The sequence below is a fragment of the Haliotis rufescens genome, unplaced genomic scaffold (assembly GCF_023055435.1).
Source record: "Haliotis rufescens isolate VD_foot unplaced genomic scaffold, xgHalRufe1.0.p SCAF_19, whole genome shotgun sequence".
In the NCBI taxonomy this organism is placed as follows: domain Eukaryota; kingdom Metazoa; phylum Mollusca; class Gastropoda; order Lepetellida; family Haliotidae; genus Haliotis; species Haliotis rufescens.
In genome coordinates this window covers 3,089,570-3,233,748 of record NW_025963879.1, presented here as the reverse complement: position 1 = coordinate 3,233,748, position 144,179 = coordinate 3,089,570, and the positions used below count along the sequence as shown (strand labels likewise).

Here is a 144,179-nt window from a genome sequence, read left to right as displayed (position 1 = left end):
CAAATATCCAAAGAATTTATAGACCTAAACATGCTAAAAGACCAGTTCTTGACACATACTACCGGCTGCTTGAACATGTTGAAAATAACACCTGACAAGTTCATACATATCTGTAAACTTGTGGAACTCATGCTTGTGGTTATTCCAGGAATATCTATTTGTGAGAGAATGTTTTGGAGTGTGAACTATTTAAAACTCACCACAGAAAGCTCTGAACCAAAATACACTTTGTCATACACTGACAATTATGACACATGGTCCAAGGAAACTTTCAGATTTTAATCCAAGACCCAGATTCACCATACTCCAGGATCAAGACATCTTGTCTTTAGTGAAAGAGGCTGAACCTGAGGCTGTATCATGCAGCAGCAAATGTGTTTAATTATTAGACTCACTGTGTCTGTATTGAACATGAGATGTAGAGTCAATAAATAAGACAAATTGGTCACACTTTTATTACAGAAATCCATGGAGGTGTATCTCTGATTTTCAGTTCTGAAGCAGAAACGTTTTACTGAATTTATTGGCTTGATTTTGGGCAAGTACATTTTGAAATAGGGCAAGTAAGAATGTTGGTCATACTGTCACTTAGGCAAGTAACCTTTTACATAAATTTTCACCCCCTTAGGGTTTATGAAACAAAAAGGTAATTAGTTCACATTTTATGACATATCACATTTTGCTAATCAAAGGGGAACTGGAGTAGTGTCACAGCAGGCAACTAACGGGATCGGGAGCTGAGACTCGCTGGTTGATGCATGTCATCTTATCCCAATTGAGTAGACTGCTGCTCTTTGTCAATCACTGGATTGTCTGGTCCAGACTCAATTATTTACTGACTGTGACAGACGTCATAAAGCTGGATTGTTGCTGAATGTGGCGTTAGACAACAGACAGACAAACAGGCAAAAGCATGTTAGAAACTGAAGGCAATGTGTTATATGTTTCTATCAATTTGTGAAATAATCAGCACACTAAGGATTTTATGATGTTTTCTCTGAGATAAACATGTTATCCGCATGTCATGTATGTTGAATGCTATAAATTATACCCCACCACGAAGTGGGGTGGGGAATATAGGAACAGTCCATCTGTCTGGACGCTTCTCAAAGGGGACAAATTTTCTATTTAAGTTAGAGAAATGAAATTTTGCACACTGATTTTACTGGTCCTGATCTTAAATGCAGAGCTCCAGATAAGCTACGTATCTGCGTGAAATACGCATCAGAAATGCAGAAATACGCAGTAAAATATAATCCAAGCGTATCAAATACGCAACGAACATTACAGATACGTTTAAAAATAAAATTTGTGCGTATCATCAAAATATTGTGAAGTAACCCTGCGTATTCGATTAGCAAATCAGCAACTTATTTTGAAATTATAAACGGGCATTCCGTCAACCAAACTCCACGATGACAGTCACATCATGATCATTTGCCATCACACTTTCGTGTGGAAGTATCGTGGTATTTTTGAGTCCTATAAAGCTCTCAAACCCACACGACACCAGTTTGCAGGGACTAGATGAATAGTGTTTTTAAATATTTAACTTAAATACCCACATGTGTAAAAACTAGTGGGTAACAGAAATTTGAATACGCAGATAGAATTACTGATACCCAATGATTTTAAAATGCATGGGTAAAATATCCACAACACCAAAAGCTTATCTGGAGCTCTGTAAATGAGTTCGAAAATTGGTCCCGTAATTATGGCCCTTGCTCCATGCATTTCAGATGGGTGCATACTGCATGAAATGGGGACAAGTTTTCTCAGAAACTACTGTGTTACATGAATGAAACTTTGTAAGCTTTTTTCTAAGAGATACTTGTCAAGATTGAGTTTGAAAATTGGTGCTGTAAATTATTTTTAAATTACCGATGGAGCCATGTTACCAAGAGTGTGCTAAGGTCCATGTTATTTTACACAGTGCATTGTGTCTGCAATGGGGACATATTTTCTCAGAAACTGCTGAAGTTAGCTTTTCTAAGAGATACTTATTAAGACTTAAGTTGGAGAATTGGAGCCATATATTAATTTTTGCAGATAAGGGCTTTTTGTGTAATAATTTCACATTTAATCATTTCTTCTGATGACAAAGCGACCATAGTGCCTATATCTTTCTTATGCTTTATACTATAGGACTCAATACTACAGAATAGTACAGACTTCTAATATATAGGTATTATTACTATCTTATGTTGACAGTCGCTGAAATACAATTACAAACATTCATATTGAAGCACATTCTGTTTGCGCAACTTCCGCTATTTTATCCAATCAGCAGTGATATTGAAAAAGTTTTATGACCTTGTTATCCAGCCACATTTCATCAGCACTGATCTGGAGTCACGACTGACTTATTACTTGCAATTATGTTGGCTGATAATTTTTATTAATCCGACCAAGCAGAATTTCTGTCAATATCAGCGCATGCTGTCAAAGCTGTAAAATACTTACTTACTAAAGGTGAAATTTTCTACAACAGAATTTGAATCTGCAGCTGGAAAATATAAATCCAGTGTATGAAAAAGTCTGTCGTAGTGAAATTCACAAAAATTGCTGCGAATCAAGTATCATGATGCATATCTTTTCATGAACAAAGTATCACATATGTATCATTTCAGGAGATTGTTGTATTGTGACATCCCTTCCTTTTAGGAACATCACTATATGAGGATGTCAGTTAGCATAATATAGTGTCTGATGGTTGGTAACGTAAGGGTTAGGTGTAAAGTATTGAACAGGGGTAAGTTGACATTTGAAACTGAAAGTTTTAAAAACAGGATACAATTTTAAGATCCACTCTCACAACATGAACACTAAGTACAAAACGTTAAACAATAACTAGAATTCATCTATTACTATGCAGGTGGACCAGATCTTGAATCAGAGGAAGAGGAAAGGTGTTTTGGAGTACTTGGTGAGATGGCGAGGGTTTGGGAAGGAAGAGGACAGCTGGGAACCTGGCAAGAACCTCTCAAACTGTGCCGCTGCCATGGCTGCATACATCAAGCTAACGGTAGGGGGACATATGTCTCATATAAGTAACTTCTGTGGAGCCAGTGTTAGAAATAGATCAAAATCAAGACCTTTGTTTCATTTGTATACTCATAGACTTCTCAGTTTTGTGTGATGAACATTTGGTCATAAAATTCCCCTAAATTCATGCCGATTTTTGCAATTAATTATCAAGGTCAAGACTGTTTGTTAAACTTGTGTTAAAGAAATGAAAAAAAACAAGATTCAAAGACTGAAAATGAAACATGCTAAAATAATTATCAATACTATTGTAGCAATACTATAATACTATAGAGTACATACAGTAATTCCCGCTTTAGTTTTGTCAATCTTAAATCCTCTCATAGGCACCAGCTAAAACTCAGAAGAAGTCTTCGAAGTCAAGATCACGGTCAAGGTCAAGGTCTCGATCCACCAGCCGAAGCAGAACAACAAAGTCAAAAAGCAGTCGACCACAAACCCCGACAGCCCTCAGTAGAACTCCTAGATCCAGGTCACGGTCATCATCGCGGGGGAGACAAGCGAAACAGCCAGAAACTCCACCACGACAGTCAAAAAGGACAGAAGTTGTCACAAAAACTTCTACAAACAGAACTCCAGGCAGAATTGAAAGGACGACAGAAGTTGTCAAAGTGAGTTCCTAATAGGATGCAGTTGTTTGTTGGAAGGTCAATCAGGGTTTGCACAAACATGAAAAGTACTTGAACTTGAACTTGGATTTGTATTAAGAGGTTTCAGAAGGTGCTTTAATTTAAATAGCAAAATCCCCTTGAAATATTTACAGAAACAGTTATCAATCTAATTTCACGGCTTTGTTTACTTCCCTGTCAACATTACAACTGGGTTCCTGTCTGGCATAAATCCCATGGCAGTGCTATTATCAGAATTAGTCAAGTATCAGTAGCAGCTGTGTAGCCTCATTCTGACCAATATTGAAAGGAGGTCATGTGGTCCCATTAACCGATACGATTGTTTTGAAGGCACTTAGACAGGATCATTTAAGTTTTGTGTTGAACCGTGCATATTACCACATGGTGTAAGCATTAAAAATTGTTGCACATGACGAAGTAGAGAAATACGGTGCTATATTTGTGTTGTAGAAAGGAGAGAGACATAAATCTGATGGGGAATGGTATCAGGTTATTAGTTTTGGAATACCTGATGCTCTAAAACTGTCAAAGTGTTAATGTTAAAAGTACTTCATGTTAATTTTTAGATTGGTCGAATATCAATGCATATAAAATTTCCTTGAAAATGTTTTTGACCTTGAAAAAACCAGCTTGAAGTTTGAACCCTGCCAATAAACACTGCAACTGACACTTTGTGCTGTTCAGGCTATTTCAGTATCTGTAACACAGTGTAAACAAACAAGGTATTTTAGCATCATACTCACAGAATGTGTCCATGAACATCTTACTGTGCATGTAAATAGTTATCAGATCATAAAACTGTTCTCTTTTTGGCTATTAAGATACAGTGTTTGGTGTTTTGATGAAAATTTGCAAATGATTTAAAACCCATGAAACTTGCTGGCATACAAGCAGTTAAAGCTTTGCATATATTCAAACTAGCTGCTTATGTAAAGGCATAAATGGCATTGCAAATGATAGAATCATTCAGGGTACATGAAGGAAAGTGAGTGATTATGGTTTTATGTCACTTTTAGCAATATTCCAGCAACATCACATGGGGAGACACCAGAAATGGGCTTCACACATTGTACCAATGTGTGGAATCAAACCTGGGCCATTACCCTGAACAGTGAGCTTGTGAACACCCTTAGTCAACAGTGTTTCTTATATGACTGATAGAAATTCCTTCCTCCTGTTGAAGCAAATACGAGACGACTCGAGGCCGACTGAGGTGAAGACAACACGTGTTGTACAGTCTCGGACAGAGGTGAAGACGGTGGAGGACAAAGTTGACGGGAAGCCTGTGGCTGCCTCACCACAGCAAGGTATAGGCAATAGCCTGTACACTCTGTGGCAGACGGCTGACACTGCAGTCCTCATTCTGTTTGTCTGTGTCTCCATCATTGTTCTCAGCTATGTTGTGGAGAACTACTGCAGGTACGTTCACACATACATTATGCTTTCATTAACCAGGTAACACTGTTTTAACATATCTGAAAGTTGACTGGTCATATGGAGTAATATGATGTATCGTAGTCGAGATCAATGCAATATGATGTCACCAAAACAATATATTCACTTAAACAGATTGGTGAAAAGTTGGTCATGAGTCTCTTTTTGGAGCAGGGCACTTAATACGGCGAATGCAGTATCTAGAAACATGAATATCAAACATGTAATACTTTGATCTGAAATATTGTACTAGTCTGGACAGGTTTTGTTTCTATAGCACAACAGTATGTTAATGCATCGTGTATAACCATGTACAAGTCAGTGCAAGTCACACCAGTTGTTGATACCATGAGTCAGGGTACATGTAAAGCAATGGACGTTGTCACCAAGCCTTGCCACCATATCCATTTTAGTTGCCTGCTGCAAGTAGTAGAATGCTGTTTGACTTGTCACAGATATGATTCCTCGATAGAATTCTTTCAAATGGGCCGTGGGAGTGGTGGGGGTAGCCAGGTGGTTTACTCATTTGCTCATCACACGTAAGACCTGGGTTTGATTCCCCACATGGGTACATTGTGTGAAGCCCATTTCTAGTAACCCACAAGTTGTGGAGCCGCTCCAAATGGGCGTGTGCAGTTCTTTATGACACGTGTCATGAAATGGATACGGGTCGAGGTCACAAGAAAGATGTTTGTGGTTACACTTTACTTCCCAAAGTATGAATGGCATTATCATTAACTTGGTATGTACTTTCTACGGGATGGAACCCTGCTAAGAAACGAATTTGGAAAAATATAGGTCCAGTGTCAATGTCACCTTTCAGGTGTTAGAAGAACTTTGTATTTACTGTAGTAAATGGTTCAGGTTTGTTTCACATTGAAGCTCAAATTTACATTGCAGCCCATCTGAAATGTGGAAGTTTCTGGTTGGTCTATACACATCTGTAATTGGAGCTGTTGTTGCTGTGTGGCAGTGTGTGACGAGGTCATCGGTAAGGGTTTTGGAGACAGCAGCAAACTTCACCCGCAACAGTTGGAAGAAGGTGACCACCAACTAGACCAAGAGGGAGCTCTCTCAGGCCACAGCGGCCTCTAGTGCAGACATTCGTAGATGTGTGTACCTAATAGCAGGGACAGTGACTCGACTTCAGCAGGCAGAGGTTGTAGCATCTCCACATTCAACAACGCAACACATGAAATCAGGATTGCAATTGTCAAATTGTGCATTTTCACTTTTTATTGAAGTCATGAAATTTGTATTGACAGTGGTTGCTCTGACGTTTCAGTCTGTAATCATATCTCCTGATTCTTTTTAGTTTTAAACAGTGTTTTTGGAAAGAATAGCTCTTCAACGGGTCGCTTTAATTTCTACTTGTTGAATAAATATGATATTGAAATATTTTACCAGTTAAACTGTAAGCTCAAACTATATGTGAGATTCCATATTAAGCTATTCTATATTTCCATTCTTAACATTCCCATCATTTTAATTCTGCATGGACCAAAGAAAGAGTTACCTCCCCTTACATGTCAAACCAAGCTTCAGACTGAAAGCTTCTGTCTAGGATCGTTTATCAAAACCAGATATTTTTTACCTTTTATAGCGCCAGTTTGGATGCAGCATTGGATAATGAATTTGTACAGTGAGGACACTTTGTATAGGAGGAATTAATGGATGTTCATCGTTGTTGGCATGTGTACTTAGAATGGGCTTCCTCAAGCTATTTTTATATTCTCACTTGATCTAGTCTTAGCACATAAATATCAGCCTTGCAGAATGTTATAATATTTATGTAGTTTCTAGATCATTGTGTTTAGATTTTGTGTAATTTTTGCTTTACAAGTATAATGTGTACAAAATCAGAAGTGCTATCAATTTATTTCTCTGAAATAGGCAGCATTTGACAATTATATGCTAAATCATGTAGATGTAATCAAGACAAATCGTGAAACACTTGACACGAAAAGAACACCAGTTTTGCAGCTAATCATACCATGATAAATTGAAAACTTTTGACTAGAAACAGTATCTCCTTTGTAATGAGGGTAGTTGTTCTACAGTTTTATGGTTTGCAGATGAAATGTTACTGAATATGTATGCAGACAATATGGATCCAAGATATTTTCACATTATTCCTCTTCATACTAGAAGTTCACCAACTGTCACGTATATAGATCCATGGTAGAGGAAACACACAGAACAGTCCTTCTCATCTGTGGAGGAGACATCACTACAGAAATGAAGGTGTACTACCTGATGATGGTGTTCTTGCTCAGAGGTTCATGTTTAATCAATGTCATCTTTCATTTCATTCAACCACTGTAAGTGGAGTTTGCCTACCAAATATGTGTTCTTTTACATACTATGCTCTCATGAAATGAATTTAGCAATTTTTAAGACTTTTAACTTTACATAGCCATGTTTTACATAATTGTATAAATTATCCTGCATGCTCTTACTACTCAATAATTACTTTTGGTCATAATGTTGTCACTAGTTTTAATGTTTCATTTCATTTCTCATCTAAATCATCTTGATTTTCAATGAAAATTGTGCCAAACATTTCAAATTTCAACCTCATTGGTTTTATTAGATTTTTAATTCATGTGTTGTATAAACTGTATTTAGAAGTATTCGGACAATGCATATGAAGGATATGCAAATACTATGATGTAGTGCTTCAGGTTAAAGCTTGTATGTACTATGTACTACCTCCTGCAGACGGTGTAGATTGCAGAAAGAAAGTTAGTGGCTTTTGAGCTGAACATTTATTCTTGAATGTACTGGAGCATCATGAAGTGAACACAGTGTGCAACAAGTCAGCAGCAAGACATGGCCTTCATAATGGGCAGCTAAGAAGTGTTCATGAACATGCATCTGTAACCTTGTAGCACTGTTTCACCAAATCTCAGTATGCAGTGATGTAACGTAGATGTGCCTACATATACTAATAAAACAAAACAAATTTGTAAGTTCTTGACTCTTATTTCTATTCAAAGAAAATGTCTTACATTGAGTTATAAAAAAGGAGTTCAATTACCCAGAACCTTGTGTTTAATTCAATATAATTGTACTTAGCTCAACATTTTCATGTTTGATCTCAGATGTGATGTGTTGTAGTTGAGAATGAGAAATGAGTCAATGTTTTAATTTATCCTGCATTACTCCTTAATGCATCTTCTGCTAACCTTATAACAGAAATGAAGCTGTCTGACATTCTAGGCTGAATAAAAAAGTCTGAAGCCTGACCACATGACCAAACAGAAGTGACGCACTAACATGTATGACCCTGATTCAACCTTTACAGCATAATAGTTGTGTAACCAAAGTGAAAATTTGGGCATTGTGCCATAAAACTCACAGTAGGTGCAAGACTGGAAAACCTTATGTTAGACCCCGCCGAACACCATGTTTCATCAAATTATCAAGACTTTTACTCAGGATCTCATGCAAAAAGGTGGGACACCCAGGTAGGAAGCAATAAACTTCACAAATTAAAACCAACAATCGGTCATACCTTCTTGGGTTGTCAGTCAAGACATGACAAGTTCGTTTTATGACAATGTAGTATTGGCCACAGTCTGTTTACCCACGAATATCTGCTTAAGACAGATAATGACCAACCTCCTAAGTGTATCCCTTGTTGTTAAAGGTTCACCCTCAAGCATATATTGCTTAACTGTGTGAACTTTGCAATCACAAGGGATTCACATAATCAAAGCGTAAATCTGAAAGATCTCTTTTCCCATGTCACCGGGCATCTCATTATCAGCTATTTGAAAGAAATTGGTCTGTATAATAAATTTTAGATATGTATGTGAATAGTTAAATGCTTGTTTTTTAATTTGGTGTGATGCTATTATCAACTGACATTATTGAAGGCTCTGTCCAGGAGGTAAACGTAGTGTAACATTATTGTTGTCCCCCTGTGTGACACGTAATCCTATCATAATTGATGTAACTATCATCAACCAGTGTTTTTAAGCCAACTCATTGCGGAGTATTTTTTAATATGGGCTAGTATTATGCACAACCACCAGTAGCTAAAGTGATGACGTAATTCCTGCTGGGGTATCATGCAGGAAGCCGAGGTACTGTAAGTCCCCATGATTCCCAGCAAGATGGCTTAGCTTTGCTTACTGGTGGCCTATAGCCCTTGTTTTAAAAATGTATACATGATATTGTTATGCTCAAAATGTTTCATAAATTGTTTTTAAATATACCTTTGCATAAATGACTCAGTTGAAAACATTTTAACTCGTCACTATATGGCTGAAATAATGCCGATGTGACATTAAATTTTAACTCACTCACTAACTAATCAAATTATCTGCATACATTAGGGAGAAATGGTAAAAGGTTTTTGGATAGGAATGCCATGAAAACCAAAAAAACTTCAGAAATTGTTTCAGCAAAAATGGGAGAGGTTGGTAGGATGGTCCAGGCAAAGTTTCCCCAGGCCTTTTCCTTTTGACAGGTCAAATAGCAAAATATGTTCAAGCAGGCCATACTTTCCATGGACGGCAGTAGTGTTTTGGCCAACATGACTGGTATGTCCGTTACCCCTTGGCTTGACAAAGCCAACATGCTGCTGCCATGGAGGAAAGGGCTAGGGACCTACCAGTACCAGTACAGCACTTCAAACAGGGGTCTTAGAAGGCACAGGACCCTGTTAACAATGTTGCCAGAATATTTTGCACAATGTTTCTTTACCTCACAAAAGATGCTTGTACTTCATTCATAAAATAAAGTGTGAGCTTCAGAACCTTGTGGTTGTACGTTTTCCTCTAAAAATCAAGTTGATGTTAGTTGGGTGACTGCAGTCCCACAAACACCTAGAGTCATCTCCCTTTAGTCATCACATTTCTTGAGTTAACATCTGCTACTCCACACAGCTTCAAGTTGGGAGACTTGACACTTGATTGTTGGTTGTCCACTGCCATAATCAGCAATATTTCAGCTATACATGTGTCATGACAACCTGTAAACAATCAAGCCTGAGCATGACAAACCAGAGCAACAACGTCCCACACCATTAGGGTATGATGACACTCAGTGAACCATGTCATCAAGCCTCTCAACGCGAGCCTTTTCATTCATCTCTGTAAACGACAATCATGTGTTTCCAATTATATACTGACAGGAAAAAAATAAACTGTGCTTCATAGAAAGTTCAATAAAAATTGATGTACTGTCATCTTTAATACATTCATGGAGACATCTCAACCTCAAGGTGGTGATTCACAATGTGCATGGTGCACAATTTGGATGTTTGCGGGTTTGTTGGCAGCATGATACTCACACATGGTTTCCAAATGTGAACAGCAGACAATGATAGTTTAGCTATTAGGTGCTCATGAAAATCTTGTTTAACCGTAAATAACGCTTACGCAATGCCTACATGCTGCAAACAGGAACAACCAGCTGTATCGCTGAATAAAATAGTTCCTCAAAGAGAGGTGACATGAGCGTATGTATGCACAACTTGCTCTTCAGAAACATTTTACAAAACACATGTATTCAAATGATATCACCATTAGATGAGAAGGGTCTGTTAAGAACTACCTCAGTAAGTCAGTCACGATAACAGTGCCTCGTAATACATTTACATCAAGTACAAGACGTCAAAATGGCCGACATGATCAACGTGTCAGGAGAGATTTCGGAAGTTGTCAATAAACCTGTGGCGGTTACATGTTATAGTCATCATTGATCAACTGGCCGATCTTTGAAAGGTTACCATAAAGACGTGTCAAATAGATACTTAGGTAAATTCATATATTGCTGTAGACTCACTGCAGCCTAGATACAGATCGAGTCGATACTTCGGATGTGCATTTCTTCATTTTATTCACGAGGATGGGTCGTAGCGAGGATATTCGTGAATGATCATGCAGTCTGACGTTTCTCAATTGTATACTAAAATGCTGTGTTCAAGATAAAAGGGTCTATATGATGAGAAAGAATGCTTCTGTACGTATTCGTGCTAGGGAATTCCCAGGAATGTGGAAGTAGTCCATCAGTTTTTATGTAAGAACATGGTCTCGTGAAAAATGTATGAACGTCTAATTGTGCTGTCCAATGGAAAAGCTGTATATCGTGTAAACTTCAAATTAAAAAATCATCTCACAATCTCAACTCTTTGGAGATGTTATCTGCAGCAGGGCAACACTCATGACTTGCCACAGGCCGGTCGTCCACTTGTGATGTCACATCAACAAAACAACCACTTTCAGTTGGTGCATCTGGGCAATCGATACTAAAATGCCACATTAACAGCTTGGACATGTCCCGGGTCGAGACCAATTAGTGGCAGAACCATACGCAACTGGTTGGGGGAGCACAACATCCGGCCCTGACTCCCTATTTTGATTCAACGTCACTGTCAGGCATGTCCAGCTATGTGTAGACAGCATCTGAGGTTCTAATGACAAGACTGGGACATTATAATGTTCACATACAAGCCCATCTTTCAAGGGTCTACACAGGCGTCCAGGAGAAACATTTTAGCAATACTTGTATTATTCAACATGGTCAGTTTGGTGTGGGAATGGCATCACAACTCATGGGTGAACAACTCATTATTGGTAATGCCCATTTGAATGGCGTACACTATCGGGATGACATCATTCGAGATCAAATTCTTCTCTTTGTGCAAATGAGTGTGTGAGTTTGGCTTAACGCCGCTTTTAACAGTATTCCAGTTATATCACGGCGTGTCAGCTAAATCTGGGTGGAAATCCTGAAGTGATGCAGGTCACAGACGTTTACCACTTTGGTGAAACCCACAAGCACGGGTATGGTGCTGACAAATCTAGAACCATAATTGGGGCGAACTAGGATTCAAACCCACAATCATAGGTGCTTGGCGTGCACAAGTGACGCAACTCTGCACAGCGAATCGCGGGCCTACCATGCCCCCTTGTGCAAATGCATGTACGGGGACGTAATGTCACGTGCCCACACGTTGTACGTGTTGTAACAGACTTTTGAGGAAGCATTAACATTACTGTACTGCCACGGGCGGCTGTTCCTCCAGACCTCTCCCTCATGGAACATGTCTGGGATGAGATGGAATGACGCCTGTGACTGGGCCAGAACCAGCTGGTAATGCTAGCTAAGTCGGGCCAATCTTCGGTTGGCATTTGGAACAATATCCCCAGGCTCTTTTCAATCACCTGGTCTTTAACACGCCGCCACTGTCTCCCTGTATCAATGCAAATGGTGGTCACACTCGATATTGACATTGATAATTGAGTTGTTGCACAACCCCTTTTAGTGTGTGTCGTACCTGTTACCAGGCTAAGGTTTTGTCAATGAATTTGTTTTGATAAACCATAATAACACGAATGACCAAACATTGTGTTGCTTTTTTAATAACATGACATTTACACCTTTTTATATGAAGCACAGCACAGCACAGCACAGCACAGCACAGCACAGCACAGCACAGCACAGCTACTTTTTTCCATTAGTATATCATGGAAGATATTATATATGCCCATCAACCGAAAGCAAATCAGATACTTCCTTGGATGCATACATGCATCCTGTGTGATCAGGCATCCAAATGACTCCTAAAAATCATCACTGTTAATAAATTGTTTTATTTGTAACTTTTCCGGTACTTATGTGGTGCATGTGGCAATTTGTAGCTGCACTGGATCAAATTAAGGGCTGTATTGAGTTTTTGTTGTTGATTTGATCTTCACATCAATACCTCAAAGCATCTCTGAAACAATTGAAATATGGAACAAATAGACAGTCATGTTCATGCATGCTTGAATACTTCACCAGTAAAACCAGTTACACAAGCTTGTGTCCCTTCTGGGATTGTGGGACAGAATAGTTCACCCGTTTCACAAGCTTGTCTTCCTTCTGGGGTTGTGGGACAGAATAGTTCACCAGTAACACAACCTTGTCTTCCTTCTGGGATTGTGGGACAGAATAGTTCACCAGTAACACAAGCTTGTCTCCCTTCTGGGATTGTGGGACAGAATAGTTCACCAGTAACACAAGCTTGTCTCCCTTATGGGATTGTGGGACAGAATAGTTCACCAGTAACACAAGCTTGTCTTCCTTCTGGGATTGTGGGACAGAATAGTTCACCCGTTACACAAGCTTGTCGTCCTTCTGGGATTGTGGGACAGAATAGTTCACCAGCAACACAAGCTTGTCTTCCTTCTGGGATTGTGGGACAGAATAGTTCACCAGTAACACAAGCTTGTCTTCCTTCTGGGGTTGTGGGACAGAATAGTTCACCAGTAACACAAGCTTGTCTTCCTTCTGGGATTGTGGGACAGAATAGTTCACCAGTAACACAAGCTTGTCTTCCTTCTGGGATTGTGGGACAGAATAGTTCACCAGGTACACAAGCTTGTCTTCCTTCTGGGATTGTGGGACAGAATAGTTCACCAGTAACACAAGCTTGTCTCCCTTATGGGATTGTGGGACAGAATAGTTCACCGGTAACACAAGCTTGTCTTCCTTCTGGGATTGTGGGACAGAATAGTTCACCAGTAACACAAGCTTGTCTCCCTTCTGGGATTGTGGGACAGAATAGTTCACCAGTAACACAAGCTTGTGTCCCTTATGGGATTGTGGGACAGAATAGTTCACCAGTAACACAAGCTTGACTCCCTTCAGGGATTGTGGGACAGAATAGTTCACCAGTAACACAAGCTTGTGTCCCTTCTGGGATTGTTGGACAGAATAGTTCACCAGTAACACAAGCTTGTCTTCCTTCTGGGATTGTGGGACAGAATAGTTCACCAGTAACACAAGCTTGTCTTCCTTCTGGGATTGTGGGACAGAATAGTTCACCCGTTACACAAGCTTGTCTTCCTTCTGGGATTGTGGGACAGAATAGTTCACCAGTAACACAAGCTTGTCTTCCTTCTGGGATTGTGGGACAGAATAGTTCACCAGGTACACAAGCTTGTCTTCCTTCTGGGATTGTGGGACAGAATAGTTCACCAGTAACACAAGCTTGTCTCCCTTATGGGATTGTGGGACAGAATAGTTCACCAGGTACACAAGCTTGTCTTCCTTCTGGGATTGTGGGACAGAATAGTTCACCAGTAACACAAGCTTGTCTCCCTTATGGGATTGTGGGACAGAATAGTTCACCAGTAACACAAGCTTGTGTCCCTTATGGGATTGTGGGACAGAATAGTTCACCAGTAACACAAGCTTGACTCCCTTCAGGGATTGTGGGACAGAATAGTTCACCAGTAACACAAGCTTGTGTCCCTTCTGGGATTGTGGGACAGAATAGTTCACCAGTGACACAAGCTTGTCTTCCTTCTGGGGTTGTGGGACAGAATAGTTCACCAGTAACACAAGCTTGTCTCCCTTCTGGGATTGTTGGACAGAATAGTTCACCAGTAACACAAGGTTGTCTCCCTTATGGGATTGTGGGACAGAATAGTTCACCAGTAACACAAGCTTGTCTTCCTTCTGGGGTTGTGGGACATAATAGTTCACCAGTAACACAAGCTTGTGTCCCTTCTGGGATTGTGGGACAGAATAGTTCACCAGGTACACAAGCTTGTGTCCCTTATGGGATTGTGGGACAGAATAGTTCACCAGTAACACAAGCTTGTCTCCCTTCTGGGATTGTGGGACGGAATAGTTCACCAGTAACACAAGCTTGTGTCCCTTACGGGATTGTGGGACAGAATAGTTCACCAGTAACACAAGCTTGTCTTCCTTCTGGGATTGTGGGACAGAATAGTTCACCAGTAACACAAGCTTGTCTTCCTTCTGGGATTGTGGGACAGAATAGTTCACCCGTTACACAAGCTTGTCTTCCTTCTGGGATTGTGGGACAGAATAGTTCACCAGTAACACAAGCTTGTCTTCCTTCTGGGATTGTGGGACAGAATAGTTCACCAGTAACACAAGCTTGTTTTCCCTTCTGGGATTGTGGGACAGAATAGTTCACCAGCAACACAAGCTTGTCTCCCTCCTGGGATTGTGGGACAGAATAGTTCACCGGTAACACAAGCTTGTCTCCCTTATGGGATTGTGGGACAGAATAGTTCACCAGTAACACAAGCTTGTGTCCCTTCTGGGATTGTTGGACAGAATAGTTCACCAGTTACACAAGCTTGTGTCCCTTATGGGATTGTGGGACAGAATAGTTCACCCGTTACACAAGCTTGTCTTCCTTCTGGGGTTGTGGGACAGAATAGTTCACCAGTAACACAAGCTTGTCTCCCTTCTGGGATTGTGGGACAGAATAGTTCACCAGTAACACAAGCTTGTCTCCCTTATGGGATTGTGGGACAGAATAGTTCACCAGTAACACAAGCTTGTCTTCCTTCTGGGGTTGTGGGACATAATAGTTCACCAGTAACACAAGCTTGTGTCCCTTCTGGGATTGTGGGACAGAATAGTTCACCAGGTACACAAGCTTGTGTCCCTTATGGGATTGTGGGACAGAATAGTTCACCAGTAACACAAGCTTGTCTCCCTTCTGGGATTGTGGGACAGAATAGTTCACCGGTAACACAAGCTTGTCTTCCTTCTGGGGTTGTGGGACAGAATAGTTCACCCGTTACACAAGCTTGTCTCCCTTCTGGGATTGTGGGACAGAATAGTTCACCAGTAACACAACCTTGTGTCCCTTCTGGGATTGTGGGACAGAATAGTTCACCGGTAACACAAGCTTGTCTCCCTTCTGGGATTGTGGGACAGAATAGTTCACCAGTAACACAAGCTTGTCTCCCTTCTTGGATTGTGGGACAGAATAGTTCACCAGTAACACAAGCTTGTGTCCCTTATGGGATTGTGGGACAGAATAGTTCACCAGTAACACAAGCTTGACTCCCTTCAGGGATTGTGGGACAGAATAGTTCACCAGTAACACAAGCTTGTGTCCCTTCTGGGATTGTGGGACAGAATAGTTCACCAGTAACACAAGAATGTCTTCCTTCTGGGGTTGTGGGACAGAATAGTTCACCAGTAACACAAGCTTGTCTTCCTTCTGGGATTGTGGGACAGAATAGTTCACCAGTAACACAAGCTTGTGTCCCTTATGGGATTGTGGGACAGAATAGTTAATCCGGAAACACAAGCTTGACTCCCTTCAGGGATTGTGGGACAGAATAGTTCACCAGTAACACAAGCTTGTGTCCCTTCTGGGATTGTTGGACAGAATAGTTCACCAGTAACACAAGCTTGTCTTCCTTCTGGGATTGTGGGACAGAATAGTTCACCAGTAACACAAGCTTGTCTTCCTTCTTGGATTGTGGGACAGAATAGTTCACCAGTAACACAAGCTTGTGTCCCTTCTGGGATTGTGGGACAGAATAGTTCACCAGTTACACAAGCGTGTGTCCCTATTGGGATTGTGGGACAGAATAGTTCACCAGTAACACAAGCTTGTCTCCCTTCTGGGAATGTGGGACAGAATAGTTCACCCGTTACACAAGCTTGTCTCCCTTCTGGGATTGTGGGACAGAATAGTTCACCAGTAACACAAGCTTGTCTTCCTTCTGGGATTGTGGGACAGAATAGTTCACCCGTTACACAAGCTTGTCTCCCTTCTGGGATTGTGGGACAGAATGGGGATGGGTATTGGATGTTAAAAGTGCATCACAATGTTCTGCGATGCACAAGGCCATATTGAGATATGTATCGCGGTATATTGTACAATTCTAAATTTGAATTCAGGAAGCAATCTGAAACGAAGGTATGAATTGAAGTTTAGAAATAGAACAAAAATGATGCTGGGAAAACAATCATTTCTCATTCAATAAATATGTAGCTATCTTGGGGCCCCGGGCGCACGCTCCAGGAAGTGAAGGTATTTGGCAAGTGTATTACCAAAAACACATGGTAAATATCACTATTTGAAATCACCTGATATACCAACATAAAACAAATCATACTCTAATCAATATGTAAGAATAAACCTCAATTTACTGATATATCGGTAGTACTGCCCACACTTAGTTACCAATGATAATATCTCCTATTTAGGCTGGTTTGGGGATGCGAACCCTTAATCAGTGGATCCTGGCATGGCTAAGGAATGTAACTATGCACGACAACTCTGTGGTACGTTAGACCAGTGGGCTACCTGCAACCTCCACTGGACTGTAAAAGTAGTTACACCATCTATTAACAAAATCATACCTGGAAAGACTGCTTTATGTTAACTCTTCCTTAATGTCAAATATGTAAACAAAATGTAAGTATGAGTTTTGAAACATGTTCATGTTTCATTTGTTTCATACTACATACCATATCCTTTGTCTGTTAACACAGAATTAATCAAATCTTTGCAAGGATATATTTAATGAGGTTAAGTTGAGAATAATGTGTCACATGCAGTGACAATCTAGAGCGTGAGAGTTTAATACAAATGACTTATCACTTATATGTAAGTTAGATTATGCCTATAAATTAGTACATTAGTTGTATTACATCAATGAGTTTGAATTTAAGAGGCTATATTATCCAAAGTTATTTCAAGCCTTCAGAATCTTCAGGTTTACAACTTCACATGGACTAAATCATGATGTTGAAATGGTTAAAAAAAAAATACACAGGTGTTAGTCCCATATATGTTTATTACATATGCATGTACCATACAATTTCAAATACATGCACAGTGACAAGCTTCAATACATGGTTTGTTTCTAGTTGAAAGAAAGTCTCCTTGAACAAAAAGGGGAGAATGTGTAACATTCTTTCAACATATAGCCTGTATTCTTTTCTTCTTGTACGATGCACTGTTTATGAATCTCTTCCACACATAAATAATCTAAAGACATTGGTCTAGATCATGTCTGGTTATAAAAGAGGCTTGATGAATTTGATTTTGAAAGTCAACATTCAGTTAGATCTTCATACAGAACGTCTCAAATTACTGCAGGCAAAGTTGCATGTTCAGGTTCGAGGTCAAGTGGTGAAAATGGCCATCCATATTGAACAATGTTCCAATAAGGTTACATTGTATTCTCAGTTCGTAAGTGCAACAAGTGCTTCCACAATATTCCCTTTATGTTCTCTCAGAACTCTCTCCGCCTGAATTCGGCCAATTTCTATTTCATTCACAATTAGATCTACGTCATCTTTGTTTATTTTCACTTTTGAAAGTTCTCTTTCTCGTTCTTGTCTTTCAGAAGCTTCCTTGGCTTTGCTGACATTTACAACCCGCATGGCATCGCTGATGCTCTGAGCGGAGATTTCTGTTTCTTCAACATAATCAGTGACTTTCTCTAAATCGGCTGCACCGGAGTCATGTTTGGCAACTTTCTTTGATTTGCCTTCTTTTTTATCTTCATTCTCTTCGATTTCAACGTTTTCTTCCTCCGTCGCCATGTTGGAACATGTGTTGGTTCCTCGCTTACCTCCCTTGGTTCCTCCCTGACAAGTTTCACTCAAACAATGCGTATGCGCTTCAATCTCATATGCAATATAAGGCTTAGAAGAAGAAACATAGTCCATAAATCAACTTAAATCATGCATCCTGTCTATGAATACATATCAGCAATGATTTATGCATGGCCCTTACTGTCCATAATGCCCTATCGAAGAAAATGTGTTTTTTACATAAACATTGTAAAGAAAGGAGAAAGAGCGTGTCGGACAGTTTATATAATATAAGCCTCACCCATCTCTCAGCGGCCTCGGTAGCGCAGTAGGTAGCGCGTCAGTCTCATAATCACATTGGCAAGAGCCATCTGAAGGTCGTGAGTTCGATCCTCACCCGGGGCAGCATGTTTTTTTTTTCATTTTCGATTTGCTGTTCATGAGACAAAAAGATACGCAAAGTATATTTATACTTATGAATCATTCAACGTATGAAATATACAACAAACAGTATACTACTCGAAAGAAGTTATAGCATGACAGATAACTACAGTAAAATGAAAGATTCGGGTGTTCTGTGCTCAGTGTTCTTTTGATTAGTATATTTGTAAAGTAACGAAACATTTCAGTCCGATAAATAAGCATAGATTACTTTTTCACCAAAGGGTTAAATGCCGCAGACAAAGAAGGAGCAAGTAATCGTTCTTTTGGAACTGAAATATTCACATTTAGTTAACTTATAATTGCAAGATCTGGCCATCAGTGAATTATCTAACAACATTAAAACAGCAAATACCGAAAGCAAGGTATGGCGGTGAATGATTCATATGACAAGGTTACTTTGACGTGTGTGTTCATTACATCCGCGACTGTTGAGTAATACCGTTGCAGGCATATGTAGGCATCCGGAATGATAAAGCACGACGTCACCGAAGCTGCATTTTTGTTTTCACAAGAGCTCATCCCTGCCCAAGATTACCAATCCCCGAATCACGTTCTTCATAGAAAACTCTCCAGTCTTGGGATCAGAATTAGACAATATTAAAGAACAAAATAGTACCTCACTTTACGTTACTCAGCAACCCCGTTTATCCAATCGATTTTTTACTCGGTATACAACCCATCTCGTTTAACAAGGTTCATTGGAGTTGCGGGTTTTCGGAGTTGGTGTAATGGCGGCGATCGCGGCACTATACAGACTATACAAATTACACTATACAATGATATAGATACATCACTAACAAGATCCACTGAGATCACCCTTTTCATAGATCATGATGATCTTTGGTTACGCATGACGAGTATTCTAGGTGGGACGAGAAAGTGTGACGCACGTAGGTGTTGACGTCAAGTTGCACAATAGCAATGCACGATCCGGTACTAAATGATCAGCGAGAGATTGTTTGTAAAAAAATGATTTATCATTTAAATAGGAAGATCTAAAGTTACGCCATCTAAGTTTAAAGAGATGAATGTTGGAAATTTCAGCTAACAATGAAAACCTAGACTTCAGTTCGAAAACAATGTCATTTATAAGCAGACTAGCTTCCAATATTGGCAGTCGGAGTCACGTAACTTTATATCTGTTCTGGATCCTGTCTGAAGGTGTCGCCTGCAGCAGATAATGCAGGATCCACCTAGAACGGTTTATCGATGTATGCAACAGCTGTGTACAGGGTTTGCCAGCCTGCTGGTATAGCGTCAGTGTAAAGGTTTATAATATAAACCGTTATTATTGATATATTCCACGACTTATTCTCCTTAATGTTTTCCAACAACATCGTCGCATGCGTGTTCCATACACACGAACGCATTAATCTATACGAGAGCCCGAACGACAGAGCGTCTTGGAACCGATATCGGCCGATGATGTGCACAGCTGGCACTTGTCAACACACGGCCGTCTGCCAGAACACAACATTGCAAGCAGTCAGATCGAAGCGTTTGCGCCTTCTTTCTGTTTTTATTGAACCACTTAGTCGATGAAGCTGGCATCTGATTCACTTATGTCTATTTTAGCTCCATATCATAAAATTCATGGATATTCCTTGCAATAGCCTTAGTCACACTCGTAATAAATTCCACCATCTGTGTATACAATGTCAATATAATGGCTACCTGTTGAAGAGGAAATTAGGTGCCACTCTGTGTTAGCGTGGCTTCACATCAGAAATATATACCAAGAATAATAACATCTTTATCATTCTTATACGATTATATTCAAGTACTTTATATTCTCCCTAATTGAACACGAGCGCAAATGGTAGTGGTTCACAAAAAAACTCAGTTTCTCTGCTAAAGTAAGAAGCAGGTATTTTGAATGGGTTTACAATGGTACATCAGAACACTAGGCTATTTCCCAAAGACCCGTTCTTCACCTTTAGTGAGTAATTTTTAAAGTGTAGGAGCGTAGGTTTAAATATACATGTATAAACGTAGGTTTAAGTGGGAAAGAACAGGTTCATGTGTAAGGGCATGTAGGTTTAAGGACAGGAACAGGTACATGTGTAGGGGCATGTAGGTTTGAGGATAGGAACAGGTTCATGTGGTGGGGCATGTTCGTTTGAGAAGTGGAGCATAGGTTCATGTGTAGGGGCATGTAGGTTTGAGAAGTGGAGCATAGGTTCATGTGTAGGGGCATGTAGGTTTGAGAAGTGGAGCATAGGTTCATGTGTTGGGGCATGTAGGTTTGAGAAGTGGAGCATAGGTTCATGTGTAGGGGCATGTAGGTTTGAGAAGTGGAGCATAGGTTCATGTGTAGGGGCATGTAGGTTTGAGAAGTGGAGCATAGGTATATGTGGATGGGCATATAGGTTTTGAGAAGTGGAGCATAGGTATATGTGTAGGGGCATGTAGGTTTGAGGACAGGAACAGGTTCATGTGTAGGGGCATGTAGGTTTGAGCAGAGGAGCATAGGTTTAAGTGTAGGGGCATATAGGTTTGAGGACAGGAACATATTTATATGTAGGGGCATGTAGGTTTGAGAAGTGGAGCATAGGTTCATGTGTAGGGGCATATAGGTTTGAGGAGAGGAGAGGAGCATAGGTAAATATATGGAAATATGTTTAAGGTACTGGATGTAGGCGTAAGAAGGTTTATGTGTGGGGCATGTGTTGTGTTGCAGTAGCATTGATTTAAATGAAGGAACATAGGTTTAAGTGTGGCAATATAGACGCATTAATTTGTTTTACTATCACTAAAACCCAAATACAGTTTACTCTAGCTTAAGCCCGATATACCAGTGTATGTATGTCCCCTGCGCTGGGGCGAAGGGTTCGATAAAAGCCTGCATTTTCATATATATATAAGGGTTCGATAAAAGCCTGCATCTTAATATATATACAAATATTTGCCACCCCCTCCCCTTAAATGTCTTGTTTCTGATTTTCACCTACCATATTCCCCACACATGCAGATTGATGTTGCGAAGTCAGCTGCGAGTGTAGAGGGCTTACCATCTGTTCAAGTGATGTAGATGTTATCGTCATGTTGTCATACTGCTGACTTATTGATTCACGTGTGATCAAAAACGTCTATGTATCTGTTCAGGGAGCAAGATGACCAAAACATAGCCCAGAATACAATATGTAGTCAATGATATGCTTCATGAAATGGGTAGATGACCATTCGCAAAGGAGGACGATTTCATTGACATTTTACCGTTTTCTTATCTATCAAAAGTGATTTCCAAACGAAATGATTAGACTAGAACAATAAACAATAATATGTTATCTATTTCATGCATGTAACCTCGGAGAAACACATATTTTGATACCAGGTATGTCTCTTCCTTTTTCTTTCATAGATATACGTCATGTGTTCCAATCAGGGAGTCAGTATACGACTTACATGTACCTGGTCAAATGCAATTTAAAGGCATGAACTATTTCTTATTTACGTTGATTAGTGATGTATGGCAAGACTATCATAAAGTGTTATTGATAAAGATAATTTTGTTAACAGACCAGTTTTGAATACCCTAGTAAACCATACCGGAATCTATTCAAACACACAGAGCTTCTCAAAAAAAGATAAAAAAATGTGTCAGCTCTTTTTTTGTTGCTGTTGACACGTTGATTTGAACGATGCAGTTCTTCAGACGTTGTTACGTTTGAAGGATGTAGTTCTTTAGATGTTGTTACATTTGAACCATGCAGTTCTTTAGACGTTGTTACATTTGAACGATGCAGTTCTTTAGACGTTGTTACATTTGAACCATGCAGTTCTTTAGACGTTGTTACATTTGAACTATGTAGTTCTTTAGACGTTGTTACATTTGAAAGATGTAGTTTTTTAGACGTTGTTACATTTGAAAGATGCAGTTCTTTAGACGTTGTTACATTTGGACGATGCAGTTCTTTAGGCGTTGTTACATTTGAAAGATGCAGTTCTTTAGACGTTGTTACATTTGGACGATGCAGTTCTTTAGACGTTGTTACATTTGAAAGATGCTGTTCTTCAGACGTTGTTACATTTGAACGATGCAGTTCTTTAGACGTTGTTACATATATCACTACGGCAACACCGAAACCGATGATCTTCAGCGAAATGAGTGAGTGAGCATGGTTTCACACCGCTTTTAGCAATATTCCAGTTATATCACGACAGGGGACAGAAATGGGCTTTACACATAGTACACATGTGGGGAATCGAACCCGGGTCTTCGGCGTCACGAGCGAACGCTTTAACCACTGGCTATCCCGCCGCCCCTTTCAGCGAAATGAAAAGTGCATACTATGATTTTGAATCTATGCTATTGTAATCATGCATACACAATATACATATTTTCTCTCTCATCATTTTCAGTTTATCAAGCATATCAGCGGCCTTTATACAGTTGTGATGGTTTTGTCCTAAATATATAACCTTGAAATATTGAATTTCGGTTCTAATGCACTGGAGTGTTTTCATGATATAAAATCGATCTCAAAAGATAGATTTATTTACAACAGCCGTTAGTTGTCTGTAGATACAACCATGTTACCATTGCAGAAGAATGGTCAAGTATTTCACCATGACAGGCCTTATTTGTATCTATTGACTTTGGAGACGGTTTTAAATGGCCAGATATCAAAGTCCCATTCCGTGCAGCTGTGACACGCTCACTCGCGGCGCAGACACGGGAAACACGGTTCCTTAATTTGGTCTCTAGTGGCACAGCATGCGTGCGCACATTCGGACAATTGTGGAGTGCAAGATGGTTCCACGGCAAATTAATGTTCTATTGAAACACCCACGCCCAGCACAGCATGCGGTCTGTTAGGTGACAGTTTGAAGTCGCATGAAGAAACGAGCAGAGTTTATTGTTTTCCCGGTGATTGTTGATTACCGGAGTGGTCATAGGGGCTCTCTATGATGAAGAGTTGACATTTACTTGGGATTGTCTCCTGCATGCATGATGGCGATAATGAACCGAAATGATGATGTGATTAGTGTTGTGATGTAGAATTAGTTTTGAGATCCACACCCACACCCCACCCAACCCCAACCACCCCCAAGGTTTAGCTATGGCTGATAATGACTGTATGTTGTAGGAGTTTGGTCTAGACTAAGATTTAGTCCCCGAAATAAAGTTTTATATCAAATATATTTATTTTCACACACAAAATAAAAAATATCCAATTTCGAAGCCTACAACTGTTCTTAATTTATTCTCTAGGGTCTATGTAGTCTGTCATACAGACCCTGATACAAATATATCAAATACAGCCCATGCAAGTCTATAATGTTTGGCAAGTCTAGATTTCTGCAGCATCAGGAAAATGAAGAGAGTATCTGGGCTCCTTTTTATTATATTTTATTAAGATAATTTAACAACTGTTTTTTTTCTTCTGTAAGATATGTTCATTTCAGAGACTAGATGTTAGTCTAGGGTCTAGGAACAGACTAGGTTGGATGGGATACCTCACATCAGACCAAGTCAGTGTCACGCTCCACTGCTCGAGGTTTGTTTTGTGAAGAAAATCTCCATACATGGCGCCAAGTGAATTTATTCTGTTTCAACTTAGATAATTTACTTGACAGGGTTTTTTATTTTTACTTACAAATGCATTTTAAGTCGAACCATATATACCCATGCACATTATTATTGGCACCCCTTTACTATGACGCATATATCTTGGGGGTGACAATAATTATAAACATTTGTCTGCGCAAATAATGACTGCTTTAACTTGTGTTACGAGTTCCATCTATGCAGATGTTCCATGGTCAGTAATGGGAGAAACAACAGATTCCACTTTGCAAGAACCATAACTTATTAACGCCATTCACATCATCTGAGAATCACCATCATGTTATAACTTGCCCCAATATGTTCCGATAATGTTGAATTGTTGCATGTTAATCTGTCTGATCATCTGCGTTCACCAATCGAATTGAACTGCTTTCACCATTTCCCAGAATGTTCAGCATATCTGAATGTGAGACAGCATCTATTTTTTTTCAACATTAAACGCAATCGAAATGAGAAACGAACGGTTGTACTTCACATATTTTTCAACACGAACATGACGAATACATAACTTTATGTCTGATCTTGCACATAAATCTTGCTATATGTGCACAATCATAAAGTTGTTCTGATATGTTAAGCTGCATACAACTATAAGTACCTGTTGCATTCGGCCGAGTTCTTGTTTTTATGCATGTATCGACATGTTCGTGGATATCCTGTGGTAGAAGTACGTGTCACATTTACCCAAACTCTTTGTTCATTTCAATACAACACGCTTAAAGAAAAACGAAATTAGTTTCATTAACGTCAATTTTATCTGACGTCTCACCACGAAATGTTCAAACGATGCACGGTTTAAGGGAAATTTAGTGGTATTGTCGTCAGCAACGTTGGTGGGTTGACGCCACACAGATACCGAAGACAACCAAACCTTGCTGATGCTTTTGTTGCTTAGTAAATAGTTAATTGTTGTAGGCTGAAATTGTGTCGTTAGCTAAACAGTTGTTGTTTACTTAAGTCATTATTAAGTCATGCTATTAGGTACACAGTTATGTTTGGTGAGCATATCGACACTGTTAAGTGTTGGTAGTTGAAACATATGAGTTGTTAGTTTGACAGTTGTTGTTGGTTGTGTAATGTATTCCACACAATTTATTGGCCATATGGTTGTCCCAAATTCGCTTTGTGTATCAGAACATATGTATGCTGCATGTACGTTCAAACAACATTATACGTTCTGAAGAAAGTTTCGGTAACTTTCAGAATATAAGTAACCCAAACAAACTCGACCTCTTTCAAAGTTGTCCTCTACATATGCAATTCACTTTGTCTTCTTATGTACCGCAGTAATTGCAGCACGGCTTCAAAGGGTTAGGGAATGGGCCAATTTCCTCATGCAAAGATCCTAGTTAATTCTTAGCGGTGTCGTGAGCTCATCTATATACGTGGTTGGAACTGAGACGCGCCTAATTATACACGGGGGGTGCACGATCACACACCAGTATCGTCATGGTCACGAGATCTCATTTCATTGTCTTCTTTACGCGAGAGTTCCAACCACCCCGAACCATTACCATAGTAACGGGTTTTAAGAGCCCTTGTGGCAACAGGAAATCGGCCGTTGCCTGTTTGTACATAGTCTATGAGTGTATGTCGCGGCCGCCCGAGGCGATATCTGATTTATCACATTCCACGTGAACGGTGCCTGTCACCCAAATCTCCCTCCGCGAACATCACGCCCAGTGCTTACCTGCCGCAGTCAAATTACCTTCGCCAATACCTTTCCGTCGTCTGCTACTTTGATAAGCCCCGCGGCCATGTCGGCAAAGTGCTGGCTCTTCAGATATGCAAAGGAATTCACGATAATTCAGATCGTAAACGAGTAAAAACGGTAGCTACTCCGTGATAGACGAAATAAGACAGATATGATGGGTTAACATATTTGTCAATTTTCATGTTATATGCCAACAATGTCATCATTACTACATATTGCTACTTATATGTCATATACTGAGACCAGGTTATGCATATGACTATTTGACTATTTTACTAATATGCTAATGTCAAATCACTTATTGTTAAAATAATTTGAAGAATAACTCAATCTCGGAATCACATCATAATTACAGAATGCCAAACCTGATAATTCAAAAGCACAGTATTTAAGCTGATTAAAAAGGATGTAAGCTGCTTAAATGAAATATCACACGTAACTACAATGAAATTTAACTTTACATGTTACAGGTGTGTACTGCAAGGTCCATTCTCCAACATTCGTTATTATAGTGACCGAGTTAGCATGCAGGAGTCAGTAATCAAAGCCGACCAAGAAAGATGACAATTCCAAGGTAGTTGCAGTAGTTGAGAAAGTGTCGTCTACCTGACCCCAGGTTCACCTCTGACTGGCGCGGGGCGGAGGGTGAGGAGTTAGAGGCACATTGACCTAGCCGTGTTACCTGCAGCGTCTGACTGTCACACGGGATATTAGCCACACCGCCATGGGAGACCGGGCCAGTTCCATCGTGGTCACGGGTCAACGGGCAGATACATTCCGTGTGGCTTCAAACATGTCAACTGTACGATGTGCAATTGACGGACTGATGCAGGTGTTCTCATGTAACGACGTAGGAAGAGAAATGGTTATATTTGCTTTGGTCTACTTCAAGGGGTACAGGTACAATCCAAACAGTCACCCGAAACACACTGTTTAGAGGAATAAAGATTACATTCAAAGTACATATAGAGCTGGCGATTACTGTTAACATGTTTAATAAAGTTATACACGCACTGTCGAGCACAATATAACATGGATGCAAATCACAATAATATTTGTCGTTTTAAGTTAATATTGTTGCCAAAATATTCTGTATCATCCCACACAAATATTTCAGTATCTATATCCGGTTTGTGTACAGTCGTACCCACACGCCTGTTCCCCTACCCAATTGTATGTTCAGCCACACCCGCACGTCTGTACCTCCCTACCCCAGTGTATGTACAGCCCAACCCACGCGTCTGTACCCCCTCCCCTAGTGTATGTACAGCCCCACCCACACGTCTGTACCCCCTACCCTAGTGTATGTACAGCCCCACCCACACGTCTGTACCCCCTACCCTAGTGTATGTACAGCCCAACCCACGCGTCTGTACCCCCTCCCCTAGTGTATGTACAGCCCCACCCACACGTCTGTACCCCCTACCCTAGTGTATGTACAGCCCCACCCGCCCGTCTGTACCCCTACCCCAGTGTATGTACAGCCACACCCAAACGTCTGTACCCCTACCCCAGTGTATGTACAGCCACACCCATACGTCTGTACCCCCTACCCCAGTGTATGTACAACCCAACCCACACGTCTGTACCCCTACCCCAGTGTATGTACAACCCAACCCACACGTCTGTACCCCTACCCCAGTGTATGTACAGCCACACCCATACGTCTGTACCCCTACCCCAGTGTATGTACAGTCCAACCCACACGTCTGTACCCCTACCCCAGTGTATGTACAACCCAACCCACACGTCTGTACCCCTACCCCAGTGTATGTACAGCCACACCCACACGTCTGTACCCCTACCCCAGTGTATGTACAGCCCAACCCACACGTCTGTACCCCCTACCCCAGTGTATGTACAGTCCAACCCACACGTCTGTACCCCCTACCCCTGTGTATGTACAGCCCAACCCACACGTCTGTACCCCCTGTCCCAGCGTATGTACAGCCACATCCACACGTCTGTAAGCCCCTACCCCAGTGTATGTACAGCCCCACCCACACGTCTGTACCCCCTACCCCAGTGTATGTACAGCCCCACCCACACGTCTGTGAGCCCCACCCCAGTTATGTAAAGTCACACCTACACCTGTCCCTATACTCGCGGTGTGTGCGTGTACAATATCATGTCTCCACTCCAATCTACGTACATTCAGAACCCGCCTGGATTCTCAGTCACTACCCCCCCCCCCCCCCCCCCCCCCCTATGTCCTTACCCCACACAATCCCATATATAACCAATACGTCTCATATATTTACACAGGACTAATATTCGGCATGTTCTACGTGTAATACAGGAACGTGGACATCAGCCTGTCCACAGCGTGGATCTGCTCCTACACCTGGAACACCAGCGTTCTAGGATACCCTGCAAACCTGCACTGGATCGGCCCTCCTGGAGTACGCTTCAAGTGCCGCTAATTGTCCGACAAGCCCATAATACCGATTACGCCATTTCAAGTATATGTATTCTAGTTGTTAGTTCCAGCAATGGCAAGGAAACGCCCGCGTAAGATCACGTCATGAGCGTTATCGTGAACTGGACTGTGGTGTTCTATAGCTGAGGAACATGTTGCATAATTCCAAGAACACGGCAATCTGTTTCCGACACTTGCAAGTTTATGTATAGCTATATATCTTAGGAATGTTCGGGGAGTTCAAGAGAGACATAAACTCAGAGCTAGCGAACCGTGTTGAGCTGAGTTTGTTATCGAATCCTACTCCATATAACTGTCTCAACGTTGGAGTTAATCATCAAAAATGATAATAAAAAAACTATAGAGAAGAACACCATTCACCAGCGACATTTCTAGACTACATGTTGTAAACTAGAAAACGATGATGGTTGTTTTACAATAGGCTGGCCTGGATTGACCAAACTGAATGAGGAACAAGGTCGAGCGAGGCAGGCCCAGAATGGGGTCGCCGCACGCTACACTTAGTGCTTTAAGCCCAGACGGCCATTCTGCGTATAATCTTTACAAATAATCACACATGCTACTGGTGTCGACGTTAGGGGTTTGGTCCTGTTAACGGAAATTGGCTCTCTTGGGCTAACCCAGAAACCAGAGAAGTTTTGCCAGACGAAAAGGAATTAACCGTATTTGTGTAGGCTAATTTCCAGTCCATTCCACACCTCTACCTATGAAACGCTGTCAACTTTTACTAAGTTGCAGCAATTTGTTTAGATGAAGGTGATAAGTGCCCGTATCGATCTGTGACAGTACAGTTGTCAACACTGCTTGTTACACACCACTGTTGCCACGTCTTCCTTACTATTACATAAATATCCCCCGGGTACAAGTGTAGTATATTGCACCTCATCCTGGCATGGGCGCCTTAACAATAAAGTGTCCATTGCTGCATGGAATGGACCATAATTGATTTTCTCCACATGGGGTAACACGTTGACCTGACAACGTGGTCCTTGCATCCCCGAAAATAGCTCCAGAGAGCGCCATAAATATTGACCATTGTGTTCACGCCTGGCGGGTTTCTACCCTGAACATAAGTCTAGAAAGGGGGCCTGGGGCTCGGCACCGCCACGCCTCAGTGGGCAAAGACAAAGACAGGTGACCGAGACGTATACCGTTAGTCCGGGGTATAAGTGAGGTCATCAACCATATCATCGTGTACCGAGTCCATATTTACACAATATTTGTGAAGCTATTCAGTATGAACACAATAGAAGAGTGAAGACATGAGACATGTGAAACCTTTCAAATCTTCGGGGAGGAAGGAATATTTGTAAATTCATTAATTTTCCTAGAGAATTTATCAAATTGAGCGCATTACATCCAGACTCAAAATGACAATCCAGGTGTGTGTAAAAGACAGCTTGGCTGGGGGTCACATTAGGGACATATTACGGTAATAATGATACATACTTCAGGGATAGAGTATCCACGTTCACGGAGCGATGCTGGTATAGTCTAGTGGTTTACGCGTTTGCTCGTCACCTAGGTTCTATTCCCAATAAGGTAACGCAGTTGTGTGAAACCATCTGGTGCCCCCTGCCATAAATATTTCTTGAAGATTACTATGTTCCAGGTTGATTATCAGTATTTGTTGAACTTGAGTGAAGGAACAATGTGCAGATATATAGGTCTTCGAAAAGGAATTTCCAGCAGATGGGTTGGGTTAAACGTCTCTCTGTTAAGTATTTCTGTTATAGGGACGTTTAATTTAGTTACACCAGAGACCATATAATCTATTATATGGTCTCTGGTTACACCACTAATATGTAGCTAGTGGCCCGTGAAGAATAGGTCTTCAGCAACCCATGATTGCCGTAAAAGACGACTATAGGGATCAAGTGGTCAAGCTCGCTGAATTGGTTGATGCATGTCATCGTATCCTAATTGCGCGGATCGATGCTCATTGAATCAATCACTGGGTTGTTTGATCGAGACTTGATTATTTACAGGCCGCCGCCATATAGCTGGAATATTGCTGGGTTTGGCGTTAAGCAACAAACAAACAAACAAATATAACAATTTGATGTGGGTGGAAGCCCTAAATGACCACTTTGGTTCAACCTCCGACCACGGGTATTGTTATATCTGTTTTGAAATATTATCGAACCATTATGCTAATCAGCCTTAATGCACATATGTAATCTACCGTACCCCATTAAACGACCCACTTGGCTCCTTCAAGTCTCACAGAAAATTCTAATTCTGCACGTGCTAATGTATTCCAAGATTAAAATATTCAAAGGTGACGTCACCAACATGTCAAACTTGATTATGCTGGTACCAGCATCCCCTTACATAACATCTTGCTCTCCAAGACAAGAGAATCCCTCGCACCAGTTCCATAAGTGTCGTTTATTATCGTTCATGTCGGCTCCAATTACATGTTAATTAAGGCCAATACTGATAACTCTCCTTAATGCCCCCCTGGGTGGCAATATCAAACATATCACGTGTCACGCTTCGTTATTTGAGAGGCAATAAAACTTGTGGGATGACTTTGGACACTGGGGTTAATTTTATTTGTTAATTAGATGGCTTTTGATTTTTATACAGGGTTTTTTTTAGTATTGAATCAGATGATCAATGTTAAGGCGTACAGTTCATGGATTCAGTATGGTTCATGGATTCTTTATTCTTGTTTTTATTTGTCGTGTGCAATATTCTAAAATATAGTTTTGTTTTGTTTGATCAGTAGTTTTTGTATGAAGTTAAAAGAAATGAATGCATATCCTCTTTAGTCTTTACTTCTAGTGTTTCTCGTATTAAATATATCTTTAAAATGGTAAAAGTGTTTCCATGTTCACAAGTATAGCCTTGTCATGAACATACATATCTGCTTATCATTGGGTGTTGTTTACACAGGACAGGGTACTTTAGAAGATGCCATAACTTACGACCAGACATGATTCTTTGTAACTATGTTTCAGTTGGAAGTTTCGGTATATCCAGTACAAGATATAACGTAGCTAAACGTTTGTTTTAAAATGTAAATACGGAATATTACTGCAAATTCATGCAGACTGGAAGAACTTCATCGCAAAATACGTTGCCATTCAGAGCCTATATAATGTGTGACCCGGTTGGTTGTGTGTCTTATTGTTAGAGCCAAGTAATGTGGATGTGAAGGTTGCAATGTGTGACCTGGCTGATTGTGTGTCTTATTGTTAGAGCCAAGTAATGTGGATGTGAAGGTTGCAATGTGTGACCCGGTTGGTTGTGTGTCTTATTGTTAGAGCCAAGTAATGTGGATGTGAAGGTGGCAATGTGTGACCCGGTTGGTTGTGTGTCTTATTGTTAGAGCCAAGTAATGTGGATGTGAAGGTTGCAATGTGTGACCCGGTTGGTTGTGTGTCTTATTGTTAGAGCCAAGCAATGTGGATGTGAAGGTGGCAATGTGTGACCCGGTTGGTTGTGTGTCTTATTGTTAGAGCCAAGTAATGTGGATGTGAAGGTTGCAATGTGTGACCTGGCTGATTGTGTGTCTTATTGTTAGCGCCAAGTAATGTGGATGTGAAGGTTGCAATGTGTGACCCGGTTGGTTGTGTGTCTTATTGTTAGAGCCAAGTAATGTGGATGTAAAGGTGGCAGTGTGTGACCCGGTTGGTTGTGTGTCTTATTGTTAGCGCCAAGTAATGTGGATGTGAAGGTGGCAATGTGTGACCCGGTTGGTTGTGTGTCTTATTGTTAGAGCCAAGTAATGTGGATGTGAAGGTTGCAATGTGTGACCTGGCTGATTGTGTGTCTTATTGTTAGCGCCAAGTAATGTGGATGTGAAGGTTGCAATGTGTGACCCGGTTGGTTGTGTGTCTTATTGTTAGAGCCAAGTAATGTGGATGTAAAGGTGGCAGTGTGTGACCCGGTTGGTTGTGTGTCTTATTGTTAGCGCCAAGTACTGAGGATCGGCTGTCATCGTAACCCGATGGCTTGGCTCGTTAATCATTTTACCACAATTTGTTTTACTCGCTAAGATCAGAGTATTTACAGGGAGGTACGAGCTGGACAATTGCTAACTGCGGCTATAAACAACATTCAAAGAATCCCATGCAAGGAAACACTTGTTCCGCTCTTATAGAAACAGAAATTATATAGCATGTGTATAAAGGTAACGCAAGACACAACGTGGCTACCCAATGGTGGGGTAACATGTTGATTTCAATTGTAACCTTATGAATTTAATCTTGAGGTTATAAAGAGAGTAATGGAGAAAGACTTGGAGACTAACGGAAACTTACTGTAGTATGTCGAATTCTGTTTGTCAAAGGTTATTTCATAAACGAGCAAGACATACAGTTGAAGCTCCATGCAACAAGCCACCAACACATATTTCAAACGCAATGGTCTTACCATCGGTTGGTTCCAATACCAAAAACTGCAGATCATACAGTACAGAAAGCTCCTTACATATAAGGGAAAGGCAACATTAAAGGACCAGTTCAAAAATTTGATGTAGGATGAAAACTAAAATTTGACATTGAGACGTAAAGTTAATTATGATATTGCTGGAATATTGCAAAACGCGGAGTAAAACAATACTCACCACTCACTCATAAGCAGACACTATTAAGATGTCATATGACAAAACTGTACGAAATCAGTTACCACAGGCACACGCACAACTGTTGGTAAGTTCTCTATACAGATACATGAGAGAAATATAATCATTTGAATGGTACATAGATTATATCGTACTTCAAAGCACAATATACAAAATCTTAGAAAGCAGTGCAGGGGTCATTCTTGGATGGTCGCGGTACAACAAAGTCAACAAGAGTTTGCCACTAACGTGGCTATATCCCCCGCCCCTGTTGCAGAATTTATGACATAATTAAATCTAAACAAACCCTAACCTTTTTTAACCGAGGTGGAACTTGTCATGGAAATTGTAAAAAAAGAAGAGTTTGGAACCTAAGTCCATCTTGTTGCCATGGAAACGTAAAGAATTAAAATTTCTAAAATTTATAAATAGCAAAAGGCACCAGTTCAGCATGTACCTGACAGACCTGCAAAGTTTGATGAAAAAATATTGAACGGTTTATGAGTTATGCTCCGGAAACGAACCCTACCCTCACAGAACCTAAGTCCATCTTGTTGCCATGGAAACGTAAAAAATAAAAACTTCTAAAATTTCTAAATAGCAAAAGGCACCAGTTCGGCATGTACCTGACAGACCTGCAAAGTTTGATGAAAAAATATTGAACGGTTTATGAGTTATGCTCCGGAAACGAAACGTGACGGACGGACGTACGGGCGGACGGAGCCCGTTTCTATATCCCCCGCCAACTTTGTTGGGCGGGGGGTAATAACAGACAGAAACTTTTTATATTTTAACATGTGTGTCTGCATATAACGAAAACATAGTTTGTTTAATTCTTTATAAGACAATAAGAGCTTATGGTGGCCCATGTATTTTTGGCGATTGTCCATGCATGTTGTTTGCAAATGACCAATACAGTATATTAAATGAATGGATGTTATAAGAAGACAGTAAGTGAGTGATCCATGTAAGGCTCATCTATGTAAGGCTCATCATTACCCGGGCCTAGAATATATCCCTGCAATACAGGCCAAGCGATGCCCGCCTGTAATACATACGGCAAACATGGGTACGGTAAACAACTGCACTGTGCACATGGTCTGCAGATAACAAATGCTTGCATAGAGTACCATGATGCATTCAAATGCAATGAATACCACCACCACACGCGGCACACAAGAGTATCCATATACAGATAAAAATCGTGTCATGGTAACCTTGTGAAAGAACGAAGACTAACATTTATGAATATTCAGACTATAAATGTTGTAAAATATAATAGCATAGGTAAAATAATGCAACCTTTACCACCATGCATGTGCACGTCTCACATTGACATTGGTATACATGCAGGTACACATGCAGTCGTTTCGTAATCTAGCATGAAGAGCGACGTGAAGAGCGTGTACTGCTGCCGGAGAGGACGTCTTGATATAATAAAACAACATTACATATTGCCCATAGTGTATTATGTGTCACATGCAGTAAGCTGTAAAGAAAGCTCGTGAAGTGTTCCCTGTTTGATTCTGCATCCAGACAGAGGAGCGACAGTATGATATATACACGGGTTAAGAGCATTACTCAAGATTACGTCATAATGTAATCATTCTTGGGATGGCAAGCAGGCTCGTGTACGTACGTGGTGTGTGTTCAGTTGCGCATCACTGGGCATCCTCTGTTATCTCATTTCTGGAGCGATGGAATTTATATACTATTGCCTTTTCAAATATAACCGACTGTGGTATATACAGGCGTCACACTTAACTTGTGTATAGTACTCAAGATATAAATTTACAAGCAATTATCAGGATGGCCATATATATTCATTATATTTAATCTAGTGTGATTGTATTACTGTTTTGCAAACTGTCAGACATTTCTGGTGGTGGAAGAACGAATATAAATATTGCACATACATATATGTCTGCTTAAACACTAAGCTGAAAAAAAAGTTTTTTTAAAAAGCCCCAAAACTTAATTTGCTATTCTTGTGTTTGTTAACAAACGTGTGTGCATGTACCGTAGATGCGCTATGATACATCTTTATTCAGTGAAGACGTGACTTTTTGCATTATGTGCGCCTGAAGGGAGCGGCATACTGTCATGAGTGATTACGACACAGGTTATCTGTCCCCGTGGTATGGCCGCCATTATCATTCACATTCTTTGGTTGATAAACACTAACCCGGATGATGCCACTCAAAGTACCACAGTATTATCCAGACAGTTATAAATAGCACATCAATAAAACCACACTGCGACATCATTCAAATGACCCGTTGAAACTACGCCCTTCGTGCTAGTTCGGGGGAAAAAGTTTCCAGTTGTTAATACATTGGCGACGCCATTCGTTTACAAAGATGGTTCTACTTCAAACCGTGTGTCAAAGACTGGGGTAAATATTCAGTAGTGGCAATCAACTCAGTAATGTGGTCTTTCTACATGTTGGGGACCGTTTCTTGAAGCATCGGGGTCAGAGTCTAATTCCCAGGCCATTGACGGTACGTTTGCGCCAATGGGGACTCGCCGTTTGTCTCCTAGGATGTGATAGAGATGAATAGTCCCTGTTCAAACAGGCTGGCTACCTGAATGCCTGCTTTGGCCCCGATAACTTACAGCGTCACCGCTGTGGGAGGAATCTCGTTTACTTAGCATGCCCCCCGTGGGCGAGCCATCTTAATTTGGCCTGCTTATCTCGCTGGAACTGTATGGGGTTGACAAACACTACCTGTCTGGGTACAGCGCAAGAGGCGCAGGTAATTTGATAACGCTGCTTACCTGCCTGCCTGCCTGCCTGCCTGCCAGCTCTCTCACCTAGGCTGGCCCGCCGCAGACGACATGAGCAGACGACAGATCTTCTTTTCCTCGATATTTATAACCTAATAAAGGAAATAGGGAAACTAGCACATACTATTTCTAATTAGACTACTCTATTATAAGTTTAAGTTAATGGTTGCTCACTTGAAACAATTTTTCCATTTAAAGAAATATAAGTGCCAATGCCAGAAGCGAAAGAAAAGTTTGTGTCAGCTCCCATTATAAAACTCGAGTACACAATGGCTCATAAAGATAATATTCCATGTGACGACGGCAGCTTTTTATAGATAACATGTGTACACATAGTATAATAACTCGTAAATGAAAGTTTTATTGTGTGAAGCCCTGCTTTGGTATAATAATTCATGTACTTGAAATGGTACCCATACCATTTATAACCGCAGGAAACAGTATGTTTATTCCCAGCATCACTGTAGACCGAAAAGTGGATAATATTTCCACCTTTCACCATTGTGTACCTTATGTGAAGGTGCTCTTGGTCTATTTTTAGTAACACAGACCGATATTACCTGGGTGCTGGGTGCTAGCAGACGACCGTGGTATATGGGCGTGTCGTGGCCATAGTTGTCAAGCCGAGATTTTGATTGGTCCGCTTTACTTTTGCCCCCAGGAATTTGTATTACCGTGCACGGTGCTACATATTACTACTCACGTGACACTTGTTTTAAGATATGAAACATAGTACTGTTTTAAATGAAAAGACGACACAATGTCGGTTTTCATTAATATATATTAAGCTGGATCAAACCATCATTAACCACGCCATCCCGTTTCGTGTAATTGGTGAAACTATATGGGCAAAATCGCGGAAAATATGGTTATTAACCCTTTAAATAACTCTTGAAATCAAATAACATACTACAATTGATGAACAATATATTATCTTAGCAAAACTAAACCGAAATCCCCTACTTCTGTTTAGTTGTATTATAAACACACTTAACAACCGTTTTTATGTACATGAATATCTGCATGCTTTTAAGACTTTTTTACGCTATTTCGCAAGACCTTTGATATTTTTAAAAAATGTTCCACTTTGGCAATGTTGATTCGAAGTTCTGTAGGAACTTCTATCCGAGCATGACAGCCATTGTTACGAATTGGAAATGTGGGTCATTACACTAAAACTAATTAGAATTCTCCAAGCACTATTCCCCCAAGCGCAAGCGGTGCCCCGCGCACCTGTCTAGGCGCCATTTCCATCAACAGGTCACTCAGGTACCAAATTCCATCAGTCGAAGCTCAGCGCCCTCTAGTGTCACAGCGCGACGTCCTGTATCTACGTGCACACTCAACAGTGCAGGAAAAGGGCCAGAGAAAGGACAGAAATCCCAGGAAGTGAAGTCTGCGGGCTCCATCCCGAAAGATGAATCATTTTGGCAGCGAATTTGCACAAAATTCACGTCTAAACTAGAGGTAAGTGTATTTTTCTGTGTCTTTGATCAACAGGTGTGCAGATCATGGTAATGTGGAACTAGCAGACCTCACGTGTCATGCGCTGCAGACTCGTATTCCACTCGCGACAAAACATGGCGGACCAACTCGTCGCACAACTTTGGTCACTTGCTTCACGTCTTTAACTCATTGATCGCAAGTAAAGTTTCTATGTATTATTTTGCAGATGATGTATTTATTTATCAACTCTGTCACTTGTTTCGCCGACATGGTCAAGATAGCGAAGCACGCGGACAGTTATCGAGTTAGGGGTGTGTAATCGACTCGCGGTCATGAGCGAGTGGGTTTGTCCCAATTTTGCGGGAACACGGCATGGTCGAGAGCCGTTTGTTTAAACAGGATGCATTTAGAAGGCCACAGCTGCATACCGAATATTGCCAGCTCCTTTTATCAAAACAATCAATAAACTTTTGAGAAAAGTTAGAGTGAAAGGCTCACTGTTCTGCTAATCGATAAAGTGTAGAATCACCATTATTTCCCGGGGGCTTACTGTGTGACATGAAGACAGGCCTGAGGACGGTCCTCCCCCCCCACTTCTCGGGGTGGGTGAGATAAGACCGACCCGTGTACACAGTCTGCATTTGTAAACAGCTTGTTTCTAAAGGGTATGGGTTGTATTTGTGGGTCTGCCAAACTTGGGTTGGCAAACCCAGGTATGAAGTTTGGTTGTCATTTGGTGAATTTCAGGAATTCAGTGTTTCAGCAACGGGGGAATTTTGGGATTTGATTCCCGAGAAACCTTCCTCCCTGAAAACTGGGAACAACAATAATCATTTGGCAAGAACATATATTATTTCATATGTTGTGCAAAATATATATATGTTTTAAAACCCAACACAAGTTGGCAACACTGAACAGATCACAGAAGTTTTATAATTTGTTAGAAATTGGTGTTTCAATCTCAATAAAACAATCTGTTCTATCTTTGGAAATATTTTAGTTCCAAAAGAAGTCTGATGCCATTAACAGGCATTAGAATCAACAGGTGGTATGTGAAGGAAATTTCAGCTTCTGTTCACAGCAGTTATGTTTCATTTGTTTTCAAGAGGGATACACATTGCTGATGCGAACTTATATGCTTGGTGTGTAAACTATTTAATTTGTCTTCTTGTGTTTTAATTTTTGTGAAAAACAATTAAGTTAAAACCATTGTTGTGATCATTCAAAAAATAGGTTTTCAGCTTATTAAAGTAAATATTATGTATATCAATATGATCAATTAATTTTAAAGTAGTATATAAAGGTCATCTACAAAGAATTCTGAGTGTCTTTTTGAACTGAAAGAAAAGTCTTTTCATATGCAAATGTCAAGATGTTATATGTCACTTTCATGTTTCAAATATGTGGCTTAGTTCACAAAGTTGTCTGGCTGCCATTCTTCTGCATCTCACATCTTCCCGAGACAAGGGAGTTAACTGACTATAAAAGACCAGTTTCCACCCTTGTCGAACTAGGCCGGAATTTCTGGGTTCGATCGTAGTTCCACCAGTGGCTTTTACGAGTTATGTCCCTTCAATGTCCCTCCTGTTGACCATTCAGATTCCACCTCTCATATCACTTATCTTTGTTTAAAGTTAAATGGTGGCGTCCGTTGATCGATAATCAAGCTTTATATTGTAATAAAACAGGCCTTACTTAGGTAAGTGCATCATATCATGTGAGCACCTTTATTAAATACATGAAAAATATTTGGAAAATATCTGTTGACGGTACACATGCTTTGCAAATCCTGCAATCAACCGAAATCTGCACTTCAGTTTTCAAACTGGATGTTCACTTCTTTGACGCGATTCTGATGGGGCTATGCACAGACTCGTTAGTCCAGCCAAAGTAACTCCATAATTGCTGCCTAGTTCGGCAAGGGTGGAAACTGGACTTTTATAATCAGGTAACTCCCTTGACTTGGGAAGATGGTATCTGAAGCCAGACAGTCCCCTTTTTCTACTACCTATATCTTTGAAGTTAGACTAACGCAGAGTCTCTGAAATGAACATATATACAGAAGAAACAGTTGTTAAATTATAGTTATGAAATACGAAACTTTCTTCATTTTCCTGATACTGCGGTACTCTAGACTTGCCAAATATTGTGGACTTGCATGGGCTAGATTGGATGAGTTGTTTCGGGGTCTGTATGACAGACTACTTTGATTTGGAAATCTATCAAAGAGATGACCATTTATGGTAGTATATATACATGTTTTGAAATTTATCCAAATAATTTTTCCCCCTAGGTGGAGTTTCAAGCTAATCATTTGATGGTACCAGAAGGCCTTTGATGTTTAAATTTCACAACTTTTGAGACCCGTGAAGATCCAGGGTAGAATAGGTCTTCTGCAACCCATGCTTGTCAAAAAACGCGACTATGCTTGTAGTAAGAGGCAACTAACAGGATCGGGTGGTCGGACTGGATGACTTGGTTCATATATGTCATCGTATCCCAATTGCGTGGATTGATGCTCATGGTGTCAATCACTGGATTGTCTGGTCCAGACGCGAATATTTACAGACCACCGTCATATAGCTGGAATATTGCTAAGTGCGGCGTTAAACAATTATAATGGAATTGGTTCTCACAATATGCCCATTACCTTCCAATGTGCTGAAATATCAGCCTAGAAAGAGCACTTTGAGCATACATGTTGGCTGAAAATAGATTTTAATTTGTCTAATCATGAATATACCATAAAGCTGTGCATAAATATTGCAGGAAAACATTCTCTTAAACTTTAAGTTGAAGAAGGGCTGTGATGCAGCACATTTGCTACGCTGGGGTAGAGAACATAGTGTCACTGTGCTAACCTTGGGTGATTGGATGCACACATTATGAGTTTTCATGTGTTCAGATATGAAGTAAAAAAAAACAGAATATGCCACCACACCCAGCCCGACCCATCCTTCCGAAAATGGGAGTAGAGTTTGTACCTTTCAACAGGAAAATTTAAAAAAAATGTACTTAATTTGCAGAATTAATGAACTAAACTTTTATTTTACCATTTTGAAGTTGAAGTTGAAAGGATGATCTTGAATCGAATACTTAATTGATAAACTTAATATATCTTCTTAAAAAATGTACGACAAACTCTTGAAATATTGCCATCATAACATCCTCACTAGAAAAACCCATGTAATTTGACACACAATAGCATTGTTCCAATCTGACCAAAATCTACATTTGAGATTGGCTGTGACAGCCAGAGTTGCCAGCTTGGACTAAAAGCATTAAATACTGTCATATTTGACCTTTACTGTGGTAAAGGGAACAGAATCATCAGCTGGGGATGTTGACAAGCTTTAGAGGTTCGGCACCAGGAAATGGCAGCACGCTGGTGATGGAAGATAAGGCATAACTAGGAATTGTCTCGTACACAACAGGAAGCAAAGCCACTGTACCACTTTCAAATTGAGACATGGTATCATCAAGCATTTTCCGGTTTTAATGAAATTTGTTTAATCGTGGTGCTTTAAAGTGGTTTTTGTCCTGCATGATGTGGAGGGATGCACAGTTGGAGTTGGTACTAGTGCAATGGTAGCAACGAGGCTGGTTTGATATGTACTGTGCTCAGCCTGTATAATGGTGAGTGGAGTTTGTTCATGCAGACCTTAATTGTTGAATATTTCAAATAATGAAATTCAAAGTTCATATCTTGATGTCATGCCCTTGCAGTATTATCAATTGTTTACAACAAACTAGCTCTTCTCCATCACTGGTCCTCAGAAATATGTATAAAAGAAAGTATTTCAAGTTACAGCCGTCTTTGTTTGTCCTGCTTTCTTCTGATTGAAACATGTATTGAACTAGTGCAGTCAGTTACGAAATGATATTTTCCTGGACTCTAAATCTTTCACAAAGTTTGCAAGACTTAATGAGGCCTAGAATAAGGCAGTTCGGTCTTAAATTTGAACCTGGCTTGAAAAGTCTTTTAAAAGCCTTGAATTTGGCAACCACTGTTAACACTGCTGTTAAAAGTATATATTAAAATTATTTTTCCTCTGATAATGTGTTCATGACATCATGAAGCAAAAGAGTAGTCCAAAACATTGATATTAAATAACATTGAAACAGTTGACTTGGATATGAATATTTTATAATGTGTATTTGGATGTACAAGTGCAACCATTATGACAATGAAATGGAGTAAGTGTCCTTATTAATCTGTTTGAAAGCACATTAGTCATACTTTCAAATTTGAAAATGGTGAACAGTGCCTTGAAGAAGGTTTTAAATTGGTTGTTCATGTTTTGTATGAAGGTAGTGTACAATTATCGTCATTGGTTAAACAAAAAGCAATATTTTAGAGCATTTCCAATTAATGTAATAAACAGATAAACATAATTTTCAAGAATTAAAAATAAATGAGTAAAGCATGTGTATCTGTTAGAAATGAGTTAAACCCCTCCAAATCTATGGTTGATTAATTTATCTGCTATCCATCAGTATCCATTAATTAGGAACCTTAAAAAGCTAATATTGTTAATTGATATCTTGTAGAAGTGGTTTCATGAAAAGATGATGATTGGGTCATGTTAATAATGAATAGAGAGAGGCAGAGAAGTAATATGACACTGTAACTATATGTCAAGATATGAACATAGGAATGGTGTTGCTTTGATGTTATCTTTGCTGTGCATTTTGAATGACATCTATTCATAATTAATGGACTGTTGATTGACTAAACTCTGATTGATTTTAGAGGCTGTAAATTCTTTGGTTCCTGGTATTCCAGCATGTGCCATGTTATGAATGTTTAACACACCTTTGCTTGGTCGTTAACTGAGTAGACGTGTGTTATGGTGGCACCATGGCAATTGTTGTACTGGAGTTCTTCAAGAAGACGTCTTGTTTAAATCACTATGGTGAAATGGTCATTTTACCTGCCTGATAATTAATGCCATGCTAATTCTGAAACTACTTAAGTTCTCAGATTCCCTTTAGAAATTAATGAGATGTTTTTGTGTTGCCACATCTGTTCTGTTGGTTGGTGATGGGCTGTGCTAAGATATGTGTAAAACTTTTATAATGGCATGTGCAGTGAAACAGTAACAGCTGAAACACGTAATCACAGAAAAAAATATTTTGAGGACGATCTATTGAGCTGTGATTTGCATCACAATAAATGATACTGCTCACAGTGTACTTTTCAACAGAAAAAAACTATGAATACAGCATGTGCTTTTGTTGTAGGATAATAAAAGCATGAAAATTTAAGTCATGTATATTTGTGTATGGGGGAACTATGTCACAATATTGTATGATATTTATATTTATTTTATTGGTTCCTATAATTTTGTATTGGGGAACTGAGAGTTTGGTCAAATACTTCCCTGTTGGCATCCTGACATGATGAGCCGTAGACAACAGGTAGGTGTTCATGTGTTGTAAATCACGTATGTTGATACAGTATTTAAAGTTAAGCATGACAGTCAAGGGATACTTGTTGTTACTCCTACATTAAAACGCTAGAACAGCACATCCTCAGGACACAAGGACTACCTTTACAGTTAAAACACTTGATATGTTCTTGTTTGTTTGTTGTTTAACGCTTCACTCAGCAATATTACAGCTATATGATGGCTGCTATGTTCTGCTGTTGCACATTTGCCTGTTGACCAGAACCAAGAAGACTTTACCTTGTTCGATAGGTACTTTATTTGTTATCTACCATATCAGGACAGTCATCTGGTTGAGAGAAACAGCAATGTGATTAATAGTTTACTCTGGTTAAATATCTTGTGGTGGACTATAGTGGCAGCATTTTTGCATCCAGGATTTGTGACAGTAAAGATAATATCCAGATAAATTTATGTATATCATGATAAGTTTATTTATCCAGATATGTTTATGTGTGAAGATAAAGTTTTGTGTCCACATAAGTTTATATAGATGTTTGGACCCTTTAGAATATAGGTTCACGAACTACCAATGAAGAGAAGACAGAACAGTACACGTTTTTTGTACATAAATTTGTACATTATTTTTGTGGCTTTGTTATAAAATAGGTTCTAATCTGAAACCTGTGATGATTTCTTCAAAAGATGGAAAGTGATTTTCAGGTTGAAAAACTTTGAAAATCCTATTCACATGTTGTAGCTTAAAATCACCATGTGCCATGTTGTCTCTTGAACTCTGCTTGTCAAACAGGTTTGTTAAAAGTGCACAACATTCTTAAATGATGCCGAAATAATATGTAATATTTTTGTCAACCATTCTGTCAATGATTATCTCCCTTTGTATGTTGATAGTCGACAGTGTAAACAGGATCTCTCTTGTTACCTTGAGAATTTAGCTGTTGAAATGTCTTGAAAGAAAATATCACATTTACTGGTGTTTTTTGTTAGGCTAAGATGAATGAGGAAGCGACTCTTGAGCATATTCACATTTCTCAGATGGTTGTATATATATCAGATTATTTTTTAATATCTTGTATCTATTATAAAGCTTGAGCATTGTGTGAGGTATATTTTAAAACTTAATATACAGGGAATTTTCGAATACATTTAATATAGGTAGTAGATATCTAATAAAGAATAAAGCTCAATTAATTCTTTTGGTATTTTTCCATATTTTCAACTTATGCTAATTGCTAAAACTAATCATTACTATTAAAAAGAATTTTGACAGGGTAGTTGTGGGAGCTTGGAGACATTTTATGGCCTTAATATGTATCAGTTTACTTTGTGACAGAGGAGACAGAAGATTTCTTGAAATCATGTTACAATAAAGATTGATGGTTATGTCCTCATTATTGAACAATGTATATTTGAAAGGCACCTGGTGATCAACAAGCCCAGACTTGAGTGACTACTTGCTCTTTTGCTTGCTACTTTTGCATTAGAGTTCCTGATATTTCATGCTTATCAGCCATAACCACATGTAATAAACAATGGTTCATAGCCATCAATGCTAAATAACCAAACATTTAAGCGTAACACAAGCTTCTCGCCTGAAACAAAGTTGGAAATGTACAGACTCGTGACAATTATCTTTTAGCTCATCTAGCCTTTATTTGCTGTTGATGTGCCATGTTTAACATTCGAGGCCTATAAACTTCCAGAGGGCATTGTGGAAGGGGAGTGACTAGTTCCTAGTCAACCTTGTAGCAGAGGGAATGGTGTCAGGTGCTGACACAGGGAGAGGATGGTTGCTCACTGGACCAAATCCAGTCCCATTTCTCTCGGTAATGGTTGACAAACACTGTTTCCCCAGGGCTGAATGAGTAAGCCCTCAGATGGAATTTGGGAACATTAATGTAGTACTGGAGGGTAGTCACCCTTTGAAAAGAAACAGTTCTATCTTTCTTCTCGTGTCATACTGAAAAGTTTTCATGTAGATATATTTTAATGGTTTTGTTTGTTTGATAGTGCTGTTTGAGTAAACATGCATTTGTCCTTTCCTTTTTATTGTGAATTATAAATTTTGCAAAAATCAAATTTGGCAAATAAAATATTTCATTTCATAAGAGACATGTATGAATTTGCAATGTTAGCATACCTGTGTCAATTTGTTTGAAGAGAAAACAAGACTTTTTTTTTGGTACTGACCTTGAAATATGGATGATGAGCAATTTCTAGTCCTTAAAATATATATGAAATATTACATAGCCAATATTGTGGAAATTAATCATGAACGACACACAATGCACAACCCCCAAGTTAATTTATGATACTGCTTAGCAAATATTTGTCTATAATTGGTATAAGTGATGGGATTTGAGATTTATTGTAATCCTGAGATTACTCTATATTTGTGAGAGTGTTAGTATAGCTGACACAGCTTTCAACAATATTCTTGCAGCATAATGACTGGATATCAAAATGTTGGCTTTTACATGTGTGACCATTTGCCATTATTATTTATGTTCATGCTGCATGCAGTTTGGTGTATAAATTTAATCATTTTTGTAAGTCTTTTTACAAATTTTGAATTTCCCATCTTACATGAAACAAGTCACCCAAGAAATAACCATGATGAAAGGAATCTGGCAATCTGAGGCTGAAGTCAATCCGTTACACATCACTGAATAAGACATGGTGAAATGATGCTTTTCAGTTGACGGAGCAGGCAAAGAAATGGTGTATCACATTCATAGTACACAGCTGTTTGATACGCATCAGTATTCCATGTGTGAAGCAGGGGTACTGTCTGACTGTAGTATCAAGCATGTTATTCAATAGCCTTTGTGTTCGAATGTAAGGCTCAGCCATAGGATGCCTCATATGAAAAGCTTTTGGATAAAAATATCAACTAGAAGTGTCTAGAAAGAACATATACATGAAGATATGCAATTTACTCTAATTCATGGGACACTTTTGTGAGACATGAAGTTTGACTTATATTTATCGAATTATTTTATCAGATTACTGCCTTAAAGGCATATTAGACCGTGTGAGAGTAAACTGATTATTCATGAAAAATGAAATCCCATTATATGCAGTGCTGTTTGTAGACATGGTTGACATAAGAATGTTTCAAGTTGTAAAAGTCTAATAGTTTGGAATGTTTGGAACAAATATTGTAATCTGTGAATGATTGAACCCCTGGCCATTACAGAAATTAATGGGATGTTATGGTGTAGGTCCATGTTGAAGCTTGCATGGAATTGACATCAACAGGAGAAAACTGCTTTACGCTCCTGAACAAGATTTACTTTCCTGGGACCTCATGAATAACTCCAGTTTCAAAGGCTGCAAAGAATTAGCCATTAGTTCGGATAGTATGCAATTAATCTTTTCATAAACATTAAATTCAAGAAAGAAAAAACAATCTACCTGAACAGACCAGAATCTAGTTCTAGTCTGGTTGCTTCTAATTGATGGTGCTGAGAAACTTAAATAGTATGAGACCTCAGTGACGATGACAATAGCTTTGATAGGAAGAAGGGAAGTGCATGAACATTGTTCCTGATGAATCGTGTTTCATGCTCCAGAGCTCCTGGTTAAATGGAGAGGAACAGTTTACCAGCTTCTGAATTCTGAATGTAGGTTTCATAATGTAAACTTGGATGGAAATGGATTCTGCCTTTTGCAATTACCAGTGGCAGTCAGCATCCAGTCAAGCATTGCTGAGTTCTTTGATTCAGAGTTTGAAATCATCTGAGTTTGAGCATTGTCTTGAAACATGAACTTGACAAATGATCATGATCAAGATTATTAAAGCATGTGTAATTATAGAGAGAATTATTTTTGATCAAAAGAAATAATTATTTTGTGCAATGGAATTTCCCTTAATGATACAACAGTAACGAAATGCGAGCCAAGAAGTTGGGAATTTGAATTTAAAGAGTAGACACAATCTCTATTCTGCAAACAACTCAGGTCATTTTGACCGCAGTACACGACTGTAGCTTAATATATTTGTGTACAGTTATCCCTGTGCAGGTAACTGGGAGAAATGAAATCATTGAAGCGTTACAGGCCGCACATCGTTCTTAATGCGCTGTTAGATTTCCGTCTGAGAATGCCAAAGCTTTTAGTTCACCAGGATACAATTGTCAGTGAATGATGCTATTGGCGTATTGCATTAGTTCACAACACACCTGTTCTTAGAAGTGTTTTTTTCATAACTCGTTTTTAACCAGCCTTTGAAAGGACTGGCCCTTATGTTATGTAATCCTCCTTCCAAGTAAGAGGTGTTTAATTCAGGCCTGCTTTAGGGCACTTCCCCACTTCAGTGAATAGACATTTGCAGAAAACAGCATGAATGTGTGATCTGAAATAAATGGTATCCACAGAGTAAATACTTTCAGTTTGTCTTTATTGGGAATGGGAGGTACAAATGGATGTACAAACAAGCAAGTCTATGTATGTGAAAAACTTATAAATAATTACTTAGTGGATTCTGAAGAGAGACAGCCTATTAGGAGACATTAGGACACTTTGACCATTAAACAGATGCCCTAAAATGTTAGATATGAATGTGATTGATTACTTTCAAACTAGAAAGTGTTACCTTAGATTGTGAGGCAGAATAGCTGGTTGAATTTGCTAGCATAAGAGTTCAGTTTGAAGAATCAAAATCTAGCAAATAAATAAATGTTGGAATATCTACAGTTCAGTTTGGAGAATCAAAATCTAGCAAATAAATAAATGTTGGAATATCTACAGTTCAGTTTGGAGAATCAAAATCTAGCAAATAAATAAATGTTGCTATATCTACAGTTCAGTTTGGAGAATCAAAATCTAGCACATAAATAAATGTTGGAATATCTACAGTTCAGTTTGGAGAATCAAAATCTAGCAAATAAATAAATGTTGGAATATCTACAGTTCAGTTTGGAGAATCAAAATCTAGCAAATAAATAAATGTTGGAATATCTACAGTTCAGTTTGGAGAATCAAAATCTAGCACATAAATAAATGTTGGAATATCTACAGTTGAGTTTGGAGAATCAAAATCTAGCAAATAAATAAATGTTGAAATATCTACACAAGGAAAGAAAGCTGCAAAATCCATGCTGATTTGTGCCATTTTGTACAGTCAACAGGTTTGCTTGCCAGTTCTCAGCTGTGTAATTAAGGTGGATGAGGCAAAGTTCTGCTTGACTGATGAAGCTTGCAATCATTGATGCATGACTGCTTCGATTCATAGACAGATTGCTATGATAGGCAAGTCTTCTGACACTAATTTGTCTGCCAAGGAATGAGAACCAATCGGTTAATGTCTGAAGGATTTGTATGCCCATACAAGCCATTTTTCATTTTGCCGATAAAACATGTTCTAATGTGATCTGTGGTTTAGCCACAAATCATAAAGGATGGATATGCACATAGTACAATATTCCCCTAAGAAATGTAAATTGAATATATATATGACACTAGTTGTGCTTTACCTCGGAAAGAGTTTTGTATTTGAGGTTGAACATATGTTACACCTTGGTTCCCAGGTACCCACTGTTTTAAACCTCCTGCTTGACAATCCTTTATTTCTGCTTCAGCCTAAAACTTAAAAGTAAATTTCTGACATTTAATATTATAAGGTGTATGGTTTCTGCAGAAATTGCACAGATAATGTGTTGTCACTGGTGCTGCAACAGTGTTGCAAGTTTTCCTTATGTGGGTTATGTTACAGGATGTGAAAACTATATGGCTCTGTAGGCCAGTTCAATGTTGAATTAGGAAAGTCCGATGTTCCAGAGAATTTCATATTCACCAATTGTCCTTTCTGAAAGTGCAGTGAATAACTGTTTTAAAATATATTTTTCTGGTTTCTTGATTACATTGTACTAAGAGGTGAAATGAATCAGGTTCCTCTGTACAGATACAGATAAGAGGTACTGTGTCCCTTCCATAATGGGCTGCCATTGATTGGATTCATTCCACTTACAAAAGGTGATATGCTTTGGATAACTTGATGCTCCAATGTACATTCCTGTTCTATAACAATAAGTCAATAGATGAGAACTGTCTATCATGTCACCATTTCAACCCAGAGTTGTAGTATAGGGAGGCAGTAAACATGGTTGTACCAGCGGTGGTATAAAGGGGACCCAGAATTGGTTTTCATGGGGTCCATAAATTGCTGCTACTATGTCAGCTGATTCAGGTGGGATAGGGGCTACCGGGGACAGGTGGGGGAGGGGTACTCAGAGACAGAGTGCCCTGTTCCTCGTTGACTCACCTGTGCTAATGGCAGGTAGCAGACAGGTAGGCCAGGTAAACGAGCCGCAAACTGGCGGGCAGAATATGTAGGATTGTGCTGCCTACCAACCAACACACCTGAGTGCTTCTCTTTATTCTTGGGTGTGGGAATCGGGCAACGCGAGATGCATTTGCTTCTGTTTCGGTTAGCTTTACATTTATGTGGATTCAGTTTTTTTGTGATCTGTTCAAATAGCAAGTTGAGAAAATTACTTTGCGCTTTGAAGATGTATGTTGTCTGTGCCATGCTGCCTAAGTTCATCCCGGGTAGGTGATGCTTAATGTTTCGATAAAAGGGAATGAAATTGCAAAGGGATTTCCATTACATGATGCATCCTGGGTGACTGGCCAAGTGTTGAAAGCAAATCAACATGCATCTACATGATCTCAGCATGGACCAAGTCACCTCCTCTACTGGCAGTGGAGTGGGATACTTTGTGTGTCATTAAATACAATCATCTCATAGTGTGTCATCGCAAATACGCAGAAATATCACAATTAGAAACATATTAGTTTTGTGTTTGATGTTGGTTCTTAGTTGGTTCTTAGTTGGTTGGAGAATACAGGACAAAAGATTAACATCTTCAGTGATCTGCCTAAAATTGAAAGGCCTTTTAATTAATATGTTGAGCTTGAATTCCTGCAATGTTCCTGGAAATGATGCAGTGAAGCCATGTTACAATATGCATCGTGATGCTCTATTCACAATGTGAGTCAAGTCACAATACACTGAGCCATGTTACAAAATGCATCGTGATGCTCTATTCACAATGTGAGTCAAGTCACAATACACTGAAGCCTTGTTACAAAATGCATCGTGATGCTCTATTCACAATGTGAGTCAAGTCACAATACACTGAAGCCATGTTACAAAATGCATCGTGATGCTCTATTCACAATGTGAGTCAAGTCACAATACACTGAAGCCTTGTTACAAAATGCATCGTGATGCTCTATTCACAATGTGAGTCAAGTCACGATACACTGAAGCCTTGTTACAAAATGCATCGTGATGCTCTATTCACAATGTGAGTCAAGTCACAATACACTGAAGCCATGTTACAAAATGCATTGTGATATTCTATTCACAATGTGAGTCAAGTCACAATACACTGAAGCCATGTTACAATATGCATTGTGATGCTCTATTCACAATGTGAGTCAAGTCACAATACACTGAAGCCATGTTACAAAATGCATCGTGATATTCTATTCACAATGTGAGTCAAGTTACAATACACTGAAGCCATGTTACAATATGCATTGTGATATTCTATTCACTATGTGAGTCAAGTTACAATACACTGAAGCCATGTTACAAAATGCATCGTGATATTCTATTCACAATGTGAGTCAAGTCACGATACACTGAAGCCTTCTTTCAATATGCATCGTGATATTCTATTCATAATGTGAGTCAAGTCACAATATACTGAGCCACATTACAGTACAACACCAAAACATGACTGTTCAGATTCTGGTTGATGAAGTCAAATTGTTGCACATATCAGTACAGAATCAAGTGTATCTATCATGTATCATATCATTTCAGCTTTGAATGTTGCTGTACTAGATTTAGTCTGTCTCACAGACCCTAGAGAATACACTGAAAAAGGAGTCCAACTCAAGTCTAGAATGATATGGCAAGTCTAGATTGCCTCAGCTCTAGAAATTAAGAATTGTTCTGAGCTCCATTTGGATTTCTTTTTTGTGTGTAGATATGTTTTTTAAATAAGATTACCCGGTACTTTATTTCTGGGACTAAATGTCAGGACTGTGACGTCATGGGAGAGTTGGTTACATTGGGATCATTCTTACAGTTTGTAGGACATTCCTATAAATATGTAAAGTGTGGAGTGTAGTCTCAATGGCTGGTTGAAACAAGTGCATGACTAAAAGGATGATTCTGAATCAAATAATAACTTAAACTATCACATACAGTATGCATAAAGCTTAGGAAATATTAGTTTGATCTCATCATTGAAACTTCTGTGAATGCCGGCACAGTCTAACGATGCACAACTTGCGAAAGCTACTAAAAGGGCCGTAGGGAAGTCCTCACTTGGCATATGGGCCTGAGTTATGATTGAGAGTTAAGTGGGAATATTTGGCACTCTCTGATACAGTTGACTGGTGGCCGACCCTGAACTAATCATCTGGTGTTATTCTATCAATCATGGTGGACGATGAGGACACAGCTTCTAGGATAAAATGTCACTGGTGGTTTGGTTTACCAGGAAGATAGTTCAGTCTACATCGGTAGTGGAAGCTAAACTTGGCTCCAGACCTTGTAGGAAATTAGCCACTTCGTAGTTGGTGATTGGGTCCTTACTTTTCCAGGTGAATATTCAGATATGGCTCATGTATTTTGAGAAACCAGCAAATAAATAAATCAGATGAATCAATGTTTCAAATACCCTCAATATCCTGATGTGTAGCTAGATGAATCTTGTTTCTGATGGAATGTAAGCATACTGAATATATGGGATATATGTGCTGTATATCAACAGACAGCAACAAACCAAAACTGTGTGGTACTGGTACACATCAAGTAAAGCACCTCACACATGCAACACTACTATTCCAGTGTATTAATGCCAATATCCTACTACATGATAGGAGTTGAGAAAAGACAGGTGGACAGGGATGTAGCTTCGTGGTATGGACGACCCAGGTGTGTTTCCCCACCAGACTTCAGCAACGCGTCCCAAGCCTGTGTCTTGAATGTACAGAAAATTATATAAAAACTCAAATTCTGGTTGGTTTTTGTCCAAGACTGGGATGCAGATGATGAAGTGCAGTGATGGTGTCACCAGCCGTGATAATCCCAACTTTTATAAACTCTCAACTCTGGGTAAAATACAAGATAATTAACCAGTTCAAAATGGCCATTTTCAGATCCTGAAAGGATGTCTGTTACACTTCATTTCAAGAGGAACATGTGGCATGGAAATATTCCATACAATAATTGTGTTTCTACTTTTGCTGGACCTTGTTTCCTGGTCATATTGTCTTGTTATGGACTTTGTAGACAATAACAGGATCACAAGTACCACAAGAAGTAGCAGTTTTTTGCTTCTGAAGTTTTCTTTGGATCAGATGTTGAATAAAACACTTTTCATGATAATTGAAAGTTTGTTAAAGGTAATGATGAAATGCATTTTAGTACTATTTGATACTTGGTTAGACTATCACACCTTCACCTTCACTTGTCACTCTTCTGGGATTTTTTGTGTGGAGAAATTTATAATTTGCAAAGTAACCAACAAAGAAGTGATGAACTTGGAACACTGCCAGAGTGAACTTGATGTCTTGATGATTTATTTAAAGTTTACCTCTGATTGTAAGTGATGCTGTGAATCATGTTAAGTGTTGATCAGCTACATGTGAAAAGGCTGTTCTTAAACACGTTGGATGCCTCTAGAACCTGGCCACTTGTCAACATTTGGCTCCTGAATATGTTTCCAGATTCCAATGAAATGTTATATATCATAGCGGTTTGCCCCAGGATATATTGACAGGGCTTGTGAGGAGTCATGATGGAAATAGTTTACAACTGGCGTCTGTAGATCTTCCCGGAGCACCTTATTCCTAAATCACTTGGTTTCAATGGCATGATTGATAGATACCTTCAAGTACTGGTTCACGAACATTACTGGTTTTTTCTATTTGAAAGATATGATAGAGGTAAAATATCAAATTTGAAATGAAATTGCTATATTTCTGGTACTGAAAACTCCTGTCTGAAGGTACCAAGATATCAGAAAAGAAGGTAGGTCTTTGGTGACATAGGTCATTGTTATGAGGAGCAAACACTTTGCTAACTAAGACTACCCCATCACTCCACACCTAGGTTTAGAAGGTGCCATCAGTAAATATAACAAACCAGTGTGCAAGCAGGAATAGATTTGACTATCCCCATATGTCTTTCCAAAACAACTTCATGGTGGTGTATTATGAAACTCAAACAGACTGTCTTAAGCAAAGAAATATTTCTTAACTTATTTTCCCAGAACTCCAATATATAAACATGTAATGGAGTAATTTTTCATTTATTGAAACGTGTGAAACACATGTAGGGGATGCTTTGTTCTTCATAAATTTCTGATCAATAAAACAAGTTCATCAGAAACAATCACATATGTTGCCAAAATGGAAAATTCTGATTTTGAAGTTACAGAAAAAATAGAACTCCATTGATTCATATGACAGGTGTTGAATTTATGACCAGTAAGTGAAGGCTGAGGGATTCCTAGTATTGATTCTGTTGCTTGACTTAATCTCACATCGCATCTGTTGACTTTCAAGCAGTTGGATAGCTCTTTTATACCATTGTGATTGACAGTCTATGTTTGCAATAGTTTTGTTTTATGGGTCATAGACAGTGCTGTTATACAGTGTTAATTAGCATAAGTTTGATGATTGGCTGTAGCTGTTCACAACACGGCAATTAGAACCACTGTGGCTGTAATTGAGTTGGATTGAATTGGCACAGATTGGCAAGAATTAAGAATCAAGGAAAAAAACAACACAATTTGATTTGAGTGAGAAATTATCTATTCTAGGGATCCACCATTATTCTTGGAAGGGGTGGAGGGGGCCGGGATGTCTGTTAGAGATAGGACTTGTTTCGGTTACTGCTTCAAACTGTTCTCCTGTGAAAAGAGGAGCCATACAGTTTTGATTGAGGACACATTGTTTCGGGATAACCATGCCTGGTCATGAAAACAAGTTATTTTCTTCCATATATCTTGCATATGTTGTATGTCATGAGAATGACCAATAGTTGGGCCCTGGTGTGTTGGTTGTTGATCCCATATTAATTATGTTTTGTAAAAAGTAATAATTCTGTCGTAATTGAAAACGTGTATGTTCAGGGGGTGTCCTGACATGTATTTATGATAGTATAGCATAGTAAGGAGTATTTTATCATGGGCTATTAGTACTAACTTTCATGCAGTCTCTACACATGTATGTCAGTATGCAGCTTCATTGTTGATTTACTGGCAGATAAGATCACTTAGTTTAAAGAACATTTTAGTGGGTTTTTTTAAGCATGCAAGGAAAATAGTACAATGTTGGGAGGGGGCAGAAAGACGCTATTTCATATATTGATCGTCTTCAGCGGGTAGGAGTGTCACTAAGTGGGATTAGATCCATGTAAAACAAGTTGGCTAGATTGAGACAAGACAGTATACAGCTCATGTTTCCTGTAGCATGGAGCAAAGTACAGACTATGGAATGTTTGTTACTGCATACAAGGTATATGATGGCAGGCGTCCTTTCTACTCACCGTAGTTCATGTACCAAGATTACCCTGCCAGATTAAACTGATACAGTTAAACTGCTGTAGATGAATTTTGTCATCTGTGTGGCTTGGCTGTGGAATTACCAGACAGAAAGGTTGTGAATAACATTATTTTGGTTGTGTAATGTAAAATGTTGAATAATGGGTAGCAGTGTATGTGTCTTTGTGTTTAGATGTTGATATTATTATCAATCACATCTTACTTAATTCAGGCATATGAATTTCTACGTTGTTAGAACAAATCTTTTTTTTAATCAAATTTACATTGAAATTAGTTACAGACTTTTTTTCACTGCCTAGAAATGACTACTCTTATCAAGGATAATGTTCAACAAAGACAGATATTATGAAAGATGTTAGCCCAACTGAAGATGAAAAAGTGATGTTTCTGATTACCTGATGAAATCACAGCTACCTGTTGAATTCTACCTGTAATAAAACCAAGCTTAATTGCAGGTAGCTAAGGGAGCCATGGCTTTATGGGACTGCCATTGCCCTTAAAATATGCTTGAAGGAAACACCCCCACCGGCAAGTGAGATCCTTCCTTGGTGAAAGTTGCAGGTTCAGATAACAGATAATCACTGTTTCCTTGAAATTGGTTGCAGAATGTCCAGGGAAGGAAAAAAATAAGTGTATACATAAAGTTTGTGAAAGTTAAATTTGATCAGGAAAATTTATTGGCATTTATGGATGTAGCTAAAGTAGGTTTGAAAATTCTCAAATCAAGTAATTTTCAAAACATGAAAGGAATTTTTTCCAAAAAGTAAAAGTTCATGATACAATATGAATTAAGAAGTAAGCATTTATAAGGTTTCTTTTTGAAAAGGAAAACACTGTGTTGAAAGCATTGGTGCTCACAACTGCTACTGAAACATTCAGGCTTCTCAGCACCAGTAAATGAGTATGTAAGTAGTATTTTATCCAGCCAATTATGTGTGGGGTTATGCAAGAAGCAGGTAACTGCAGACTGTTGAGTTAATCTGGTGCCAGGTTTTATTGTGCTGAACCCCAGGGACCTCTACTCCTTGTCACAGATGGAGTTGCTGGTCCCAGCTCAAAGTTCAAAGAGATTGAATTCAGGTATGGCCCAGATCCTATCAGCATGAGACCCAAGCTCATGGATTTGGTTGGTCCCAGGCCTCCACGCCTGATAGTCGTCCATTAAGCGAACCGCTAGCTCTGCCTCTCAGCAGAATACCATGTGACAAGCCGTTTGAAGCACCTCGATTCATTTCGGGACTCGTCAGCTACCTGTCTCTTAAGTCCGACAGTCTCTCTCCCTGCCGGCCTGGCTGCGACAACAATGGTTTATCGTTTATCATCCTCAGTCCACACACACGGGGATAGGATTCGCTCAGACCTCTCTGATTAAAACTTTCTATTGTGCAGGCTTGGCAGCAAGTGGCCTGTTGAAAGACTGCTTATTCTTTTGTGGGGACTTTTTTAAGTCTTTGGATCCAGACTTTCTGTTGACATGCTCTTGTGATTCTAAATATAGAGCCATTGAACTAGTATTGACTAAGTGGAGAGGCTCCGTGGCACATGTTGGTACGCCTAAAAGAGATATACAGTTTTTACACCAACATATTTATGAAGCATTCTGTTCAGCAGTCGAGGCTAAGTTGACGTAATCAGGTAGCACAGGAAAGCGGAATCGAGTCACGGTCATAATCACAGGTAGCAGGCACAGAGGCAGCAGACGGACTTGCTAGCAGACGACACTCTCTCTCTCTCTCTTCATCATGGTAAGTTTAAATGTCTTAAATCTTTCTTCCCCACTTGGTATTTACTGTTTGAGATAGTAGCTACAACCACTTTTTGAAGTTGTACAAGTTAAAAGGAATTTGTGATGTGACACAGTCACTTTCTTAGAATGATGGACTCAACTCATGGGACACTCCCACCTGTACAGCTCTCCTGTGTTGCCTCACTATAATGCCCTCAAGTCAAGCAGCCACTGTCTTTGATCTTGTGGCTCTTTGTTCTACTGAACTGAGCTGGTTGCCTACTGTTTATTCTCTGTTTTATTTCTACCTTTATTCCCTACTTGGTTTATATAGCTCTGTCACTGTTAGTCTTATAATGAGGCAATTGGGTGCATGTATGATGCTATGTTTGCTCGATGTTGAAGTATCAATGTCATTGGATGAAAGGGCAAGCTACAGGTGTATTTATTATAAGGGGCACCTGTTGTACCTGCCAAATCTTATGGGGGCACCCAGGTGCTCCTACATTTATACACGTTATCAACAACATTACCAGGAAATATGGTCACCACACATATTTTATGAGTTAGATTCTTGATTTCTATGGTTGCCTGCATCTCAAATCATTATCCGTTGTGAGGCCTAAAGGGAGAAAAGTATTTGATAGGAGTTTGAAATGCTGTGACTCAGAAGTAATGGAGACCTGACCTGGTTTCTGATAATACCATTGCGAGTACCTCCTGGACTACCCTGTGGCAGATCCAGGCCACAATACTCCGTTGACTCTGCTACCATCTCCCTCCTGGTGTTCAGTCACTAGTAGGCCCCCTCGTTCCCAGGCTTGTCGGCTGGCTGGTTGGCAGAAAGGCCACTTGTTGATACCAGCATATTTGCTCTGCTATGATAGGCACAAGTTATTGATTGGCTTTCCTTCACTGCCGTCTAATTCTCATCTGTTAGAATCAATTCTCACTCACAAAACCAGTTTCCTATATACCTAGAAATGTAAGGGGGACAGTTGATATAAGATTGAGGTTTGTCACTGTGACATGCGTTTCAGGCAGCCACAGAACAGCCTATGGAAGTTTGATTGTCACTGCTACCCCACCCACAAACAGGCTTTAATTTCTGTCTCCACAGGAAAGGTGGCTTTGTCTGCAGCTGTTGCAAAGCAACTTGAAATTATTCCAGATTTTATATTGGGTTGAGAAAGAAGCATATGTTGCCATGTCTCACCAGGCTGTCTCTGCCAGTCTTAACACCAAGTGAAGAATACGACACAGCCTAACTACATCCAGTGTAATACGAAACTTGACATCAGAATGTAGCGCTATCTAATCATATCATATATGGTGTTATAATATTGATCCCAATTTATGAGAACTTTCTAAGTTTGAGTAAGGTAAGCTGGTAGATACTTGCTATGTTAATGTCATAATGTTAATGTTTAATATGGTTAAGTTTTAGTTTAAGAATTAGAATAATAAACAATCTGCTGAAATTGTAGAGATTTCTGTGACCACAATAATGTTGATGATATTTATTATCATGAACCATTTCAATTTGTCTTCCAGTATTTTAATATTTTAGGTTATCATGTAACAAGATTTCATCCTGTCTAAATTGCTTCCCCAGATCTCATAAAAAACTCACAACTTTTAATTTGTTAATGTGCCACACAGTAGAAGAATGCCTAGTTCTCTTTGAAATACAAATCTTTGTGAGCTATCCTAAGTGCACTGCAGGTGTGGGAGCCAGGAATGGGACCAGTGTATTGGCATGTAGATTTCAGGACAGGAGGTGTCCCCTCTATTTATCAAGGTCCAACCCTCTGTTCCTGGGACTTGATAGATAACATTGTTGTCAGGTTTTCTCTCCTCACTCTGTGTGCTCATGACTTGAAGTCATGGAATTATGGGGGTGGCATTCTCTTTTACACAGGGTTCATAAGGGTCAGGAAAGACTGGAATAGTCATGGAAGTCTACTTGTGCTTTAACAGGCCTGAAATAGTTTTGGAAATAGAAACGTGTTATAAAGTCATGGAAAAATATATATATATACCAGTAACATTTCTCTGGTGAAATCAGTGACAGGAAAGTAAGTACCGGTAAAGCCCAAACATCAGCCGTTTCCTATGTTATTCGGACTTAACACTTTTTAGAATCAATTGATTTATAACTAGGGAACTAGACTTGAAAATATAGGACTTTTGATTTATAAGTCACTAACTAGTTTATCTGCTTATGAAAGGAATTTTACTTAGTCTGGGCTAAAATGTTTCCTTCTACTAGCCCAAACATGGCGCTATGAAAGCATCATTTTCGGTAGAGTTTAGTGCAATCATATGGACAATTGTAGCTGAGCTTACTTGAACAAACAGAATTTGACTCGACTCAGGCTTGGGACTACTGGCTGAAGTCACAGACTATGTACTGAAGGGTTGGGAGTTGATAGTTCTGATGCTATTATATATCTGGCTTCATGTATCTATCATATGTGGAAACTTCCACCAAGTGGTCCCGCATCCATGAGAAGTCGATTCTTGAAGAGAACTATTGAATTTCACAGCAGAACTCACCAGTTGATTAGGGTCAAGTCTTTGTCAGGTTGAATGTGGACATACTAAATATTCTTGTATCGTGCAACTAAATATTCTTGTATCGTGCAGATACAGGTCTACACATAAGGTTATTTTTTGCATGCTTTAAATGGAAACATTTGAAGTGCATTGAAGTGGGTTCAACAATCCCTTCTATGTGCCGTTCAGGGAGGGCACGGGGAAGTTAATTGTGCATGAGTAATTACGTTTGCAGGTTCCAGGGACTGAACATCCATGATAAGATAACTAGTAAGTGCCTCTAAATCGCAGATGATTTCCTGTTTAGAACTTGTATTACAACCTGTCAAATATAGTCACGGAAATATTTACTCTCTGGTAGTCTTTTCCCTGTTTCCTTCATGATAAATCTTTTATCAGTTTCTGCTTAACAGAATATATCACATTCCAGGCATCAAGGGCAATTGCCTATTTGGTTTAGCATACTGCTGTGTGCAGCACAACTCTTGAAAGTGCTTGTACCGGTAATGAATATGTTTTATATTCGTTTCTATCTTCCTCCCGGACAGCTTTGTCTCACCACAGTAATGTATTTTACAGACATTTGGCTTTTGATGAAGAAAAGAATAAATTAAGTCACGACAAAAGCTGTCTACTGAGATTTTTAAAATACGTTTTTGTGACAACATGTAATTGAATATCACTCTCAATTGTTCATGTTTTTCACAAGGATATCTGTAAACATAAGTTTAGTCTTGAAAGAATTTCCATGGACTGTGGGCTTGTAGGTAGTCCTGGAGAAAATCTCCCCTTTTCAAGGCCAACCCAAAACATGATCTTAGGCAAACCATTGCAGTCACTCTTCAAACTGTTCATATGCACCATTAGGACAATGCCTGTAGCAAGGGTAGACATCATGGGCTAAATCCAAGTAATCCACTATTCATTTGAACAAATTTATTTGTTGCTACTACATTCTGGAAGGAGACTATTAGTCCTTGCTATTTATCACTAGTCTCAGACTAGCAGAACTGTACAGTGTCAAAACTTGTATTCAGTAATTTGATTAAATTAAAAAACCTATGACTTGATGATATTCTTGAAATTCAAATGAATAAGAAAACTGAATCAGTTGTTGAATGAAAGTTGGAGGTGTATCCCAGTGTACGGATCAGAGGTAACCAACTTTATATCATGTTTGAGAGGTTGGGTAGATTTACAACAGAATATAAGTTGAGGCACTGCATGCTGGGCAGCATTACATAACAGGGAAGGGGTTAAGTCTGTACATCCGAGAATGTTGTTCAAACAGACTAGCCACTTGAAGCAGCCAGTTTGTGGGGGAGAGAAGGAGGGGTTGGCAGTCTCATGGCTTCGTGGCCATTGTAGTCAAAAAGGAAGCAGATAAGAAGACTTGGGTCATGCGACTCAATAAGGACCAGTAGGGTCGTCAACATGCATGTTTGGTAGGACCAGGGATAAAGCGAGCACTTGGTGCTCCAGCCAGGAAGTGTGATGGTAGAGATTGAGGGACCATGCTGGGAAAGAGAGGACAGTAATCAGGGCTGAACACAATTCAGTGGACTTATGTCTCTTTAAGTCTTTTAAGATTCTGTTAGGACGAGAGACATTGATGTGTTTGTTGTGTATAAAAGTGCCAACACTGACTGCTGATTCAAGGACAGTGATCAGGATTGAGCCTCAGTGAATGATGATGCAAAGTTGGTGATAATAATGTCATACCATTTTTAACTCAAAATCTTTCTGGACCCATGGTTATTTTTTCTCTCCCAAATCAAGTAATTGATGGTAGATGAAAGAACTAGTGTAATGTTTCATGGAGAACTATTCCTGCACCACCTTACACAGTTGGCAAATGTTCCCCTTAGTGACTCAACAGATTTTAAGTTTCTTTGACAAAGATTTATTAAGGAATGCATGATCTCCCATCATAAGAATGGCAACGATTCACACTCTATCATTATTTCTACTGGTGTCTGTTTCGGTGTAGGGGTTGATATTGGTAGCATGTGCTCTGGGTTGTCAGCATGAGGAGCGTGGAGGATTGATGTCTTCGTCAGCAGACATCACCAGGCTACATTATTAATGTACCTGCCTGTATTTCATAATGGAACATGGTTTGGTGTGATGCTCCCGTCAAGACTACAGATGACTCTGGCTGAGATCTTTTGTTCCCCCCAAATAATGTAAATGACAACAATTGAAAATTGAAATTCCTCATAGTCATATGCACAGGGATTTACTTGGGTATATCGATTTTGAATCCGGGGACTCTCAGTAATACATTTGAGGGGGAGCAAGGCATGAACATGCGGCTCCCAAAATATCAATATGTGACTCGATAAAAAAAAAAAATCATTGTACATGCTCAGAAGCCTCAAGCCTACTTGATGAGGGTTTCAACTATTTCACACTAAACATTGAGTTACAAGAGTGGAAATGTCAGTTTATGTAACATGCCGTCTTCAGTTTGATCAATTTAATTATTCCAACACATACTCTTTTTGCATCCCACAGGACTTGCAATATTAATTATTTGTGTGTATTCCCAATGTGTATAACATGCAATATTCAGTGCGGTAAAACCCGGATATGCAGGACTTACAGAAATGAAATCTGCACTGATACTGGAGTGAACCCCATGAGGTGAGCATGCTGTTGTGTAGCACATCCCACAGCAGTGTAATGGTGGTTACAGCAAGTGTGTAGAGAGATAAACCAGTTAGAGATTAGACAATCAAATACTCTTCTGACATGACTTAGGTGATCAATTGAATAAACACAAATACCTTAAAACTAGTCTTCATCTCACTTAAATTATCTGATACTGTGAACATCCGGTGTAGATTAGGTCTTCAGCAACCCATGTTTACCGTAAAAAGCGACTATGCTTGTCATAAAAGGCAACTAACGGAATCGATTGGTCAGGCTCGCTGACTGGGTTGACGCATGTTATCATATCCCAATTGCGTAGATCAGTGATCATGATGTAAATCACTGGATTGTGTGGTCCATCCTTGATTATTTACAGACCGCCATCATATTGCCGAAATATTGCTGAGTGTGGTGTTAAACAAAAAGCACACAAATTGATTAGCTGATTGGTTTTTCCCTCATCAAAAAGAAGTAATGACACTGAAGTAAAACCACCCCATACAAATGGAGTGTCGGGAGGGGTCACCAAATTTAATCACACCTATTGGGTATAAATGGAAGTTACATGGAAGTTACATAAAAATGGGAGGTCAGCATAATATGATACAGTCCTAAGACTGATCACCCCCCAAACACCACCTCACCCATGATAAAGGACCGGTCCTTTAGTTTGATGATGATGACGTGTATGTCATCAGATTGTTTTGTTTAAGAGACACAATTTCTGCAGGTGAATGAGATTTTGTGTAAGCAACAAGAGAAATTTGAGTCATTTAATGACTGTTCCAATGTTCAAGGCATGTGAAAATGTTATTTTGAAACAGGAGTGTTTCAACCTCTGGAAAACTTGTAGTTGAAATTCCATCCCAGATTGTGGATGTAAAAATACCAGCTATTTAGGCGGACAGTAAATAATTTTTTCCCTGTTTTGAAAGCAGCATCTAGGATAGGGCAGAAAGTTTGTTGGAACAATTGATGGTAATGTTACATGTGACAGTGTTCAGCATGAACATGATCCTCTGCCGGTATTTCTGCTCACGTAGAGCTCCGATCTGGTTCTGCAGACTTTGGCTGCCCAGGTCATCGCAGCCTGTCACAGCGAGAACCACTGAACTTTACTCATGTGCCTGTGTGGGATGCCAGATTAGGCACTGGCTGTTTAGCATACTGCATTGTTCTATTGTTACAAGGGTTGTGGAGGTATTCACTGAGTGGGAGCCGTCATGTGATACCAGGGCTCTCATGATTGTTTTACCTGGCTAGAAACTAAATTAATTCATACTTTGATGTCATTGAACAATGGAGCTTTACTCCCTCATCCTAGATTAAGATGATATAGAAGTAGAATGGGTGTAGAGGGGACATTGTCATGTTTCTACAAGAAACATCAAGTCAGATCTGAAAAATATTGTAATACATAACTTTTCAAGGGAACAAATATGTATATAAGTTCAGAATTCACAAGGCAGAAATTTAAATGAACTATTTGGAATGACAAGTAAATTTGATGTTTCTTGCTGCAAGTTATACCAATTTTTATCATAAAAGTGTGGAAATAATAATCAATTGAAGACAATTTAATTCTAGGTATAAATGATAAATATGGGATGTACAGATACTCATGCTGAAAGATGGAGTAAATGTATTAGTATTTTTCTTATCTCAATGACAACTGAAGCATTATTACACCCATTAAGCCGGAACAGTAAATCATGGGCCAGGGAGAACACAGCCTGGGGGTAGTTGATTATGTAATGCTATAGTGGGGATGGCAGCAGCCATGGCAGATAATCACACCAGCTTAGTCTGCCTCAACAATTGTCTCGCCCCTTTTGCTTTCTATTGTTTTACCTTTATTGCCTTACCTGGAATCCTAGCCTTAATTCCCCAGGTGCCAAACTGAATCTTAATCATGTTTATGGTACCTATTGTTTGTATACTACTACTACTAACTAAGGTGACTGTGCTTGTTAATATTTGTTTAGTTTGTGGACAGTGTCACTCTTCCTGATATTGTGCCTTATAATGAGGACCCGAAGTTGGGGGTTATATAGAGGACATGGAATAAGAAATAAGTGCGACATTCACAGTGCTCAGACTCAGATGGGATGGCAATACAAGGAAGTGAATTTACCCACCTCTCCAGGGCAGTGCTATAATGAAAGTGTTTTGATGGCCGGTGACATGGTATAAGGAGGGAATGCTATATATGTCTCCACTACAAAGAGGATGCTTCAGGGTTTATATATAGACTTTAAAGACTTTGAATTCTGTCATGTCCTAGAGGATTAAGGCGACAGACTGATTCCCTGTGTGGGGCATAGAACAGGTGCCTGTCTCTGCCATACGTTAAGCTTGGCGAACAATACCTGGCTCTGACATTTCCAAAAAACATGTAAGTACTGCTTCTTAAAGTTTAAAACTTCTTAAAGTATTTTGGTAGAACTTTAAGGAAATGTCACTTTCTTAAGTCTTGGGCCTAGGATTTGGAGAGGAACGCTTAAAGAAATAATTAGTTTATGTATGTGTAGTTCTCATGAACAAGGTTTTTGTTGTCAGGCAGAACTATGCATGGTGGACTTAGGAGATTTGAGTTGCTGCATTCCAAGATGTGGTGGATCTGTTACACTGGTGTTGTTTGGTGGTGTGCATGGAACTTAGTTACACTGTACACTAGTCAGGAGATAGTTTGTTAATGCAGGTTCATTCCATTTTACAGTTGATCAATAAGAAAGTGTGGGACTCTGACTGTATATTACATGCATGAAGAATGTCTCTGTCAACTTTACAGAGGGACAATGTTAATGTGTTTGCTACTTCAACCTATATGTTTTTGAAGCAGTATAGAAGCTGTAGCATCAGTGAAGACACAGTTGTGTTGTGGATTTCAACTTCTTTATTCTTTCAGTGCAATACGTGGTACAAATGCTTGATAAAGGTATGAGCTCCTGTAACGAAATGTTGCTTTGACAGAACAAAGCAGGTAAATCCATTGAGTCCACCGTCTTCAATATTTCAACCAATGTTTGTTTTCCAAACAGGATTAATTTATAAACTTTCCTGATCTTTGTTATTTTGGAAATGTGAAATTCTATATTTTTCTCTTTGAATATAATCATAAGCATGTCTTATAAATTTAACCTGAATTCTGCACAATGGGGTGGAACATTCAAGTGTAGGTGTCCTGGTAGTAAGCAACATGTGCATGGGTGTTTTCCTGGATGTCGCCTCCTCAGTGTTTAACCCTCTCACCTCCATGATCGGCTTTAACCCATACCTTCAGGTGCGATGTGGCCTCACTTTGCTCCCTGCCTATGAAAGCAGCATGGAGAACAAGATGAGTTACATATTCTCAGTTTCCAGTATCTTTTCCTGGTTTTAACAAGGAAGACTTTCTCACTGGCTCTGTTAAAAATGTTTTATCCTTTGAACATCTTTCCCAAAGACAAGCTGTGAGTTTCCCGGTATTGGTGTGGACAAGACTCACTAGGTGGTACTTGACGTACATGCCAGAGTCCTCCACTGACATGACCTGCTTCCTTATTCACAGCATCGATGTGTGAAATACAGGAAAATAAACGTTATTCCACATGACCAACACAAGTTATGCAGAACAAATAATTGGATAATACTTTGACAAAATTCAAAGACTTTTGAAAGGTTGTTTCAAAGCAAATAGAAATATATGTCTGTCACATCGTTATGCTGGAAAGCATTTTTGAAATAGTTTCTCATTTGTGTTCTAGTCTATAGCATACTGCAATTTTTAAGTCCTTTTCTTCACCATCTCTAGACACAAGGACCTTCATGGCATTAACAATATGTACATTTTCATTTATTTTCACAAAAATAGTTTCTTTACAGAAATGAGTATTTGAGTATGTTGTAAGTACTATGGTTCCACATGCCTGTAGGTGCTATTGTTCAACATTCATACATGTTTCAGTGTTGCATGTTTTTAAAGAGTTATGGCCTGGGTAGGTCATGGTCATGGGTGCAGTGTATGAGTGGGTATGGTAAACGAGAACACTGCTGATTCATGGACAGTTTCAGAGTTCAGAGGATAGGAAGGCTTTCTGAGGAAAAATATGACACATTTATTTGTGGATTGTGATCGGCACAGATAAGACTGAGGAAAGAGGTGGCAGTATAATAAATTAGAGCTTCAGGCTTATTCAGCACTAAAATTTCCTCGGCAAAGTCAGACGAGTCAGAAACCTGAAACCTTATCGGGAAATTGAAACAAGGATACAACTGCTTTAGCAGTAAATGCAAAGCTTAGTCAGGATGAATCGGAATTGTAAACTTTATCAAATATTGCTTTGAATTGATTGTAGCGAAGTGCTGAGTCACGTAAGGGCATGGATATAAGAACTGATGAATTGACATGCATCAGTTGCTGCTGACTCCTTCATAATTACACTCAATGGGAGATCATTTAATTTCATGTTCCCCTTGTTTCAAATATGTCTTTTCAACTTGTTCACATATACCTGTTTAAGCCCTCATTAAATTCTAACTGTCATGTTGTTTGAAAGTGAAGGACATATGGTGACTTATTTTCCATGTTGGATGTTTTGAGTACAGAGTAGGCAATATTGGTAGCCTAGTTATTGAGCCCTGTGATAGCTTGTCTGTGAACAGGTAATGCTATCAGTTTATAGGAACAAGGTCCACGCTGTATCAGTTCCCGAACTTCAAGATGGCCCTGGTCAGATTTGGACTGTGGCATGTATTATTTCTCTGCCAAGTGGAGATAAGTTCACGTGGTACCACTTGAAGTGCTTGGCCTTGAGTAAACATGGTTCACAGGTCTGAAGTCAGATTAAGCAAAGTTGACTGCAAGCTTGTTTGATTGATGCTAAGACTGCAAGAGTTAACTCCCTTTACTTCTTGCTTTTTGTGCCAGTGATGCAAGTAGATGTATAATTAGAGGTGATTCAAGAACAAATAAATCAAAATAATCATCAATTTTTTGGGAAACTGAATGAACAATTATTTCATTTTTAAAAAAATTCCCTATATACAGCTTTATAGAGAAACAGCAACTGTCATTAGCTGTATACATCTTGTACCTGAGATTATCAATTGTTATTGTTGTTGCCTGAATGGTCAATTAAATCACAAGTAGTGGTATCTAGGAAATATTCATGTGATTATTTTTTTATTAAAGTGCAACCCACCTAATTGCTGTCTGTTGGTTTCAGGGTGCCACCAGAAGCCCACACCAGAGGGGGGAGCCTAGTCCAAGATGGAGGACGGTCACGATGCAGGAGCAGATGCCAGCGCAGATGATGTAGAAATATCTGCTGCAGCACCCAAAGGCCGAGGGAGATTGAGAATCTGCAAGCAGTGCAAGTTCACCTGTACAGACTCTATCGAGTTCCTCCAACACCAGACAAAAGCACATGGTGAAGGAGAAGATAGTCATCCATCTAAGAAGGCTGCACTCAAAGTGGCAGTCATAAAGAAAAGAACTTCCAGAAGTGAATCTGAGATCTCAATGGACAGCATGACCTCTGAAAAGCTTAATGGAGAAGAAGTTCCATTTGTTACGGAGATGTATGATGAACCAGAACATGAAGATGATCGGCTCATCATTGCCGAGGAAAATGATCCAACTGATGGACAGGACCCTTCTTCGGTAACGCCGACCCGATGTGGAAATATCCAAAACAGAACATATGTATGTAATGTGTGTGAGTTCACCTCCACCAGTGCCAAGACATACCTGCACCACCAGAAAGATGACCACAAGTACGACTTCACAATATACGAATGTGACATTTGTGAGTATGCAACCAAGTACAAGCAGAAGTTGCCACGGCACCGCAAGCTTCACTTCTCGGGGCAGGAAGGCATGTTGCTGCCCAACAACACTTTTGAGGAGACTCCAAATAACTCCCTTCTGAATCATAGCCAAGAAGAAGACATGTCAATGATTGGTGAGGAAGACGACGATGAAATAGATGAAGAAGAAGATGACCCTGTTGTCACTGTCATTCCACAGCCTGTAATTGAAGTGCCTTTCATCCCAGAGAAAAAGAAGAAAACTCGCCAAGAGGTGGACCCAGCCAAATACTTTGAGGTTGTGGATGACACTGGCATAAAGTATGCCTGCTCTAGCTGTGGGAATGTGTACAAGTGGCGCAAGTCCCTCAACAAACACTGGAAAGAAAAGCATGGAGGAGAGGTCCCTGATGGCAGCAAGAAGCCACCAGGTTTGATGTATCTTGTAAACTCAGGCAATCACACAATGTACGGCAAGAGGCGTATCTACAGCAACAGTGTCCTAGCAAGCATGCAACAACCATCAAGTGCCAAGTCTCCCTCGGTGTCCCAGTCACCAAGCCTAGTTCGAGCGGAAACCCCTGTCAGCATGGGTTCATTGATGAATGGTCCCTCGCCAATAACATCAGATTATACTGAAACCACCTCGGCACAGCCAGTTGTCTTCCCAAAATTCATTGGTCCTTTTGTGAACAACACCACCCCCTCAGCCTACACACCACCAACTGCTACCTCGATACAAGATTATGTGTCTGCTCATATTCAGAGACAAAAGGAAGAGGTTGAGGGTGCCAAGAGGCCACAGTCTAACTCAGGGTCACAAGAACAACCTTTAGACTTCTCCGTTAGGAAAGATGACAATCCTACACTTGATCCCAGCTTCTTCAAAGTCAAGATGGAACCTTTATGGATGGGCGACGAAGATCCAAAGGCCTCGCTTACTGATGAATCTAGCAAGAATAACAATGCCATTCTACAATGTACCAAATGTTCCTTTGTAGCTAAAACGTTGGTCGACTACAGCTCACACATGACTTTGCACCTCAACAGGCGGGCTTTCAAATGTGCCGTCTGCCAAGAACATTTCAATGGAGTTGAAGATTTGAACAAGCATTTTCTTGATGAGCATGCAGAGAAAATCCAAGAACACAAGGATGCTATTCAGAAAATCCCCCATGGCCTGCAGCAGACTTACCATTTGCTAAAGATGCCACTGGATGCCATCACTCACCTCTCATCCCAGGATCTATCCTCCACTGATTCCAAGCAGTTGAAGTGTAACATGTGTGACTTTGTAGCCAAGTGGCCAGCAGAGCTCCAAAAGCATGCTGTGTCACATTCAGAAGAGCGTCCGTTCATGTGCATGGTCTGTGGATCAACATACAAATGGAAATGGGACCTTGTAAAACATTTTGAGAAGAGTCACCATACACTACCAAATCCTTACAAGAGACGTGAAACATTGGGAGGAGGTGCCAACAAATCCAACAACAATGATCAGAGCCATACCTCTGCTGACGACAGCCTCCTGTACACCTCCACAACTGACGATTTAGATGATCTGGCCTACATGCAGAGGGATGGGGAACCAATGTCCAAACGCAGGAGGATGTCCGACTCTGATATGCCGGAACTAATTCCCAAACCAAGAGATGATGACCATATTGCTGTATTTGATGACAGCAGAGACTTGGGCATAGGTAAGAATATACTGGAAGCTCCGTCACTGTATGCTGAAAGGCCCTCGTCATTGCCTAGTAAGTTAGACTCTTATGCTGATCCAGACCATTCCAATGATGATGAACACAGCACAAGTTCCATCAAGATTACTAATGTGCAGTCCCTGTATGATGATGAGATGGACTACCTGCTATATAAGCATGATGCTGACAGTATGATTCAACGACCAGTTACAGAAGAAACACAGAAGGCTATTGCTGCAACAGTGCGTCAAAGATTGAATAATTTAGATTCTCAAAAGTTCCTGCAAACCGACATGAACTCCAACAACATTAATTCATCCTGTGCTGATATCCTGTTGCCCTACAAGTGTCCCAAGTGCGAGTACAGAGCAAGGTGGCCATCTGAGATCACCCAGCACATGAAGAACCACTCTGACGAGAAGCCATATCACTGTCCTCGATGTAATTACAGGAGCAAGTGGAAGTGGGATGTAGTGAAACACCTTAAGCGTTGTGGTGGAGGAACCATAAAAGACGTGATCGATACTTCTAGATTCATGGGTAGCAAACGTATAGCTCCTCCCAATGTGACAGTCCTTCCTGAAGGCAAGCTCCAGCAACAGACACCCCAGCCCGTTGCCTACCTGGTCAGCTCCAACAACACTGATCATACAGGGGGACAAGGAGCAGTCATTGTACCCATCATGGCAGGCCAGTCACAAGGAGCTCCACCTCTGATATCTGCAAATCAAGGAAACACTCCAATCCAGCCTAAGCCTGTCAATACTGGATCTAGTCATCAAGTCAAACAAGGCAATAACTCTCATTCATCCAAACAGCCTGTATTCAGAAGCCTCATCAACCAGGGTCTGTATCACTGTCTAGAATGCCCTTTTGTGGGTCACAGCCCAGCTGAACTTAAGCGTCACTCTGTGCTGCATTCAGAGAACAAACCCTTCACCTGTGGGACCTGCGGCTACAGCTCCCGATGGAAGTGTGATCTCAAGAAACACATGAGAACCTACAATCACTTTTCCAGCCAAGTGTCAAGATCTCCAGGGCTTAACGGAGATGATTCTGGACATACCGACAGTGACGAGCCTGACCGTCCAGAAAGACAAGTGTTCACCTGCACTAAGTGCCCATATGCAACTACTAAACATCATATCTTGGAAACTCACATGAAAATCCATGGGACACCATCATCATCATCATCATCATCTCCTGCCAAGTTCAAGTGTAAGCAGTGCGATTTCCAGGTGAATGATCTCTCAAATTTCCTCCAACACAGAGTCACCCACTCCAATCAAAATGCAGCTGCTTCAGCTCAAGCCTCTCCAAGTCCATCTGATGTTCAGAGACATGAAGAGATCGATGCTGCCCGCCTTAAACATCCCAGAAAGGCAATGAAGAGGCTTCAATGCTCAAAATGTGACTTTGTATGCTCCAAAAGAGAAACCATGGAAATTCATGAAGCAGAACATGAAAAAGAACTTAACTATAAATGCTTCTATTGTGACATGACAGTGAATGATAAGGAATCGCTGCTCGACCATATCAGTACTCATACCGAGTTCAACCCAGACGAGTGGGAGACATTCTTTATGGAAGATGACCAGTCTGATGAAGAGGACGATCATCTCCCAGAACGCACAAAATTCACTGTGGCTAGATCAACTCCAACAGATGCTGTTGATGTGCCATCTCCACCTCCACTGAAGATGTTCCATCCCAACCAGCAAAGGGCTAACACAATTGCTCAGAAAGACTTCCATTCAATTGGACCACCGCAACTACACATTCCACGATCTATGCAAAATAGTCAACAAGTGATGTCTTCCAAATCCGTATGCTCCCCTTCTTCTTCACATTTGTCACTTATCAGTGGTAATAATGGACGAAGTGCAGGATCGATATCATCGATACATTCCAGAAACATTCCTCAACAGCAAACCTCCAAATCCAACCATGTATCAGGCCAGGGATATGAACATTCCACCTTGAGGAATATCCAGCCAGCCCCAGCAGTCACACGTAAACGCTTTACTTGTGAGTGGTGTGAAGCAATGTTTGCCCATGTCACAACATTGTATCAGCATGCCAAGAATGTACATCCTCTAGAACTTCGCAAACAGGAATTGGCAGAAGCAGCTAGGTCCTCCTACCAAGATTCTTCATCAAATCATCAGTCATCACAAAATCAAAATCCTCAGAGACCACAGCAGAGACAACAGCATCAACAACAGCAACAACAACAGCAACTATCCCATCGACCAAAGCCACTACATTTGGTATCAAGTCCACAGTATAACCAGCCGAAACAGTCATTAGTATCTGAGAATAAGCGACAGTTTCTTGATACTTTAAGACACATACTGCCAAATGATAGCAAACAGAGCAACATGCATAACACACATGTCAAATCACAAGGCATGACTGCTGAAAACATTACCAGTACTCTAATGAGAGCTAAGAAAAGCACCAGCCCTCAGAAGAAAGCTAGATCCTTCCAGTGCACCAAGTGCCCCTTTACTGCACCAAATGCTGTCACGTATCTCCGCCATGTGGAACGCCATGGCAGTAATTGCAAACATACATGTTGGTTCTGTGATTACAGCATTGACCGCCTTAACCTCCTTTATCAACACATGAAGGGATCTCATTCTGACAAATGGAAGGGGTCCGAAAGTGAGATGCAGCTCCCAGCAGGCCCTGCCCCTACATATCCCATTATTGTAGAGGACGATCCACACACCATGGAGAAAATCAGAGCTGAACTCAACTTTGCAAATAACTATCAGAAGAACAAGAAACCTGTCCTGATCCTCAAGGAACAGATGACATGGAGAGGAGTCCCCATCCAGATCTGTAGCATGGATGGGAAGAAGAGCTACAAATGCCCTAAGTGCTCCTATGTTAACAGCAATATTGCCAATGCTGCTAACCATGTACGCCAACACGGTTCGAACAGAAAGTACCAATGTAAATACTGTGACTACTGTAGTGACAATCTGAAACTCATCTACCAACATATGGACAAAGTGCACCCTAAGGAACCAGCATTCATTGAAGTCACGAAGAACATTGAAGTGGGGTCTGCAGACATTGACTCCGATGAGAGAGAGAATGCCGAGATGGAGGGAGAAATGGATGCAGAAATGGAAGCAAATATGGAAGAGAATATGCTGATGAGCTGCCCTAAGTGTCCCTTCAAGGCCAAGCTGTATGACATCTACCGTGCTCATGTGTTGATGCACACCTACAATGGACAGTACAAGTGTGAACACTGTGACTACAGTGTGGATGATCTGGGCATCCTAACCCGCCATGCTGTTGTCCATGAAGAGAAGGACCGTGAGAAGGACGGCAGTCTAACGCCAGAAAAGAAACACTTCACAAGCATGCTGAACTTGAAGAGAGTGAATGATGAAGCTCCTTTACCTGCAAAGTCCAGTCCCAACAAAGCTGCTGAGCTGGCCACAAAGCTACTGACCATGCAAGCCAGGCAAGTTCTACAGAAGTCCCGTTTAAGTGGCCGGGTTCGCTACAGGTGCTCTAGATGTCCATACAACACCTTCTGTAAGAACAACATCATCAAACATCGTAAACAACACATTATCAAGAGTCGCTACAAGTGTCCTCTTTGCAACTACAGTGCAAGTCGAGCATACCTGCTCCAGCAGCATATCAAATTCCATAAAACTGAAAACAACAGTCCTGAAAACTCTGCTGAGAAGAGCTACCAAGACATTGTTTTAGATCCTTTAGATAAAAGCAACAAAGAATATGAGAAGTTGCAAGAAGAGATCGAGGCAGAAGCCGAGTCTAGACCTGATGGTGCAGGAGAGGAGATGGAGGGAGAAGATGACATGGAAATGGAAGAAGAAGTCACTGAAGAAGAGCCTGAAGGGGAGGAGGATGAACCAGAGGCAGACGTTGACATGGAAGAAAAGACTGATGGTGACAATACTGGTGAAGAGGGTGAAAATGCTTTATCCATCCTGTCACAGCACAGGAGTTACAGATGTAAAGACTGTCCCTTCAGCAGCAACTCTGGGACAGAGTTTCGCAAACACTGTTTGCTTCATGGTGCAGCACACAGATACAAGTGTGACTTCTGCTCATACAGCCTGGACAGACTCAACCTGCTGACCCAGCATCGCCGACTTCATGCTGATGAACCAGACTTTGATCCTGCACCACCACCATCTGCTCTCCTGAATCTGGATGTTCTCCGACTGGAATCTGAGAAACATGTAGAGAAAGTGTCATCTACTCTCGAGAACAGTGAAAGTGCTGAGCCTGAACCAGTGGAGGAGAGTGAGAGTGAGCCTATGAGGTACTCCTGTCCCAACTGTCCTTTCAAAAGCAATGCACTCAAGAGCTACAATGTCCACTTCCAGATGCATGGAATAAAGAAGAAGTACATCTGTGACTACTGTGACTGGAGCATTGACAGACTAAACCTGCTGTACCAACACAGAAGAGTTCATACAAAGCAACCTGGATTCAACCCAAGTCCTGACGAAATCAACATTTTGAACAGGGACTATGCTCTTGAAGCCCCTGGAAAATTTGAAGCTCAGATCATGGGCTTCAATAAACATGTTGAAAATGATAATAAAAGTAAAGAGACTGTTGAAAAGAAGAATTTGTACAACTGCAAAAGTTGTCCATTCAGTACCAGCAACAAAAACAGCTTTGCCTACCATAAGATGCTGCACCGAATGCGAGCTCGCTACATGTGTCCTGAATGCACCTACAGTGTTGACCGATGGAATCTCCTGAACCAGCATCTGCGTCTTCATCAGGACACAAAGAAACAGCAGGAGTCTGAGGAACATCAGCAGGGGCAGATGAAATGTCCCAAGTGCCCCTACCTAAGTCCAAGCACAGAGATTTTAGAATCTCATCTAGGCATGCATGGATCTGAGAACAAGTTCAATTGTCAGTTCTGTGACTTCAGTGTCGAAACTATCATTCACCTGCAACAGCATGTAAAGGTTCACGAAGAAAGGTCGAAAAGCTTGATGTCTCCAGCTAAGAATGGTGACCACGGAAGCTTGTATGAGCCACAAAGTCCTGATGTTGTGAATCCCCAGCTGTACTTCAGTTCCCCAGATGACACTAACCTCAGCGAGGACAGTGAGGAGATGGAGCTTAAATGTGACCGATGCCCTTTCAGCACAACCTCCAAGGAGGAACTGGATCGCCATGACAACCAGCACAACACACCCAACTGCCTCCCTTGTTGCTATTGTGACTTCAGCTGCTCAGCTGAAGAAGAGCTTCAGGACCACATCGAGGTCCACTTCCCGGGTACTGCTGTTGATAAGGAGGTGATTAAGTCTATCATCACTAAACATCAACTGGAGAAGAACAATAACAGCCTGACTGAAGCCCCAGCAGTGAAAGAAGTGGCCAAGTCCCCGACAGAGACCAGCACCCCAGACTCCACTGTGGAGGAGGAGCAGAAGACCCAGAAGGACTCGGCAGAAGACAGTGCTGATGCTAGGGCTAACTTGACGTCCACCAGTTCCAGGACCAAGGTCTATGTGTGTCAGTATTGTGAACGTGAGTTCGAAAACAAAAGCCTCATGATGCAGCATGAACGCCAGCATCTGATTGGTCATCAGTACTGAGCCTTTACCCGTAGACAAATACCATGAATAGACTAGGAAATAGTTTCCAGAAATCTTTTACTAAGCTGCTGACTTTATATTTTTATGAATCTTTTGAGTATTTAAATTTCATACCAGAAGTGCAACTTGCTGAGGTGACATTTAATCAGTGTATCCAGTGCTGTGAGTCAATCATTCAAGATATGTGAATCAAAGGATGCTGATGTTGAAAGACTGAATTTATATGTCGCGATGAATGAATGTTTTATGTGAATATTATGCAAAGACAGTGACTGACCTTGAGCTACAAGTGCAATTAAGAGTGAGAGGTGACACAGTTGTGTGAGTCCGTGAAGTTGACATTCCGTAGTTGACATTTGAAAGTGCTGTAGAAGGACTTGCAAGTCTTCCAGTTGTGAAGCCAGAGTCAAGTATAAAGGGATTGTATTCAGTGACTATGAAAACAATCTCTGCCATGTGTAACTAGTTTGTTTGGAGGAAGAACATACAGAACAATCACACTGTGTCTGGAGGGGGATTCTTTCCTTGGTGGAAAGACGTATATTATTGCTGTGAATCACAGTCCAGATGAGTGTGATGAAGACTGGTGACCATCATGAACAATGGTGACATGTATCAATATATGAACACATTTGCCATAATACTGTTTTATATGCTTACCAGTAAACTCTGACCATGTGTTGGCCATGGATTGGATATCTATCATCAGCAAAGGTTTGATAGATGGAAGATATTATGGTATATTTTATGATAGATTTATATGTCAGATTTTACTGGTATGCTCAACCGAGCCAAATTGAGTGGACAAATTAATGCTTCATATATTGGTTGTTTATTAATTCCCAGGAAGAATGCATTTTATTGTGAATACTTTCAAGGATATGTAAATAGATTATCATCATGCAGAACACTATTCTTCCAATGTAAAGAAATGCAGGAAAGTATTAAGAAACTCTGATATGCTGAAATTGTTTTTTAGCAGTACAACGAACACAGATTATACAACATTGAAATTGGATGAACAAATCTGATGTCAGAACAATTTTATTGCCTGGCAGAAATTTTATTTTTTTCACAGTTGCCTTGTAGTTTATATATTTGAGGGTTTGACATAATGGGACAAATTTCATTGACTATGCACCTTTGTATTGCTGACGGGACTGCCCAGTCAATTAAGTGGGAAATATATATATGCATTTTATGGATAGTTTCCATTCATTATTTGTAAATACTTTAAAACATAAAGGGACATTATTTTGATAAGATATTTTGGTAGTCTACAGATCGGTGCTGGTGGATTTACTGTGATGGTTGAACGAAGTAACGTGTATCAAATTAGTACCATTGATGTTTCATTGTTTGCTCTTGATTCCTGACAAAATACTGCCACTTACGTGCAATGAAGTACATTGGAAATCATTTTGTATATTTATGGAGATAGAAATCCTATTATGCATAACAAATTTACTGTTGAACAAATCGTCTAGTAAAGCTTTTGATCAAACTTTTGTTAGTTCATCCACTTATTTTATCAGGTAGATTTCTTAGAGCCATTAGTTTTCATTGTTGTACTGCTGTTGTCTACTCTGTTCCTTGAAATCATATCCTGTACCTCAGATGTTTTCTCCCATCTCATGTACATTCCAATATTGAAAATTGCACAATGTCTTCCGTATAGATACTATTGTGGGCACAACTAGTTAAGTACATTGCATCAGTAGTTAATTTTGACTTGAGAGATAATATGTTGTGTATACAGACCAAGAACTGTACAGCATCATTTCCAAGTTTCATGAACAAGGTGGAAATTTAAATGTGATGACAATTGGAATTTAAGAATTGATTATAATTAGATATTACCATTGAGGTCACAAAGCAGTTTGAAACTAGTATGTAAAAACAAATTCTCTGCAGAATTGATTCCGAATGTGTTCAATGAAATTCAGTAACCAGGATATTGAACTGAATTTTAGCACAAGCACATGATGAAATTCAAATGACACTTGATAGTGCAAAAATTAATTTTGTAGACCCAAGCAATGAAATGTCCATTTAATCATGAGATAAATTCTTTCTCTTGTTACTTTATGCCAGAGAAAGAAGCTGTCTCTGAAGTTCTATTGTTGCCAAAGTAGCTGCTCACGTTGCTGAGCGTATGCACAGAAAGCACCTATGCAGAATATAGATGTGGTTATATACATGTTGATATTTATCCTCTACTCTGATTAATGATTAACTTGTTGCCTTGAGATGAACAAAGCTAGTAGCAGATAACCGTTATTTTTTTTAATGAACATTTATGCAGATTGCAACAAGGAGTATATATTTTGTACTAAATTTATTATGAATATCATGTGCCTTCCTATAATGATATGTACATTCCAAAGTGCTGAAATAGAGTATGGTTTGTTAACTTCCACCAATTGTTAGTACTGTTTTATTCACGACAAGTGCCTTATCTGATTGGTTGTCATCCTTTTAAAGCCAGACAAATTCCATTCCAGGCTGACCAAATCCCCTTTTAGATGTATGTTACAATGTCATGGAAGTGCACAAAACCTGTATCCTATGTAGTTCTCGTTCAGCATACAGGAGTGAAGCTGTTTGAAATTCAGCTTAAGAGTTCCATCCAAATTGAAATTCAACAAAGTCCTTAATGTCAACATGGTGATGATGCCCCATATTTTTACAAATGCTACGGTATATTGTCAGACAGCACATGTACTTCATCTTTCACACAATATGTCTGCCAAAATAATTGTTAAGTTTACTTATGATCCCTGTTGTGTGGGGAAAATAACTGTTTCCAAATATTGATGTTGTAAGTCATGCTGACTGTCTTAGTAAGATGCTGGGGATTATTGGCCTAGTATGAGAACAACACATCTCAAACTGTCTTGAAAATTGTTAGCCAGACAATGATTTCCATATTTTTGTTATTCTAAAAGTTTTACCTTCCCATAAAATGTGTGGGGGAGTTTTGTTGTAAACTATCGACTCATTTTCATGACAAAGACATTGTTAAAACCACAATTATTGTACATGACGCAGATATTTTGGAAATAACACTTTACCCTGTGCTATCTGTACATTCCATCACCTCGGATGACTTTGCTTACAATGTTTGTTTTCTCACATCTCAAAACATTTACAGTTGACTATGTGGAAAGTAATTGATGGAAATAGTGATGAAATGATTTGCTGGTTATTTTTGCTGTAAGAAGCCATTCCTTTCCTTTGTACCTTTCATAACATTCCTACCACTGTGGTCCAATGCATATAGGGCCGTGTTGTATTTATAACTGAACAATTTTAGCTTGTTTTATTTTCATGTTGTTTGTATTTGCCTTTGGCATATGCCGATATTGCAATATTTAGGTGCTATATGTTCTGTATATTTGATTTAAAGCACCCTGATAGTATATATAATTGAGGCTTGATTTCTAGTGACTTCAGCACAGTAGTATGTACTGGTATTTAGTTTCACGCTCTTCTGTTTTAAATCCATGGTTTCAATGGTTGATATCATAAGTTAATCAAATCATAATAAAAGTTCATTTTGCTTGAAAAGATTAGTTGATTTATTATTACCCTGAATATTCAGATTTGGATGGTCAGCCTAGGGAACGTGGTTTGTATGTCATCATACTTCAACAGTGGTTATGTCACTCACAGCTACTGTTGGTTCTGGCCAAGAGATGACGATTTTGCAGGCAGCTGTGATATTGCTGGAATTGTGCTGTCTCTGGCATATTCATCATACCAATTAACATGTTTTGCATGGGAGAAATGATATAAGTTTGAGGTCATCAAACGACAGTGGTGACTAACAGCTGACACTCGGCTCCAATGTGGTACAAATGCAGAAAACGGGTTCTCTTTATTTGCTCCCTATCAGGCATGGAAATTTATTAATGAGTGACAACAATTTGAATTGTTTTCTCTCTGCTGTGACTTCTAATCTATAGCAAAATAAAGTCTTGACCCATTGCAACCAGCCAATTTAGATTCACATGAATCACATTTAGATTCTTCCAACAAACAAATACAACCTGACGATCGGTACTGCGAGGGAGCTGACCGACATCAGGTTTCTCAATCCTTTGATGCTGCTTCTGTTCTAAATGCTGTGTCTTGCCAATTATCATGTACATAATACAGTCAAACACAGTTGTGTCAAACTTTTATGTTTTGGACTTATGGTTATCTCGAAGTAAAACTTGGTCCCTGTGTATTCCTTCTTTATTCACCATTTTTTGTTGTGTCGAACCTCGATAACTCGAATTATTTACATGGGTCCCTTCAACTATGACACAACAGTGGCTTACTGTAGTTGACACAAAAAACGGAACACTCTAGTAGTAATCATGGAACTTTTATCATATTTTTACAAAGTTTTTCACTGCAGTGACAAATAAATAAGCAAATAATATCACTAATAATACACATTTGAATATTTGTTTGCTAATAACATTCTGATGGAATTTACACGCTCATGTCATTGCCATTCCACATCTGGACAAACATTTCTACTCAATGTAATCAATTGTCTTTAAACCCAATTTGAAGGATGGCACATCTCTTGCATGTAGTAAATGATCCTTGAATTCAACCTGTCACAGGAGCAATGTGACATGTTTGACCAAAAACAAATGGTAGCCAGACAAGTAAAGTACTCCCCTCATGACAACTGTTTCCTCGTGCCAAGGCAGCTACATCTAAGACTCAACCAATGGATCAAACATTCTCCACACTTCTGTCAGACAAAGGCCAGTACAGATACACCAAGCCTTTACTTCAGAACCCGATGTTTATATCTTGTTAGTCTTGTTTATGCAACATCACATTTCACAGGTCACATAGACATTTGAAGTCTTGTGAATCTTTTTCATATTCTGTTTTTTGGATACAGCATTTTGTCTCCTGTTGTTCTCAGGGTAACTTGTGACCACAGCGATTACTTGTCCTTTTTTGTGTGAGCACAGTGTGAACTCTCTGACATTTCCGCTCACTATTCAAGGTAACAGGAACATTAATTTTTCACAATTCCATTATAGACTCTGTATCACACAAAGACATGCCTGACCTAACAAATAAACTAGTTGTCATGGTTCTGTTTATGTCAGACCGCCTCCGTGGTCTAATGGTAGAGCGTCGGCCCAGAGAGAGGAAGGTCCGAGGTTCGATCCCCGACCATGTCATACCAAAAGACGTTAAAAGATGGTACTTGTTGTTACCCTGTCTGGCGCTCAGCATTAAGCGGCTAAAACAAGGACTGGTTGGCTCGGAGTCAGTATACTGTGTCTGAGTGGGGTGTTCATGTTAAACTGCAGCATGGTATCTCAGTGAGCTAGCACTATAAATCGGCATCAGTCCGGCCTAGTACAAGCAGACACACACACACATACACGGCACTATATAAGTGCAACGAGGACGCGACGTTAAACCCCATTTCACCTCACCTCTCCTGTTGATGTCAACACATTTGATGTACTCAGCATACACTACCCATGGAGCAAGCTGAACTGTTAAACACTTGAATTTGTTTCTTTGCTGCTTTACGCCACACTCGGCAATATTCCATCTTTATGACAGTAGCCTGGACCAGACAAACCAGTGACCGATATTATGAGCAACAATCCACACAGTCATCGAGTCAGAGCACTATCCACATGGATGCCTATATTGACAAGCACAGGTTGCAGGTGACTAGTTCCAACAATGGAATCCCCCTTAGGTTGACCGCTTGAAGGGAGCTCCAGGTTCTGTCAAAGTTCTACACTGTAACCCTGCTAGTCTCAACCACATTAGTCAGGAAAACAAAACCCCACTTTACATACAAATAACATTTGTTTAACTGGCTTATGTTACGGAGAATGGAACCAAGGATATTAACAAGGTTTCATTGTTTTGTGTTACTTTGTTGTTTAACGCCACACTAGGCAATATTCCAGCTATATGACGGCAGTCTTTAAATAATCAAATCTGGACCAGACAATCCAGTGATTTACATCATGAGCACCTATCCACACAATTGGGATACGATGACATGCATCAACCAAGTCAGCGAGCCTGACCACCCGATCCCTTTACATCTTACGTACATTACTGTCGCAAGGGATGTTCCTCAGCACTCTCAAAGTATCTGTACACCGATGTCTGACAAGGCCTTACAACTATTCATTGGTCTTCACCAACCCTGGGTAGAGGTTCTTTCCATGATGTAATTGCTTTTCCTTGTTCAACTTGAATTATGAGACGGTCTGGAGCCTCCATGTGGGTTCTGCTTCTTGCTCCATACCAACCACATGGGAAGATTATGCATAACCTTTCAATCACTTAAAATAGTTGACCTCAGAACAGCACAGCATGTAAACCACATGGACATGTAACACTGCCATTGTGAACAGTCCAACAATGTGACTGCTGATTCAGCTACAAAAACCCATGCACACATTTCTGGATCAAAAGAACTTTCTTCACCGAAACTACAGTCTGTTTGCTGCAAAATCGTCCCTATGAAATGCAAAATAGATTTAAATCTGAAAGCAAGAATTTGTCTTAAAAGGCATGAAAGTTATTGATTTGTCCATACCAACTAATAACCATAATTTCAGACACTGTCTCGAAGTGTAGAAAAAGTTGTTTAACAAACTCTCATGTAGTTGTTGGGGGTTTAATGCCTGCACATTTTTGCACATGTGCATTTGAGCGATTCTCAAAGTTTATAAGGGATTCAGTCTACTTGATGTTCAGAACAGCATATCCATTGTGCAAGATATCACCTACTGATTATGTAACACCTATTAAAAGAAGAGGTTGAAAGGTAAATTTCCTTGTAGGCCAAACATTTAATGTTAATCTTCATTTTATTTCTCAAAATGGATAATATATGGAATAATGTATTGAGCACTCACAGACTAACAGTCCCTCTTTTCTGAATGCTGCAAGTGCTGGTTCATTGGTTCAGGTAGTACCCCAGTCATTAACCTGAGACAGATTTTCCATATCAAAGTAGATGGATGGTTATTCCCTCGGCCAAGAAGTTCCTTCAGTATCCATGGTTGAGAAATGACTGGACAATCATGAAAGCCATGTGATTGTATTCTCACTGCTGAAGGCTATACATGGTCTTCTCCAGGGGTTGAGTGAACAAAGCAGCAGACATACACCTGGCTGGGAGGGCTGGACTCTGCTTGGCACTATGTCAAACTCCTCCTCAACATTCGACACAATACATACGCACATACAACATTATACATTACCACACTAAGCTGGCCACAAGGAAACATGTGGAGAGTTGAGAAATATTCAACAGTAAACTTTACAACCTAAAAATTCAAAACTGACAATCAAACACTCTGTTAGATTGGAGACAAAAAGTGCCATTTTCAAATGCCACTACTGTCAAGATGCAGAGAATTTCGGTTTGGTGATAACTCATGTAGGGGACTACAAGACTACAATGTTCTTCCAGTTTCAAATGGTGATCGGGTGGCCACAATGACTCCTGTTGTGTGCGGTATATATATACAGGTGCTGATTCTGACCTCCTGTATCCCACCACCATACCTCATGCCATCACGATACTTTTTCACCACATTCAGCAATGCTCGGGTGGCCTGTACCGGCATCGTTACTTGCTCCTTAACCTTTCATTAACCTGTTTCATGTCTTAACAAAACTGGGGAGGTGGGGTAGCCTTGTGGTTAAAGCCCAGGTTCGATTCCCAACATGAGTGCAATGTGTGACGCCCATTTCTGATGTCCCCGCAGTGATTTTGCTGGAATATTGCTAAAAGTGGCGCAAAACCATACTCACTCACTCTTAAAATAGCTGTACTTTCACTTTCTACACAACCTATATACAGTAATTGTTAACATAGGAAAATGAAATATAGCACTCAATTTGATGCAAACAATTATACACTCACGGATATCTGTTGCAGGTTTAACAACATAGGTATATAGAACAAGATCACTAAATGAACAAGATCACTGCAAGAACTGTATGTCGTCACCATCGTCACATCAGGCCAAACAAGTCAGTTGTATGTATCTCCTGTAAACATTGTGAAGTATCCAATACGTTCACTCGAAGCAACACCAAACCATCTCAACCATATATTTTACTGGTACTTGTACTTGAGCTTTGAAACAAGCCTCCCTACACTGCAAGCAATATTTAGACAATATACGTACACTGTTAGACACACATACACGATATATATACATATACATCAACAGCAAATCAAGTTATATACATATCCAGTGCTAGAAATACACAGCGTGGCACTATATAATAACAAAAAATCTATTGAGTGTAACTATTATTAACTTCTCACAAGCTCTAACTATGGCTGTTATGAAGTAACAGTGTGATACAACCGGCACATGCTGTGATGTCAGTATCAGGTCATGCGGTCATGTAACGATGCAGCACCACATGTTATTTAACGCCGCGCTCAGCAATATTGCAGCTATATGACGGCGGTCTGTAAATAATCATGTCCGGACCATTGATCTACACAATTGGGATACAATGACATGCATCCACCAAGTCACTGAGCCAGACCACCTGATCCATTTTGTCGCCTCTTACAACAAGCATACGTTGCTGGGGACCCATATCCTCACCTGGAAAAGCCCTGGGTACCATACACATATCTGTATCTTGTAGGAAATAGATCTTGTAGAAATCATAGATGGATTCATTAATGAGTACTGATTTGATACAGTACAGACCCTCAACATGACAATTAAGTGTCGCCAAGTTTCACGTACTGCTTCATGCTGTTACTATCAATGCAGGCATCATATCACAACAAAGAATGTGTTTATAGCCTCCTGTACAGCACGGTTCACACAGAGATAACAACTAACTGGTTTGCTTTTCAGTGAAAAAACGTTTCATGCATGTGTAGCATATGAATTGTTATTCTTCATCTAGCCATCCCCACATCACTCCATCCTGTTGGGGCATCTCATGGCCAATCACACGGTCATGAATGCCAGTGACACAAAATGGTTGCCAAGGGCCCATTTGGACATGGTAGGTTAATTTCCAGATAACCAAGTGCATCCATCATTTGAACATGGCGACCTCCGAGCTCTGGTACATGCACATGTAGGCATCACACAGTAGGCGACGAATGGACTCGGGAAGCTGCTTGTCATCGTCAATCTTATGGATCTTATCCCAGTTCCCTTCCGACAGCCATCCTGACAATTCAGGGACGACCTTCACCTCTGGGATGTTGTATCCTTTTTGTTCACCTGAAAGAGTTATTTGTTTATTGTTTTACCCTGCACTCAGCAATATACAACAATATCCCAGCAACATGTAAATAATATGAATCTGGGCCTGCCAAACCCGTGACTGTAAGAACAATGTCCCATGCTAGGCACAGAGCCTGACCACCCACCTCAGCCTCTTATGCCAAGAGTGCTTAATATTGCTGAAATAACAGCAAATAAGTGTCATTTGAAATACATGCATTTACACCAGGTGCACACCAGACATTACGTTTATTCTTCCATAAACATAAATAATCCTGAAGTCAATTCTCATAAATATATGTCAACAATACCTTCACAGACAGCTTATTTAATCAATAACATACAAAAATGAAGACAACAATTCAAAATTAGTGACATCATTAATCACACAATAATGCAACACATGCCCTGCCCATTCTATTATCAGCCAATCAGGAAACAGTAGTCCATTAGTGGGTGCAGCCTAATATTTTATCAGGTAATCATTCTGCTTGGTTAGCCTGCAATATATTCATAAAACCAGACTTGCTCACTCCTTACACCCTAGCCACTATTAAACTCTGGTCCAACCAGTCTTACCCATTCTATCTGCCACTGAATCTAAGCTGGTCCAACCAGTCTTACCCATTCTATCTGCCATTGAATCTAAGCTTGTCCAACCCGTCTTACTCATTCTATCTGCCATTGAATCTAAGCTGGTCCAACCAGTCTTACTCATTCTATCTGCCATTGAATCTAAGCTTGTCCAACCCGTCTTACCCATTCTATCTGCCATTGAATCTAAGCTGGTCCAACCCGTCTTACTCATTCTATCTGCCATTGAATCTAAGCTTGTCCAACCAGTCTTACCCATTCTATCTGCCATTGAATCTAAGCTGGTCCAACCTGTCTTACTCATTCTATCTGCCATTGAATCTAAGCTGGTCCAACCCGTCTTACTCATTCTATCTGCCATTGAATCTAAGCTGGTCCAACCAGTCTTACCCATTCTATCTGCCATTGAATCTAAGCTTGTCCAACCCGTCTTACTCATTCTATCTGCCATTGAATCTAAGCTTGTCCAACCCGTCTTACTCATTCTATCTGCCATTGAATCTAAGCTTGTCCAACCCGTCTTACTCATTCTATCTGCCATTGAATCTAAGCTTGTCCAACCAGTCTTACCCATTCTATCTGCCATTGAATCTAAGCTGGTCCAACCAGTCTTACCCATTCTATCTGCCATTGAATCTAAGCTGGTCCAACCAGTCTTACCCATTCTATCTGCCATTGAATCTAAGCTGGTCCAACCCGTCTTACCCATTCTATCTGCCATTGAATCTAAGCTGGTCCAACCAGTCTTACTCATTCTATCTGCCATTGAATCTAAGCTTGTCCAACCAGTCTTACCCATTCTATCTGCCATTGAATCTAAGCTGGTCCAACCCGTCTTACCCATTCTATCTGCCATTGAATCTAAGCTGGTCCAACCAGTCTTACCCATTCTATCTGCCATTGAATCTTAGCTTGTCCAACCAGTCTTACCCATTCTATCTGCCATTGAATCTAAGCTGGTCCAACCTGTCTTACTCATTCTATCTGCCATTGAATCTAAGCTGGTCCAACCCGTCTTACTCATTCTATCTGCCATTGAATCTAAGCTTGTCCAACCAGTCTTACCCATTCTATCTGCCATTGAATCTAAGCTTGTCCAACCCGTCTTACTCATTCTATCTGCCATTGAATCTAAGCTTGTCCAACCAGTCTTACTCATTCTATCTGCCATTGAATCTAAGCTTGTCCAACCCGTCTTACTCATTCTATCTGCCATTGAATCTAAGCTTGTCCAACCAGTCTTACGCATTCTATCTGCCATTGAATCTAAGCTGGTCCAACCAGTCTTACCCATTCTATCTGCCATTGAATCTAAGCTAGTTCAACCAGTCTTACCCATTCTATCTGCCATTGAATCTAAGCTGGTCCAACCAGTCTTACCCATTCTATCTGCCATTGAATCTAAGCTGGTCCAACCCGTCTTACCCATTCTATCTGCCATTGAATCTAAGCTGGTCCAACCAGTCTTACCCATTCTATCTGCCATTGAATCTAAGCTGGTCCAACCAGTCACCCATTCTATCTGCCATTGAATCTAAGCTGGTCCAACCAGTCTTACCCATTCTATCTGCCATTGAATCTAAGCTAGTTCAACCAGTCTTACTCATTCTATCTGCCATTGAATCTAAGCTGGTCCAACCCGTCTTACCCATTCTATCTGCCATTGAATCTAAGCTGGTCCAACCCGTCTTACCCATTCTATCTGCCATTGAATCTAAGCTGGTCCAACCCGTCTTACCCATTCTATCTGCCATTGAATCTAAGCTTGTCCAACCAGTCTTACCCATTCTATCTGCCATTGAATCTAAGCTAGTCCAACCAGTCTTACCCATTCTATCTGCCATTGAATCAAAGAAGACCCATTGGGCTTCATCCCCGGTGCCACACTTGACGAAGGAGACATAATGACTGGTCTGTATACACACAACAGCGAACAGCTCCATCTTCTCTCTGTGGGAACTGAGATCCACATCAGTGCAGGAGGAGAGGTGCTTCTGTAGACTCTCAGACACCTTGATGGGGGTCGGCACGTGGCCCTTTCGTGTCTTGTGCTGATGGCTCTGTGGAGAGGAGAAAAAGCTTTTATAAGCCTACTGTTAACAGTAGTTCTTGTTGCTTAACACTGTTCACAACGATATTCCAGCAATATGAAGGTGGCCTGTAAATAAATGCGTCCGGTTTAGACAAACCAGTGATTGCTATGAACAATGTTCCATGTTGTCAGGGTAGAATGGCATGCTGTCAACCAGTCACTGATTCTGACCACACAACCCAGTTAGTTGCCTCTTACCACCAGAATCATTTTTCTGGGACTAATTCTAAACCAGAATTACGATAAACAGAGTATGACTGATGTTCAAGGGATCAATCATACCATAACGGAGTATGGCTGATCCACTACACTAAATATTGGCAATCATAAATTTAAAAAATCATGTAAATAAATGTCTATAATACATAGTAAGTCACTGCAGTATATATGTTACTTTAACATAAACCATTCACTGTAATTGAATGCATTATCTTCCAGTAGGCTTCAACAAGCAAAGGGAGATAACTAAGACACAAATCCCTCGCTGGTGATTTGAGGGAGATAGCTGAGTTTTTCCAAGGAATCGATCTGTCCTGATTTCCCTTACATTACAGAACATGAAAGATGAAAAAACTTACCTTTAAACAACAGTTTTGACAGAAGGCTGTTGCACTCAACATTGTTTTCTGTAGCTGGTAGCAGTCCTTACACTCTTGCGTGGCCAGGTTGCCGCAGACAATGCACTCCCGGGCTCCTGCAACACAGACTCATTGCTGAGAAATACAGGGACCAACTTGCAAACACATCAACCCTCCGGGCATCTGCAACACAGACTCATTGCTGAGAAATACAGGGACCAACTCGCAAACACATCAACCCTCCGGGCTCCTGCAACACAGACTCATTGCTGAGAAATACAGGGACCAACTTGCAAACACATCAACCCTCCGGGCTCCTGCAACACAGACTCATTGCTGAGAAACATAGGGACCAACTTGCAAACACATCAACCCTCCGGGCTCCTGCAACACAGACTCATTGCTGAGAAATACAGGGACCAACTTGCAAACACATCAACCCTCCGGGCATCTGCAACACAGACTCATTGCTGAGAAATACAGGGACCAACTTGCAAACACATCAACCCTCCGGGCTCCTGCAACACAGACTCATTGCTGAGAAATACAGGGACCAACTTGCAAACACATCAACCCTCCGGGCTCCTGCAACACAGACTCATTGCTGAGAAATACAGGGACCAAATCGCAAACACATCAACCCTCCGGGCTCCTGCAACACAGACTCATTGCTGAGAAATACAGGGACCAACTTGCAAACACATCAACCCTCCGGGCTCCTGCAACACAGACTCATTGCTGAGAAATACAGGGACCAACTTGCAAACACATCAACCCTCCGGGCTCCTGCAACACAGACTCATTGCTGAGAAATACAGGGACCAACTTGCAAACACATCAACCCTCCGGGCTCCTGCAACACAGACTCATTGCTGAGAAATACAGGGACCAACTTGCAAACACATCAACCCTCCCGGCATCTGCAACACAGACTCATTGCTGAGAAATACAGGGACCAACTTGCAAACACATCAACCCTCCGGGCTCCTGCAACACAGACTCATTGCTGAGAAATACAGGGACCAACTTGCAAACACATCAACCCTCCGGGCTCCTGCAACACAGACTCATTGCTGAGAAATACAGGGACCAACTTGCAAACACATCAACCCTCCGGGCTCCTGCAACACAGACTCATTGCTGAGAAATACAGGGACCAACTTGCAAACACATCAACCCTCCCGGCATCTGCAACACAGACTCATTGCTGAGAAATACAGGGACCAACTCGCAAACACATCAACCCTCCGGGCTCCTGCAACACAGACTCATTGCTGAGAAATACAGGGACCAACTTGCAAACACATCAACCCTCCCGGCATCTGCAACACAGACTCATTGCTGAGAAATACAGGGACCAACTTGCAAACACATCAACCCTCCGGGCTCCTGCAACACAGACTCATTGCTGAGAAATACAGGGACCAACTTGCAAACACATCAACCCTCCGGGCATCTGCAACACAGACTCATTGCTGAGAAATACAGGGACCAACTTGCAAACACATCAACCCTCCCGGCATCTGCAACACAGACTCATTGCTGAGAAATACAGGGACCAACTTGCAAACACATCAACCCTCTGGGCTCCTGCAACAGACTCATTGCTGAGAAATACAGGGACCAACTTGCAAACACATCAACCCTCCGGGCTCCTGCAACACAGACTCATTGCTGAGAAATACAGGGACCAACTTGCAAACACATCAACCCTCCAGGTTCCTGCAACACAGACTCATTGCTGAGAAATACAGGGACCAACTTGCAAACACATCAACCCACCGGGTTCCCTGCAACACAGACTCATTGCTGAGAAATACAGGGACCAACTTGCAAACACATCAACCCACCGGGCTCCTGCAACACAGACTCATTGCTGAGAAATACAGGGACCAACTTGCAAACACATCAACCCTCCGGGCTCCTGCAACACAGACTCATTGCTGAGAAATACAGGGACCAACTTGCAAACACATCAACCCTCCCGGCATCTGCAACACACTCATTGCTGAGAAATACAGGGACCAACTTGCAAACACATCAACCCTCCGGGCTCCTGCAACACAGACTCATTGCTGAGAAATACAGGGACCAACTTGCAAACACATCAACCCTCCGGGCTCCTGCAACACAGACTCATTGCTGAGAAATACAGGGACCAACTTGCAAACACATCAACCGTCCCGGCATCTGCAACACAGACTCATTGCTGAGAAATACAGGGACCAACTCGCAAACACATCAACCCTCCGGGCTCCTGCAACACAGACTCATTGCTGAGAAATACAGGGACCAACTTGCAAACACATCAACCCTCCCGGCATCTGCAACACAGACTCATTGCTGAGAAATACAGGGACCAACTTGCAAACACATCAACCCTCCGGGCTCCTGCAACACAGACTCATTGCTGAGAAATACAGGGACCAACTTGCAAACACATCAACCCTCCGGGCATCTGCAACACAGACTCATTGCTGAGAAATACAGGGACCAACTTGCAAACACATCAACCCTCCCGGCATCTGCAACACAGACTCATTGCTGAGAAATACAGGGACCAACTTGCAAACACATCAACCCTCTGGGCTCCTGCAACACAGACTCATTGCTGAGAAATACAGGGACCAACTTGCAAACACATCAACCCTCCGGGCTCCTGCAACACAGACTCATTGCTGAGAAATACAGGGACCAACTTGCAAACACATCAACCCTCCAGGTTCCTGCAACACAGACTCATTGCTGAGAAATACAGGGACCAACTTGCAAACACATCAACCCACCGGGTTCCCTGCAACACAGACTCATTGCTGAGAAATACAGGGACCAACTTGCAAACACATCAACCCACCGGGCTCCTGCAACACAGACTCATTGCTGAGAAATACAGGGACCAACTTGCAAACACATCAACCGTCCCGGCATCTGCAACACAGACTCATTGCTGAGAAATACAGGGACCAACTTGCAAACACATCAACCCTCCCGGCATCTGCAACACAGACTCATTGCTGAGAAATACAGGGACCAACTTGCAAACACATCAACCCTCTGGGCTCCTGCAACACAGACTCATTGCTGAGAAATACAGGGACCAACTTGCAAACACATCAACCCTCCGGGCTCCTGCAACACAGACTCATTGCTGAGAAATACAGGGACCAACTTGCAAACACATCAACCCTCCAGGTTCCTGCAACACAGACTCATTGCTGAGAAATACAGGGACCAACTTGCAAACACATCAACCCTCCCGGCATCTGCAACACACTCATTGCTGAAAAATACAGGGACCAACTTGCAAACACATCAACCCTCCGGGCTCCTGCAACACAGACTCATTGCTGAGAAATACAGGGACCAACTTGCAAACACATCAACCCTCCGGGCTCCTGCAACACAGACTCATTGCTGAGAAATACAGGGACCAACTTGCAAACACATCAACCCTCCGGGCTCCTGCAACACAGACTCATTGCTGAGAAATACAGGGACCAACTTGCAAACACATCAACCCTCCCGGCATCTGCAACACAGACTCATTGCTGAGAAATACAGGGACCAACTCGCAAACACATCAACCCACCGGGTTCCCTGCAACACAGACTCATTGCTGAGAAATACAGGGACCAACTTGCAAACACATCAACCCACCGGGCTCCTGCAACACAGACTCATTGCTGAGAAATACAGGGACCAACTTGCAAACACATCAACCGTCCCGGCATCTGCAACACAGACTCATTGCTGAGAAATACAGGGACCAACTTGCAAACACATCAACCCTCCCGGCATCTGCAACACAGACTCATTGCTGAGAAATACAGGGACCAACTTGCAAACACATCAACCCTCCGGGCATCTGCAACACAGACTCATTGCTGAGAAATACAGGGACCAACTTGCAAACACATCAACCCTCCGGGCTCCTGCAACACAGACTCATTGCTGAGAAATACAGGGACCAACTTGCAAACACATCAACCCAGCGGGTTCCTGCAACACAGACTCATTGCTGAGAAATACAGGGACCAACTTGCAAACACATCAACCCTCCGGGCTCCTGCAACACAGACTCGTTGCTGAGAAATACAGGGACCAACTTGCAAACACATCAACCCTTCCGGCATCTGCAACACAGACTCATTGCTGAGAAATACAGGGACCAACTTGCAACCACATCAACCCTCCGGGCTCCTGCAACACAGACTCATTGCTGAGAAATACAGGGACCAACTTGCAAACACATCAACCTTCCCGGCATCTGCAACACAGACTCATTGCTGAGAAATACAGGGACCAACTTGCAAACACATCAACCCTCCGGGCTCCTGCAACACAGACTCATTGCTGAGAAATACAGGGACCAACTTGCAAACACATCAACTCTCCGGGCTCCTGCAACACAGACTCATTGCTGAGAAATTCAGGGACCAACTTGCAAACACATCAACCCTCCGGGCTCCTGCAACACAGACTCATTGCTGAGAAATACAGGGACCAACTTGCAAACACATCAACCCTCCGGGCTCCTGCAACACAGACTCATAGCTGAGAAATACAGGGACCAACTTGCAAACACATCAACCCTCCGGGTTCCTGCAACACAGACTCATTGCTGAGAAATACAGGGACCAACTTGAAAACACATTAACCCTCCGGGCTCCTGCAACTTGGGACTGGGCCCCTGGGTCATAATACAATGTAATGGTAGGGGACTATCACTTTCACACTCTATTATGCATTTTGCTAAAATGTAAGATATCAATCATATTTTGACAATCAAATATTTTGTCCACACACTCCAGTCTTTTCAGATATCCATTTCTTGCCAAACCTGGCACACTGATTAATTGCACTTCTGCTACATCATTATTTATCAAGATGCTGTGAGTATAGTTCAAGGGAGGCAACTCACAACACTTGATACACAAGAAACTTTCACTATATATCAAAGACTAGAATCCTCGATTATCCACGGTAATACATCCCCATTCTATCATGATAAATAACCTCGATCCATTTGCCACCATAGCTTTGTTCCGAAAGTAAAGTCACCATTTCCATCTGTAAATTATCACAGAATTCTCTCCCATGAGAGAACTTTGATAGGACAACTTTTCTTTAGCATCATGCCATTCATACTGGGCGCTAAATGAAGCTATGGTAATGAATGGGTCAAGGGCGACAGCACTGGATATAATACACTGCATACTCAAGGATGAGACACAGGATGCTAACAGAATATCACATTTGTCCATTATACTCACTCCCAAAGTATGAAATGTTTGAAATCCATACATACCTTCTTCCAGGATGTCTGTGATGTCCAGTTCCAAGCTGGGAATAATCCGGCGGAACATCTTGTAGTCTTTCCCGAACCTTGGCATTTGGATGATGAAGCATGACGGCACCTGCCACACAAACTTCAGATCCTCTGAACATGTCAAACACTTGCTTATAGTGTCCCACTGACAACTAATACATTCTTACATCTTGCATATAATTCTCATTAAACTCTTGGTAAAATACAATGCTGTGATTCATGTTCAACCATGAACTAGATGCACCAGTAAATTAGATTGTAGTTATTTGTTTCACATCTGAACTGTCAGAGGGTAAAAAAAATGAGAGAAAAAATTCATCCAGGCTTGTTAGAAAGTCAATATCTTAGGAAGATAAAGGAACATAATTTCGACAAAACCTTTGTATTGAGGACTAGAGACAGAACTTTCAGATTTAACAAGCATTGAATAATCTACTACTGACTGATATTGCATCATACAAATGTTTATGCCAGCAAACAAAGGTAAGTGTCCGGATTGACATTTGACACTAATGCAGCCTGGACAGACAGGGAATCTCAGCACGTCCTAGCTAAGTCACGTTCAACATCACATGCTAAGGTTCATATATGGTTGTTTCTGATAACTTGAGAAACTCACTGGTCCGTATGATGATGATGTCCTACAACTCTAAGTACCGGTATCACTAAATTCTACTAGTCCTATAGATACCTTAACTAAGAGATCAGGGCCCAGGGCCCAGTGCCACAAAACAATCTTCGTGCTACAACTGTCATAAGCTGTGTTAAAGTACGGGAATTACGATCGCGTTAACGCTAAGATCCCTTTGTGGAACAGGACCCTGAAAGGTAGGCAGTGACTAGTAACTCCAGTATCGCCCACCTCCTTCAACTTGACGTTACTCTGGTGGAAGGAAAGCTCCACCAACTTCTGGGTGGTGGGAAGCAGTAACATGTCATCCTTCTCCATGAACAGCTGGTAAAAGTTGGTCTTCTCCCCCGAGCTGCAACAGATGGGAAGGGGTGAGACACTGCAGTCAGAACACTCGCTACACCAAGTGATGTTTCATACGCAGAACGGATCCAGATATCCTCTAACACACAGTAGCTACACTGCTACAACCAGACACCCTCAATGTTACACAGTAGCTACACTGCTACAACCAGACACCCTCAATGTTACACAGTAGCTACACTGCTACAACCAGACACCCTCAATGTTACACAGTAGCTACACTGCTACAACCAGACATCCTCAATGTTACACAGTAGCTACACTGCTACAACCAGACACCCTCAATGTTACACCATAGCTACAATGCTACAACCAAACACCCTCAATGTTACACAGTAGCTACACTGCTACAACCAGACACCCTCAATGTTACACAGTAGCTACACTGCTACAACCAGACATCCTCAATGTTACACAGTAGCTACACTGCTACAACCAGACACCCTCAATGTTACACAGTAGCTACACTGCTACAACCAGACACCCTCAATGTTACACAGCAGCTACACTGCTACAACCAGACATCCTCAATGTTACACAGTAGCTACACTGCTACAACCAAACACCCTCAATGTTACACAGTAGCTACACTGCTACAACCAGACACCCTCAATGTTACACCATAGCTACACTGCTACAACCAAACACCCTCAATGTTACACAGTAGCTACACTGCTACAACCAGACACCCTCAATGTTACACAGTAGCTACACTGCTACAACCAGACATCCTCAATGTTACACAGTAGCTACACTGCTACAACCAGACACCCTCAATGTTACACAGTAGCTACACTGCTACAACCAGACACCCTCAATGTTACACAGTAGCTACACTGCTACAACCAGACATCCTCAATGTTACACCATAGCTACACTGCTACAACCAAACACCCTCAATGTTACACAGTAGCTACACTGCTACAACCAGACACCCTCAATGTTACACCATAGCTACACTGCTACAACCAAACACCCTCAATGTTACACAGTAGCTACACTGCTACAACCAGACACCCTCAATGTTACACAGTAGCTACACTGCTACAACCAGACACCCTCAATGTTACACAGTAGCTACACTGCTACCACCAGACATCCTCAATGTTACACAGTAGCTTCACTGCTACAACCAGACACCCTCAATGTTACACAGTAGCTACACTGCTACAACCAGACACCCTCAATGTTACACAGTAGCTACACTGCTACAACCAAACACCCTCAATGTTACACAGTAGCTACACTGCTACAACCAAACACCCTCAATGTTACACAGTAGCTACACTGCTACAACCAGACAACCTCAATGTTACACAGTAGCTACACTGCTACAACCAGACACCCTCAATGTTACACCATAGCTACACTGCTACAACCAAACACCCTCAATGTTACACAGTAGCTACACTGCTACAACCAGACACCCTCAATGTTACACCATAGCTACACTGCTACAACCAAACACCCTCAATGTTACACAGTAGCTACACTGCTACAACCAGACACCCTCAATGTTACACAGTAGCTACACTGCTACAACCAGACATCCTCAATGTTACACAGTAGCTACACTGCTACAACCAGACACCCTCAATGTTACACAGTATCTACACTGCTACAACCAGACATCCTCAATGTTACACAGTAGCTACACTTCTACAACCAAACATCCTCAATGTTACACAGTAGCTACACTGCTACAACCAGACACCCTCAATGTTACACAGTAGCTACACTGCTACAACCAAACACCCTCAATGTTACACAGTAGCTACACTGCTACAACCAGACACCCTCAATGTTACACCATAGCTACACTGCTACAACCAAACACCCTCAATGTTACACAGTAGCTACACTGCTACAACCAGACACCCTCAATGTTACACAGTAGCTACACTGCTACAACCAGACACCCTCAATGTTACACAGTAGCTACACTGCTACCACCAGACATCCTCAATGTTACACAGTAGCTTCACTGCTACAACCAGACACCCTCAATGTTACACAGTAGCTACACTGCTACAACCAGACACCCTCAATGTTACACAGTAGCTACACTGCTACAACCAAACACCCTCAATGTTACACAGTAGCTACACTGCTACAACCAAACACCCTCAATGTTACACAGTAGCTACACTGCTACAACCAGACACCCTCAATGTTACACAGTAGCTACACTGCTACAACCAGACACCCTCAATGTTACACCATAGCTACACTGCTACAACCAAACACCCTCAATGTTACACAGTAGCTACACTGCTACAACCAGACACCCTCAATGTTACACCATAGCTACACTGCTACAACCAAACACCCTCAATGTTACACAGTAGCTACACTGCTACAACCAGACACCCTCAATGTTACACAGTAGCTACACTGCTACAACCAGACATCCTCAATGTTACACAGTAGCTACACTGCTACAACCAGACACCCTCAATGTTACACAGTATCTACACTGCTACAACCAGACATCCTCAATGTTACACAGTAGCTACACTTCTACAACCAAACATCCTCAATGTTACACAGTAGCTACACTGCTACAACCAGACACCCTCAATGTTACACAGTAGCTACACTGCTACAACCAGACACCCTCAATGTTACACAGTAGCTACACTGCTACAACCAGACATCCTCAATGTTACACAGTAGCTACACTGCTACAACCAGACATCCTCAATGTTACAAAGTAGCTACACTGCTACAACCAGACACCCTCAATGTTACACAGTAGCTACACTGCTACAACCAGACACCCTCAATGTTACACCATAGCTACACTGCTACAACCAAACACCCTCAATGTTACACAGTAGCTACACTGCTACAACCAGACACCCTCAATGTTACACAGTAGCTACACTGCTACAACCAAACACCCTCAATGTTACACAGTAGCTACACTGCTACAACCAGACATCCTCAATGTTACACAGTAGCTACACTGCTACAACCAGACAACCTCAATGTTACACAGTAGCTACACTGCTACAACCAGACATCCTCAATGTTACACAGTAGCTACACTGCTACAACCAGACACCCTCAATGTTACACAGTAGCTACACTGCTACAACCAGACACCCTCAATGTTACACCGTAGCTACACTGCTACAACCAAACACCCTCAATGTTACACAGTATCTACACTGCTACAACCAGACACCCTCAATGTTACACCATAGCTACACTGCTACAACCAAACACCCTCAATGTTACACAGTAGCTACACTGCTACAACCAGACACCCTCAATGTTACACAGTAGCTACACTGCTACAACCAGACACCCTCAATGTTACACCATAGCTACACTGCTACAACCAAACACCCTCAATGTTACACAGTAGCTACACTGCTACAACCAGACACCCTCAATGTTACACCATAGCTACACTGCTACAACCAAACACCCTCAATGTTACACAGTAGCTACACTGCTACAACCAGACACCCTCAATGTTACACAGTAGCTACACTGCTACAACCAGACATCCTCAATGTTACACAGTAGCTACACTGCTACAACCAGACACCCTCAATGTTACACAGTATCTACACTGCTACAACCAGACATCCTCAATGTTACACAGTAGCTACACTGCTACAACCAAACACCCTCAATGTTACACAGTAGCTACACTGCTACAACCAGACACCCTCAATGTTACACCATAGCTACACTGCTACAACCAAACACCCTCAATGTTACACAGTAGCTACACTGCTACAACCAAACACCCTCAATGTTACACAGTAGCTACACTGCTACAACCAGACACCCTCAATGTTACACAGTAGCTACACTGCTACCACCAGACATCCTCAATGTTACACAGTAGCTTCACTGCTACAACCAGACACCCTCAATGTTACACAGTAGCTACACTGCTACAACCAGACACCCTCAATGTTACACAGTAGCTACACTGCTACAACCAAACACCCTCAATGTTACACAGTAGCTACACTGCTACAACCAAACACCCTCAATGTTACACAGTAGCTACACTGCTACAACCAGACACCCTCAATGTTACACAGTAGCTACACTGCTACAACCAGACACCCTCAATGTTACACCATAGCTACACTGCTACAACCAAACACCCTCAATGTTACACAGTAGCTACACTGCTACAACCAGACACCCTCAATGTTACACCATAGCTACACTGCTACAACCAAACACCCTCAATGTTACACAGTAGCTACACTGCTACAACCAGACACCCTCAATGTTACACAGTAGCTACACTGCTACAACCAGACATCCTCAATGTTACACAGTAGCTACACTGCTACAACCAGACACCCTCAATGTTACACAGTATCTACACTGCTACAACCAGACATCCTCAATGTTACACAGTAGCTACACTTCTACAACCAAACATCCTCAATGTTACACAGTAGCTACACTGCTACAACCAGACACCCTCAATGTTACACAGTAGCTACACTGCTACAACCAGACATCCTCAATGTTACACAGTAGCTACACTGCTACAACCAGACACCCTCAATGTTACACAGTATCTACACTGCTACAACCAGACATCCTCAATGTTACACAGTAGCTACACTTCTACAACCAAACATCCTCAATGTTACACAGTAGCTACACTGCTACAACCAGACACCCTCAATGTTACACAGTAGCTACACTGCTACAACCAGACATCCTCAATGTTACACAGTAGCTACACTGCTACAACCAGACATCCTCAATGTTACAAAGTAGCTACACTGCTACAACCAGACACCCTCAATGTTACACAGTAGCTACACTGCTACAACCAGACACCCTCAATGTTACACCATAGCTACACTGCTACAACCAAACACCCTCAATGTTACACAGTAGCTACACTGCTACAACCAGACACCCTCAATGTTACACAGTAGCTACACTGCTACAACCAAACACCCTCAATGTTACACAGTAGCTACACTGCTACAACCAGACATCCTCAATGTTACACAGTAGCTACACTGCTACAACCAGACAACCTCAATGTTACACAGTAGCTACACTGCTACAACCAGACATCCTCAATGTTGCACAGTAGCTACACTGCTACAACCAGACACCCTCAATGTTACACAGTAGCTACACTGCTACAACCAGACACCCTCAATGTTACACCGTAGCTACACTGCTACAACCAAACACCCTCAATGTTACACAGTATCTACACTGCTACAACCAGACACCCTCAATGTTACACCATAGCTACACTGCTACAACCAAACACCCTCAATGTTACACAGTAGCTACACTGCTACAACCAGACACCCTCAATGTTACACAGTAGCTACACTGCTACAACCAGACACCCTCAATGTTACACCATAGCTACACTGCTACAACCAAACACCCTCAATGTTACACAGTAGCTACACTGCTACAACCAGACACCCTCAATGTTACACCATAGCTACACTGCTACAACCAAACACCCTCAATGTTACACAGTAGCTACACTGCTACAACCAGACACCCTCAATGTTACACAGTAGCTACACTGCTACAACCAGACATCCTCAATGTTACACAGTAGCTACACTGCTACAACCAGACACCCTCAATGTTACACAGTATCTACACTGCTACAACCAGACATCCTCAATGTTACACAGTAGCTACACTTCTACAACCAAACATCCTCAATGTTACACAGTAGCTACACTGCTACAACCAGACACCCTCAATGTTACACAGTAGCTACACTGCTACAACCAGACACCCTCAATGTTACACAGTAGCTACACTGGTACAACCAGACATCCTCAATGTTACACAGTAGCTACACTGCTACAACCAGACATCCTCAATGTTACAAAGTAGCTACACTGCTACAACCAGACACCCTCAATGTTACACAGTAGCTACACTGCTACAACCAGACACCCTCAATGTTACACCATAGCTACACTGCTACAACCAAACACCCTCAATGTTACACAGTAGCTACACTGCTACAACCAGACACCCTCAATGTTACACAGTAGCTACACTGCTACAACCAAACACCCTCAATGTTACACAGTAGCTACACTGCTACAACCAGACATCCTCAATGTTACACAGTAGCTACACTGCTACAACCAGACAACCTCAATGTTACACAGTAGCTACACTGCTACAACCAGACATCCTCAATGTTACACAGTAGCTACACTGCTACAACCAGACACCCTCAATGTTACACAGTAGCTACACTGCTACAACCAGACACCCTCAATGTTACACCGTAGCTACACTGCTACAACCAGACACCCTCAATGTTACACAGTATCTACACTGCTACAACCAGACACCCTCAATGTTACACCATAGCTACACTGCTACAACCAAACACCCTCAATGTTACACAGTAGCTACACTGCTACAACCAGACACCCTCAATGTTACACAGTAGCTACACTGCTACAACCAGACACCCTCAATGTTACACCATAGCTACACTGCTACAACCAAACACCCTCAATGTTACAAGTAGCTACACTGCTACCACCAGACCCACCTGAGATGCAGCAATGGATCAGCCCTCATTATCTGTCCTAGTAAGGTGCTCAGAAACTCTTCCGGATCTGCAACACCCACATGGGAAACAGTTATAGCTTAGTGCAGATTATGAGTTGAGTCCAATGTTTAGAGTGTGATCTGAATTAAGGAAACAATGATAATAGTCTTTTAACAAAGTATGAAGCTGTATATGCTCAACGGATGCTACAGCTGAAACAGTATACTTTACTCTCACATGCAGGGGGCACTGAAATGTGAAACACAGCTACTTCATAAGCCAACTTTAGGTGGACACTTCTAAAGAAAATACTACAATAGTCCTACTCTAGAAATTCAGGTTTCATCTATATTAAACGTTTCACTCAACTAATCATATTTCTGATTACTGCTTCTGTCTTAGTAATTTCTGATACACTTTTAACAGCCTCTGATACAGCTGAAACACGGCCGAGTGTAAAACAACAACCAAAGATCTTAGGCCATTTGTAAGACAGTGTTGACATTTGCTCCCAGTATTCTATTCATGTCGTGAGAATAAAAAGTAACTTGGTTGGTCACAATGTGTCCCCTGGATGACTGCGTCACCCCACCCTGATTGTTGCTCCAGCCACCGGATTGCCTGTTCCAGAGTAAACTAGTTACAGGCAACCCAAGACATTGTTTATACAATTACAAACAGCATTTGTTTGTTCATTCATTTGTTCTGACCTTTCTCTTCTCCCATCATGCCAGGTATCTTCCCAAGTTTATCCAAAAACTTCCGCAAGGCCATCACTTTGTCAGCTCTCACATAATGGAGTCTATAATAAACAACCGTCAATACATTAACATCATCACTTTGTCAGCTCTCACATAATGGAGTCTATAATAAACAACTGTCAATACATTAACATCATCACTCTGTCAACTCTCACATAATGTAGTCTATAACAAACAACTGTCAATACATTAACATCATCACTTTGTCAGCTCTCACATAATGGAGTCTATAACAAACAACTGTCAATACATTAACATCATCACTTTGTCAGCTCTCACATAATGGAGTCTATAACAAACAACTGTCAATACATTAACATCATCACTTTGTCAGCTCTCACATAATGGAGTCTATAACAAACAACCGTCAATACATTAACATCATCACTTTGTCAGCTCTCACATAATGGAGTCTATAACAAACAACTGTCAATACATTAACATCATCACTTTGTCAGCTCTCACATAATGGAGTCTATAATAAACAACTGTCAATACATTAACATCATCACCAGTCAGCTCTCACATAATGGAGTCTATAACAAACAACCGTCAATACATTAACATCATCACTTTGTCAGCTCTCACATAATGGAGTCTATAACAAACAACTGTCAATACATTAACATTATCACTTTGTCAGCTTTCACATAATGGAGTCTATAACAAACAACCGTCAATACATTAACATCATCACCTAGTCGGCTCTCACATAATGGGAGTAAGTGACTCTGGGATTCAAACACATGATTGTAGGTTTGTCTGAAACACCTAAGGGACGCAGCTCTGTACAGCGATCTGTGGAGCCTTTGCCCACTCGGTCACACATGTCCCTACTTTACATACTGCAGCCTGCAACACAGTCAACTGAAGTCCGAACAGCAAACATTACAGTCAACTCCTCACAAATGAGACACAGGTCAGTCCTCACTGACACCAACCTGCATTTGAAGACCTGTCCCTCTACAATTACCACCATGGCTTGTTACAAGCTACAATCACATGTGAGACTTACTTTCTCAATGGGTTCACAATTCCTTCCTTGAGTACTTTCTGCACATCAGCATATGCCTCCAAGTCCCCTGGTGTTGGTGGTCGATATAACACAGAATCAAACACAGTTGTGAAAGAAAACATTGCAAATAAAGTTGCATCCAAATAGCATGAATTATGATGTCCTTGTATTCCCTTGTTTTTACCAATCAGTTTTCTCACAGTCTCTAGTGACGATGGTGGTGATACATCACCAGATATGTCGGGGGTCTCTAATATTCCAAAAGCTGAAAATGAAACATAAATAAATTATTGTACAAAGAGGATGTTTTTCATCTCAGTTTAATGGCACCTCAAACTTTACAGCAGCTGTCCCAGGTTAACGGTTCACACATATTTGAATACTGGCACAGCTAACAGACACAATGTCACACAGCTAGTTGAGGCAAGTCATTGGATTTGGACAGACAGGCTGGTCACAGCTGACAACTTATTATCAAGGAGTCAATGCACTTGCTATCCATGCTGTGCCATTTTCACCACCCAATCCACAATTTCACACTTAACACAGGCTCCAACAAAGCTATTCTAAAGTGATATGCCCTCAGCAGACATAACCTAATTCATCCTACTTTTGCAGTAGTGTTCCTGTTTACTGGTTATAACCATTTTTTACAGGTCAAATTAGGCTTGGAAGTATATTTTTCGAATGAAGTCAGCTTGTTTGTTACTATTTATTGTGCAAGGAAATATCATTACACTTTGCTTCGGGGTCAAATCTATAGCTGTAGCGACTTAGTCTTGAACCAAGTGAATATTCAAAAAAGAATGAGAGAAAATTGTGACTGAACTTTTAGTGAATGACGTGAAGATCTAACTAAGTTACTTTGAAGTTGACATCTTAGAATTTGCCAGCTATAAACGAAATGAATGAAAACGAGGAAATTTGCATACATTTTTTGATTTGCTGAAAGTTGGAACACACAAAAATTAGGGGGGACTGGTAATGTTTAGAGTTGCCAGTCCACTTGTCATTGACTATCTTAAACATACAGTTTGTTTATACACAATTTAAAACGTTTCTCCTTTCTGACTAAAATAGGAATCTTGTGGCAACAATTCGGAGATAAACATACTGTGTTTTTACTGTAGAGCTAGGTTACCTGTAGATTTTACTGTGCTAAATTGAATTTGGAACTGAACGCGCAGCATGAGGTTTTAAATGTTAAATTTAGCGCGGTTAAATCTGCAGGTAACCTAGCTCTACATTGAAAACACAGTATGTTTATCTCCATTCTACCATGACTAAATAAAACGCTCTTTGGTGTTAGCAAATATACTGAGTGAAGCGGCATGGGTTGAGTCCAGTGTTTTGAGTGGGTTATCAATCTGAATTACGGAATCACGGAACAAAATATGGTGCTGTATATACTCAAGCAGTTTGTTTACAACCTAATACTTCACTCGAACATATGACAGGCATAGACAGCATATATAAGCACAGCAACTTGGTAAGCTAACATGAGGTGGGCATCCCTAAAGAAAACAAAGCAAGCTTTGCAAGGCTTTCGCTCTACATCGCGCGTCACCATTATTACGTCATGTCACTCATTGTGACGCAAAAGATATGACGTCACAGTCGTGTATAGAAAAGCTCCAAAATTCCAAGCTCTCTGTTGTCTTCAAAATGTAAAAAACATTCCCTTTGTAGATTTCTATCGTGTTTTCTGCACGAAATGTATTGCCACACATCCTTTGAATATTGTAGTAACCGCATCGGTGCATTTTGTAACATGTAATTGTAGATATAATTACTTAAATATGCCTACCGACAATGACTGAAAAAAGTACTATTCTATGAATATTAGCTTCCGCAGTGATGCGGCCGTCAAACCAGCTGTTTCAATCAGTGGGGGTTTATTGTGATTTAATAGCCTCTGATTGACCAATCAGAATCAAGTAAATTCCAAATTCATGGTAGAATGGATAATGGCTGACCTTCACGACTAACTGCCATTGTACCAACATGGCAAGGAATGACACTGGTGGCGGCTAGTTTGCCCTTGCTTTCTGATACATCAAGGCCTACTACCCTCAACTGACTAAGGTAGCAGTAAGGGTTTAGATACTTTCTTGAGATAAATAGGTGTGCTAGTGTCACCTGTCCTTGTACGAGTGTTACCTGTATGATGACTTAACTTACACGTGCTATCTGTGCTCCTCCTGTTGGCTGCATGGAAGCGTTTGTCTTTATGGCATTTATACAACGGGACAAACAGTGCTCTCTTCGGTCCACAATGAAACAGACGGTGGCCCTTAAATGTCCCATCAGTGCCTGCCGAAGTCTCATCCTCCTGCAGAATCAAAGTACAGCATGTTAGACAGGCTGGAAGACAGGTCAGTGCTACAGAGTACCTACACATCACCACCAGTAGGGTTGGTTAACACAGCTTGGGCTGTTCTTTAACGAAAACTGTAAGAATTAAAAGAGTCATATGCCGTAACTGTGTAGATGAATTCATTATGACCAGCAATTAGAATATCCAACGAACAGCATCATTCATTCACGAAGGACAGATAATTTGTATTTCCGAGTTTTGAGTAGGCTTTTCTATATATTTCCCATTGTCATTTTAAGACAGAAAATAGCAAAGCTCACATACCCCCGTTATCCCCGCTGGTCAACAACAAATAGTAACTAGTTTGTTAATTAATGAAATATTACATATTTCTAACTGATTTTAACTTCAATGTTTTAAAAACTAAGATTGAGTTCCAGTGACATTTGACCCCCCCCCCCCAAATCTCCCATGTTACCAGTGTTCACTACGAGGAAGTACATCACCATGAACACCTTTGAATAAAGGATTGAGGAGTTACATAAGAAGAATTATCAAAAGGACCAAAAATTGTTGATATAAAAACACATAAAAAATGGAACAATATCATATAAGAAAATCAATAAATTAATAATTTCCATCTAGCCTTTACAGATATGGTAAGGAATTCATAAATTCAAACTATCACAAAGCACAGAAACTGTCATCTGTCATCAAAATTTCTAAAATCCATCATGTTTCCATGAAAACAGCAAAGAGAAAACTTTCAGAATCTTATAAAAGATAAAAAACAATCATAGTGGTTAATGTAGCAAGTTTGCTGAAGCTAGGATACATAATATTGTAAACATGGATCGTACAAAAACTCTACCCAAAATTTATGTTTCACCATGATTCCATGGAAACGGCAAAAATTAAAAACTTCAGAATCTTCAAACTAGCAAAAGGCACAAGTACTCATTGTGGTTAATGTGTGTAGAAAATTTGGTGAAGCTAGGGTGCATAGTTAAAAAGATATTGGCCGTACAAAACACCCACCCTAAAAGTTTTTCTTAATGTTTCCATGGAAACGGCAAAAATTAAAAACTTCAGAATCTTCAAACTAGCAAAAGGCAAAAGTACTCATTGTGGTAAATGTGTGTAGCAAGTTTGGTGAAGCTGGGTTCATGGTTAAAAAGTTATGGGCCGTACAAAAGCTCGGACGGAAGGACGGATGAACGGAACGCTATATACCCCTGATTTACTTCGTAAACGGGGGTATAATAAATACATATGAAATACCAACCCTACAGAAAAACTTCACTGAACTTCACCTATTGTTCTCATGAAGCACTGTCATCAGTTTGTTATGATTTTAACAATGCATCACTGTGGTGTCACATCACTTCAACTGTCCAATCAGTTAACTTCTTTGTCCAATCAGCATTGAGGACTAGCAAATACTAGGGGTGTTCATTAAAGATTTTCCCTAAACCACTTAGGGTTATCATATTTGGTTGAAATTTCACATGTGTAATGATACATGTATCTATGGGTTATGTCTGAATTTGCAGCACCGAACTATTAATCTTACAACTTTTACAGGTGTTATGATCAAGTAGGGTGTGACAATGGAGCCAGTAGAATATCGAGCAGTGATAAGGTTTTTATATTTGAAAGGTCGCACACCAAAAGAAACTTTCGATGAAATGAAAGCAACTTATGGGGAAGATGCCCCATCATATGACGTTGTTAAACACTGGCATCGCCAGTTCAAGTTTGGTCGGACATCTGTAGAAACAGCTGCCATTCCTGGTCGCTCCCATTCAGCCATTGATGAGGACACTATCCATCAAGTGGAGACCGCCATTTTGGCAGACCGACGTATAACCGTTCACCAGTTAGCACAAGATCTCAAGATCAGTGTAGGGTCTGTGGAAAAAATCATCCATGACAATTTGAACATGCATAAGGTGTCTGCACGATCGATTCCCAGGTTGCTCACACCTTTCCAAAAGCAGGAACGAGTCAATTGCTCAAAGGATCTTTTGGACATGTGCCAAAAAAAACAGGCAAACTTTTTTGACAGACTTATCACACAGGATGAAACATGGGGCTATCACTATGATCCTGAGACTAAAGTTTAGTCGATGCAATGGAAGCATGTCGAGTCACCACCCCCAGAGAAGGCACGTGTCCAACCCTCTGCAGGCAAGGTCATGCTCACAGTGTTTTGGGAGCAGCACGGAGTAGTGATGATGGATTTCTTGGCAAAGGGTACCACAATTACAGGAGCTTATTATGTTTCACTGCTGCGGAAATTGCGGGACGCTATCAAGCTTAAGAGGCGTGGCATGCTGACCAAGGGTGTCCGTCTCCTGCAAGACAATGGTCCAGTACACAACTCTCATGTTGCCCAGACAGAAGCGCGGTCCTGTGGCTATGAAATCCTTCCACATCCTCCTTACTCTCCTGACCTTGCACCATCTGACTTCCACCTCTTTCCAACCATGAAGTCATTTTTGAAGGGAAAACGTCCTGGTTTGAGACCCAAAATGAGGGCTTTTACAAGCAAGGTTTCCATAGTTGCATAAAACGATGGGAGAAGTGTGTAGCTCTTGGTGGTTACTATGTGGAGAAAGACTAATACCTATGCCAAGTTTCATTCCACAGTCCATGGGAAGTGGGTCAGGGGAAATCTTTAATGAACACCCCTCGTATCACAACATTATCCCACTTGTTTTGTCTACCTCTTAGGGGAGTATCAGTGTATGTCTACTGTACAACTGCAGGCTAAGCACTCACACATTACCCTTATTCCTGCATGGTCTCCCTGTGGTTCTGACACCCGCATCAAAACTCCTGGATCTCCTTGGACTTCGGTATCATTTCACAAAGAATGTAATTTTTTTTACCATGATTTAGAAGTATATTTTCTATACGTGAACAAGTCATATGTCCTCTGGGCATTGGGAGAACTCAAATTGCAGCCCTTTAGATTACTGATACAACAGCATGAGACAACACTTGGCATATCTATAGCCTACATACCATCTCCAGCCCTGCTATCTGTTTCCAGGGGTTGTCGGGGAGTGCGCCGACCCAACGGATGACTCCATATAGAGGCGGGTTGCCCAGCACCTCCACCATGGAGTCCACGCCCAGGTCTGGGTCTGGCGTCGGAGCAACCTTTCCGGTACTCTGGGAACTATTACCAACTGAAGTGTCCTGATGCTTATCATATTGGTTAATTTCACCTACATTTTCTGTAATGAAAAGAAACATGAACAGTACAACAAGTACAAAGAAAAGTATATTTTTATATTAAGGCCAAATTTCTTGGTCAATATCGATACAAAATTATTTTCAAGGTAAACTTGGGGTTAATTTCCAAGACAAAATGCTACAGAAAGTTCAAACTTGAAACAAAAAGATCAATCAAACAGCATTTCTATCTCTTTCACAAACTTAAATAGAATGTGTTTTCACTAAAAAACGGATGTCTCCCCTCACCCCACACTGGTTTTTATGATTTAGTTTAACTTGTTACCATAAATGTGTTTGCAAATCCGAAAAACAGTTATAGCAAAATAATACTAGTACAGATACTGATTAATGCATTTATCATCTACAGTTGATGCCATGATGACTCTTTATGATGTTTATGGCAGATAAAACAATTAAACTTAAATTTGAATTTAAAATAGCAAAAGGCACCAAACTGATAACCAATGCATATGTGAAATGTCTTAGAAAACTGTTGAAAGGTTATGGCCCGGAGATGAACCCTACCCTTGTTTGAGACTAAGTCGAAAATGTTTTCATGGACACATAAAACAATCTTAAAACCTTGCAAAATTCCAAAATAGCAAAAGGCACCAGTTAAGCTCATGAATAATGCATATGGCAAATTTCATTTAGGGCGTAATAACAGACTAACTTGTAATACAGAATTCTTGATTGAATAGGTCATGATTGAAAATTCAAATAGAGTGCAGGATATTATCTTCCCAAGGCAAGGCAGTTAACCGACTATAAAAGTCCAGTTTTCACCCTTGCTGAACAAGAATGAGAGAAAGATGGTGTAATGTGTTGCAATATCACAGCTCCCCGTATACCCAGGCTTCTGAGATCATGGCCTGCGAGAGTAAACATGGTAAACGTGTGAAGTCAGACATGTTTCTTGTTGTCTCTGTAATTAGTGTTTGGATAACACGGGATACTGAAACATAATGCGCAATCAGAAATGTTCACATACCTAACAAGTAGCAATAGCAATACACATGACAAACAAGAGAAGAGGAGAAAACATTGCTGTCACCACCACACAAGCCAAGCAGGGTCTCCATGGTCTGTGTCATTCAGTGTTAACTAACAGTCCCAGCTTGTACAACAGCAATACCAATATACAACAGTCACCACCACACAAGCCAAGCAGGGTCTCCATGGTCTGTGTCATTCAGTGTTAACTAACAGTCCCAGCTTGTACAACAGCAATACCAATATACAACAGTCACCACCACACAAGCCAAGCAGGGTCTCCATGGTCTGTGTCATTCAGTGTTAACTAACAGTCCCAGCTTGTACAACAGCAATACCAATATACAACAGTCACCACCACACAAGCCAAGCAGGGTCTCCATGGTCTGTGTCATTCAGTGTTAACTAACAGTCCCAGCTTGTACAACAGCAATACCAATAAACAACAGTAACTCCACTGATCTAAGCACCTGGCATGCTAGCTGACCAGTATTGTTTCAGTTTAGTACAACCAACAATGTTGTTCACATTGGTTATACTGGTCCCCTTCAACAACCACTCGTCAGATAGCAAACTTCAGTCAGCAGGATTCTCACAACAGGACAAAACACATAGTACAAACCCATAGTATCTACATGATCTAACACTGCACTTTGGGCTTCCATGATATGACATTCCATTATTTTGCTTCCTGATTGTTAAAAACAAACATCTCTGTGTTACCATAAATATTCAATGCAGTTCATGGGACAGAATCTCTCATTTCTTCCTGATAGCCCAACAGGTGAAGGGAGATAACTCCAATAAACCGGTAGAGGGGAATTCCCCAGGACATTACTTGTGACTAAATATAGAAAATTACAACCAGGAAAGACCAGTACAAAAACCCATTTTTAACACATTAATCAAATAAACGTTCCAAAATTTATTCAGTTTTTGTCCTTGGACATGTTGAAGAGCATAATATGGACTGTATTCCAGATTTCAGTGTTTTATTTTAGCAATCATGAAAGTTGCCACTTTTGTACTGATATTTTGGCAAGTTCATAGAACTTGGATTACGGAGAAAATGGGGAAATTTCCAAAATTAACTTGCTTTTCTTTGTTTCCTCTGACCCAACTTAAGAGCTCTTTACTGTTAGGGTCAAGTGTAAGTCTGCAAGCAGTATCAAGGCTTCATGTAAAAACAGGCATCAGAAGGAATACTATTTGTAACTATATTTGGTTATTGACTGTACTGTTTCTGAAAGATAACAATTAATTTGTTAACTGCAGCTTTAGCATGTTTAATGCCTATATTTTTTTATTTCTCTTCAGCTACAAATTTCTACAAAAAAGGTAAATGCTCTAAGTTATGAAAACATGTTGGTCTAATATTAAATGGGACAAATTCATAAAGGCACATGATCTAACAGTTAAAATTTTCTTTCTTGCCTATGTAAAAAAGGTTGTCAGTTATTTAACACAGGTCACCTACAGTTGACATTCTAAACAACAGAGCCTGCAAAGAAATGCAGGCAACTATGGGCTTGATAACAGAAAACTGATAGGTTGGACAATGAGGAAGTGAATTTCTTTTGACTGCTGACCCCAATCCTGTGGAGTTGAGAGTATTCATTCAATGCTCTAGCATTAACATTCTATTGTGACTCTCTTGTGAAAGGATATTTGCTGAGTTCAACACACAAGATTCGTCCTTTCACAGGCGCAGAGATTTTTATTTTTCTTTGAGAATGAAAATATACCTGTCTATTCTTTCTATTACCTGTTATACAGAGGTAGTTTACAAAGGGAGGATTTACTAAAACCTTATTTGGCTTTCCTTCTGTATTCATCCTCCAATCCATGCTACCTTCTGTCTTCACGCTCCAATCAATGCTACCTTCTGCATTCACCCTCCAATCCATGCTACCTTCTGTATTCAACCTCCAATCCATGCTACCTTCTGTATTCACCCTCCAATCCATGCTATCTTCTGTATTCACCCTCCAAACCATGCTACCTTCTGTATTCACCCTCCAATCCATGCTACCTTCTGTATTTACGCTCCAATCCATGCTATGTTCTGTATTCACCCTCCAATCTACGCTATCTTCTGTATTCACCCTCCAATCCATGCTACCTTCTGTATTTACGCTCCAATCCATGCTATGTTCTGTATTCACCCTCCAATCTACGCTATCTTCTGTATTCACCCTCCAATCCATGCTACCTTCTGTATTCACCCTCCAATCCATGCTACCTTCTGTATTCACCCTCCAATAGACGCTACCTTCTGTATTCACCCTCCAATCCATGCTACCTTCTGTATTCACCCTCCAATCCATGCTACCTTCTGCATTCACCCTCCAATCCATGCTACCTTCTATATTCACCCTCCAATAGACGCTACCTTCTGTATTCATCCTCCAATCCATGCTACCTTCTGCATTCACCCTCCAATCCATGCTACCTTCTGTATTCACCCTCCAATAGACGCTACCTTCTGTATTCACCCTCCAATCCATGCTACCTTCTGTATTCACCCTCCAATCCATGCTACCTTCTGTATTTACGCTCCAATCCATGCTATGTTCTGTATTCACCCTCCAATCTACGCTATCTTCTAAATCCACCTTCAAATCCATGCTACCTTCTGTATTCTTCCTCCAATCCATGCTACATTCTGTCTTCACGCTCCAATCCATGCTACCTTCTGTATTCGCCCTCCAATCCATGCTACCTTCTGTATTTACGCTCCAATCCATGCTACCTTCTGTATTCACCCTCCAATCCATGCTACCTTCTGTATTCAACCTCCAATCCATGCTACCTTCTGTATTCACCCTCCAATCGATGCTATCTTCTGTATTCACCCTCCAATCTACGCTATCTTCTAAATTCACCTTCCAATCCATGCTACCTTCTGTTTTCATCCTTCAATCCATGCTACCTTCTGTATTCACCCTCCAATAGACACTACCTTCTGTATTCATCCTCCAATCCATGCTACCTTCTGCATTCACCCTCGAATCCATGCTACCTTCTGTATTCACCCTCCATTAGACGCTACCTTCTGTATTCACCCTCCAATCCATGCTACCTTCTGTATTCACCCTCCAATCCATGCTACCTTCTGCATTCACCCTCCAATCCATGCTACCTTCTGTATTCACCCTCCAATAGATGCTACCTTCTGTATTCATCCTCCAATCCATGCTACCTTCTGTCTTCACGCTCAAATCCATGCTACCTTCTGTATTCACCCTCCAATCCATGCTACCTTCTGTATTTACGCTCCAATCCATGCTATCTTCTGTATTCACATTCGAATACACGCTACCTTCTGTATTTACCCTCCAATACACGCTACCTTCTGTATTCACCCTCCAATCCATGCTACACCCTCCAATCCATGCTACACCCTCCAATCCATGCTACACCCTCCAATCCATGCTACCTTCTGTATTCACCCTCCAAACCATGTTACCTTCTGTATTCACCCTCGAAACCATGTTAGCTTCTGTATTTACCCTCCAAACCATGTTACCTTCTGTATTCACCTTCCAAACCATGTTACCTTCTGTATTCACCCTCCAAACCATGTTACCTTCTGTATTTACCCTCCAAACCATGTTACCTTCTGTATTCACCTTCCAAACCATGTTACCTTCTGTATTCACCCTCCAAACCATGTTACCTTCTGTATTCACCCTCCAAACCATGCTACCTTCGTATTTACCCTCCAAACCATGTTACCTTCTGTATTCACCCTCCAAACCATGCTACCTTCTGTATATACCCTCCAATCCATGCTACCTTCTGTATTCACCCTCCAATACATGCTACACCCTCCAATCCATGCTACCTTCTGTATTCACCCTCCAATACATGCTACACCCTCCAATCCATGCTACCTTCTGTATTCACCCTCTAATACATGCTACACCCTCCAATCCATGCTACCTTCTGTATTTACCCTCCAATAGACGCTACCTTCTGTATTCACCCTCCAATCCATGCTACCTTCTGTATTCACCCTCCAATCCATGCTACCTTCTGCATTCACCCTCCAATCCATGCTACCTTCTATATTCACCCTCCAATAGACGCTACCTTCTGTATTCATCCTCCAATCCATGCTACCTTCTGTATTCACCCTCCAATAGACGCTACCTTCTGTATTCACCCTCCAATCCATGCTACCTTCTGTATTCACCCTCCAATCCATGCTACCTTCTGTATTTACGCTCCAATCCATGCTATGTTCTGTATTCACCCTCCAATCTACGCTATCTTCTAAATCCACCTTCAAATCCATGCTACCTTCTGTATTCTTCCTCCAATCCATGCTACATTCTGTCTTCACGCTCCAATCCATGCTACCTTCTGTATTCGCCCTCCAATCCATGCTACCTTCTGTATTTACGCTCCAATCCATGCTACCTTCTGTATTCACCCTCCAATCCATGCTACCTTCTGTATTCAACCTCCAATCCATGCTACCTTCTGTATTCACCCTCCAATCGATGCTATCTTCTGTATTCACCCTCCAATCTACGCTATCTTCTAAATTCACCCTCCAATCCATGCTACCTTCTGTTTTCATCCTTCAATCCATGCTACCTTCTGTATTCACCCTCCAATAGACACTACCTTCTGTATTCATCCTCCAATCCATGCTACCTTCTGCATTCACCCTCCAATCCATGCTACCTTCTGTATTCACCCTCCAATAGACGCTACCTTCTGTATTCACCCTCCAATCCATGCTACCTTCTGTATTCACCCTCCAATCCATGCTACCTTCTGCATTCACCCTCCAATCCATGCTACCTTCTGTATTCACCCTCCAATAGATGCTACCTTCTGTATTCATCCTCCAATCCATGCTACCTTCTGTCTTCACGCTCAAATCCATGCTACCTTCTGTATTCACCCTCCAATCCATGCTACCTTCTGTATTTACGCTCCAATCCATGCTATCTTCTGTATTCACATTCGAATACACGCTACCTTCTGTATTTACCCTCCAATACACGCTACCTTCTGTATTCACCCTCCAATCCATGCTACACCCTCCAATCCATGCTACACCCTCCAATCCATGCTACCTTCTGTATTCACCCTCCAAACCATGTTACCTTCTGTATTCACCCTCGAAACCATGTTAGCTTCTGTATTTACCCTCCAAACCATGTTACCTTCTGTATTCACCTTCCAAACCATGTTACCTTCTGTATTCACCCTCCAAACCATGTTACCTTCTGTATTTACCCTCCAAACCATGTTACCTTCTGTATTCACCTTCCAAACCATGTTACCTTCTGTATTCACCCTCCAAACCATGTTACCTTCTGTATTCACCCTCCAAACCATGCTACCTTCGTATTTACCCTCCAAACCATGTTACCTTCTGTATTCACCCTCCAAACCATGCTACCTTCTGTATATACCCTCCAATCCATGCTACCTTCTGTATTCACCCTCCAATACATGCTACACCCTCCAATCCATGCTACCTTCTGTATTCACCCTCCAATACATGCTACACCCTCCAATCCATGCTACCTTCTGTATTCACCCTCTAATACATGCTACACCCTCCAATCCATGCTACCTTCTGTATTTACCCTCCAATAGACGCTACCTTCTGTATTCACCCTCCAATCCATGCTACCTTCTGTATTCACCCTCCAATCCATGCTACCTTCTGCATTCACCCTCCAATCCATGCTACCTTCTATATTCACCCTCCAATAGACGCTACCTTCTGTATTCATCCTCCAATCCATGCTACCTTCTGTATTCACCCTCCAATAGACGCTACCTTCTGTATTCACCCTCCAATCCATGCTACCTTCTGTATTCACCCTCCAATCCATGCTACCTTCTGTATTTACGCTCCAATCCATGCTATGTTCTGTATTCACCCTCCAATCTACGCTATCTTCTAAATCCACCTTCAAATCCATGCTACCTTCTGTATTCTTCCTCCAATCCATGCTACATTCTGTCTTCACGCTCCAATCCATGCTACCTTCTGTATTCGCCCTCCAATCCATGCTACCTTCTGTATTTACGCTCCAATCCATGCTACCTTCTGTATTCACCCTCCAATCCATGCTACCTTCTGTATTCAACCTCCAATCCATGCTACCTTCTGTATTCACCCTCCAATCGATGCTATCTTCTGTATTCACCCTCCAATCTACGCTATCTTCTAAATTCACCCTCCAATCCATGCTACCTTCTGTTTTCATCCTTCAATCCATGCTACCTTCTGTATTCACCCTCCAATAGACACTACCTTCTGTATTCATCCTCCAATCCATGCTACCTTCTGCATTCACCCTCCAATCCATGCTACCTTCTGTATTCACCCTCCAATAGACGCTACCTTCTGTATTCACCCTCCAATCCATGCTACCTTCTGTATTCACCCTCCAATCCATGCTACCTTCTGCATTCACCCTCCAATCCATGCTACCTTCTGTATTCACCCTCCAATAGATGCTACCTTCTGTATTCATCCTCCAATCCATGCTACCTTCTGTCTTCACGCTCAAATCCATGCTACCTTCTGTATTCACCCTCCAATCCATGCTACCTTCTGTATTTACGCTCCAATCCATGCTATCTTCTGTATTCACATTCGAATACACGCTACCTTCTGTATTTACCCTCCAATACACGCTACCTTCTGTATTCACCCTCCAATCCATGCTACACCCTCCAATCCATGCTACACCCTCCAATCCATGCTACCTTCTGTATTCACCCTCCAAACCATGTTACCTTCTGTATTCACCCTCGAAACCATGTTAGCTTCTGTATTTACCCTCCAAACCATGTTACCTTCTGTATTCACCTTCCAAACCATGTTACCTTCTGTATTCACCCTCCAAACCATGTTACCTTCTGTATTTACCCTCCAAACCATGTTACCTTCTGTATTCAGCTTCCAAACCATGTTACCTTCTGTATTCACCCTCCAAACCATGTTACCTTCTGTATTCACCCTCCAAACCATGCTACCTTCGTATTTACCCTCCAAACCATGTTACCTTCTGTATTCACCCTCCAAACCATGCTACCTTCTGTATATACCCTCCAATCCATGCTACCTTCTGTATTCACCCTCCAATACATGCTACACCCTCCAATCCATGCTACCTTCTGTATTCACCCTCCAATACATGCTACACCCTCCAATCCATGCTACCTTCTGTATTCACCCTCTAATACATGCTACACCCTCCAATCCATGCTACCTTCTGTATTTACCCTCCAATACATGCTACCTTCTGTATTCACCCTCCAATACATGATACACCCTCAAATACATGCTACCTTCTGTATTTACCCTCCAATACATGCTACCTTCTGTATTTACCCTCCAATACATGCTACCTTCTGTATTCACCCTCCAATCCATGCTACACCCTCCAATACATGCTACCTTCTGTATATACCCTCAAATACATGCCACCTTCTGTAATCATCTTATCAGTTTGTTGCATTCTCTCTCCAATCATTATGATAATTATATTTGATTATACATAACGTATTGATTGAAATACTCAGTGATGGGTGAAATACATCTGACACTCATCAGGGCTCAAGAAAAGCAGCCTAATTGTGTAAAATGTGCAAACTAAATCCCCATTAACCAGATAATTCTGAGTTGCCTGCATACAAATATGCATGAAACATTTAAAACTTAACAGTATAACATCATTCTGCATAGTTACCCAATGTATCCATTTTTACTTGTGTGCATGTATTTCTTTACAGATGTTTATTTTTACTGATCGAGTGCAGGCATTCCACATACATGAACCCTACTGCAGTAAATAATGCATAAAAAAGACACTACCATCTCCTTTGTTATTAAGTAGACACATATATATTGTTCTGTGAATTGTATGCAACATGTTAAACACTTGGGGCAGCACACAACATACAAAATTAGAAATCACCGGAAACAGCATTTCAAGCAGAATCATTAAAAAATATGTCTACACTTCTCAAAAATACCCAATAGACAGGACTCAAGGGAGTAATAAACACTGAATACCCACAGAAAACTATCAATCCCTAATGTGAATGATAACAAGTGAGTATAATAGTCAATGGCTAAAGAAGATATCGGGAGCCATGACTCAGGTTGTGGAAAACATCAATATCACTGGAAATATAACGTGTGATGTTATTACAAGCGGATAGTATAAAAACCTATGTGGATGTCTAATTCTCCTCGGATATTTGGCGCGTTGTGAACTGAGACCTGGCAATAGGTTAATTGCAATTAAGAAAAATATGCTTAACTCAACATGTAAAGACTATTCTAATACGTACCTTTAGAATTATACAGAGGGTTCTTCCTTGACACCAGATCCCCTGATAATCCATATACCTTCATGTCACGCACTTTCTCCGCCATGCCAAAATCAAGGTTATTTCCCTGCACGTTATCCTTAAATTCTTCAGTGGTCTTCTTCCCGTGTTTGAGAACCTCAGAAAAATCCCGTTTACTTAAGGAGATGTCCTGTTCATTATCTGTGTTATAGTCCAGCAGTTTATGCCCTGATGAACCAGTATGTTGATGATCTAGGTGTACAACATTGATATGCTCATCTCTGTAATCGCCTTGAGTGAAACCTGATTACAAACAGAAAACATTTACAATATAAAATCTATTTTCATGAATAATGTCTATTTTCATAAATAATACCAAGTTTCATGAATAGTACCTAGATTCATGAATAATACCTTGTTTCATGAATAATACCTAGTTTCATGAATAATATCTATTTTCATAAATAATACATAGTTTTATAAATAATACCTTGTTTCATAGATAAAACCTAGTATCATAAATAATACCTTGTTTCATAAATAATATCTATTTTCAAAAATACATAGTTTCATAAATAATACCTAGTTTCATAAATAATATCTTTTTTCATAAATAATACCTATTTTCATAAAAAAAATATCTAGTTTCATAAATAATACCTTGTTTCATAAATAATATCTATTTTCAAAAATAATACATAGTTTCATAAATAATACTTTGTTTCATCAATAATACCTAGTCTCAAATAATACCTAGTTTCATAAATAATACCTAGTTTCATAAATAATACCTTGTTTCATAAATAATATCTATTTTCATGGATATTACCTATTTTCAAAGATAAAACTTTGGTTCATATATAATATCTATTTTCATAAATACCTAGTTTCACAAATAATATTTATTTTCATAAATAATACATTGTTTCATAAATAATACCTAGTTTCAAAAATAATATCTATTTTCATAGATAAAACCTAGTTTCATAAATAAACCTCGTTTCATATATAATATCTTTTTTCATAAATAATACCTTGTTTCATAAATAATACCTAGGTTCATAAATAATACCTAGTTTCCTGAATAATACCTAGTTTCATGAATGATATATATTTTCATGGATATTACCTATTTTCAAAGATAATACCTAGATTCATATATAATATCTATTTTCATATACATGATATATAATACCTTGTTTCATGAATAATACCTTGTTTCATAAATAATACCTCATTTCATAAATAATACCTAGGTTCATAGATAATACCTAGTTTCATAGATAAAACCAAGATATGTAATAGATATTAAAGAAATGAGTGAATGAGTTCTGTTTTAAGCTGTTTTTATCAATATTGCAGCCTGATCATGTCTGGGGTCACCACCAGAATTCTTCACTCACTGTATCGTCATCGGGGAATAGAAACCTGGCCTTAACAAGTGAATACCTTACCTACTGGGCCACCTTACCAGCCGTCCTCAGCAGTACAATTATTAAAAAGTCCATGTTACATGGGTTGATTGGATCTGCAGGAACTGCATATTAGTGAAAACTATTGTTGTTAACATTAAATCATGTCAAAGAGGTATATCAACAAAAATTGTGTCAACTGAGCAAATTGTTTTGCTGTGACAATCGAGTAAAATAAGCAAGGGTTTGTCGCCTTTCGAAAAAAGGCACCAGCCTTTAATACCACTCACACCCTAACCACCAGCCTGTTATACCACTCACACCCTAACCACCAGCCTGTTATACCACACACACCCTAACCACCAGCCTGTAATACTACTCACACCCTAACCACCAGCTTGTAATACCACTCACACCCTAACCACCAGCCTGGTATACCACACACACCCTAACCACCAGCCTGTAATACCAGACACATCCTAACCACCAGCCTGTAATACCACTCACATCCTAACCACCAGCCTGTAATACCAGACACATCCTAACCACCAGCCTGTAATACCACTCACATCCTAACCACCAGCCTGTTGTACCACTCACATCCTAACCACCAGCCTGTTATACCACTCACACCCTAACCACCAGCTTGTAATACCAGACACATCCTAACCACCAGCCTTTAATACCACTCACACCCTAACCACCAGCCTGTTATACCACTCACACCCTAACCACCAGCCTGTAATACCACTCACACCCTAACCACCAGCCTGTAATACCACTCACACCCTAACCACCAGCCTGTTATACCGCTCACACCCTAACCACCAGCCTTTATTACCACTCACACCCTAACCACCAGCTTGTAATACCACTCACACCCTAACCACCAGCTTGTAATACCACTCACACCCTAACCACCAGCCTTTATTACCACTCACACCCTAACCACCAGCTTGTAATACCACTCACACCCTAACCACCAGCCTGTAATACCACTCACACCCTAACCACCAGCCTGTTATACCGCTCACACCCTAACCACCAGCCTTTATTACCACTCACACCCTAACCACCAGCTTGTAATACCACTCACACCCTAACCACCAGCCTGTTACGCCACACACACCCTAACCACCAGCTTGTAATGCTACTCACACCCTAACCACCAGCCTGTTACGCCACACACACCCTAACCACCAGCCTGTAATACCACTCACACCCTAACCACCAGCCTGTAATACCATCCAAACTCTTATCATGTCTGGAATACCACCTTAAACATAAACACTAGTCTGGAATACGACCCAAACCAATCATTTGAGAGATATGTAGATAACCTTGAAATAATTATAATATTATGAAAACAATTTTTTCGCATCACAGACAAGTATCACTGACATTTGGTTTTAATATTGTGTTAATGGGAACATTTATTGAAGAGGAACTTTCTATATGACAAAACTAATTTCTTATTTTGACAAGGTTGCCGGAGGTGAGATAAATAGATAAATAATTATCACCAATGTATTGCCGTAAGAACATGTACAATTGTGATGCATAGACAGTTTGATCAATATTTATACATAAAAAAATAATAGAATTTGCAGGATAAAAAGTCCAGGTATTGCTAAGCAGACAAGGTGCATGTATCATATCAAATTGTGAAGGAGCTATGTGCCAATTGAATTTTAAAATGTAAATCTGGTGGACTTAGAAAGGCTGCTATATTTCTAAAGGCAGTGAAAATACCATTTGATGCTGGTGAGTTGATGCAGGATGCACATGTGTAAAGAGTACAGGACCACCGGGGATTGACTATTCTGGAATACCACTATTATGAATTGATGATTTTTGAGGAAGAAGTATAAGTGAACCCCTGCATACAATAGTGAATCAAATAATCAGGAATGATCCAAATCTTGGACGCATGGATTGCAAGTGATTGCAAAACACTGATTGGTTCGTTGTGTAGTTTATTTTCTCCAAATCACAATATCAAGTTGCAGTCTTGAAATAGCACTACAAGTGCTATGTCATACTGACATGTCAGAGACTCTGGAAATCCAAGTCACTCATAATGCATTACATTACACGCACCCCTAAAATTGAAAAGGTAAATATCTTACAATGTTAAAATTATATAATTCATGATAAATCAAGGTTACTCGACACACACCCACTTGCCATATGCTTGACATACATGGAATCCATACCATATTAAATATACAACACAGATCTCCCCACAACTAATGATGAATGATCATGTATATTAGCATTCCTCTTTACCGGTAATTACCAGTTTTTACCGGTAAAATTAGGCTTGGACTGGTAATTCATGTGACTGCCAGTCCCTGTGGACCGGCAAATACAGTACCTTATTAATCTTTGTTGCTGAACAAAACATTGGTGATATTCATATAAGTACATTTTTTTAACAAAGTCAGCTTGTCTGTTACCAAAAGGGTGTCCCCTTGTCTATTTCCATTTGTAGCGATTTCGTCTCAAATATTAAAAAAACGAGAGTAAATTGTGACTGAAGTTTGTGTGAATGACTGATAGATCTAACCAAGTTACCTCAGAGATGACATCTTTGCACTGAGTATGATGTTGAAAGAATTAAATCCAAATAATTTGCATACGTTTTTTTATTTGTTGAAAGTTGGGACTTGCAAATTAGGGGGGACTGGTAATTTTTAGAGTTACCAGTCCATAAGGACTGGCAGTTTCAACAGCCATCAGGAACACTGTATGTTCTGTACCATACTGGTGGTAATATTCAATCACCTTGGAGGCCTAGTCACCTGTGCTAATGAAGCCACGCCTCCTTATTAGCACTTTAAGATTCGTTTTGGGTTGTTACAAATACAGACCTCAAAATAAGTACTATTAATTAGGTGCAACAACACTATGTTTCATTTTCACACATTTTTTCTCAGCCATCACATTGTACATCACACTGGCGGCAAAATGATGTAAGAAAAATCTAGTACTGTGTCTTATGATACTTGCACTTTACGGATTTGCTACCAAAGCTTCATTTGGAGTCAACAACGCTAAAAGTTGCCGTCCAATCTAATTACACTGTTATTTTATGTCAAACTCAGTTTATCTCCTAAATTTCCTAACTTTGGAAAAAACGCAATTCTGATTTGTCAATCAGATGTTTGGAATCATTATAACAACCTCCAATTGAAGCAGATGATTTGAGTTGATTAATTATGTTCCTTGAATGGCTCCCATATTTCCAGTAGGGGTGTTTGCTTATGATGCAGTTGCACTACACACTTTTGATGCCTAGTCAATATATATGTGAGTTGTAATTTATACGGGAAAAGATTTTGGCTGCCACATACACAATCACAGGTGAATAAATGTTTTCCTAAGACTGCATGCATGTAGTGGACATCGCCATTATGTGTAATCTGAACTAGATTAAGTAATTACCTGGACTGAAAAACTCCTCTTCTTTTAACAAGCCTAGTATAGGAACAAGTGATGCATGATTTTGCCGAGCATAAAATAGTCGGTGTTCTTTATATTTTCCTGTGCCTGACCCCACTGGGTTGTCCTGAAAAAAAGCAGTCATAACTAAATGATGAATGAAACTGAACTTTGAGCAATTGAAAAATACAATCTTAGATCGAAGATCCAAACATATGTACATCTTGACACATCGTGTAAATTGTGTCCTCAGGTGTGGAGGCAGACTTAGTAGGACATACACCTGTAACATACAAAACAGCAGTCAGGTAAAGCTCTACCTAAGTCTTCCAGTGCATATTTAGTGATCTACACACATTATGTTACAGGGTATTATTTTAATCCTCATTTTGGGTATACCCATGTCACATATGTACCACACCTAGTTACATTTTCAGGTTTCATTGGTTTACTCTGAAGAACATAAGATGGTGTAACAGACTTATTATTTATACATTAAATGTTTTCTTGAATACACATACATACATAATGTTATTACAGATATATATCCCTCTATTCTAGATACAGTGGTAGTCCTTATTGCTTGATAAGGTGGACTCGAATCCTTTTTCAAGGAATCGACTACCAGAGGAAGGGAAATGTGTTGACAAGGACAGATACCTCTCGTCAGCAGCACACATGGCTGCAGTAGGCCAACAAAATGCATACCGTATTCGACGTAATTAGCGCCCCGCTCTAATAAGCGCCCAGGGCGATATTTGCTAATATATTGGGAAGTGAACAATCCCAATTAGCATCCATTCCGATTGATCAATGTACACAAGACTTATTTATTTGTGTATAATACGCACTCGTGCGTTATATGCACCCTTAATTATGGGCAATTAAATTCTGGAAAAATATATCTGTCGTATATAAACAGTTCAGACCGTCAGCATAAACCACGAAATTTATCTTTCAACTCTGTTTTTTTTTGCCAAAATAATATTCTAATAAGAGCCCCCTATTTCTAATTTTGAGAGCGCCCTGGGCGCTTATTACGTCGAATACGGTATTACATCTTGTGTATGAAAATTATTGCCTTAGTTGCCTCCCTTTGTTTTTGCTAATAATCAATAGACAAGCACTGACTATGAGTCGCTGTGCTTTGCTAGTCAACATTGTCTTTCAAGGTAACGTTTGGTGTGTAACTTTGAAAACAATTGACATAAGCAAAAATGCAGATTTGTTGTTGCTAAATAAGGTGAATGTCATTAGTGGGGTAATGACAAGCAGGTACATTGAGCACTAGGCTACAGCTTGCATGCAACAACTTACAAATTCTACCCCCACAGTAAGTTCAGCATTGCGATCCTCTGGCAGCACTCCTATCCACTTGACCGTCCCACACTCTGGTCCCCGGTCACTCATCCACACCACCCTGTCTCCAAGACGCAGTCCACAGTTGGGGTAGTCCTGGCTGGGTATGTGGGAGGCGGTGGCATACAGGTCCTTGTCTGCCCGCCGGGGCACTCTACTCCCACCCATAGTTTGTTTATGTATACGATGTATTGGACAGAAGACCGCAGAATCAGGAGGACAAGTGAAGTACCGCTCTCTTCTAAACTGGCCATCACTAGTACCACTTCCTTGATTTTCCTTGAGAAGAAGTACATTGATTTGAAATGGGAAAGCAATAAATACCAGAGCATCTGGTGGGAACGTCCGGGAGAATGATACTAAATAATAAAGTGTATTCTATATAATTGTGTACTTGTATTAATTATAAAAAACAAGATATAGCTAGAAAAAAATTACACACACGACTATTCTTTTTATGATGTCAATCACTGGATTGTCTGGTCCAGACATGATTATTTATAGACCGCCATCATATACTGAAATATTGCTGAGTGCAGAAAAACAACAACAAACAAACAACTGAACATACAACCCACAAAGATCCGGTTTAGAATTGGTCTTCAGCAACCCATGCTTGTTAAAAGGCGACTAACAGGATCGAGTGGTCAGGTCGCTGACTTGGTTGATTGGATTTTCTGGACTCGATTATTTACAGACTGCCGCCATATAGCTGGAATATTACTGAGTGTGGCGTTAAACAACAAACAAACATTTTTTAAACAAATTTGTCTGTAATTTCCATTACGTCCACCTTGTTGGATGAAAAAACCCTTCATGGCCTATTACATATTTTTTACCTTGTTACTTGTAGTCATTTTTGTTTGATTTTATTTTGCTGTGTGTTCTATTTATTTGTATGCCAGTTGATATTCTCACGATCTTACCAAACTGTTATATTAACTGACTGCACTGTATCAAAAAACTCCCGGACGTTAAATAGTAGGACCCTAAATGTCAGATACCTCAAACTTCAGTAGTTATATGATAAAATAGTCGTCCATGACCTGTTTACACATTTACAATGGTTCAAAATCAAATAGAGGTTGTCTCACGGAATATGTGTTCTTTAGCACAATCTCACAACAAGGATGTTAATTTTTGCTAGATGTAAACTGATGAATCATATCAATGTTTATAAAGCAGGCCTACACGTTTCTGGGCTGGTTGTAGCCAAGTGTTATATTGTAAGTATTAAGGTGGATACTACTCAGCAGTGTATAGACAAAGTATACATCGAATCAATAAACTATAAAAGGAGACACATGTAACATCCTGGGGCATATGACGTATGGCGTCAGAATATCATAAATAGGATTTGAAAACACATGCGGGTCTACCTACTGTCAACTCAACACCAAATATGATTCCTTTAATATTTGGTACTTTGCCTTTGTAGCGAAGGATTCCTGGTAATTCCGTTTGTTCTCCTTTTGGTTTCACTAACACATGATCGCCTTGTTTTAATACAAGGCCTTCTTTCATCCATTCCTTGTCTTGATAAACAGCGAGTCTGTCCTGACATGTTGGCACTGGATTGAGCAGATCTAAAGCTCCCAGGCCGACAGTTTCTATTTCTCCTGGAATACACTGAATTTCAACTGTTTCACTATCTAAAGTTTCAAGAAGGAAGATCAATTTGTCTCCTTTACTGAAGTTATCAGTTAGCACAAGAAGTGTTCCTGCTAATAACTCAACTTTGGACCCCGATTTGAGTGACGACACAAACCCTCGCTCCTTCTTCTTGCCCAGTTTCTTAAGGAGCAGGATAAAATACTGTTCATTTTCTGACATTCTTCAACATGGACGTGGCCTTGTTCTTTTCTTCCAGCTTACCATTAACATTAAATCAAGTGCGGAAAATAGGAAATACCTAGGTCTATTTTTGAAGTCACGGAAGTACAAAATGCGAGTTAACTCCCTTTCTAGAGTGTCCGGATTTTAATCAGTCTGAATAATCGTATCCACGTTTGTTGTTTAACACCGCACTTAGCAATATTCCAGGCATATTTAATCAGTCTGAATAATCGTATCCACGTGGTCACTCATATATACTAGTTTGTTTGTTTGTTGTTTAACACCGCACTTAGCAATATTCCAGGCATATGACGGCGGTCTGTAAATAATCGAGTCTGGACCAGACAAGTGAGTGATTGACATCACGAGCATCGATCCACGCAGTTGGGATACGATGACATGCATCAGAGACCATATACCCTTGAATGGTCTCTGCAAGCATCAACCAAGACAGCGAGCCCGACTACCCGATCGCGTTAGTCGCCTCTTACGACAAACATAGTCTCTTTTTCCGGCAAGCATGGGTTGCTGAGGACCTACTCTACCTATTCGGGACATTTTACAGAACGCCGTGAACAAAAATGTTAAATTAGATTTAAGTTTGATGTTCAACGGAAATGAATATTTGTCCATTATCGAAAAATCAACATATCTTTAAAGCAGTTCAAATGTTTATAAGACATACAAAGAGATTTGGGTAACACTTAAATGTAAATATACTGGTATCTCTTTTGTACATTTCTTTTGTTAGCTATACATTCATCTTCTTTTCTGTTTTCCTTGTATATGATTTACTGTACAAGCTTATGTAAATACCATGGAGAGGGAGTCCTCAGTTGGAGAACTTGTTCCCAGTCCATTTCAATCTGAATAAAATATGTTTAAACTAAAAACCTATTCTACCCGGATCTTCACGGGTGCATACACTACCACTAGTCAAAAGACGACAAGGACTACTGCAACATATTTTGCTGACCCCTGTTTTATGTAACATTTATGTAACATTTCTTTCCATGAGCCCCCACCCTCTCCTAACACACTGTATCCAAATGAAGTCTTTGATATTGATATTTATCATTAAAAAATAATGTTTAAGGAATTCTTGAAATCACAAACTATTTCTTGCATCACTAAATCGCTTCTAGATATAACAAATTCGAAACGTAATATTGATATCTAAAATGTAATTTCTCTATCAGCACTTAATTAACACTAAGGATATATTTCTTAGTGGTGAGGTGCAGTGAGGTTAAACGTCGCGTTAAAGACTATTGCACTTATATATCGACGTAGATGCACGCTTGTTTGTGTGTGTAACTGCTAGTACTAGTCCAGACTCCATTATTTACAGACCGCTGTCATATTGCGGCGTTCAACAACAAACCAACCAACAAACTTTATGTTTCCTCCAAGCGGTCGTCCCGTGATACTGAAATACTTTTGAAAGCGGCGTTAAGCGTACCTATATTCTACTGATACTGCTGCGCAGGGCACAGCTCTGGTGTTGTGAAATGGGATGTTTTACAGATGTATTATATCCTTTATATATGCTTGCTCACAAAAACAACACAAAGAGCAATGTGTGTTCATTAAAATCAGTTTATATGCACATTAAATTCCTCATGTACAGATATTTACAGACTTCCATCTCGACACACATGTACACATCACTTCCTCCACGTGCTCCGTCGTGAGCTGTTCTCCACAATGCATGTTTCATGGCTCTTTAGAATGTTTTGTAAGAGTAGGGATGTGTTTTAAGTAGGGATTTGTTTTATGTAGGGGAATATCCTCGTAACTCTCCATTCCTCTCCACATAGCCTCTGCTCCATTATTTTTAAGGACCAGAGAGTTACCCGGACATTTCTCTCTACGGAGATGTTGGTGGTGGGGAAAAGTGAGGATGGTGGTGGAGAAGGGAGAGGATGGTGGTGGAGAAGGGAGAGGATGGTGGTGGAGAAGGGAGAGGATGATGGTGAGGATGATGGTGGGGAAGGGGGAGGATGGTGGTGGAGAAGGGAGAGGATGGTGGTGGAAAACGGGGAGGATGATGGTGGGGAAGGGAGAGGGTGGTGGTGGAGAAGGGAGAGGGTGGTGGTGGAGAAGGGAGAGGGTGGTGGTGGAGAGAGGATGGTGGTGGAGAAGGGAGAGGATGGTGGTGGAGAAGGGAGAGGATGGTGGTGGAGAGAGGATGGTGGTGGAGAAGGGAGAGGATGGTGGTGGTGGAGAAGGGAGAGGGTGGTGGTGGAGAAGGGAGAGGATGGTGTTTGAGAAGGGAGAGGATGGTGGTGGAGAAGGGAGAGGGTGGTGGTGGAGAAGGGAGAGGATGGTGGTGGAGAGAGGATGGTGGTGGAGAAGGGAGAGGATGGTGGTGGTGGAGAAGGGAGAGGGTGGTGGTGGAGAAGGGAGAGGATGGTGTTTGAGAAGGGAGAGGATGGTGGTGGAGAAGGGAGAGGATGGTGTTTGAGAAGGGAGAGGATGGTGGTGGAGAAGGGAGAGGGTGGTGGTGGAGAAGGGAGAGGATGGTGGTGGAGAAGGGAGAGGATGGTGGTGGAGAAGGGAGAGGATGGTGGTGGAGAAGGGAGAGGATGGTGTTTGAGAAGGGAGAGGATGGTGTTTGAGAAGGGAGAGGATGGTGGTGGAGAGAGGATGGTGGTGGAGAAGGGAGAGGGTGGTGGTGGAGAGAGGATGGTGGTGGAGAAGGGAGAGGGTGGTGGTGGAGAAGGGAGAGGATGGTGGTGGAGAGAGGATGGTGGTGGAGAAGGGAGAGGATGGTGGTGGTGGAGAAGGGAGAGGATGGTGGTGGAGAGAGGATAGTGGTGGAGAAGGGAGAGGATGGCGGTGGTGGAGAAGGGAGAGGATGGTGGTGGAGAAGGGAGAGGATGGTGGTGGAGAAGGGAGAGGGTGGTGGTGGAGAAGGGAGAGGGTGGTGGTGGAGAAGGGAGAGGATGGTGTTTGAGAAGGGAGAGGATGGTGGTGGAGAAGGGAGAGGATGGTGGTGGAGAAGGGAGAGGATGGTGTTTGAGAAGGGAGAGGATGGTGGTGGAGAAGGGAGAGGATGGTGGTGGAGAAGGGAGAGGATGGTGGTGGAGAGAGGATGGTGGTGGAGAAGGGAGAGGGTGGTGGTGGAGAAGGGAGAGGATGGTGGTGGAGAGAGGATGGTGGTGGAGAAGGGAGAGGGTGGTGGTGGAGAAGGGAGAGGATGGTGGTGGAGAGAGGATGGTGGTGGAGAAGGGAGAGGATGGTGGTGGTGGAGAAGGGAGAGGATGGTGGTGGAGAGAGGATGGTGGTGGAGAAGGGAGAGGATGGTGGTGGTGGAGAAGGGAGAGGATGGTGGTGGAGAAGGGAGAGGATGGTGGTGGAGAAGGGAGAGGGTGGTGGTGGAGAAGGGAGAGGGTGGTGGTGGAGAAGGGAGAGGATGGTGTTTGAGAAGGGAGAGGATGGTGGTGGAGAAGGGAGAGGATGGTGTTTGAGAAGGGAGAGGATGGTGGTGGAGAAGGGAGAGGGTGGTGGTGGAGAAGGGAGAGGATGGTGGTGGAGAAGGGAGAGGATGGTGGTGGAGAAGGGAGAGGATGGTGGTGGAGAAGGGAGAGGATGGTGTTTGAGAAGGGAGAGGATGGTGTTTGAGAAGGGAGAGGATGGTGGTGGAGAAGGGAGAGGATGGTGGTGGAGAGAGGATGGTGGTGGAGAAGGGAGAGGGTGGTGGTGGAGAAGGGAGAGGATGGTGGTGGAGAGAGGATGGTGGTGGAGAAGGGAGAGGATGGTGGTGGTGGAGAAGGGAGAGGATGGTGGTGGAGAGAGGATGGTGGTGGAGAAGGGAGAGGATGGTGGTGGTGGAGAAGGGAGAGGATGGTGGTGGAGAAGGGAGAGGGTGGTGGTGGAGAAGGGAGAGGATGGTGTTTGAGAAGGGAGAGGATGGTGGTGGAGAAGGGAGAGGATGGTGGTGGAGAAGGGAGAGGATGGTGTTTGAGAAGGGAGAGGATGGTGTTTGAGAAGGGAGAGGATGGTGGTGGAGAAGGGAGAGGATGGTGGTGGTGGAGAAGGGAGAGGATGGTGGTGGAGAGAGGATGGTGGTGGAGAAGGGAGAGGATGGTGGTGGTTGAGAAGGGAGAGGATGGTGGTGGAGAAGGGAGAGGGTGGTGGTGGAGAAGGGAGAGGATGGTGTTTGAGAAGGGAGAGGATGGTGGTGGAGAAGGGAGAGGATGGTGGTGGAGAAGGGAGAGGATGGTGTTTGAGAAGGGAGAGGATGGTGTTTGAGAAGGGAGAGGATGGTGGTGGAGAAGGGAGAGGATGGTGGTCGAGAGAGGATGGTGGTGGAGAAGGGAGAGGGTGGTGGTGGAGAAGGGAGAGGATGGTGGTGGAGAGAGGATGGTGGTGGAGAAGGGAGAGGATGGTGGTGGTGGAGAAGGGAGAGGATGGTGGTGGAGAGAGGATGGTGGTGGAGAAGGGAGAGGATGGTGGTGGTGGAGAAGGGAGAGGATGGTGGTGGAGAAGGGAGAGGATGGTGTTTGAGAAGGGAGAGGGTGGTGGTGGAGAAGGGAGAGGATGGTGGTGGAGAAGGGAGAGGATGGTGGTGGAGGAGAAGGGAGAGGATGGTGGTGGAGAAGGGAGAGGGTGGTGGTGGAGAAGAGAGAGGGTGGTGGTGGAGAAGGGAGAGGATGGTGGTGGAGAAGGGAGAGGATGGTGTTTGAGAAGGGAGAGGATGGTGGTGGAGAAGGGAGAGGGTGGTGGTGGAGAACGGAGAGGGTGGTGGTGGAGAAGGGAGAGGGTGGTGGTGGAGAAGGGAGAGGTCGGTGGTGGAGAAGGGAGAGGATGGTGGTGGAGAAGGGAGAGGATGGTAGTGGTGGAGAAGGGAGAGGTCGGTGGAGGAGAAGGGAGAGGACGGTGGTGGAGAAGGGGGAGGATGGTGGTGGGGAAGGGAGAGGATGGTGGTGGTGGAGAAGGGAGAGGATGGTGGTGGAGAAGGGAGAGGATGGTGTTTGAGAAGGGAGAGGACGGTGGTGGAGAAGGGGGAGGATGGTGGTGGGGAAGGGAGAGGATGGTGGTGGTGGAGAAGGGAGAGGATGGTGGTGGAGAAGGGAGAGGATGGTGTTTGAGAAGGGAGAGGGTGGTGGTGGAGAAGGGAGAGGGTGGTGGTGGAGAAGGGAGAGGATGGTGGTGGAGAAGGGAGAGGATGGTGTTTGAGAAGGGAGAGGATGGTGGTGGAGAAGGGAGAGGGTGGTGTTGGAGAATGGAGAGGGTGGTGGTGGAGAAGGGAGAGGGTGGTGGTGGAGAAGGGAGAGGGTGGTGGTGGAGAAGGGAGAGGATGGTGGTGGAGAAGGGAGAGGATGGTGTTTGAGAAGGGAGAGGATGGTGGTGGAGGAGAAGGGAGAGGATGGTGGTGGAGAAGGGAGAGGGTGGTGGTGGAGAAGGGAGAGGGTGGTGGTGGAGAAGGGAGAAGATGGTGGTGGAGAAGGGAGAGGATGGTGTTTGAGAAGGGAGAGGATGGTGGTGGAGGAGAAGGGAGAGGATGGTGGTGGAGAAGGGAGAGGGTGGTGGTGGAGAAGGGAGAGGGTGGTGGTGGAGAGAGGATGGTGGTGGAGAAGGGAGAGGATGGTGGTGGAGAAGGGAGAGGGTGGTGGAGGAGAAGGGAGAGGATGGTGGTGGAGAAGGGAGAGGGTGGTGGTGGAGAAGGGAGAGGGTGGTGGTGGAGAAGGGAGAGGATGGTGGTGGAGAAGGGAGAGGATGGTGGTGGAGAAGGGAGAGGGTGGTGGTGGAGAAGGGAGAGGATGGTGGTGGAGAAGGGAGAGGATGGTGGTGGAGAAGGGAGAGGGTGGTGGTGGAGAAGGGAGAGGGTGGTGGTGGAGAAGGGAGAGGATGGTGGTGGAGAAGGGAGAGGGTGGTGGTGGAGAAGGGAGAGGGTGGTGGTGGAGAAGGGAGAGGATGGTGGTGGGGAAGGGAGAGGATGGTGGTGGAGAAGGGAGAGGATGGTGTTTGAGAAGGGAGAGGATGGTGGTGGAGAAGGGAGAGGGTGATGTTGGAGAATGGAGAGGATGGTGGTGGAGAAGGGAGAGGATGGTGGTGGAGAAGGGAGAGGATGGTGGTGGAGAAGGGAGAGGATGGTGTTTGAAAAGGGAGAGGATGGTGGTGGAGAGAGGATGGTGGTGGAGAAGGGAGAGGATGGTGGTGGTGGAGAAGGGAGAGGGTGGTGGTGGAGAAGAGAGAGGATGGTGGTGGAGAAGGGAGAGGATGGTGGTGGAGAAGGGAGAGGATGGTGGTGGAGAAGAGAGAGGATGGTGGTGGAGAAGGGAGAGGATGGTGGTGGAGAAGGGAGAGGATGGTGGTGGAGAAGGGAGAGGATGGTGGTGGAGAAGGGAGAGGGTGGTGGTGGAGAAGGGAGAGGGTGGTGGTGGAGAAGGGAGAGGGTTGTTTGGGGGAAGGGAGGTGCCGGTACTGGGGAATGAGAGGGTGGTAGTGCGATAGGGGAAGGATGGTCGAGAGAAAGGAAGATGATGTTTGTTCTAAACAAGCACCTCGTTTTCCTTGTTTTTCTGGTGACCTAACGGCTAAAGGTGAAACTTCATTTGATGTGTAGCATTAAGGCTGAGATCTTACAGGCGCCCGAGAGATCCGTTTTATAATTAGGGGTGAAGCTGCCCGTGTCGTAATGAGGCTAGGTCACACTGCTTCACTTACTTCACTTCGTAATAAACTTAAAAGTGTATTCAGTCTCCTCCAACTACAACCGAGACCGGACTCTATCTCTCTGCATGGAGAGATTCTGCTGGCCCGGAATGGGTAAAGACGTGGATCAGTGGATAGAAACTGTTACAGATGCTTCAGTAGAGCACCGATGGAAGACAGAGCTCCTCTTCTCTGAGGATGCTGGTGGGGAAGGGGGGGATGCTGGTGGGGAAGTGGGAGGGATGCTGGTGGGGAAGGGGGGATGCTGGTGGGGAAGGGAGGGATGCTGGTGGGGAAGGGGGAGGATGATGGTGGGGAAGGGGGAGGATGATGGTGGGGAAGGGAGGGATGCTGGTTGGGAAGGGGGGATGCTGGTGGGGAAGGGGGAGGATGATGGTGGGGAAGGGGGAGGATGATGATGAGGAAGGGAGGGATGCTGGTTGGGAAGGGGGGATGCTGGTGAGGAAGGGGGAGGATGATGGTGGGGAAGGGAGGGATGCTGGTGGCGAAGGGGGAGGATGATGGTGGGGAAGGGGGGACGGTGTTGGAGAAGTGGGAGGATGGTGGTGGGAAGGGGGAGGATGATAGTGGGAAGGGGGAGGATGGTAGTGGGCAAGGGAGAGGATGGTGGTAGTGGGGAAGGGAGAGGATAGTGGTGGGGAAGGGAGAGGATGTGGTAGTGGGGAAGGAAGAGGGTGGTGGTGGGCAAGGGAGAGGATGGTGGTAGTGGGGAAGGGAGAGGATAGTGGTGGGGAAGGGAGAGGATGTGGTAGTTGGAAAGGGAGAGGATGGTAGTGGGGAAGGTAGAGGATGTGGTAGTGGGAAAGGGAGAGGATGGTAGTGGGGAAGGGAGAGGATGTGGTGGGCAAGAGAGAGGATGGTGGTAGTGGGGAAGGGAGAGGATAGTGGTGGGGAAGGGAGAGAATGTGGTAGTGGGAAAGGGAGAGGATGGTAGTGGGAAAGGGAGAGGATGTGGTAGTGGGAAAGGGAGAGGATGGTAGTGGGAAAGGGAGAGGATGTGGTAGTGGGAAAGGGAGAGGATGGTAGTGGGGAAGGGAGAGGATGGTGGTGGGCAAGGGAGAGGATGGTGGTAGTGGGAAAGGAAGAGGCTGGTAGTGGGGAAGGGAGAGGATGGTAGTGGGGAAGGGGGAGGATAGTGGTGGGGAAGGGAGAGGATGTGGTAGTGGGAAAGGGAGAGGGTGGTAGTGGGGAAGGGAGAGGATGGTAGTGGGGAAGGGAGAGGATGGTAGTGGGGAAGGGAGAGGATAGGGGTTGGGAAGGGAGAGGATGTGGTAGTGGGAAAGGGAGAGGATGGTAGTGGGGAAGGGAGAGGATGTGGTAGTGGGAAAGGGAGAGGATGGTAGTGGGGAAGGGAGAGGATGTGGTAGTGGGAAAGGGAGAGGATGGTAGTGGGGAAGGGAGAGGGTGGTGGTGGGGAAGGGAGAGGATGGTGGTAGTGGGAAAGGGAGAGGATGGTAGTGGGGAAGGGAAAGGATGGTGTGGTTAAAGGAGACGTTGGCGGGGAAGGGACCTGATGTTGGTAGTGGGAAAGGGAGAGGATGGTGGTAGTGGGAAAGGGAGAGGATGTTGGTAGTTGGGAAGGGAAAAGATGGTAGTGGGGAAGGGACAGTGTGGTAGTATTTGGGAAGGAAGAACATGGTTGTCGGGAAGTGACAGGATGTTGGTAGTGGGGAGGAAAGAGGATGGTGATGGGGAAGAGAGAGAAAGGTGGTGGGGAAGAGAGAGGGTGGTGTTGGTGGTAAAGGGAGAAAATGGTAGTGGGGAAAGAAGATATTGGTGGGGAAAGGACAGAATTGAGGTAGTGGGAAAGGGAAAGGATGGTGGTGTTGGAGAAGGGAGAGTGTAGTGTTGGGGAAGGGACGGGCTGTTAGTAGTGGGAAAAGGGGAGGATGGTGGTGGGGAAGGGAGAGGATGGTGGTAGTGGGAAAGGGAGAGGATGGTAGTGGGAAAGGGAGAGGATGGTAGTGGGGAAGGGAGAGGATGGTGGTGGAGAAGGGAGAGGATGGTGGTGGAGAGAGGATGGTGGTGGAGAAGGGAGAGGATGGTGGTGGTGGAGAAGGGAGAGGATGGTGGTGGAGAGAGGATGGTGGTGGAGAAGGGAGAGGATGGTGGTGGTGGAGAAGGGAGAGGATGGTGGTGGAGAAGGGAGAGGATGGTGTTTGAGAAGGGAGAGGGTGGTGGTGGAGAAGGGAGAGGATGGTGGTGGAGTAGGGAGAGGATGGTGGTGGAGGAGAAGGGAGAGGATGGTGGTGGAGAAGGGAGAGGGTGGTGGTGGAGAAGAGAGAGGGTGGTGGTGGAGAAGGGAGAGGATGGTGGTGGAGAAGGGAGAGGATGGTGTTTGAGAAGGGAGAGGATGGTGGTGGAGAAGGGAGAGGGTGGTGGTGGAGAACGGAGAGGGTGGTGGTGGAGAAGGGAGAGGGTGGTGGTGGAGAAGGGAGAGGTCGGTGGTGGAGAAGGGAGAGGATGGTGGTGGAGAAGGGAGAGGATGGTGGTGGTGGAGAAGGGAGAGGTCGGTGGAGGAGAAGGGAGAGGACGGTGGTGGAGAAGGGGGAGGATGGTGGTGGGGAAGGGAGAGGATGGTGGTGGTGGAGAAGGGAGAGGATGGTGGTGGAGAAGGGAGAGGATGGTGTTTGAGAAGGGAGAGGGTGGTGGTGGAGAAGGGAGAGGGTGGTGGTGGAGAAGGGAGAGGATGGTGGTGGAGAAGGGAGAGGATGGTGTTTGAGAAGGGAGAGGATGGTGGTGGAGAAGGGAGAGGGTGGTGTTGGAGAATGGAGAGGGTGGTGGTGGAGAAGGGAGAGGGTGGTGGTGGAGAAGGGAGAGGGTGGTGGTGGAGAAGGGAGAGGATGGTGGTGGAGAAGGGAGAGGATGGTGTTTGAGAAGGGAGAGGATGGTGGTGGAGGAGAAGGGAGAGGATGGTGGTGGAGAAGGGAGAGGGTGGTGGTGGAGAAGGGAGAGGGTGGTGGTGGAGAAGGGAGAGGATGGTGGTGGAGAAGGGAGAGGATGGTGTTTGAGAAGGGAGAGGATGGTGGTGGAGGAGAAGGGAGAGGATGGTGGTGGAGAAGGGAGAGGGTGGTGGTGGAGAAGGGAGAGGGTGGTGGTGGAGAGAGGATGGTGGTGGAGAAGGGAGAGGATGGTGGTGGAGAAGGGAGAGGGTGGTGGAGGAGAAGGGAGAGGATGGTGGTGGAGAAGGGAGAGGGTGGTGGTGGAGAAGGGAGAGGGTGGTGGTGGAGAAGGGAGAGGATGGTGGTGGAGAAGGGAGAGGATGGTGGTGGAGAAGGGAGAGGGTGGTGGTGGAGAAGGGAGAGGATGGTGGTGGAGAAGGGAGAGGATGGTGGTGGAGAAGGGAGAGGGTGGTGGTGGAGAAGGGAGAGGATGGTGTTTGAGAAGGGAGAGGATGGTGGTGGAGAAGGGAGAGGGTGATGTTGGAGAATGGAGAGGATGGTGGTGGAGAAGGGAGAGGATGGTGGTGGAGAAGGGAGAGGATGGTGGTGGAGAAGGGAGAGGATGGTGTTTGAAAAGGGAGAGGATGGTGGTGGAGAGAGGATGGTGGTGGAGAAGGGAGAGGATGGTGGTGGTGGAGAAGGGAGAGGGTGGTGGTGGAGAAGAGAGAGGATGGTGGTGGAGAAGGGAGAGGATGGTGGTGGAGAAGGGAGAGGATGGTGGTGGAGAAGAGAGAGGATGGTGGTGGAGAAGGGAGAGGATGGTGGTGGAGAAGGGAGAGGATGGTGGTGGAGAAGGGAGAGGGTGGTGGTGGAGAAGGGAGAGGGTGGTGGTGGAGAAGGGAGAGGGTTGTTTGGGGGAAGGGAGGTGCCGGTACTGGGGAATGAGAGGGTGGTAGTGCGATAGGGGAAGGATGGTCGAGAGAAAGGAAGATGATGTTTGTTCTAAACAAGCACCTCGTTTTCCTTGTTTTTCTGGTGACCTAACGGCTAAAGGTGAAACTTCATTTGATGTGTAGCATTAAGGCTGAGATCTTACAGGCGCCCGAGAGATCCGTTTTATAATTAGGGGTGAAGCTGCCCGTGTCGTAATGAGGCTAGGTCACACTGCTTCACTTACTTCACTTCGTAATAAACTTAAAAGTGTATTCAGTCTCCTCCAACTACAACCGAGACCGGACTCTATCTCTCTGCATGGAGAGATTCTGCTGGCCCGGAATGGGTAAAGACGTGGATCAGTGGATAGAAACTGTTACAGATGCTTCAGTAGAGCACCGATGGAAGACAGAGCTCCTCTTCTCTGAGGATGCTGGTGGGGAAGGGGGGGATGCTGGTGGGGAAGTGGGAGGGATGCTGGTGGGGAAGGGGGGATGCTGGTGGGGAAGGGAGGGATGCTGGTGGGGAAGGGGGAGGATGATGGTGGGGAAGGGGGAGGATGATGGTGGGGAAGGGAGGGATGCTGGTTGGGAAGGGGGGATGCTGGTGGGGAAGGGGGAGGATGATGGTGGGGAAGGGGGAGGATGATGATGAGGAAGGGAGGGATGCTGGTTGGGAAGGGGGGATGCTGGTGAGGAAGGGGGAGGATGATGGTGGGGAAGGGAGGGATGCTGGTGGCGAAGGGGGAGGATGATGGTGGGGAAGGGGGGACGGTGTTGGAGAAGTGGGAGGATGGTGGTGGGAAGGGGGAGGATGATAGTGGGAAGGGGGAGGATGGTAGTGGGCAAGGGAGAGGATGGTGGTAGTGGGGAAGGGAGAGGATAGTGGTGGGGAAGGGAGAGGATGTGGTAGTGGGGAAGGAAGAGGGTGGTGGTGGGCAAGGGAGAGGATGGTGGTAGTGGGGAAGGGAGAGGATAGTGGTGGGGAAGGGAGAGGATGTGGTAGTTGGAAAGGGAGAGGATGGTAGTGGGGAAGGTAGAGGATGTGGTAGTGGGAAAGGGAGAGGATGGTAGTGGGGAAGGGAGAGGATGTGGTGGGCAAGAGAGAGGATGGTGGTAGTGGGGAAGGGAGAGGATAGTGGTGGGGAAGGGAGAGAATGTGGTAGTGGGAAAGGGAGAGGATGGTAGTGGGAAAGGGAGAGGATGTGGTAGTGGGAAAGGGAGAGGATGGTAGTGGGAAAGGGAGAGGATGTGGTAGTGGGAAAGGGAGAGGATGGTAGTGGGGAAGGGAGAGGATGGTGGTGGGCAAGGGAGAGGATGGTGGTAGTGGGAAAGGAAGAGGCTGGTAGTGGGGAAGGGAGAGGATGGTAGTGGGGAAGGGGGAGGATAGTGGTGGGGAAGGGAGAGGATGTGGTAGTGGGAAAGGGAGAGGGTGGTAGTGGGGAAGGGAGAGGATGGTAGTGGGGAAGGGAGAGGATGGTAGTGGGGAAGGGAGAGGATAGGGGTTGGGAAGGGAGAGGATGTGGTAGTGGGAAAGGGAGAGGATGGTAGTGGGGAAGGGAGAGGATGTGGTAGTGGGAAAGGGAGAGGATGGTAGTGGGGAAGGGAGAGGATGTGGTAGTGGGAAAGGGAGAGGATGGTAGTGGGGAAGGGAGAGGGTGGTGGTGGGGAAGGGAGAGGATGGTGGTAGTGGGAAAGGGAGAGGATGGTAGTGGGGAAGGGAAAGGATGGTGTGGTTAAAGGAGACGTTGGCGGGGAAGGGACCTGATGTTGGTAGTGGGAAAGGGAGAGGATGGTGGTAGTGGGAAAGGGAGAGGATGTTGGTAGTTGGGAAGGGAAAAGATGGTAGTGGGGAAGGGACAGTGTGGTAGTATTTGGGAAGGAAGAACATGGTTGTCGGGAAGTGACAGGATGTTGGTAGTGGGGAGGAAAGAGGATGGTGATGGGGAAGAGAGAGAAAGGTGGTGGGGAAGAGAGAGGGTGGTGTTGGTGGTAAAGGGAGAAAATGGTAGTGGGGAAAGAAGATATTGGTGGGGAAAGGACAGAATTGAGGTAGTGGGAAAGGGAAAGGATGGTGGTGTTGGAGAAGGGAGAGTGTAGTGTTGGGGAAGGGACGGGCTGTTAGTAGTGGGAAAAGGGGAGGATGGTGGTGGGGAAGGGAGAGGATGGTGGTAGTGGGAAAGGGAGAGGATGGTAGTGGGAAAGGGAGAGGATGGTAGTGGGGAAGGGAGAGGATGGTGTGGCTCAAGGAGATGTTGGTGGGGAAGGGAGAGGATGTGGTAGTGGGAAAGGGAGAGGATGTGGTAGTGGGAAAGGGAGAGGATGGTAGTGGGGAAGGGAGAGGATGGTGGTGGGCAAGGGAGAGGATGGTGGTAGTGGGAAAGGGAGAGGATGGTAGTGGGAAAGGGAGAGGATGGTGTGGTTAAAGGAGACGTTGGCGGGGAAGGGACCTGATGTTGGTAGTGGGAAAGGGAGAGGATGGTGGTAGTGGGAAAGGGAGAGGATGGTGGTAGTGGGAAAGGGAGAGGATGGTGGTAGTGGGAAAGGGAGAGGATGGTGGTGAGGACGGGAGAGGATGATGGTGGGGAAAGGAGATGTTGATGGGGAAGAGACAGGATGTTGGTCGTGTGGAAGGGAGAGGATTCTTGGTAGTGGGGAAGGGACATGTTTTAGTAGTGGGGAAGGGAGAGGATGTTGGTGGTGGGGAAGGGACATGTTTTGGTTGTTCGGAAGGGAAAGTATGTTGGGTTAAGAGACATGTTTTGGTTGTGGGGAAGTGACATGATGTTGGTAGTTGGGAATTGACATGTTTTGGTAGTGGGGAAGGAAGAGGATGTTGGTGGTGGGGAAAGGAGAGGATAGTGTAGGGAAAGGAGATGATGGTAGTGGGAAAGGGAGAGGATGTTGGTAGTGGGGAAGGGAGAGGATGGTAGTGGGGAAGGGAGAGGATGGTGGTGGGCAAGGGAGAAGATCGTGGTAGTGGGGAAGGGAGAGGAGGGGGCTGGGAAAGTGAGAGGATGGTGGTGGTGGTGGGGAAGGGAGAGGATGTGCTAGGGAAAGGAGATGTTGATGGGGAAGGGAAAGGATGTTGTAGTTGGGAAGGGAGAGGATGGTGGTGGGGAAGGGAGGGGTTGGTGGTGCTGGAGAAGGGAGAGGATGTTGGTAGTTGGGAAGGGAAAAGATGGTAGTGGGGAAGGGACAGTGTGGTAGTATTTGGGAAGGAAGAACATGGTTGTGGGGAAGTGACAGGATGTTGGTAGTGGGGAGGAAAGAGGATGGTGATGGGGAAGAGAGAGAAAGGTGGTGGGGAAGAGAGAGGGTGGTGTTGGTGGTAAAGGGAGAAAATGGTAGTGGGGAAAGAAGATATTGGTGGGGAAAGACAGAATTGAGGTAGTGGGAAAGGGAAAGGATGGTGGTGTTGGAGAAGGGAGAGTGTAGTGTTGGGGAAGGGACGGGCTGTTAGTAGTGGGAAAAGGGGAGGATGGCGGTGGGGAAGGGAGAGGATGGTGGTAGTGGGAAAGGGAGAGGATGGTAGTGGAAAGGGAGAGGATGGTAGTGGGGAAGGGAGAGGATGGTGTGGCTCAAGGAGATGTTGGTGGGGAAGGGAGAGGATGTGGTAGTGGGAAAGGGAGAGGATGTGGTAGTGGGAAAGGGAGAGGATGGTAGTGGGGAAGGGAGAGGATGGTGGTGGGCAAGGGAGAGGATGGTGGTAGTGGGAAAGGGAGAGGATGGTGTGGTTATAGGAGATGTTGGTAGTGGGAAAGGGAGAGGATGTGGTAGTGGGAAAGGAAGAGGATGGTAGTGGGGAAGTAAGAGGATGGTGGTGGGGAAGGGAGAGGATGGTGGTAGTGGGAAAGGGAGAGGATGGTAGTTGGGAAGGGAGAGGATGGTGGTGGGGAAGAGAGAGGATGGTGTAAGTGGTAAAGGGAGAAAATGGTAGTGGGGAAAGAAGATATTGGTGGGGAAAGGACAGAATTGAGGTAGTGGGAAAGGGAAAGGATGGTGGTGTTGGAGAAGGGAGAGTGTAGTGTTGGAGAAGGGACGGGCTGTTAGTAGTGAGAAAAGGGGAGGATGGTGGTAGTGGGGAAGGGAGAGGATGGTGGTGGGCAAGGGAGAGGATGGTGGTAGTGGGAAAGGGAGAGGATGGTAGTGGGGAAGTGAGAGGATGGTAGTGGGGAAGGGAGAGGATGGTGGTAGTGGGAAAGGGAGAGGATGGTAGTGGGGAAGTGAGAGGATGGTGGTGGGGAAGGGAGAGGATGGTGGTAGTGGGAAAGGGAGAGGATGGTAGTTGGGAAGGGAGAGGATGGTGGTGGGGAAAGGAGATGTTGGTGGGGAAGTGAGAGGATGGTGGTGGGGAAGGGAGAGGATGGTGGTAGTGGGAAAGGGAGAGGATGGTAGTTGGGAAGGGAGAGGATGGTGGTGGGGAAAGGAGATGTTGGTGGGGAAGGGAGAGGATGGTGGTGGTGGGAAAGGGAGAGGATGGTGGTTTGGAAGGGAGAGGATGGTGGTGGGGAAAGGAGATGTTGGTGTGGAAGAGACAGGATGTTGGTCGTGTGGAAGGGAGAGGAGGTTGGAAGAGGGGAAGGGACATGTTTATTAAGTAGTGGGGAAGGGAGAGGATGTTGGTGGTTGGGAAGGGTCATGATTTGGTTGTGGGGAAGTGACATGATATTGGTAGTGGGGAATTGACATGTTTTGGTAGTCAGGAAGTGAGAGGATGTTGGTGGTGGGAAGTGAGAGGATGTTGGTAGTGGGGAATTGACATGTTTTGGTAGTCAGGAAGGGAGAGGATGTTGGTGGTGGGGAAAGGGAGAGGATGTTGGTAGTGGGGAAGGGACATGATGTTGGTAGTGGGGAATTGACATGTTTTGGTAGTCAGGAAGTGAGAGGATGTTGGTGGTGGGAAGTGAGAGGATGTTGGTAGTGGGGAATTGACATGTTTTGGTAGTCAGGAAGGGAGAGGATGTTGGTGGTGGGGAAAGGGAGAGGATGTTGGTAGTGGGGAAGGGACATGATGTTGGTAGTGGGGAATTGACATGTTTTGGTAGTCAGGAAGTGAGAGGATGTTGGTGGTGGGAAGTGAGAGGATGTTGGTAGTGGGGAAGGGAGAGGATGGTGGTGGTGGGGAAGGGAGAGGATGGCGGTGGTGGGGAAGGGAGAGGATGGCGGTAGTGGGGAAGGGAGAGGATGGTGGTGGTGGGGAAGGGAGAGGATGGTGGTAGTGGGGAAGGGAGAGGATGGTGGTAGTGGGGAAGGGAGAGGATGGTGGTAGTGGGGAAGGGAGAGGATGGTGGTGGTGGGGAAGGGAGAGGATGGTGGTAGTGGGGAAGGGAGAGGATGATGGTGGTGGGGAAGGGAGAGGATGGCGGTGGTGGGGAAGGGAGAGGATGGCGGTGGTGGGGAAGGGAGAGGATGGCGGTGGTGGGGAAGGGAGAGGATGATGGTGGTGGGGAAGGGAGAGGATGGTGGTGGTGGGGAAGGGAGAGGATGATGGTGGTGGGGAAGGGACAGGATGATGGTAGTGGGGAAGGGACAGGATGATGGTAGTGGGGAAGGGAGAGGATGGCGGTGGTGGGGAAGGGAGAGGATGATGGTGGTGGGGAAGGGAGAGGATGGCGGTGGTGGGGAAGGGAGAGGGTGGTGTTGGAGAATGGAGAGGGTGGTGGTGGAGAAGGGAGAGGGTGGTGGTGGAGAAGGGAGAGGGTGGTGGTGGAGAAGGGAGAGGATGGTGGTGGAGAAGGGAGAGGATGGTGTTTGAGAAGGGAGAGGATGGTGGTGGAGGAGAAGGGAGAGGATGGTGGTGGAGAAGGGAGAGGGTGGTGGTGGAGAAGGGAGAGGGTGGTGGTGGAGAAGGGAGAGGATGGTGGTGGAGAAGGGAGAGGATGGTGTTTGAGAAGGGAGAGGATGGTGGTGGAGGAGAAGGGAGAGGATGGTGGTGGAGAAGGGAGAGGGTGGTGGTGGAGAAGGGAGAGGGTGGTGGTGGAGACAGGATGGTGGTGGAGAAGGGAGAGGATGGTGGTGGAGAAGGGAGAGGGTGGTGGAGGAGAAGGGAGAGGATGGTGGTGGAGAAGGGAGAGGGTGGTGGTGGAGAAGGGAGAGGGTGGTGGTGGAGAAGGGAGAGGATGGTGGTGGAGAAGGGAGAGGATGGTGGTGGAGAAGGGAGAGGGTGGTGGTGGAGAAGGGAGAGGATGGTGGTGGAGAAGGGAGAGGATGGTGGTGGAGAAGGGAGAGGGTGGTGGTGGAGAAGGGAGAGGGTGGTGGTGGAGAAGGGAGAGGATGGTGGTGGAGAAGGGAGAGGGTGGTGGTGGAGAAGGGAGAGGGTGGTGGTGGAGAAGGGAGAGGATGGTGGTGGGGAAGGGAGAGGATGGTGGTGGAGAAGGGAGAGGATGGTGTTTGAGAAGGGAAAGGATGGTGGTGGAGAAGGGAGAGGGTGATGTTGGAGAATGGAGAGGATGGTGGTGGAGAAGGGAGAGGATGGTGGTGGAGAAGGGAGAGGATGGTGGTGGAGAAGGGAGAGGATGGTGTTTGAAAAGGGAGAGGATGGTGGTGGAGAGAGGATGGTGGTGGAGAAGGGAGAGGATGGTGGTGGTGGAGAAGGGAGAGGGTGGTGGTGGAGAAGAGAGAGGATGGTGGTGGAGAAGGGAGAGGATGGTGGTGGAGAAGGGAGAGGATGGTGGTGGAGAAGAGAGAGGATGGTGGTGGAGAAGGGAGAGGATGGTGGTGGAGAAGGGAGAGGATGGTGGTGGAGAAGGGAGAGGATGGTGGTGGAGAAGGGAGAGGGTGGTGGTGGAGAAGGGAGAGGGTGGTGGTGGAGAAGGGAGAGGGTTGTTTGGGGGAAGGGAGGTGCCGGTACTGGGGAATGAGAGGGTGGTAGTGCGATAGGGGAAGGATGGTCGAGAGAAAGGAAGATGATGTTTGTTCTAAACAAGCACCTCGTTTTCCTTGTTTTTCTGGTGACCTAACGGCTAAAGGTGAAACTTCATTTGATGTGTAGCATTAAGGCTGAGATCTTACAGGCGCCCGAGAGATCCGTTTTATAATTAGGGGTGAAGCTGCCCGTGTCGTAATGAGGCTAGGTCACACTGCTTCACTTACTTCACTTCGTAATAAACTTAAAAGTGTATTCAGTCTCCTCCAACTACAACCGAGACCGGACTCTATCTCTCTGCATGGAGAGATTCTGCTGGCCCGGAATGGGTAAAGACGTGGATCAGTGGATAGAAACTGTTACAGATGCTTCAGTAGAGCACCGATGGAAGACAGAGCTCCTCTTCTCTGAGGATGCTGGTGGGGAAGGGGGGGATGCTGGTGGGGAAGTGGGAGGGATGCTGGTGGGGAAGGGGGGATGCTGGTGGGGAAGGGAGGGATGCTGGTGGGGAAGGGGGAGGATGATGGTGGGGAAGGGGGAGGATGATGGTGGGGAAGGGAGGGATGCTGGTTGGGAAGGGGGGATGCTGGTGGGGAAGGGGGAGGATGATGGTGGGGAAGGGGGAGGATGATGATGAGGAAGGGAGGGATGCTGGTTGGGAAGGGGGGATGCTGGTGAGGAAGGGGGAGGATGATGGTGGGGAAGGGAGGGATGCTGGTGGCGAAGGGGGAGGATGATGGTGGGGAAGGGGGGACGGTGTTGGAGAAGTGGGAGGATGGTGGTGGGAAGGGGGAGGATGATAGTGGGAAGGGGGAGGATGGTAGTGGGCAAGGGAGAGGATGGTGGTAGTGGGGAAGGGAGAGGATAGTGGTGGGGAAGGGAGAGGATGTGGTAGTGGGGAAGGAAGAGGGTGGTGGTGGGCAAGGGAGAGGATGGTGGTAGTGGGGAAGGGAGAGGATAGTGGTGGGGAAGGGAGAGGATGTGGTAGTTGGAAAGGGAGAGGATGGTAGTGGGGAAGGTAGAGGATGTGGTAGTGGGAAAGGGAGAGGATGGTAGTGGGGAAGGGAGAGGATGTGGTGGGCAAGAGAGAGGATGGTGGTAGTGGGGAAGGGAGAGGATAGTGGTGGGGAAGGGAGAGAATGTGGTAGTGGGAAAGGGAGAGGATGGTAGTGGGAAAGGGAGAGGATGTGGTAGTGGGAAAGGGAGAGGATGGTAGTGGGAAAGGGAGAGGATGTGGTAGTGGGAAAGGGAGAGGATGGTAGTGGGGAAGGGAGAGGATGGTGGTGGGCAAGGGAGAGGATGGTGGTAGTGGGAAAGGAAGAGGCTGGTAGTGGGGAAGGGAGAGGATGGTAGTGGGGAAGGGGGAGGATAGTGGTGGGGAAGGGAGAGGATGTGGTAGTGGGAAAGGGAGAGGGTGGTAGTGGGGAAGGGAGAGGATGGTAGTGGGGAAGGGAGAGGATGGTAGTGGGGAAGGGAGAGGATAGGGGTTGGGAAGGGAGAGGATGTGGTAGTGGGAAAGGGAGAGGATGGTAGTGGGGAAGGGAGAGGATGTGGTAGTGGGAAAGGGAGAGGATGGTAGTGGGGAAGGGAGAGGATGTGGTAGTGGGAAAGGGAGAGGATGGTAGTGGGGAAGGGAGAGGGTGGTGGTGGGGAAGGGAGAGGATGGTGGTAGTGGGAAAGGGAGAGGATGGTAGTGGGGAAGGGAAAGGATGGTGTGGTTAAAGGAGACGTTGGCGGGGAAGGGACCTGATGTTGGTAGTGGGAAAGGGAGAGGATGGTGGTAGTGGGAAAGGGAGAGGACGTTGGTAGTTGGGAAGGGAAAAGATGGTAGTGGGGAAGGGACAGTGTGGTAGTATTTGGGAAGGAAGAACATGGTTGTCGGGAAGTGACAGGATGTTGGTAGTGGGGAGGAAAGAGGATGGTGATGGGGAAGAGAGAGAAAGGTGGTGGGGAAGAGAGAGGGTGGTGTTGGTGGTAAAGGGAGAAAATGGTAGTGGGGAAAGAAGATATTGGTGGGGAAAGGACAGAATTGAGGTAGTGGGAAAGGGAAAGGATGGTGGTGTTGGAGAAGGGAGAGTGTAGTGTTGGGGAAGGGACGGGCTGTTAGTAGTGGGAAAAGGGGAGGATGGTGGTGGGGAAGGGAGAGGATGGTGGTAGTGGGAAAGGGAGAGGATGGTAGTGGGAAAGGGAGAGGATGGTAGTG

At 42.5% G+C, this 144,179-nt stretch overlaps 7 protein-coding genes and 1 non-coding gene across 20 annotated transcripts in view; 5 read left to right on the top strand and 3 right to left on the bottom strand.

The window, feature by feature from the left end:
* Positions 1-8,080, top strand: part of LOC124121469 (chromobox protein homolog 2-like) — an 11,994-nt gene extending 3,914 nt beyond the window's left edge. The window contains exons 2-5 of the mRNA XM_046484479.2: positions 2,876-3,025; positions 3,372-3,656; positions 4,858-5,093; positions 6,009-8,080. Coding sequence (XP_046340435.2) covers positions 2,876-3,025; positions 3,372-3,656; positions 4,858-5,093; positions 6,009-6,165 — 828 coding nt within the window. The 3' untranslated portion in view covers positions 6,166-8,080. The remainder of the gene's footprint in view (positions 1-2,875; positions 3,026-3,371; positions 3,657-4,857; positions 5,094-6,008) is intronic.
* A 9,591-nt stretch (positions 8,081-17,671) lies between these two features.
* Positions 17,672-18,478, bottom strand: LOC124121463 (huntingtin-interacting protein K-like). The gene has a single exon (XM_046484473.2). The coding sequence runs from the start codon at positions 18,441-18,443 to the stop codon at positions 18,081-18,083; it is 363 nt and encodes a 120-aa protein (XP_046340429.1). The 5' UTR covers positions 18,444-18,478; the 3' UTR covers positions 17,672-18,080.
* Positions 18,479-18,748: 270 nt separating this feature from the next.
* On the top strand, positions 18,749-18,839 carry Trnam-cau. The gene is given in 2 exon segments: positions 18,749-18,785; positions 18,804-18,839. It is a non-coding gene; the product is annotated as a tRNA-Met (tRNA).
* An 18,409-nt stretch (positions 18,840-37,248) lies between these two features.
* LOC124121458 lies at positions 37,249-78,039 on the top strand. 4 transcript variants are annotated; one of them, XM_046484455.2, is made up of 2 exons: positions 37,249-37,431; positions 66,563-78,039. In XM_046484455.2, exon 2 carries the CDS (start codon positions 66,607-66,609, stop codon positions 74,467-74,469), a length of 7,863 nt encoding a protein of 2,620 aa, XP_046340411.1. In that variant the 5' UTR covers positions 37,249-37,431; positions 66,563-66,606; the 3' UTR covers positions 74,470-78,039. The 4 variants fall into 4 exon arrangements, with proteins under 4 accessions (XP_046340411.1, XP_046340415.1, XP_046340413.1 ...); XM_046484459.2 differs by lacking the exon at positions 37,249-37,431 and adding an exon at positions 41,024-41,046; XM_046484457.2 differs by lacking the exon at positions 37,249-37,431 and adding an exon at positions 55,821-56,160.
* A 789-nt stretch (positions 78,040-78,828) lies between these two features.
* Positions 78,829-124,718, bottom strand: LOC124121459 (ubiquitin carboxyl-terminal hydrolase CYLD-like). The gene is made up of 14 exons (XM_046484460.2): positions 124,158-124,718; positions 122,733-123,053; positions 121,419-121,542; positions 116,560-116,862; positions 107,011-107,225; positions 103,845-103,995; positions 101,664-101,928; positions 100,598-100,689; positions 99,888-99,954; positions 93,203-93,323; positions 92,320-92,428; positions 87,012-87,127; positions 86,170-86,401; positions 78,829-83,744 (listed from the first exon to the last, which is right to left on the bottom strand). Exons 1-14 carry the CDS (start codon positions 124,605-124,607, stop codon positions 83,554-83,556), a joined length of 2,757 nt encoding a protein of 918 aa, XP_046340416.2. The 5' UTR covers positions 124,608-124,718; the 3' UTR covers positions 78,829-83,553.
* On the bottom strand, positions 108,943-116,553 carry LOC124121460. 10 transcript variants are annotated; one of them, XM_048398807.1, is made up of 5 exons: positions 115,358-116,553; positions 114,967-115,069; positions 113,849-114,358; positions 111,452-113,124; positions 108,943-110,701 (listed from the first exon to the last, which is right to left on the bottom strand). In XM_048398807.1, exons 1-4 carry the CDS (start codon positions 115,397-115,399, stop codon positions 112,811-112,813), a joined length of 969 nt encoding a protein of 322 aa, XP_048254764.1. In that variant the 5' UTR covers positions 115,400-116,553; the 3' UTR covers positions 108,943-110,701; positions 111,452-112,810. The 10 variants fall into 10 exon arrangements, with proteins under 10 accessions (XP_048254764.1, XP_048254760.1, XP_048254759.1 ...); XM_048398803.1 differs by lacking the exon at positions 115,358-116,553 and adding exons at positions 111,272-111,451; positions 113,313-113,505 and having other exon boundaries at positions 108,943-111,211; positions 112,195-112,704; positions 113,704-115,157; XM_048398802.1 differs by lacking the exon at positions 115,358-116,553 and adding an exon at positions 111,272-111,451 and having other exon boundaries at positions 108,943-111,211; positions 112,195-112,704; positions 113,313-115,157.
* Positions 124,719-131,748: 7,030 nt separating the features above from the next.
* On the top strand, positions 131,749-135,757 carry LOC125381683 (golgin subfamily A member 6-like protein 2). The gene is made up of 2 exons (XM_048399118.1): positions 131,749-131,878; positions 135,387-135,757. Exons 1-2 carry the CDS (start codon positions 131,749-131,751, stop codon positions 135,755-135,757), a joined length of 501 nt encoding a protein of 166 aa, XP_048255075.1.
* A 59-nt stretch (positions 135,758-135,816) lies between these two features.
* On the top strand, positions 135,817-142,607 carry LOC125381682 (golgin subfamily A member 6-like protein 2). Its single transcript, XM_048399117.1, has 2 exons — positions 135,817-135,946; positions 142,237-142,607. Exons 1-2 carry the CDS (start codon positions 135,817-135,819, stop codon positions 142,605-142,607), a joined length of 501 nt encoding a protein of 166 aa, XP_048255074.1.
* Positions 142,608-144,179: the final 1,572 nt, after the last annotated feature.

Coding starts and splice junctions, on each gene's coding strand:
- LOC124121463 (XM_046484473.2), bottom strand. CDS start 18,443: ATGGCGACGGAGGAAGAAAACGTTGAAATCGAAGAGAATGAAGATAAA.
- LOC124121460 (XM_048398799.1), bottom strand. CDS start 111,923: ATGGTTTGGAGGGTGAATACAGAAGGTAACATGGTTTGGAGGGTGAAT. Junction 111,032..111,658: donor TTGGAGGGTGAATACAGAAG/GTAGCATGGATT, acceptor TGAATACAGAAG/GTAGCATGGATTGGAGGTTG.
- LOC124121459 (XM_046484460.2), bottom strand. CDS start 124,607: ATGTCAGAAAATGAACAGTATTTTATCCTGCTCCTTAAGAAACTGGGC. Junction 103,996..107,010: donor AGATAGCAGGGCTGGAGATG/GTATGTAGGCTA, acceptor TTGATTCTGCAG/GAGGATGAGACTTCGGCAGG. Junction 83,745..86,169: donor TTCAATGGCAGATAGAATGG/GTAAGACTGGTT, acceptor TAACTCTTTCAG/GTGAACAAAAAGGATACAAC.
- LOC124121458 (XM_046484455.2), top strand. CDS start 66,607: ATGGAGGACGGTCACGATGCAGGAGCAGATGCCAGCGCAGATGATGTA.
- LOC125381683 (XM_048399118.1), top strand. CDS start 131,749: ATGATGGTGGGGAAGGGAGGGATGCTGGTGGCGAAGGGGGAGGATGAT. Junction 131,879..135,386: donor TAGTGGGAAGGGGGAGGATG/GTAGTGGGCAAG, acceptor AAGTGTATTCAG/TCTCCTCCAACTACAACCGA.
- LOC125381682 (XM_048399117.1), top strand. CDS start 135,817: ATGATGGTGGGGAAGGGAGGGATGCTGGTGGCGAAGGGGGAGGATGAT. Junction 135,947..142,236: donor TAGTGGGAAGGGGGAGGATG/GTAGTGGGCAAG, acceptor AAGTGTATTCAG/TCTCCTCCAACTACAACCGA.